This window comes from Suricata suricatta, chromosome 2 (assembly GCF_006229205.1).
Source record: "Suricata suricatta isolate VVHF042 chromosome 2, meerkat_22Aug2017_6uvM2_HiC, whole genome shotgun sequence".
Classification (NCBI taxonomy): domain Eukaryota; kingdom Metazoa; phylum Chordata; class Mammalia; order Carnivora; family Herpestidae; genus Suricata; species Suricata suricatta.
In genome coordinates this window covers 170362529-170472867 of record NC_043701.1, presented here as the reverse complement: position 1 = coordinate 170472867, position 110339 = coordinate 170362529, and the positions used below count along the sequence as shown (strand labels likewise).

The window sequence follows — 110339 nt, the reverse complement described above, 5'->3', positions numbered from 1 at the left end:
CAGGTGGACATGAATTTGGAAGGGACACTGTTCAACCCAGGACAGTCATCCTCTTATTAGATTAGCTTCTCTATCTATAAAATGGGAGCAATATTGCTTATTCATATTGGGTTTCAGTGTAATGAATGACCCCTTCCTTGAATCTTCCTCCTGAGATCTAGTGAGATCAGAAGCCAGACTTCTTCTGGAATTATTTTTATATAACCTGAAAATGACTAAACAAGGAATTTTTTTTCATGTCATCTCTTCAGACTAGCATTTCCCAGAAAATACCTTGGGAAACATCAGTTTAGTAATGTGGCCTCTATGTCAAGTAGAAATAATAAAGCTAGAGATGTAAGTAATGTGATCTGAATATTTGTGTGGTTTCTATCCCTTAAATTCATATGTTGAAATCCTAATCTGTAAGGTGATGGTATTGGGATGGGGGGCCTTTGGAAGATGCTTGGGCCGTGAGCATGATGCTTCCTCATGGATAAGATTAGTGCTCTTATAAAAAACAAACAAAACAAAAACCCCCACAGGGTTAGCTCCCCACTTCCACCATAGGAGGACATAGTGAGAAATTGGGAGTCAGTGGTCTGGAGGAGGGCTCTCACTGGACCCAAGCACCCTGGTGCCCTGACCTTAAACTTCCGGCCTCCAGAACTGGGAGCAATACATTTTGTATTGTTTATAAGCCATTGAGTCTGTGGAATTTTGTAATAGCCTGAAAAGACCAAGACAGTTAAGTAAAACTCCTGTCTTCAAGTCTTAGTCCTTCATACATCCACCCACACCCACACCCACTTCGAACCATCAAATGCCAGGTAAGATTTTGGCTTCAGGAGGGCTGTTTTGGAATTTCTACTAGTGCAGCTTAGCATTTTCATTAGGGGTTGGAGGAAAGCCTTCTTGCTTTGGTGATATTAAACCGATGGCTTTGGAGATTTTGGAGATGGCTCTTGTTAACGGTCAGAAAGGAAGGAAGCGTCTCATGAACGTGAGGCAGGGAATGATGGTCGTTGCCCAGAGTACAGTGCAGGAGGATGTGGGAGAGGAGATCACTTTCTAGAACGACAGTGTATTCTCTGCTGATCTGATCCCCCGTGAAACTGGTGAAAAAGATTTTTAAAAGCAAGCATTTAAAGCCTCTGGAAATTGTCCTATGGTCAGACAGTAAAGGAAGAAACATCTGTTTGAGAAAATCTATGCAAATTTGGTAAAAAGTTGAGAGTCTGTATATCTGAAACGAGACCGCCCCCACCCTCATCCTGGGGCTCAGGAAAGTGAGGACTGCATTCAGGACAACGTGGCGGCAGCACAGGCTGCCTCGCCCCCAGCTCCTGGGTGGAGGGCTTTCCTCCGGGGAGGAGCAGGACTTCGGTGTCCCCGCCTACCCCCAGGTACCAGGTGCTGCGTCTCAGTCCCGGCAAGCGGCAAGCGGCAAGCGGGCTTCCTTCTCTGTCCCAGCCCCTGCTCCTGGAATAGATACTTGACCTTGGGTAAGGTGCGATGACACTAGACCCAGGACTGTCCTTGCCCCTGCCAGGAGAGGCAAGCCAGGAGGACCTCAGGCTGCTACCTCCTCACCTTGCAGAAAACACTCAGCTCCTAGAGGAAAAATGTCACGCAGAGAGCACCTCGCCACTGGCGTTCCCAGCTCTGGGGCCCTGGCTCAGAGATTTTGCCTGGAGGTGAGGGGAAGAAGCCACTGTGTAGAGGCAACTCCTCTCTTCCTGAAGAAACTGATTTCATTTACGGCAGAGAGTGAAAAAGTTCAAATATGAAGGCACTTACAAGAGGTTGTGGTTAAAGGCGGTTGAGAGGTGATTCAGTGATTTCATGAACAGCCTAGACTATACGCAGGCTAGTCTGCAGGACGGAACCGAAGAATAAGAGCTGGGTAGGAGCCCTCCTGATGTTGACATTGACCTCAGAAAGGGCTCCTTCAAAGAAGCCACAATTTGAGTGAGTTCATTTGTAGAGCAATTTATGCCCCAGTGCACTGTTGCAAACAATAGAGCAGCCGGCTGGAAATGAGGAGAGTTTAACAGCTGGGCGTGGGGACTCGAGGAGAGGAAGGGGTCCCCGCGAAGACCACAGTCACCCCAGGGTGATGTAATCCAGCCAGCCACTAAAATGAAATGGGCAAATGACAATAACAGTTGGGGTGCCAGTAGCCAGAACGGCTACAATATGTTATCTAAAGTGTTCAGTTTGCAACAAAAAAGCGATGAGGCATTCACTGAAGCAGGAAAGTATGACCCCCACGCCAGAAAAAAGCTGGCAACAGAAGTATCTGTGAGAGCAACAAGATATTGGATTTAACAGAAAAAGACCTCAAAATAGCCACTACAAATATGTCCACGCAACCAAAGGAAAACGTGATTATAGAAGTAGAAGAAGGTATGACGACAATGTTGCATTACATAGAGAACATCAGCGAAGAGATAAAAATGGTAAAAAAAAAAAAAAAAAAAGGCACAAAGCAAATGGAGGCCCTGGAATTTAAAAAATGTAATAACTGAAATGAAAAATTTGCTAGTTCAACAGAATGAGAAGACAAGCCACAGACTGGGAGAAAATATTTGCAAATGACATTCTGATAAAGGACTATTGTCTAAAAGTCAACAATAAGAAAATGGGCAACCTGATATTTAAAAGGGCAAAAAATATAAACAGACACCTCACCGAAGAAAATCTACCAATAGCAAATAAGCAAATGAAGAGATGCTTATCACTGCACGTCATCAGGGAAAGGCCAATTAAAAATATGAGATACCACCACCTACTTATTAGAAGGGCCAAAACCTAGAATGCCAGCACCACATGTTGATGGAGACATGAGACTCTAGGAACTCTCATTTATTGCTGCTGGGAATGCAAAACGATACAGCCACTTTGGAAGACAATTTGGCAATTTCTTAGAAAACGAAACATACTTTTATTATATCCAACAATTGCACTCCTTGGTTTTTACCCAAGTGAGCTGAAACCTATGTCCACACAAAAATCTGTATGCAGGTGTTTATTGCAGCTTTATTTATAATTGCCAGACATGGAAGTAACTGGGATGTTCTTCAGTAGATGAGTGGGTAAATAAACTGTGATACACCCAGACAGTGGAATATTATTCACTAAAAGAAATAAGGTATCAAGCTATGAAAAGATATGGAGGAATCTGAAATACACACTACTATGAGAAACTTATCTGAAAAGGCTATATATTCTGTGATTCCAATCATATCACATTCTGGAAAAGAGGAAGCTATGATGATAGTGAAAAGATTGGCAGTTGCCAAGGCTTAGGTAGGATGGAAGGATGAATAGGCAGAGGACTTTTAGAGCAGTGAAACTATTCTGTATGATATTATAATGGTGGATATGTACCATTATACGTTTGTTAACCCATACAATGTATAACACCAAGAGTGAACCCTAGTGTAAGCTACAGACTTTGGGCAAGAATGATGTATCAGTTGGTGTTCTACTCTGGTGTGGGATGTTCATAGGGAGGCTAAGCATGTGTGAGGGTAGCAGATCTATGGGAAATTTTTGTACTCTCTGCTCAGTTTTGCTGTGATCCCAAAACTGCTCTAAAAAATAGTCTACAAAATTTACCAGAGGCTTCCCAGCATATTTGAACAAGCAGAATAAAGAATTAGTGAACTTGAAGATAAATCAATAGAAATTATGCCAGCTGAAGAAGAGACAGCAAAAGGACTGAATAAAAATGAACAGCACCTCAGTAAAGTGGGGACACTGTCAAGCGCATCAACAGGAATACTGGAAAGAGAAGAGAAAGGAGTAAAAACAAACAAAAAACTTACCAAATTTGTTAAAAAAAAAAAAAAAACAATATCCTGCACATCCAAAAAATTAAATAAACTCTAGGACAAAAAACCAGAGCTCTATGAATAGATACATCATGATAAAAATTATGAAAGTCAAAGATAGAAAAATATTGAAGGCAGTAAGAAAAATTACATGTTACCTACAAGAGAATCCCAATAAAGTTAGCAGAAACAATGGAGGCCAGAGGCAGTAGAATGACATAGTCAAAGTGCTCAAAGACAACCAGACAGAGTTAGTATAGATCCCACAAGTGAAAGAACCTGGTTCACAAGACTGATTTCATGTCAGATCAACTTGGTATAAGCCTGGAAGATACCCATGACCTCCTTGGACTCAGTAATTCACCAGAACAATTCACAAAATTCAGGAAAATACCTAAATGAAGAGATGAGTGAGGTCTGGGAGGATCTCAAACATAGGACTCTGTGCCTTCTCCCCATGGAATCAGCATCTCTCACCCTCCTGGGACGTTGATGGGTTCACCAGCCAGGAGGCTCCACCGGTTGTGTCTAGAGGTTTTATTAGGATTGCATTACATGGGCATGATTTACTGAATATTGATCCTGTGATTGAGTTCCATCTCCAGCCCTCCTTGTCCTCTGTGGGGGGCAGGAAATCAGGCTGATACCATGTGGCTCAAAGCTTCAACCTTCTAATCACATAGTTGGTCTTTCCAAACATGATCAGCCCCCATCCTGAAACTACTCAGGGGGGCTCACCAGGGGTTACCACATTAGCATAAACTTAGATGTGATCCCAGAGGCTTATAAATAACAAAAACACTTCATCACTCGGGAGATTCCAAGGCTTTTAGAAGCCCCATGCCAGGAACCTTAGGCAGAGGCCAGACAAATTCTTTATTATACAACATTCATGGCATGCCATTCTTTTTATAGGTTGCAAGATTCAGTTTGTTAGATTTTTTGTTGAGGATTTTCACATCTATATTCATAAGAGATATTGGTTTGTAGTTTTCCAGTGACATGTTTATCTTGTTGTGGTACCAGGCTCATAGAATGAGTTGGGAAGTGTTTTGCTACTCATTGGAAGACTTTTGTGAAAAATTAGTATTAATTCCTTTTAATGCATTTGGTAGAATTTACCTGTGAAGCTATCTGTTCTTGGAAATATTTTTATGAGGTTTTAAATTACCAATTCATTCTATTATGTAGAACTTTGACTATTTTCTGCTTCTTCTTGAGTCAGTTTCAGTCACTTTTCTCTTTATAAAAAGTTGCCCATCTTATTAGTTATTGACATTTCTTTTTCATTTCCCATTCATTCATCATTTTTACTTCTGTAAGGTTGGTAGTAATGTCTCCCATTTCATTTCTGCTTCTCTGTATCACTGTTCTGACAGTGGGAGTGGGGATAGTGGCCTACTTTTTGGGAGTGACACTCATGCTTTGTGAGGAGGGCCCTGGCTGGGGGTGGTAGCCTCTGGTCTTCTTGGGTTGCATCTGGTGTGGAACCTCTGCCCTGAGTGAGGTGGACTGAGGGTGTTCCCGGTCCCAGTATTCTTGGCTTGCCATGCCTGGGGCCGAGCCTCCACTGTATGAGTGCCATGGGTGAAGGAAGGCAGACCCTGACCTCTTGGCTTCATACACCTGGAATTCAGCATTTTCAGCACACAAGTTGGGAGGATGAGAGTGTTGGCAGCCTGCCTCCCTAGGGAACAGGAGTAGCCCTCTCCTATGGACCGGGGGAGAAGGGGTCTGACCTTCTTGGCTACACTCACTGGAGCAGAGCTTCTGTCATACTGATCTGGGGTAGTGGGAGTGAGAGATTGGGTCATGGCTCCAGTGCCACAGATTCGCAAGTTTTTACCCAAATTTGGTAGACTTTTTTGAATAAATTGTTTTTCCATTTGTTGTATGCCCTTGGAACAATGTACAGAGATTTTAGATGGTTATTTATCAAGAGTTTTCACCAGCTGTTCAATGGAGAGAGGGTCCTCCAAACTCCTTGTGGGACATTCTGGAAGTTTGCCTAATCTCCCCTATTCGCTATCCTTTTCACAAAAGGCATTGCTTAATTCTTGGCTTTATAGCTTCAGATGGCTATGGAACAGCTCAGGCAGGGCTGACAGAAAACAGAAGGCGGAGGAAGAGAACCTAGGAGGCATGCTCATGGGGAATTAGGATTGAATTGAAGACTGTGTTCAAATATGAAATGATTAGCTTTGAAAAGAGACGGTTAAGGTTATGAAAAGCTAGGATGTATATTCATTGAGCAGCAAACAAGTGGAATGCTTATCATGCAGAGCAAGGTACTCAGACACAAGGAACCACCCTTTGAAAGGTTCATAAATAATAGAATGTACTACCCATGAAGGTTGCAGAATTGCCTTTTCAAAGAGATCTTATGAGTGACTAAAAATGCAGCTTCTCTATCACCTCCTTCATTATGATAAAATCTGACAGAGGCATTTTATTAACACAAATTATCAAAGTAAATTCAGTGTGGTACCTTTCCCCTACCACTCTGAACTGCAGCAAAGCACCTAAGAATATCTTAGCATTTGTAATAGTGAAACACAGTAAGCCAAATAAGGTTCTGGGCCACACAGATAATTATTTTGCTCTTCCTCCGGAAAGTTAAACAAATAAAAGCAGCTGTCTTTCCTCCTTGCTTTTATGGGAGGCTAACTTAGGTGTGTGGCTGCCTAAAGACTGCGGCGCAGGGTAAACAGCCTCATTAGATCCCAAGCAATGCTTGGGTGCTTAGGTCATGTCAGCTTCCTGAACATGGGGGAGCTATTGTTTTTTTCCTCCCAGGGATGGGGAGATAAAAACTACACTTCAAATATTTATCCTTCTTATCTTTCTTGTTCTAATAAAGGACTTGGTTGTGGGCCACTTCCAATGAAATGCCTTATATAAAACAAAGGCAGTTGAAAGAGATAGCTATTATTTAACGAGATGAGGATTTTCAAATTAAAATCTTAACAATATTAGGGGAAGCGAATCCTCTCTTGTGTTGGCAGGATTGCAGAACTCGGCCTTCCCATTCCGCCAACATCAGTTCTGTGTTTTCTTCAATAAGAGGAAGAAGAAACAACAGACGCAGTGATGGTGTCTGTCAGTTTCCCTTAGCAGGGAAATGAAATTAAAATATGCTGGGCATAGATTGAAATTGTAGTTTGCAAAGTTTAATTAAATTTATTAAAATTGTGCTCTCAGCTTGACTAGAACTTGAGTTTTGGGTCAAACGGGGGAAACTACAACTGGCCAAATGTGTGCACAAATTATACATACTAAATCACATATGTAAGCCGCAATTACACACACACACATATGTATATGTATATATATGTGTATATGTATATCTATATGTGTATATGTATATAGATTGTGGTATATCCATAGTGATTATAGCTAAACTATATCCAGATCTAGGTAGATCTATGTCAAGGAATGTGAATAGCCAAAATGACAGGCACATACATTTTCCAGCTTTCACGATGTGAAAACTGCCTTTTGAACTGGGGAGGAGCCCCTCACTGACATCCAGTGATGTGTCAGTGTTGTTTACTGTTTTTCAAAAGGGGTATAGACCCCTTAAAATAAATAAACAGGATCGCTTCAAATCAGTTTTTAAATCATCAGGTTTTAGTGAAACTAAGATGAGAATTTTCCCCCCATTAATGAGCATTATGAAGTCCGAAGGCACAAGCGTGGTTTAAAGGTTATAGAGATGTCTTTAGCTGAACCCTATCAGAACATGGAGAAGGCCACTCCCAGGGCTTCGGTGAATAGGAAAATGAAGTACAGTGTGCATTTCTATGAAAACATTGGTTTCTCATCTTAGTTTCACTAAAACCTGATGATTTATAAACCGATTTGAGTGGTGCCTAGGTGGCTCAGTCAGCTAGGTGTTGTTTGACTTTGGCTCAGGGTCACGATCTTGCGGTTTGTGGGTTTGAGCCCTGCGTCTGTGCTGACAGCTCAGAGCCTGGAGCCTGTTCTGGATTCTGTGCCTCCCTCTCTCTCTGCCCCTCGCCTACTCATGCTCTCTCTCTCTCTCTCTCAAAAATAAATAAACATTAAAAAAAAACTGATTTGGAGCAATTTGTGTATTTACTTTGAGGGTCTCAGTGCCCCCTGGGAAAGCAGTCACGGCGCTGACCCATCACTGGGCACTGCTGAGGGGTTGCTTGCCAGACTGACAGGTAAGTTTCAGACCACGGGAGTTTGAAAATACACTTGCCTGCCATGTCTGTTATCCAAGCTCCGTATTCCTTAACAGCTGACAAGATGAGAATTGGGCGCACAGATCCTCAATGTCCCTGTGTCATGAAAAAAAGAAATCACATAATAAAGAGCAATATAGTTTTTGGAAAGCTGTTAAGTTCAAGGTCACAAATCTGTAAAATAGCACAATGACTGAATATTGGATAACCCATGATTTTTAAAAACTTTTAAAACTTTCGTTTTAATGAAGTTTAAAAATATCCAGGGTAGCTCAGTTGGTTAAGAGTCTGACTTCAGCTTAGGTCATGGTCTCATGGTTTGTGGGTTTAAGACCTGCTCACCACTCAGAGCCTAGAACCTGCTTAGGATTCTGTGTCTCCCTCTTCTCTCTGCCCCTTCCCTGCTTGTGCTCTCTCTCTCTCAAAAATAAACATTAAAACAATTTTTAAATATCCTAAAGAAGGTTTTATATACATAAAGAATATTTCAAATATTTTTGTGGTATATTCATTAAAAATAAAGAGGAGGGGGGTAAATAGCCAGTTTTCCCCCATTAAGATTCTTTCAAGTCCTAAGTTTCTTACCTAGTTAGGAGTTCCAAAAAGCAATGGAATTAGCTAGAGAATGGAGTTACACAACATTATGTAACATGAACAAGGTTGCCTTTGGTTAGGCGAAAGTGTTTTAAATACTTCTCTTAGTCCTATTAAAAATCTGTGTATCTTTAAATGTACTAAAACTTGGGTTGGTTTATAGGGATGCATTTCATTCTAAAACATTAATGCAAAGTCCCACGGTGTAAATAAAAACTCGTTGTTTTGAAGCAAAGCTAAACAAGGAGGTTTTGCCATATGTATTCTAAATTGCAGAACCTTAGAATGGCTCAGAACCTGAAGTCATTGGCTTGCATTTCCCACCTGCTAGGATAAATACTTGGGGTAAATGCGTTCGTTACCTGTCTTCCAGTCTCTATTTGAAGACATTCGTAGGCAGGGAAGCCGGTGCTCTCCATTAGCATGAATGACTCAATGTGTGGAGTATTTACTAGTTGTTAGTCACTGGACTAAGCGCTTCTCTAATGCTGTAAAATAATTCCGTGAGGTAATAATATCTAGTTTAACAGAAGAGGAAACTGAAAGTCGGTGGAAGTAACTTGCTTGTTTTCATTCTGTGACTAAGGGATAGTGTCAGGTCAGCTGGCGCAAAGGTGGTGTGTTTTAGACGCGATAATATATCATGTGGCAAATGTCCTCTCACTTACATGACTTCTCTTCACATATTCTAAGATAACTAGTGTAGGCTTTCTTTCCCCTCCCACAGACATTTAGATATACGATCCTGCTTCTCATATTGGTCTTTATTACCCTTCTGGTTACCTTTTCCAGGGACAACACAAGGCAAGCAATGTGATTGTAGGAAACACGTAATCTTTTCCCCACTTTAGTTTATTTTAAACAATTGTAATATTTGTAAAATTTCAAACAATACACAAATATACAGGGCAAATAAATACTAGCTCTTCCCTATGCCCTGTATTCAACTCTATGTAGTTATTAGGCTTTGTTATAGCCTTCTGTTTTCTCCCTCTATGCAAATATGGGAAGTTCTTGCTCCCAACAATTGTGATGTGCCCAAGTTCAGTGACGATTTAAGCAACACCACTCCTTCAAGGACATGGTTCTAATTTCAGTTCACAGAATATTAACTGTATTTACCCAAGGACAAACTTCACTGTTAGCTCCTCAGTCCACAAATCACTGTGTGGTAACAGATGTGTCCCATGATCAGTGGCTAATAATATCACCTCTTCCAAAGTCTGCTGGTGACCGGTCACTGTGCATGACATTCAGTTCGTGCACAGACAGCAGAGTGAGTGTGTGGCTGTGGCGACTTCTTGTTTCCTAGTGATAAAGCCATGTGACATTTTACAAAAATGAATAACCCGAAGAGGGGAAGACAGAAAGTACAGCAAAGAAACAAAACGTGAACATGCTGACGTGACATTTGAGTTGAATGTAGATGGTGTCACACAGGCACAGCTGGCCTTGGGAGGGCTGTCACTGTTGGTTAGACTCGATGTGCACCCAGGGAAACTGAGTGAGGGTGACCTTGACGTCCATGAGGGAAGTGGCTTTGATGGGAAGGATGATGGTGTCCCAGAGAATGTGGTGATGGAACAAAGTGTCACATTAAAGAAACCGTAGGAGAGCGAGCACAGCCCGGAAAGCAGGGATAAAAATGCTGGTCACTGATCCAAACAGAGAAAGGCATATGACGATTTGCCTTTGAGAAAAACACTTGCTGTGTATCCTCATTTGTAATGTTTTAAACTACTGGGTGCTAATTTTAGCTTTATTATTTTTTCACTTTCCTCATACTTCCATAATTGACACTGAGAGTTTTTAGTATTTTATCAAACATTTTTAAAGGTCATGAAACAGTCCTATCTTCTCCCATTGACTGTTAAGGTTTTTTTTGTGCAGTCCCAGACCATATGTTCCTCTTTATGGTCTTGCATTACTATGCAGAGTCAAATGTATCAGCAAATCCCCTTGGCTTCACCTCCAGAATGCCTCAAATTTATCTACTTCTCCCATATTAGCCCAGTTCATAATTAGCTTTTTCCTGCCTGAACTAGTAAAATAATAGCTTCCTAACTTTAACTTCTTCCCCTCTCCCTGCCCCATTCCTCAGAATCCATTTTCCTTTTTTTTAATCTTTTATTTATTGCTTTATTTTTGAGAGACAGAGACCGCGTGAACAGGGGAAGGGTCCGAGAAGGAGGGAGACACAGAATCTGAAGCAGGCTCCAGGCTCTGAGCTAGCTGTCAGCACAGAGCCCGATGCGGGGCAACCGTGAGATCATGCCCTGAGCTGAAGTCGGATGTTCAACCCACTGAGCCACCCAGGCACCCCAGAATCCGTTTTTCACTTAGCAGCCAGAGGGATCTTTTAAAATAGATTCAGGATTTTCCTACCTAAAAGTCCATAATGGCTTCTATTCGAACTCTGAATAATTAGAACTCACGTTGATCAAAATGTGTCTGCTGCCTACCCTCTGACTTCACCCCCATCCTCTGGCCCCCGTCCAGGGCAGCAAGTTTGTGCCAGCCTCATCGCCCTTTGTTTTTAATGAAATGCAGGGACATAAAATTATATTTACTGTAATCCTTGGTTCTTCACACTCTCAGTAAAAACTCCTGAAGCCACTGCCCAGCCTGCAAGCCGGGCTCATGTGCGATGGACACCTTCATCTCCTCTCTCTGCTTCCTTGTGTCCAAGGTTAACCACCACTCTTAATCTGGTAGTTATTATTTCCGAGTTTTTCTTTTTAAAATAATTTTATCCTCTCTATACGTATATACCTAAAGTATATTTAGTTTAAAATTTTATAGAAAAGTCATCATGTTGAGTGGAATCTTTTGGGACTCTCTCCCCCACTGCTTAGCTGACTTTGATGGACTCTTCTGAGGATGGTTGTTTCTAAGTTTTGCTGAACACGGGTGCAATGAGCACTCTAGCACATGCATCCTGCCTGGCCTGCAGCACTCTTGTGCAAATACCCAGGGGTCCGAACACCCAGAAACCAATTTATGCATGTATGGAGCTTTGGCATATGGTATAGGAAGCATGTGAGGTCAGTAGAATGTTTTGCATAAAAATAGGAAACGTATTTATTCATATATGAATCAACACACTGGATTCCTATTCCATACACACACACACACACACACACACACACACACACACACACACACAAACTCCAGAGGAATTAAGGACTTAAAAAAATGCACAAAACTCAAGGCACTTGCGTGGCTCAGTCAGTTGAGCATCTCTTGATTTTGGCTCAGGTCATGATCCCATGGTTTGTGTGTTCGAGCCCCGTGTTGGACTGTGGTGACAAAGGGAGCTTGGTTGGGATTCTCTTTCCGTTTCTCTGCACCCCACCCCCCAAATAAATAAACTTTAAGAAGACACACAAAACTCAAAACCTAAACACTTTACACATCTTAGTAGAAAGCGTATTATCATTTATTGCTTAGAATAGGAAAATATTTTTTTAAACGAGACAAAGAAATCTCAACTAAGTCAAATTTATAAGCTTTTTTCTTTCTTCAGCAAAAGGCATCTTAATGAAAATGAAAAGGTAAGTTACTTGGGAAAGTATTTGCAGTCACACACTATTAAGACTGAAGGAAGAATATTTACATGACAGTAAGCACACAGAAAACAGAAAAATGGGCAAGAGACACAAGAGGCATTTTTTTTCCTATGGAAGAGGAAATATATATGGCCAATTAAGAAAATGTTCTTCACCGATGGTCCCGGTGATAGAAACCAACATCACGATGACCTATCCTCTGACATTGTGAGGACAAAATTCAAGTCTGTCAATTCAGTGTGGGAGGGAATGCAGAATCATTGGCTCTCACAACCTCTGCCATGAGTGTAAATTGGTAGAACTCTTTGGGGGGAAAGTGGCCTCCATGGCTTCTGCACTTTTTGCAGGTGGATGTGTGATTGGCTATGTTCAAGTTCAGTGTGAGGCCTTTACTCTCTTATTTACCTTGTTTTAGAAATTACTCTTTTGGCTTATTTATTCATTCTTATCTTTCTTTTCAACTACAAGGCAAGATCTAGAACAAGGACCTTGTCTCATTTGCTCATCACTGGACCTAGAGTACAGGATCAGAGGTGCTCAGTAAATGGCCAAATGGATAGATCTGCATTTGGTTTAGTGGAGTGAGGTCTTTTTATTGCTCTTTTAGGAGCTGTGTGCTTGCATTCTTTGCCTATTTCCTAACTGGGGTAACGTTCTCTTATTAGTTCATAGGAGCTCCTCACATATTACATCGATTCGTTTTACGTCTGATTTGTTTCGCAATACTTGGTTTTTCATTTTAACTTTTCACTTCTCTTCTCATTTATTACACAGATGCCTAACTTTTTTACATAGCCCTACATATCCATCTTTCCCATTATTGCTTTCAGGTTTTAGGTCCTACTTAGAAATGCCATCCCTACCCCGACACTGTATTCTTTCATTTTTTCTGGTATTTTGTTTCAGTTTTTATGTTGTCATTAATTCCTTTCAAATTCTGTATAGTGTTAAGTAGAGATTTTTTCTTTTCAAATGTTCCCAAGACCATTGACGGATCACCTTTCCTAAACGTATTTTTTAAACATGATTTTAATTAATGTAATTATGTCATGATTTTATTTTATTTCCTTGCAGTGTTTTTTAAATTGAGTATTATGCTCATTTCCCCAAAAGTAAACCATAAACCATGACTTCCAGGTATTTAAGCAGTAAAATTATCTAATGATATTCTTAAAACAGAAAGCATAATTAAAAAGAAACATGGCTTTAGAGAGAAAATATTTAATCGATTTCATGAAAAAAATTTGCAAAGTTTTAGAAAAGAGGCATTAGGTTTCAGTATAGAGTATAAATACATTCTTGCTTTTGTAACTACATGTATTACACATCGTTTGAGTTGGTAATGAGGGCTGGTGCCCACACTCAATCCAAATGATCTTCGGTTAACACATGCGCTGGGAAGCATCACTGAAACAGTCATGAGAGAGAGGTAGAAATACAATGTTGTGTAGAAACATATTATCTGTCTACATGAAACCCTTAAAGCAGACCACAACCGTTTTTAGAATTAGGATATGGATGGAAATATCAATATGTGAAGTTCTAAATGAGATTTTCACTGCATTATCTTTGGAGAGAAAATAAACCTTTGGAATGACACATACAAAGCACAGCAGACCAACTCTATTTTCAAAAATAACACAACTTTATCCACACACAAGACGGGAGAGTCTGAGTCTAAAATCTGACAAATTTATGAAATGTTACAATTTGGAAATCTGTTTCATACACAGATATACCACAAGCACACAGCAAACTTTGATATGTCCACAAACCACATGTGAAGTCATTACCGCAATGCGGGTATTTCTGAACTAGTTCTCAATGCACCCCTAACAGAATTTCAAACTTAAAAAAGATATTAACCTATGTAAAATATAATTAGGAAGGTATGTATACTGCAATCTTAAAATCACCAGGGGGTACTGTTCTGCTCTGGAAACTGAGATATTATTAGGGACTCTAGAAAAAAAAGTGACCACAACAAAACCTTTCTGCTATAGAACCATTGCCCCTCACTGAAACTTCTACAGAAACTACCACTGTTTTTAAAGAGGGAAGCCTAAGGTGTGGAGAGGATGTGGAAGCGTATATTCGACAGGTGAATCTGGATGACGAGTGTCAGAGGCACGCATGCACAGGACATTTCAACGCCACACAAGCAAGAACCTGTCAGTTTTGAACCACGTAATGAACAAAGCAGGCGGCCAGTCCTGTTCATACTCACAGAATGAGTGCAATTCTGGTGGGATTAAGAATAATGACACATTCTAACAGGAGATGGTTACATGGCAGAGTCTTTCCACGTTTTGAGAAAGGAACAGGTCTATTTTTACCCTTCATTACCATAGTTTATTCAACTACTGTTTTGCCCTCTATATTTAGGCAGATATTTATCATGAGCATAGCACACCACAGAGTCATAAAAATATTATTTTAACTGGGTGTATTCAAATCTGAAGGCTCCCCCCCACTATTTCTCAGCATTATGAGGTCTCATTTCACTTTATTTCAAATATAAGAATGTAACCAAGTGTATTAAAAACAAAGGCAATAAATTGTTTGTCCATGTAACTCATAGTCTCAAGTTTTCAAAAATTAACAAATTTTGCTGACCTCCGTAGTACTGAGAAACAGCCGGTCTGGAAGTTGCTCGCGAAGAGGAAGGAATTCGTGCCATGCCCCGGCAGTCACAAAAAGAGCCGAGGATAGGATTGTTTAGCGATCCTTTGTGCGTGGTTAGTGTTTTTTAGCATATGGTGGCTGGCAGAGGCAGGGAGGCATATTTGGAAATACTTGTGATTCTTTCCGTTTGGTTGGGGCTTTCAACAGAACGAAATGCCCTTTGGTGTACTTGAGGGTGCCATGTCTTGAAGAGGGACACCCCAGACAAAGAACTCTAACGAGGCACACATTCCACAACCAGGATCTAGAGTTTTCACTGTTCAACTCTAATCTTTGAAAATAATTACACCCAATCAGCACACTGGGAAATGGAAGGGTAGCAATCGGGAAAGCCGCCTGGCCCACTGTGCCCAGGCCCTGGGTGGTCAGACCCGCTGCCAGGAAGCCAGAAGCAGCCAGCGGCCCCTGAGGTCTGATGCGCGAGGACCAAGGCTGGCTGGTCACGGAACACATGTAGACAGATCGGTAAGCCCCTAACTTCTTACACCATTCTTTATGCTATCCTATTGCCAGGAAATGGGGTAAACAATTATTCAGGACAAAATAGAGATTTATGGTTGGTGTGAATTCATTTAAACAAACTATGTATGTGCCACAGGAGAAAGTGGAGGAAATCTTGGCGATAAAGGGTGAATTCTACTTCTAAAGTACGACACGGTAATTACCTTTTAAGTTTTACATTTCCTTTCGGGTTTCAGAGGAGAGATTTTGTTACAATTAACAAGTTCTAATAATTTAATTTAGCAAACTATTTAATGAAAAGATGTTTATAATCTTGTTCCTGGATGATCACTGAGTCACAGTGGTAACATTTTACTTCATCCTTTCAGTACCTAATGCCCGAACAGGTTTGCAGTAACACCACTGCATACACTTGACCCTGGAGTGGGGGTGGGGTCTTACATGCCAGTGTCATTTATGAAGCCAGTAAGCAGAGAACTTTCTGTGTTAACAAGACTGGCCAAATACTATGCTTCTAGAACTCGCTTTGGTTATTAAAACGTTCTTAAATATGGCTAAGACTTTTAGGTTGTGAGACAGTCCTGCTCTAAGAATTAAGTTATTCTTATGACAAGGTCTTATAATTACCTTTTGAAGACCAATTAAAACAGCATTGTTGGAGCTAATACTGAAAATCTACTTAATTCCTTAAAACATCCATCTGCCATGAAAAATCCTGGATAACATCTGAATTTAAGAAAGAACAGTACATCAAATCTTTTGGGAAATAAAAGTGTACAGACTGTTCTCCGCCATGAAGGATCAGAGCATATAGTGAAGGGTCAAAGAGCTAATACAGTGAAGTGGACTTACGTCAAATTTCACAAGACTTTCTGGATTCTGTAGATTGACTATTATTTACTACATATTTAAAAGATTTATGTTTAAAAAAATTACTTTTGAGAGGCAATTTAACACAGTCGTTCAGCTGATTCATCCAGGTCTGGCCACTTCCTAAGTACGTGGCCTTGAACATACTGGTGGAAAGGCTTCTACTCTTTTGTTTCAGTTTTCTCACCAGGGAAATAAGGAAAAACAGTGCCTCTTTCGGAAGGCTGTTGTGAAGATTAAATGAGTTAATACATAAAAAGCACTTAGAAAAGTGCCAGGCACATATTAAGCACTCAATATATTCGGCCATTTGATTTACTCTACATAAATACTACAGACGCTCAAGAAAGCATTCACAGAAGCAAGTACTGAATTCTGCAGTCTGTCTTCACTCTACATCTGGGAGTAGAGGTAGGATTTAGGAGACTGGTATTCACATAAAAGATCACTCACTATTCACCTTTTTAGTCATTCCATGGAGTTGGTCCAGCGACAGCCTGTGCCAGCCGCCACTCCAGTGTCTAACATTATTCTGAGAGTTTGAGATTGGTCACCAACGTTCTAGAGCCATTTTCTCGTCTGTAAAATGGATGTTAACGTCTATTTGTCTGATTCATAGGTTACTTTGAAGCTCAAATGAAGGCACTTTGAAGAGTTTATAGAGCACCATCAGAGTGAATTACAGGAACGGGGTGCAGGGTGAGGATGTGTGGACCCTCTCAAAGGAAGATAATTACTTGTAGCTCTGGGTTTAAGAAAGTTTTCATAAAAGTGTAGGTTTCTGACTCTAACATCATTTATAATCAGTAATAGCTTTATTATAAAACTGTATTTCTCGTATTCGGTCCTAACTCTATGGAGACTATTAACATTACCATATAGATAATTGTGAAATATTTTCCTTCAGAAACTGCATTTGCAAAGAAAATGTCAAGGTAAATGTCAAGGTAGATGTTTATGGTCATTAATTATCATGAACTAATATGTAGCAGTTCCATTAATTACTAAATGCTTTACAAACACGGTTTCATTGAACCCTTAGAGCGACCCTATATAAGAATGGCCCCAGTTGACAGGGCTGGAGTCGGAGAGCCTGCAGACCACAGGCACTTTAACCTCTGCACATCACACAATAAAGTCACAAGAAGTCATTTCTCTCTTCACCACAGAACCGACAGATCAGAGCATTCCAAATTATGTTCTAAGCCTTGCAATAAAGGTGATTTTAGAAGTTACATCAGTGCTTACAATTCGTTTTCCTTTAAATTCAGTTTCACTTTAAATCTTTTTTACCCTGAAAATAACACCATTGTTCACTGAAAAGAAATTACAGGCAAGTAGAATTTAAATATTCATACTTTCATCATTCAGGAAAACCACCTTTGACATAGTTCCTCTCCAGGTATTTTTGTGCAATTGTCAACTATGGAATTTAGTTTTTGATGACTCTTAAACACGATACCAAATACAAGAGCCAGACTGAAGTCTTCTTAATTGGCAGATATAATAAATAGTAAATTTTGTGCAGGCAGAAAACTGTTACAGATATCTATTTTCAGTATTTTCCTAAAATTTCCAACCATGGAAAAATAACCAGAGAGTAACTTATCTTGGTGTGATACTAACCAAAAGTTTACTGCCCATAAGAGAAACTTAGATGCGAAGTTTCTGACTTGATCTTTGTATCTGTGTATGTATACACACACACATACATGTGTATGTGCTCATCCACACATAGGAAATATTTTTGGATGTGTTAAGATTTATAGCTTTCTACAGACTTGATAGTACTATAACTATGGTATTAATTAGAACAGTTAAGGAGAACATTGTTTTGTAGTCATTGAACTTTGCCAGAATTACACTTACGGGTGATTCAACTATAAAGTTTTTCCTTGTGAACAGGTTAAATATTTGCTTGAGGCAGCATATTTAAGATAAGCAGAGTTCTTTTCAGGGCTCCGATTACCCTTGAGTATAAATTCAGGAAAAAAAAATAAAAGAAGTTCTACCACTTGTGAAATAATATCCCAGAGAGTGATGGAAAAAAGCGACAAAACCAGCATGACGATTTAGGGCAAAGATCCCAGGTATGGTGTCAAAGTGTGTGTGATGCCACATTACTGGCGCTTTGATTAGGGTGACATATACTTTTTCAACTATCACTGGACATAATTTATACAAGAAAAGCAAAAGTTAAAAAAAAAATGCAAGTCCTTATAGAAAACAGGAGGCAGAAAAGGATCAAGAAGTTTTTAAAAATAAACTTTCTAGTGCTTCCTCTTATGTAAGAGGTTTATGTTAGTCATAAATTCTAGGAACCTATTTATACTGCTTTAGTAGGATTCATAAAAAATCATACTAAATCCACATAAATATTTTTAATGTAAAAAAATAGTGCATACTGGTGACTAATAATGTTCAATAAAACTGTACTTTGAAAGAAAAGTATAAGCTTAATCCTAACTGTAAACTGTCGAGACAAAAGGAATATTAATAGATTCTAAGAGATATAGAATACATATGTGTTTATTATATTGAAAAATTAATTATCAGGTATTTCTGAATTAGATTAAAAACATATATACTTCTTTCCCAGGGAGTGAAATCATTTATGTCTTTAAATAGGAAAAGATGAAGTCAAAATATTCTCATCATGTCCAAATGGAAATGAGAAGTATAATATTTCAAATGAGATTAAAACAGGACTTCAGCCGATTTTCCATAAAAGAGAATATTAATGTTATCTCTTTAATACAGAATGCTTTTTATGGAAAAAAAAGGTTTATGAAGTAATTATATAATAATTTTAAACAAGTTTCCTTTCAACTTTACATTTATGCTTCTCTTTAAAAATAGCTTTAGCAAGACTACAAATCAAATCCAAATCATGACTATGCATTTCCTTACTTCAGAGATGTAGAGAACCTCAGTAAATGAAGCTAATATGTTCAAAACTGTATTTCAAAAAGAAAAATGGGCAGATTATGGTACTCCAAAGATTATACTTCCCATTTGTTTCTGAAGGAGGGAAAAGCATAGTATGTCATCTTGCCTATAAATATTGGGGAAATATAGTGTTTATACCTGACATTTTCAAAATCCTGTAAGCTGATTAAATCACAAACATATTGAATCAGTTATAGTAAAAACAAGAATAGGCTTTTAAATAGTTACAAAGGGAAATTATGATAAGAAAAAAACTTTATCTTCTAATGACAATTTCTTTTGGGGGTTAAAAACCACCCGTGTCACTATATCACTGTATCTTTCAGCCCTAATATTTTAAAGAGTAATAAATATATATACATATTAATAGGATGAAAGTGCTTCACACTAAAACTTTCCTTGAAGGCTTAAAAGTGATTTTTAAAAACGTCACAATAAATGATCATAATTTAAGTTCTGAATATGGGAACCAAAAAACCCCAAATCCAACGAATGTACATAGTTTCATGCTTACAAGTGAAATTTAAACCTCTGAGACAACGTTTACACCCATTTACTCAGATTCACCCGTCACAATTTATTCTTTATCATCAATAGTATCACGGATAGTAATATGTCCCAAAGTCCATTTCTCCTTGAAAGTTGTATTTCTGGGGACTCATTATCTGGTAAGACTGCATTCATTCAGAAAATTGTTAAGGAATTGAGTCTGTACATCTTTAGACATCCCTTTCTATATAGAGTTATAAGGCATTAATAATGGTATATTAAAATAGTAAATAATTTATAATAAAAATAGAAATTCTTTTAAATTGCTCTCAAATGAGAGAATCTTAGAGGAGAACAAAGAATATACTGACCACCCAGATAACTCTAAGCTTTTACTGTGATGTAAAGATTTTTTTTTTTTGGCTTAAAACAGACCATAGGCCCTGAATGGCAGGTGTCCTTATACCAACACGTGGACTGGATCTTAGGTTCTGTTTACAGTTATTGTGAAATGTATATATTTAAATGTGCTACTCACTACTAATAAAGATAGAAAAAGTTAAAATATTTGGTTTCATTATTGTTATCAGTATTCACTGCAAATTATCTTCATGATAATAGTCTATAGTGTGGATTTAAGTTTTGTGCCAAATAGCACAGACTACAAACTCGTGGTTCAAACGACGGTCAGTGATCTAGCCGGTACGCAGCCAGAATGAAGGAATTTGTTTGTAACAGATAAACATGGAGCACAGCTTTATCTTAATGTTGGTTGCTAGAACTGAGTAGTGGGCTTCTTGGTTTCCAGAGGCAGAAATAAAGCTGCTTTTTGTGAGGGACAGTGGCTGTGAGGACGGAGGACAGTGGCTACAGCGCCTGGGCAGCGGGCGGGCTTGCTAAAACACGTAAGTGAGCTCCACTGGCACTATGCACCCTTGCTGGGCGCTGGTTATCTGTAAAGGCTGGCTGAACGTAATTCCCTTCATCATACAGGCGTTGCTGTCTGTGCTGCAGTAATAAAGAAACACGCGGATAGACAGAACGGCTTCAAGTGATGGGCAGTCTCCGGGGATCTGCAGTGAGATGGCCGGCTGACTGGAAATGCTCTCAATCACTCCAGAGGGTATTTGTCCTTGAAGAAGCCATTCATTGCCTACCAAAGAAAAACGTCAATTACGAAGGTTGTATAAGACATCAAGTAGGAAATCAGCCAAACCGTATGAAGACTAGACTCAGTCAACAGATATTTACTAAAAGCCTCTGAATGGAAGGCATTACGCTCTGTGTGAGGGACATACATAGGATCTGATGGTCACCCATGAGCTGTTCCAGTCTAGTGATCTTGATATCAAATTAAAATTCTTCCTTTGAACGCTGTAATTTACAAATTTCTACTGAAATTAGACCAAATAATGAAAATACGGCTGTAGAGCCTTAATCCTTGAAATTAAAAATAAAACCTATTAAGTTCTAGAAATTAACATAAACAGGTCATTTTTACCAGAGACAGTGTTCAGGAATATCATGAAAACTACAAAATAAATGAGGGTATACAAATGTGTGTACAACTCTGTGGTGACTCTCAAGTCCTTTGATGATAAATGATCATTTACTTAAAATGACATTTTAAGTAAAATATCCAAAGGTAAAAACCAAATAATTTTTAGAAACAAACACTGCATATATTATTCAGATGACTCAACAATGTAAATACTAAGAGATTCTATCTACCTCATTTTACTTCTTAGACTTAACTACGTAAATTATAACACAAGTCTAATAAGCCTTTAATCTTTAAGCTTCTAGTAACAGAATTAAGATATCTTTATTCATGAGTGCCTCCTCTCAGAAGGGACGCACGTGTCCTAAGGAAGCACACGTGTACACAGACTTTCAGTTTAAAGAGGAGTTAGACACCTAGAGCCAGGATTTGGAAAATACAGGACATGCTTTCCTGCCGATTTACATGGAAAACACTGAAGAGCCGCTCATGACTTCTCAATGATGTGGCCATTTGTACAAAAGCCAGACCACCTACTGAGTGGTGATGAAATTCTAGGTCTACTTTTTAGCTTCTTTCTTTCTTTTCACTCCAAAATGAGCCAAGAGACTCTGGGCACCTGCCTGTATTAGGCTGCTCAGTCTCTTTCCTAGTATATTGCTTCTAGTTCTCTGTGGATTGAAAAATTGTATTTGAGAAATAGGGGGTCAAAGGAAGAGGAAGGAGAAGGTGAAAATCTAGAGATAGGTGAAGAGTTTTTAAATCTTTAGAAATTCTCTTTAAAATTCTTTAGCCTTCTTTGCTTATTTCTGTATTGGGGAATATGTTTTATTTAATGTTTGGCTTTGCTAGATGGCAGTTTAGTGGGGAACTTCTTATATTTTAAATCAAAACAGGAATAAACTGTGCTATTTTAATATCCAATTCTAGAAATAAAAGTTTCTTTAGTATTTTTCAGATATATTACGTGTGGGAATTGTAAAGTTATAATATGCTAATGGTGCTTTTATACTGACTCTTTTTGGTGGGGAGGGGGACTTAAAACCTTCACATATGCTGACAACTTTCTCCAGCCCATAGTTAAAAATGGGTATTTTAAGTCTCTAAATAATAGGCCAAGAAGAAAAGCTTTCCTTTATTCATAGATGTATAAATGTACCCTATAAAATAATTTTCAAAAAACCTTAAATTATTAGGACTCTTGCCTGAAAGCTTATTTGCCCCCGCACAATAAAAACAGAGCCACTATTTAGGACAAGTGATAAGACAGGTATTTTCTCTACAGACTACTTCACTCTAATACTATCTGTATTTTATATTCTAGTGGCTCATTATTAATCTGTATGTTTGACCAAGTAGACCTGAAAATGTCAATCTGTCAATAACATATTTAAAAATCAATCCACTGTTCTTTAATTACAACAGAGATGAAGTTAACAGCGATCTCCAATCGATGCACTGCTTTCCGACTAACAGCCGTAGGCACAGCAGTGAAACCCACAGTCAGGACCTGCTCGGGATCCACGGACAACCGTGGAATGGCCAGGGTTTGAGTGTCTCCTGCCCACAAAGCTGGCTCCAAACATCTTCCTCCTCGCCTGCAGAGCTCAGCCCTCTCCTTTGTGGGGGGCAGGGTGGTTGGTCTTCCAAAGCTCAGTCGGTCACCAGGTCACCCAAGAGCCAGCCTCCTCCCCAACTCTGGCCCAGCAGCTCCTCCCAGCAGGCCCACTGAGATCTCTGTTCTCTCGGTTCAGAAGCCCAGCTCGTGGCTGCTGCCCTGGGAAAGCAGGACGGTAAGGAGGCAGAGAGCCTGGGTCTGGGTCAGGCACACAAGAAGTGTGTGAGAGGGCATGAGGGAGGAGGCGGGAGGAAATGGGAGACTGAGAACATGTGAAAGAGTGTGGGAGAGCAGGGCAGAGGAAGGTCAGTGGAGACCTGAAGTCAGCACTTGGTTCTGGAGCACTAATGTTTTACTTTAAAGTTGTTGCCCACCATTAGTGGGGCTGGAAAGCACTGCTATACGGCAAACGGCAGGCTGAGTCCTTCTTATAAATTAATGAGGAACACAGCGATTCAAATACACATTCAAATCTTTACCCAATTTACAGTCACTGGGGATACTTTGAGAATAGATGTGAGCAGGAAGTGCTCTTAGCTTACACAACTACAAATTAGTGAGTAAGGACAAAGGCTCTGCCCGGGTGCTGATCATAGTAATTCATTTGTATTCAATTACATATCCTCCAACAATGTTTTATTCTTCTACTTGAATGGCATGCTTTGAAGATACGGTTTTCACATCCCATTTTCTTATAGCGAGCAAGTAACTGGGCTCAAGTTCTACCTCTGGCATCTCTGAAGAAGAAAATGTAGCTTCAGGGCTTAGTAACTGGTAAATCAAGTCTTAATGATCCTTTTCAAATAAAATGAACAGCAATTGAAAAGCTCTAAAGTTCCTAAAAGATGGTATCTGGAAAAGTAAAAGATAATAGTAAAACAACCAAAGAATAGAACTGGAAAAAGCCCAAGTCAAGTTACTTCCGTTAAAGTAGCATGTTTTAAAAAATATCATATTCCACCAGGGGGGAAATCAATTTCATTCTCTAGAATAGAATCTGAGATTTTTATCATGGTATTACTGGAAGGTAGAATGGTAAACATGATTTCATACTGGAATATTTCCAAGATTATTCTCATACCTTCAGCGGTTAGAAACCAACAACTGGATACTCCTTCGGTTAACTTTGTTCCTGATGGGAGGTCTAATCTTAGCTTGAACTGCAGGGTCTGGCCTGGAGATGCAGCCACTGGGGAAAGTCTAATGTTTGGAGCAGATTTAGGTAGTTTGGGTAATGTCTTCTGTTTTTCCCCTAGGAATGGGCCATCTACAACAGCGTTTCCAGATCTGAAGACTGGAAGCTAGGAAATAAGGAAATCTGTTAATTAAAGCACAGCTACTTTACAGTAACTGTAAAGAGCTTAGTTTTGGACCACAGTAGAAAAATGAGGTTCTGTGTCAATGAAACTTAATGCCATTCTAGTCTGAATTAGAAATGTGCTTACTTAGACGTCCTTATGATTATTTTTTAGGCTGAGAAACATTTCATCCTGGCAAAAAGTTACCAATACTCATGAATGAAACAGAACTAAGTTCATTGTCTGATATGTTTATAGATGGTAGGAAATTAAAATGTTATCAATTTAAATGTAGGGGATATAATTCCAATTACAATTTTCACTGCCAACTAGAAGATGATCTGTATCAGGAGAAACGACACTTATGTTATGATGGTAGTTTGTATTTTTACTTTAAGTCTTGGGAATCTAAAATCCTAGAATTTTAGAAAAAAATTGCATTTTTTTTTCAGGCAAATGTGATATATCAGAAGGTAGCTTGAAAAATTTGGGGGACTAGAGCTTTATCTTTAAAAAATTTGATTAGAATTCATTTAAGTTTCTTCCATCTTATTTTCAATGTGCTGAGAAATGTGGCTGCTCAAGTTTCCTGTGGGAGGTTATTTGCTGACGGTTCACCATCGGAAAGACAGACTACATGTTGATTTAAGAAGCATTAAAAGAAAACCCAAAACACCTTGACAACCCACGCTACATGGTATGTGTGTGTGATGTATCTCTATACATTTTGTTTTTAGACATTTAAGCACAGATCTGAGCCCTCTTTTTCCTTTTCTGAAAGTTCAATCTCTCTCCAACTTCTAGTATCTTTAATACTCTGGGAGCAAATGGAAGTTTTGTTTTAATAAGAGAGCGTTCTTGAACTAGGCATTCATTCACTACTCTATCTACCTGTTTTACCTCCAACACTGGAGATGGTTTAACCAGTGACTCTGTCTGTGCTGTGAGGACATCACTATGATTCTAAAATGACACTCTTCTACTTCCTGACCGCTTACCACAGAAACCGTTCTGGTTTCTAAATCCATCACTTTAATTTGATGATTATTGGTGTCTGCTACATACAATAACTGGCCGTTCTCTCCAACACACAAGCCTCCTGGCTCATTGAAAGTTGACTCGGGAAAGCCGGAAGTGAGAACGTTACTCGCCTCCCCAGTTCCTGCTAACGTTGTACAGGTTTTTGTTTTGGGATCCACAACTTTAATCTAAAAAGAAAGAACAAAGGAGCATATATCTGAAGGCCAATCTCCTGTTTGCAGTATAGAAAAGTGTAATATCGAGCAAACCAGAGGATTTGATTGCCATTAGCATTCTTGCTAAATGTCAGAAAAAGAATAGGCATTTCCAAATTTTCTTGAAAAGCCAAACATTCAAATTATAGTCTCAGGGGAGACACTCCATTCTGAGAGCTAAAAACTACGTAAGACTCCCAGTTACATCTTATCTTCTAGCTGTAATCTTTGATGAAATTATTTCTGGAATTAAAAAAAAATTAAATTCTTTTCCTCACAGTGAGACACAGCTGAACTTTCTTCTTTCTCACGAGCATCTAACCCTGGCTGAGAATTGGCTGCTTATGTTAGACCTAATGATTCCCAATTGTCTCAATTATGTTAATTTATGGTATCATCACAAGGTATTAACATTTATTTTCCACTAGTTTTTACAGAAAAGAAAAATGCAATAAAAATGGAAACAGTTGAATAATCTGCAATAGAGACAAAAATGGAAATGTTGCTGAAAATGGAATTATTTGCTAACAGGCCCTGCAACTATGCAACAGCACGAAAACGTGCCTTTGTTAGTTGACATATTAATTTCCCTGTCACCTTCCCTCTTTCCTGTGTTACTAAGCAGCTTTGATGGACTGCAATTCACAATTTTCTGCAGTAGTCACTGGGAATTTGTTTAGTCCCTTCCCCAGCTCAGAGTGCCGTCAGATGCTCTCTGCAGAGAAAGGACCGAGAAAAGAACAGCAAAGGCTTATCCATAGTTGTCAAAGACTGTTCCTCCTCTCTATTTTAAAGTGGCAGTTGGAGGAGGCTCACAAAGCTTTCAGCATTTTAAATGCCACAGATGCAAAGCAGGGTGTTCTGTAATTCTGGAAGGACTCACCTTGTGATTATAAGAATCTGCCACATAAAGTAAATTCCTTTTCTTGTCCCAGGTTACTCCGAGTGGGTGCTGAAGCTTGGCATTGATTCCTACTCCATCAACATCACCAAAAGCAAATAAATTCTTTTTTTTTTAAAGAAAGAGACAGGATATATTAAAATTTTTACAGTGCTATAGTATACGGTATAAAGTAAAAAGATGACTATATGCTAGTTAAGCTAAAGATGAAATGGGTCTGATTTTTTATTAATGTTTACTTATTTTTGAGAGAGAGAGAGACAGAGCATGAACAGGGGAGGGTCAGAGAGAGAAGGAGACACAGAATCTGAAGCAGGCTCCAGGCTCTGACCTGTCAGCACAGAGCCCAACTCTCGGGCTTAAACCCACAAACCATGAGATCATGACCTGAGTTGAAGCTGGATGCTTAACCAACTGAGCCACCCAGGTGCCTGGGAAATGGGTCTGACTTCACATTAATAGGCCTGGGTGTTTGATTTAGACAAGGAGAACAATGACAGAATTTTGAACCTGTGTTAATTTGTGGTGCTTGGTAATTTTATTCACAGTTATCACACCTCTGCTCGGGAACAGGTCAAGTCTACTAATCTGGTGCTCCTTCCACCCTACTGCCAAATATCTAATTTACATTTTCCTCTTTTTTCAGTAATATTTTATCCTTCCTTTCTCCCTGAAGCCTTGACATATGTGTAATCAAGCAGAGTCCACTGACTTTTCTTAGATGGTTTTACTTGTATTCCTTTATATTCACATTTCCTTTGGCCTGACTTCCACTCTAACTTATGGACAGGCCAAGGCCTTTCTCTCCTGAAATTTACTAACTCTTCACAATTCAAAACCCACAAGCCTGGTAAGGGTCTGGGCACAGTGTGCCGACAGGGCCTTCCAGGCATTACCATGGGGTCGCGTTCTCCTCCTACGAGGTGCTTCACCGCTCCGTCTGTCAGCGCCACGGCTCTCACGGTACTGCTCTCACTGTCTGCTACAAACAGGCAGCGCCACGGCTCTTCAGAGGCCAGGGAAAGGCCGGAAGGTTGGGCAAAGGCTGCCTTGTGAGGATATGCATTATTTCGGTTCTCTTCGTTTCCACTTCCAGCAAACCGAAGGCAGGTTCCTTTTTTTAGCTCACTAAAAAAGAGACAAGTTCATAGGTGCAATCAACATGGCTATGTTGTATCCAATTTAGTTAGCAAATGAATGTAGATGATGAAATCAGTGGCGATAAGCATTGTTAAAAAACAACTAGTGATCTTGGCTTAACGAGTCCGCTTTACTTTCACTATAGTTTTTCTTTTGGAGAGAGAGACAGAGCACGCATGAGAGAGCGAGCACACAAGAGGGTGAGGGGCAGAGAGAGGGAGACCACAGAATCAAACAGGCTCTGCACTGTCAGTGCAAAGCCTGATGTGGGTTCGAACTCACAAACCATGAGATCATGACCTGAGCCGAAACCAAGAGTCAGATACTCAACCAACTGAGCCACCCGGGCGCCCCTTTCACTATAGTTTTTCTAAATCATTAACTTATTCACCGTGTAAGGACCTTTACTTTGTTAAGACACACACAAAACTGAAACTTCTGAATAGCTAGATAGGAAATCCCTTATAAAAGTAAGGATCATATCACTGACTGGAGAGTTTTGGGTTTTCCCCCTACAAACAGCCAGAGAGGGATAGCTAGATTCCACCTTCACTTTAATCAAATATAAAATCAATTTCTTAACATACAATAGGAAATTTCTATTTAAGGCATTCTTCAAGGATTCTTTCTGTAACACGTAGAAAGTTTTACACTTTGGCTTCTAAGTTTATGCCTGAGGAAGCGAAAGGAAGGCACGGCGGTGTGTTGAAGGGAGGGAAGAAGCTGGCTCAGGATGCAAAATAGCAAGACTACATGCACATCACCTCCAGATACAGCACAGCAGGCAGAAGTCCAAAATGACCACCCATCACTTATTAGTTGATACATTCCCAATGCTGAGTTAGAGAACAGGGGATAGAGGCAAAGAGTTACAGAATATATAAAATACTGCCACTTATTTCAAGAAACTTTTAACTACTGTGCCTAACAAATAAATTAAAAGGTAATTACTATTTCTATTGGAGTCTCCTTAATTAAAGAGTGGGGAGAAAAAGTAACTTCTAAAATGTTAGGAGTCTTGCCCACTGGAAGATCACTAATAAAGATAAAACATCCATAAAATTATGATACAGGTCCATGTGATCTGATTGGACATTTTCCTATTATGAACGAAGAATGTCAACTCTACTTTTTTGGAAACTTAGTCCACTCTTGACCGTCTAGGTCAAAACCAGCCATCGCTTGGAACAGCATGTTCTGGCCATCCTGGTCCTCCTTTCTACTGTTTATAGCGAGGCCTCCCATTAATGTTTCCGGTCACCTCACCATTCAGGCTGCCATCGTCTCATGCCCGGAGATCACCACAGCCCCCTCACTGCTCTCTCTCTGTCCCTCGTTTTGTCCCACTCCAAATGCTGCCAATGTTCTTTCAAAATCACAGATCTCGCCTGGAACACCTCCACTCTCCCTAACTCCTACTCCGCTCAGGTTTTAGCTTGGCACCTTCTTCTGGGAAGCCTTCCTCGATACCTCATATCTTACTGCTGACAGGTGCTCCTCTTATTTAAAGGACTGTTGCTGCAATCCCTTTTACACACAGCACTGGCATTTCCCAACTACTTTCACTTTGCTGATCTGCTTCTCCCTCTGTAAGCCCACCAAAGAGCAACATTTAAAAATTTTTATTCTTAATACAGTGAACATATTTCATCCCTACTGGTTAGCACGGTGCCTAACATACAGCATGTTTTATAAGTATGTAAGATGAATGAGAAAATGTCGCTAAATAGCACACGCAGCAACACATACACACACACACACACAAAATTTGGAGCATCTGGTATGTTCGATCATCTATATGACTGCTCCTTCCTACTGATAAAGGTATCTAAGATGATTAGCACTTACTTTCTACGGTGATTAAATAGTCTTTATGGTGTAGGCCTTCCATTCATTCATTTATTCTGTAAACCCTTACCAAACTCTATTATATACCACATACTGGGCTGTGTACAGGGGACACAGAAATGAAGGAGAAAGGGTCCCTGAAGGGACAGTCTAGTAGGAGGAAACAGTTATGTAAACAAGTACAACCGGGAACAGGGAGGGAAAGGACCTTATCAGCACGGTAATGTAACTACACTGGGGTGCAGCGAGGTCACAGTGGAGAGTATGCGTGGTTCTACCTGGAGCGTTAGGCAGAAAAGATATAAAAAAGTGTGCAGACACACTATTTTGTCATCTTTCTATCCCCAACACTGCCAGCAAAACTCCTACATTTACTATATATAAACCAGGCACTAGGCTGAGCTCTTCATGTGTATTATTATTTTTTTAATATTTTATTTATTTTTAATAGAGAGACAGCATGAGAGGGGGAGGGGCAGAGAGAGAAGGAGACACAGAACCGGAAGCAGGCTTCAGGCTAGCTGTCAGCACAGAGCCTGACGCAGGGCTTGAACCCATGAACGTGAGATCTGACCTGAGCTGAAGTCGGAGGCTTAACCGACTGAGCCACCCAGGCGCCCCTCTTCATGTGTATTATTAACTTTCAAAACAAGCCACGGAAGTAGATACACACAAGGAAACGGAAACACAGAGGTTAAATGGACTCTCCTGAGCTCAGAGACACAAGTGGCAGAGCTGGGACTCAACCTGAGGCCTGACTCCCAAACCCGAGCGCTCGCAGCTGTCACGCGGTTCCAGGCTGACGTGGGCGTTGGCGAGCGGGGAACCCGCAGTGCACGGTAAGAGGCGAGTGTCCACAGCACCAGTTCTCCCTCTGGATGCTCCAGGTTCCCGGGCTTCGCAACGGCGGTCACAAGCCTCAGGCTCATGAAATAGAGGTCACGTATGTCACTCCCAAGTAGAAGCTCTAAGAGCCACTGAGCGACCCGCCAGCCTTCTCTCTGCCAGGATGACTGGCAAAGCTCCAGACAGCGGCCACGTCGTCATCGGCCTGGTGGCAGAGGAATCTCCCCAGTGAACTGAGTGAGCCCGAAACACCCCTGTCCTACACTCCTGACACCCTGGGATGTAGTTAGGGCGCCAGCCCAGCGCACGCGGACGAGCACCGAGCACCGAGGCGCCGTGAGGATGGAGACTCGGGGAGAGGGGACTCTGCGAACTCGTGCAGGTCACGTGACAGGGGAACTGTCACTTACGTTTTCTTTGGGAGGCTGCCGCTGTCCAGGAGCAGTGCCCATATCTGATGGGTCCCGGCCATGGCTATCCAGAGAACGTCGGCTCCCTGGACCTCTGAACCTGTGTGGAAACAAACAGTAACTGCCATGTACGCATCTCTTTAATACAAACACTCCACGTGCTTTGGGAATTTAAAAGATGACATTGGTATGTTTATAAATCATCTGAAGAAAAAAATATTTGCAGCGTTTTAGGTTGTTCTTGAAAATTTTCCATGTTCCTTGTGAAAGGTTTGTTTCTTAATAGTTATAAATTTACCTGTCAATTCACAGAAATCCAAAGTATTCTTAATAGCAGTCTGTCCCTTTGCATCTCTGGGCACAATGTTTTTAAATATTTGATTTCTTATTTTCTCTGATAAAATAAGTTGACATATACTCTCCAAAGAAACTCTGCCAAATACCTAACATTAGCCACTAAAATTATATGCTTTAATAACAGTGTTTTTGAACAATTTCTCATGAAAAAACCCTATTTTTTATTTTTTTAAAATTTTTAATGTTTATTTATTTTTGAGACAGAGCATGAGTAAGGGAGGGGCAGAGAGAGAGGGAGACACAGAATCTGAAGCAGGCTCCAGGCTCTGAGATTCTGAGCTGTGAGGACAGAGTCTGATGAGGGGCTCAAACCCACAAACCATGAAATCATGACCTGAGTTGAAGTCGCACGCTTAACCGACTGAGCCAGTCAGGTGCCCCTTAAATCCTATCTTTTAATAGTGTAAAGAAATAGGTATTTCCTTTGGGGCACCTGGCTGGCTCAGTCAGTGGAGCATGTGACTCTTACTAGTCTCGGTCATGAGTTCGAGCCCCAGTTGGCCATATAGCCTACTTAAAAATACTTCTACTACCAGGTTAGCTAGACTTAAAAACACAACACAGTTGCTATTTAAAAATCCATTGTTCAATTGGCTATGAGACTTTTTCAAAAAAACACAGTTCACATACAAAAAAGCAGAGTATAACATATTAGAATACAGCTTTGCTTACTAAAACTCAGGAGTAATTTTCCACTCACTTGGATGATGTTATAACTTACTACAACATGACAAGGCTCTATTTCTCAAATTCTACTGCTAACATATTTAACTTAGGGGTGCTCAGCCGGTAGAGCATGCACCTCCTGATCCCAGTTGAGTTCGAGCCCCACGTTGTTGGGTGTGGAGCCTACTCTAAAAAATGTGTGTGTGTGTGTGTGTGTGTGTGTACAGTTTACATACATATGTAAAAATATGTGTGTATACAGTTTATATACACATAAAAGTATATATACACACATATTCATACATACACATATATATTTATTTAAACTATTCTGAGGTGATTTTTACATAAAATTGAGAATTTTTAACTAAAACAATTTCATCAGTTATATCTTATGCTAAAAGAAATATCTTGGTAAGGCTTTTTTTTTTATCTTCTTTAACTTCAAGTAGTTTGTGTCTAGAAGGTACTTTTCTTCCTTATATTACTTTCGTCTTTCAATTTAACAAAAATAATAATGATGGTTCTCAAAAAACTGCGATTGCTATGTGCCAAGCACTTGACAGAGATTATCACTTACAATTTCTGAAACGCCCCAAGAGACAGGCAGTGTTATTAGGCCCTTTTTATAGATGAAGAAACTGAGGCTTAGGGAGGTTAGATAACTTGCCAGGATCACAGTGCTGATAAATGAACCAGAATCTGACACCAGGAGGTCCAACAGAAAAATCTAGATCACACGTTGCCTCTTTTTCTATGTTCTTAATTGCTATCCTAAAAAATCTAAAGGAAAGTATTTTAATTTAATTTTTCAGAGTCAAATATTTTTATGAACCTAAATTATATTAAAAGAGACAAGGGCATCCATTTATTCTGGGGACTCTGTCTCTGCTTAATCACCTTAAAAGTAGATCAAAAACTTTTCATAATTATTTTAGTTTACTCCTGCCATGTGAGGACACAGTGCAAAGGCGACCATCTACAAGCCAGAAGAGAGCTCTCACCAGAAACCAATCATGCTGGCACCTTGACCTTGGACTTCTAGCCTCCCAAACTGTGAGAAAATAAATTCCTGTTGTTTAAGCCACCCCATCTGTGGGATTTTGTTATGGCAGCCCGAGGTGACTAAGACATTCCCCCAGAGGACAGAGATGAGACAGAGATATATCTGCTATCAACACTTTTATTTAGCTTCATATGAAGGTCCTAGTTTGTGCAATAAGAAAACGAAGCACAAAGCACAAGGATTAGAAAGAAAACTGTAATCATTAGAAAATGACATGCTCTTAAAGCTCTACCTGGCCACACGAGAGCGGTGTTGGGACATAGCTGATTCAAAGACCCAGTGAGTTCTTCAAATTGACCGGCCTAGTTCATCCAGAGCCTACTGTAGGAAGGCCAAACCTCACAGTATTAAAAGTGTGAACAATTTGTCTGGTTTTGCTCTCTGTGTACTTATTTCCTTTAGAAGCCGAAGAAACAAGAAAAAGTATAGAAGCAACAGCTGTGTCAGGTCAGGATTTCGGGGTCTTGGGATTATCCATAACAAGTGAGGATGATGATGATGATGACAGCTGGGAGGGGGAGGTGGTAAAAATGATGACCATCCAGAACCCCTCCCATGACTAAGGCACTGAGCTAAATAAGCACGTTTCATGGGGTATTTCCTTTAACAACCTTAGGAAGTCTTAGTTTTATCGTCTCCATTTTATAAAGAAACTGAAATAGAAAAGGGTTAAATTGTTAAAAATTCACACAGCTAAACCTGGAATAATAATCTATTAGTGAGTCTTACTCTGGATTATTAGTGTTCCGATCAGAACAAAGAACTACCTAATGAGCCTGGGCTCTTGAGGCTAACTCTCTCCCTCCCCCTTCTGCCTCTGCCCATGAACTTACTCCTGGCTTCAAGGACCCAAGAACATTTTCTGTGTGATCGGGAGAGAGATCTGATCAAATGTAAGCATGCCTCTCTACCCTAGGATGTCTGCCTAGGTTCACTCTTTCTGTCCTTCCCTTCCTGTAGCCTGTGGGATAGCCTATGGCTGAATAATCCTTTACCAGTATTTTTTCCAATCCCGTGCCTTTCCATTTTGATTTGTTTCAGCTTACCAGCAGCTCTTTGTGACTTTTAGGATGAAACTCCATCTTATAACAAATACTCCAACAGTATTTGTTAGGTTCCACTTTCTATGTGTCACGCACTATTAAAAATGCATCCTAATAATTAACAATTAATGTCCTAATAATTCCTGCAATAAACTTTTGAGCTATAACACTATCAGAATCTTTAGATGAGGAAATTGAGGCATAAAGAGGCCAGGGAACTTGTCCAAAGTCACATAACTACTAAGATATAAACTAATTAGAACCCAAGCAGTCTGCCTTCAGTCCATGCTACACTGCCTCTTAGGAAGTTTTTACCCTGGCCTGATCATTTCACTGAGGGCTGAAGAGTTTGTTCTTGCAGAAAAAAAAATCAGAAAGAATGAAAGGGAAGGGAAGGCAGAAAAAGGTAGTCTGGCATTTATAAAGTCTATCAAACCAATAAGAATCATTAATAATTTACACTATTCCCCCCGATTTTGAAATCTAAAGCACATAGTTGTAGCACCAAGTATAGGTGTTAGTTTTGTTCCTTCTAACAAGAATGTGGCAATCATGAACATTTCAATTTTAAATTAAGAGTGCACTTAGTATTACTGACCTCCAACAGTCACTAAAAATACAAAAAAGTAAAAAGAAAAAAGACAATGCCAAAAGTTGAAAATGTTTTGAAGTATTTTAAAAGGCAAAACCTCTCATTACTAAGAATTAATGAAATAATTATAGAAGACAGGAATAAAATCAGCAAATGAAATATGAAAATGAAAAGAAAATTACCTGCCATCTAGCTTTTAAAAATTCAATGTTATTTTAAGCAATTATGATCAAAAATAGAACCCAATGATTAGAGCCTTCTAAATAGCATCTCTGAAATTATCCATTAGTGTAAATAGGTTTTTCTACACAATGTCTAAACCTCCTATGAAGCAAAACCTCACACCACTAGGAGAAAGCAGCAGAGCCTAGCACTCACCACAGCACAGGAAAGAACTAATTATAGCTGGAGGAAGGGCAGCTCTCCACCTCTGGGAAAGGCATCGTTGGCCAAAGACCCCACACTGACACCGACATGGGCTTCCCACTGCTGGGGGAGAAGCAGAAAACTCCTTAAAACCACTCAGAATTTAGCTGCCCCAGAGAGAAGGAACAGGAACAGTGAAAGAGCCTTCCCCCTCCTTTCATGGAGGCCCAGGCATCCAGGGCCTCCCCCAGACTGAGGGTGACCAGAACAACAGAACGCCGCCTTCATCACAGTACAAGCTGGTACAGAATAACAAACGGCAGCGGTCTATCCCCTGCAGAGCTGCTGCAAGTCAGGGAGGCAGCCCTGTGGCTCAGCTGTGCAGGATGATCGAAAGCAGATGGGTGCTAACACTGAGAAAACCCCTCCGGCATGTAGGCCCCCACGCTAAGGCGGCAGCAGCCCACTGCTAGAGGAGTTGGAAAGCTATGATAAGCTGATGGTAGCCACAGCAATAATAAAACCAAGAGCCAGCCTAGGTTGTGACTAAATTGACTCGACCTCCCATTATAATGGCATAAATACTACTGATCTCCTCAGCCTCTATAGTTCTATTCAAGATGACTGGCATATAATAAAAAATGAGAAGACACACATAAAAGCAAAGCAGAACAAAACAACCCCCTTGCCCCCAAACCAAAACTCCATTTTCAAGAGACAAAGCAATCAACAGAACAGACTCAGGGATGACCTGACTTCTGGAATCGTAGGCCGCGAACTTTGAAAGAACTATATTTTCTATGTTAAAGAATCTAGAGAAAAAGGTGGCCAACATACCTAAATAGGTGAAGAATGTAAGCAGATGGATGGAATCTATAGGAAATAGTAAAATGGAAATGCTATACAGAAAAGAATCCCAGTAACGAAAATTCCTTCAATAGGCTCATCAGAGCTGAGGAAACAGTGACTCTAAAGATAAATCAATATAAATGATCTGAATTGAAACATGAAAGAAAAAAGGGTGAAATAAAGAAACATGATACATAAGAGCTATTGGGTAGAACATCAGAGCCTCACATATAAGTACCTGAAATCCCAGAGAGAAGAGAAAGGAGTAGAAAACATACATGAAGAGATGATGGGTGAAAATTTTTCCACCAATAGTGAAGGACACAAAACCACAGACTCCAGAATTATAAGCAGGATAACTCCTAGACTTATCAGTTAAACAGCTACAAAATCAAAGAAAATCTTGAAGGCAGACAAAGGGGGTGGGGGGAATACTTGATATGTAAAGAAACAAGGAACATACTTAAATTAGACCTCTTGTTTAAAACTGTGTAAGTTATAAGACAATGGAATGACTTCTTCAAAATATCTTTAAAAAACCCCAAAAACAAAAAACAAACCTCAATCCAGACTTATACACAGAGTAAAAAAATACCTTTCAAAAATAAAAGCTAAATACTTTTTCAGACACCTCACCCCCAACATTCCCCTTAAAAAAAATGGCCAAGAGAAATCAATGTCAGTAGCTATGTGCCTCAAGAAATGTTATAGAAATTCTCCAGACTAAAGCAGTATTATTCCAGAAGGACACTTGGGATTCTAAGAAAACAGTTTTGAGAACAATTTGGCAGTTTCTTATAAAACTACACATACACTTACCATATGACCTAGCAATTTCAATTCCTAAGCATCTGCCCAAGAGAAGGAAATACATATGTCCACATAAAAACCCGTACACAAATGTTTATAGACACTTTCATCATAATTGCCATAAACAAGAGAGATCTGAAATGTCTACCAACTAGTGAATAAACACATTGCGGTACGGCCGTACAATGGAATACTACTCAAAAATAAAAAAGAACCGCTGAGAAAAGCAGCAGGGACAAGTGTCAAAAGCATCATGCTAAAAGGAAGAAGTCAGACATAAAAGACTATTCTGAGGACAAGAAATAGGCCACTGCTGGTAGCTGGGGCAGGTGGTAAAGTCGTGGGAAGGAGCCTGAACGAAGGGGCACGAAAACTTTCTGGGATGACAGAAATATTCTGTATCTTGATTGTAGTAACGGTTGTAAGACTGTACGGTTGTCAAAATTCACAGAACCTATACCCAATAAGGGTAAATGTACTTTCTATAAATTATATCTCATTAACCTGACTAAAAAAAAATCTTATAAATACAAAGTCAGTGTGATAATAAAAAACTCTTCTCAAATTTTAAATATAAAATTGTTTTTATTTTACCAAAATAAAAACACATCAGTCACATTGTATAAAATTTATTCCTCAATAATAAACCTCTTGACTGAGTATCTTAGAGGATGCTTTTTATGGTGTTTCACAGCACATTAATGGAAGTTAGAGAAGCATATTATCTAAGCACATAAGTACCAATACTGTAAATTTTTAGACTAGCTTACTAAAGAGTTGGATTTCAATCATCAAGAACAGCTAAGTTATATCTAAGGAAAATGCTGACTGAAGGGCCAAGGAAGGTTAATGGGATTCGGGCACACCGTCCTTTCCACAAATTATTCTGAATCAGGTAAAGTCTAAAGTACTTAGAGACTAGCAGGGGTTCTGACCTTTAGTATATAAAAAAATCTCTTAGAAACATGGCAGATTCTGAAAAAATATGAATTTGCTGTAGTTATTTTTAGTGCATTATGAAGCTCTGACCATATTTAGAGTGAGGAAAAAATGAACAAAGATGAAACAATCTCTTTTGTAAAAATCTTTTTGTTGTTTTTATGCTTTTATTACTGTAATGGCATGATTAGGCTAACTACTCAGTCACTATTTAAAATACACATGTATCTACATATACACATTACATGTATATTTAAAATGATCAGAGGTATTTCAAGTTACCTTTCCCTAATCTCTTTCTTAAATTTTTAAAAATGTTTTATTGATTTTTGAGAGAGAAAGAGAGACAGTGTGAGCAGGGGATGGGCAGAGAGAGAGGGAGACACAGAATCCAAAGACAGGCTCCAGGCTCTGAGCTAGCTGTCAGCACAGAGCCCAACGCGGGGCTCAAACCCACGAACTGTGAGATCATGACCTCAGCCAAAGCCGGACACTCAACCGACTGAGCCACCCAGGGGCCCCTCCCTAATCTCTTAAAGTGTGTTGTTTATTAACTGGGTCTCTTGGTAAGATATACATTCAGCTGTGTATTTGTCTTCATTATTTTTCATTATCTTTACCTAAGCTGTTCTTTTAGTTCAATTTTTAATTAAGTATGCATTCAAATGGATACATGCTATATACATGTTATAGACATGATATAGACATATCCTCCCACAAAGAACCACCAGTCTAAAACTTCGTGGTTTTCATTCTCTTCTTTTACATTTTAATTTGACCATGGATCTCTCAATGTACACATGACCCGTGAAAACAGGTTTGAACATGTACACAGATTTTTTTTTATCAATATAGTATAGAACTGTAGTTGTATTTTCTCTTATGATTTTCTTAACATTTTCTTTTCTCTTGCTGACTTTATTGTAAGAATATAGTATATAGGGGGCTCCTGGGTGGTTCAGTCCGACTCTTTATTTCAGCTCAGGTCATGATCTCATGGTTTGTTTAGAGTCCCACATTGGGTTCCACGGAGCCTGTTGGATTCTCTGTCTTCCTACTCTCTGTCCCTCCCCTATTCATACTCTCTCTCTCTCAAAAATAAATACACATTAAAAAAATACAATATATTATATATATGATATACAAAATATGCGTTAATAGACTGTTTATGTTATTGGCAAGGCTTCCGATCAAAGTAGGCTATTAGTAGTTAAGTTTTGGAGGAGTCAAAGTTACATGCAGATTTTTTTTTTTACTGTAGGGGGTCGGTGTTCCTAACCCCTGCACTGTTCAAAGGTCAACTGTATAGTCTTGCTTCCTATTCAATTTTCTATAAAAGAAATCTATTGTAGTTCTCCTCTGTACCTTGATTTTTCATTCAATAAATGCCAGACACTTGTCTGTGCTGCTAGGGATAGCTGTGCAGTGGTCCATTATTTGCACCGCGGAGCTGCCTAATATATGAAGATATGACAACACCTAATCTATCTTTCATGTTTTCCTCTTGATAATTCCATACTTTCTCAAATTCCTAATTATGCTAGAATTTCAGATATATTCTTTTAAAGTATCAAAAAAAACCTTATGTGTTTATAAGAACAATTTTTCTCAGCCAGTCCCTTTCAGGGTGCATTTACTTCCACATCTGCCTAAACCAGTTGTACAATTACATAATTTACATACACACACACACACACACACATATATATATATATATATATATATATGTACATGAGCCAATTAAATATTAATGCAAATGGAAAGTTGTTTTTATGAAAACAAAGTTGAATACTTTGGAAAGACGTAATGAAAATAGCTAAGTCAAATTGTTGTTAAACTAAGTGAGGAAAGACTATTGAAAAGAATAGGTTAAAAAAATTTCAGCCCTCAGCTTTCCTTGCAGGGTTTCAAAGTTCTCATCACACTTTAAAGAAACCAAAACAATATATTTTGAGTGGTACAAGACTATCAGGGGCCATGTAAGGAAAAGGCTGTGGGGGGCACCTGGGTGGCTCAGTCAGTTAAGCATCTGACTTCAGCTCAGGTCATGATCTCGTGGCTTGTGAGTTCAAGCCCTGTGTCGGGCTCTGTGCTGACAGCTCAGAGCCTGGAGCCCGCCTAGGATTCTGTGTCTCCCCCTCTCTCTGCCCCTCCCCTACTCATGCTCTGTCTCTCTCAGTCTCTCAAAATAAACATTAAAAAAAAAAGCTGTGGTCCTACATCAAAAGATTGGCTAAAATATGTACATTTATAGTTCTTAAAAGAAAGCATTTTTACTTTTATGATTCCCAGATTTAAAAGACTTTTTTCCTATATGGATCAATTACCATAGTGAGTCACTTCAGTAATGGATTCTACTATATTTACTTCTACTTTTATTTCCACAAAGGATTCAGGTAGTTTACAAAGAAATAAACACTAATAAATAAATTTAAAATAAGGAAATTAAAGCAATAGGTAAATAGGGTAGAAAAAAATGCAACTGTACTAATATCAAAAAATGAATGCCATGTTTCCACATTTCCATTATATTTTGCTCAAGATAATTAGTCTCTAAGTTTTCTGATAATCAAAACAACAAAGGAGATACAATCGGTTATAATATTCAAATTATCAAGGAGTGTAAATCAAACTTGATACTTAGGAAAAAATAATATAGAGATCAGGAAAAAAATTCTCTAGTAGAGAAATTTATATGGTAATCAGTGAACTACCAGCAAATCTTTATAGTTAAAATAGTAACAAGTCCCACAGGACTGTGTTTTGATGAATACACAATGTGAAACACACATGCACACGTATAGATATAAATGAATGTGATATATGTTTACGTGTCTATATATTTTTTAATGAATGACAATGCCAAAATACAGTTAGCAAAAACAACTGTAACAACAAACATCCTATGATGCAATTTCTGCATACTCTGACAATAAACATTAATCCAGGATTAGATTTTAGAGTAACTTAAAAGCAATGGCTCTTAAAATGTTTCCTGGGTAACATACGACTTTGAAATTCTGAGAAATTCCTCCAAATCTTAGAGAGTTTCTGGGAAGTTTAAGTACCTCAAAAACCCTAACCCGGAATGCCTGGAGTGTATGACTCAAGGTTATAAACTCTTGGACTAGAGTAGTCACTGTGATTATAGGTCCTTCATACAGTGCTTGAAAACCATTTGCTCTGAGCATTTTGAAGGGTGTTAAGCTTAAGTGCATTGAAGATGACTCCTCCTGCCAAGTACCTGGAGTGAAGCTATTTTAAGCTGTAAGTGAAACACAGAGCCATATGCTCTTAATGATCCGTTGAGCTAAGGTAGGACTCACTTCCTTTACTGAGAACTGAGCTTAATAAAGACATACATCCTAGCACATCAGTCCAGGTGGAAGCAAAGAGGGTGCTTGTCTCTAGAGCCCAGATTTTCCTTAGAAAGCAGCTTGGATGCATTCTCAGTAGGAAATAAACAACCAGAGATTCCATGCCATAATGTATGAAAAACTTTTAGCCTAGATTTAAGTACTCCTTCGCTACTAAATAAATCCAACTAAATATAGTACCTGGTAAAGTATATCCTGTTTTCAAGCAATGTAAGTTCTAATTTATGTGACAGACTGAATTACTTGTCTTAATTCATCCACACCTTTACCATGGCCTCATTATAGGCAAAGTGCATATCCCCACCTCATGACTTTGAGCTTAGTAATGTGATTTGCTTAATAACAGTAAGTAAACAGATATGATACGAGCAAGGGCTTAAAATGTGTGTAACTGGGCTTACACTCTTGTGCTCCTGCCTTTTGCCAAAAGAATATGTCTTAGACAGTTACTGGTCCAAGGAAGATGAGAAACAAATGGAGCAGATCTACACCCAAGAAACAGCCTGGAATCAAGCCCAGGCTGAGCCTTGATCAGCTGAACCTGAAACCTATATGTGAGTGAGAAATAAAGGTTTAGGTTTGTAGGGGTTTTTGGGATGATGTCTTATGAAGTGTTTCTGTGGCAATTATTAACAGATACAGTAAATACAAGTTATAAGTTGCAAAATGTAAATATCAAATACTGAATTGCTATACTGACTGTTAGTTTTAAATCATTCAGAGCTTAGACACTAAGGGGAGAACAGTTCTTTTTTCCATGAGGGAGGGTGACACCATACCAAAGTAACAATTCTCACCCACTTTGACTCGTCTACTGAGAGAGAGGTTTCAGACTGTTTTTCTAAGATTTATGTTCAAATTGCTCAGTAGTATATCCAGGGCAAGGAGGCAGGAGCAACAGAGAAGTCCTATTAGATAGGATATTTTTAACCCTGATATTATTTAGAATTAGGGGTACACGGGGACACAAATCAGACTGTAGCGTGCTTTACTACTGTTTTAAAATTCTCTGCATATAACATAACCCCTTATTGACCATACCTGGGGCGCATGCTCGCTCTACCTTCCCAAGTCCTCCTTCCTTTGAGCCCCCAAAACACTTCATGATTACTGGGACACAGAATTCCAAAAACAAATTTCTCAAAAGTAACTTACACAAACTACCTAAGTTATTATTAAGTGCAGTAGTACCAGTTCATTCAATTATTTTATGAATAGTAAAGGCTTTATAAAGTTAATCACAATGGAAAAAATTAAGGTCTTTGAATTATAACCAAATTAACATCATAATAGGAAACTGTCTCAAATGTGCCATTAAACTAAGCTGGCACTTATTCACTCTATAAATATATTCAGATCATACAAACCATTTAGTTCCTAATACCATTTTTAATGGATCCTACTAATTTTCTTTATTCATTACTCTGGGTTTAGACATGTTGATATCTCAGTATCATTGAGGGTCAATGAAAAATAAGCATACGAATGCTAGATTATTTTTTAGTAAATCAATATAGGTAATAAAGATTACAAAGATAATACAAATCTCATTCATTTTCAATACCAACATAATTCAGCAATTTTTTTAATTGACTAAAAGGAGCTATTGTATTTCAATACAAAGCAGCTATCCCTTCTTGATTTCTATTCAAACTGAGAGTAAATAAAAAGACATCATTAAACACCATAGTTAATGATCATCTGATGTTCTGAAACTACAAACTTTCGAATTTAAGAATACTCAGGACTGTATTAACTGGAAACTGCAGCTAAGCTGACATGTTTTAACATTAGAGTAATATATATATATATATATAGTCTGTTGAATGTGTAAGATACAACATGTAAGCATGTAATTTGTTATATATCACAATACACACTGCTGGCTTTATTTTTAAATTAACAAATCCCACCATAGGTAATAAAAGTCTAAAATAACTAGCAATTAGAATTAATTCCAATGAATGCCCCCAGAATACCTTAAAAATATTACATTTATTAAGCAAAGTTAACTTATATTTAATATTAAAAGTTTACATACCTGATGCCCCCAAAACTACATCCCAGGGGGAACTAATGGGCTGCTCCTCTCCTTTGGCTCCACCTTCTTTATCTGTACCTTGAACTCCAATGCCGGCGACAGTGCTCACCATCTCAGCTTGTAGGTCAATCTACAGAAATTAACATGTTTTATGCAATGCATGTTACTTTTGGGATTTTTTTTTCCTTTTGGTACATGAGGACTTCCAATAGAACATACAGAAAGTTTTTGCAACACAAATAGTCTTAACCAAAAAAAAGAAAAGGCTAATGAAGTACAGTATAGGGTGAGCTTGATACTCAAATGTGCAAAACTCAGTCCTTTTCATTTCCCCACCCTCCTGTTCCCCCTCCCTCACCAAAGCCTCTACCAGAACTGGTACTGAGCTCATCTTAACTGTAAAGTTTGTTGAAAGAAAGTATAATTCCAAATTTCAAAGCAAAATCTGGAAAAATGCATGCTTCTCTCTCTTTTTTTTCTGAGAGAGCACATATGTGCAAGTGGGGGAGGGACAGAAGGAAAGGGAGAGAATCCAGGCAGGCCCCACACCCAGTGCAGTCATCATGACCATGATTAGGTCGCAACTGTGACTGCGAGATCATGACCTGAGCCAAAGTCCAGAGTTGCGACGCTTAACTGACTGAGCCACCCAGGCACTCCCAAAAAATGCATGTTTCTTAAAATTAACTATATGTATTTCAGTTATGCTTGGCTAGTAATTGACAAAAATGGAGCTTAACAGGTACCAGGTACTAATCCAAGAGTCATCCATTCATCCATCCTCTTAATAGTCCTGTGATTGTGATTCTGATTGCTCTTGAGGATACTGAGGCACATAATCATAAAGCAGGTTTCCAAGATCCCACAGCCACTAAATCGAGGATCTGGATTTGAACCCAGGCAGTTCTAGCTCTACTACACTATACTGCCTCTACTTTATAAACCAAAAAAGTAATCAACTCTACTGAAACTAAAATGCTTTGGTTTCATCTCCTGAGATCCTTCCCCCAACATTTCACCATCAAAGTTATCAAACAAACATAAAAGTTGGAAGAATTTTACAGCAAACCTCTGTACACCTACTATCAACATGTCACTTGCTTTATCACATAGCTTATGGAGCTATCAACCCTTCAATCTATTTATACTTTTTGATGCATTTCAAAGTAAACTGTAAACATCTGTACACAGGCTCTAAATATTCCAGCTTGCTTATCATGGATAAGAGGTCCGTCTCTTTTCAGTTCCCTTTTCTGGGGCAAAATGCAAAGATCTCAAGTGTATCATTCAATGACTTGTCCTAAGTGCATAAAACTGTGTAGCCCTAACTTACTTCAAGACAGAACGTTATCTTCCCTCCAGTCAGTCCCCTTATGCCTCCATCCACATAATCCTACCTCCAGAGACAAACTGTATCGTTTTTCTCCATCACAGGTTAGTTTTATCTAAGACCTCAGCTAAAGAGAATCAAACTATATGGATTCTGTTGTGTGAGGCTTCTTTCACTTAACAGGTTTCTGAGATTTATTCACATATAAGTAGTTTGTTCCTTTTTATCACTGAGCAGTATTCCACCATAGGAATATACCACAGTTCATTTACTTATTTTCCTACTGATGGACACCTGGGTTATTTCTCGTTTGCGGCCTTCAAATAGGGCTGCTCTCAATATTCTTGTATGACCCTTTTGGTGCACCTATGTTTTCACTTCTCTTACGTACATACACAGGACTAAAACTGCCATGTTACAGGGCAGGTATAGGAGAAGTATATATAAAAAAATGCCAGAAGAATTTTTTTTCAGTGGTCTATCCTTTTGTATTCCCACCAACAATGTATGAAAGTTCCAACTGCTCCATATCCTTGCCAACCTATGGTGCTGTCCGTCTTTTTAATTTTAATTTTAGCCATTATAGCATTGCATTGTGGTTTCAATTTACACTTCCTTTCTAACCCATGATGTTGATCACTTTGTGTGTTTGTCGTCAATCTTACATCCTCTAATGCAAATTCTAATGAGGAATTTTAAATTCATCATTTCTTCATTTATGATTATTGTTTCTGTGTCCTGTATTTGAGAAATCTTTGCCGACCTGCCAATCATGAAGGGATTTTCATGTTTTCTTCAAAAAGCTTTATCATTTTAGCATTTACATTTAGGTCTGTGATGCATCCTGAACTGCTGTTTGTATATGGTGTAAGGTAGGGGTCATGTTTCTTTCCCCCCCTTTTGGGTATCTAGTTGTTCAAGTACAATATGATGAAAGGACTTTCCTTTCTCTCTTGCTTACTTTGATGCTTTTTGAAAAATCAAATGACCGTGCAGGTATGAGCTTCTAGACAGTCCATTCTTTTGTCCTGATCTACACATCATTTTAAAAGTATCACAGTGTCCTGATTAGTGTAGCATTATAGTAAGTCTTTAAATCAGATAAGGGGGTCTTTTAACTTTGTTTTCCCAAGACTGTTTTAGATATAATACTTTGTTTTGTACCTCTATGTAAATAGTGGCACCCACTTGTCAATATCTTAAATAAAAGCACCCAATGGAGTTTTGATTGAGATTACATTGAATTCACAGATCAATCTGGAGAGAACTGACTCTTAACATTGAGGCTTCTAATCCAATATTAGATTAATTTTTCTCAGCAATGTTATAATTTAAAGTATCTAGGTCTTGAATGTTTTTGTTAAATTTATTCTATATATTTTGTTTTTTGCTTAGTACTATAAACAGAATTTTAAAAATTCCAATCCAATTAACTATGACTAGTATCAGTAATAGTAAGTATAGTAATAATAGTAAAAATACTGATGTTTTTATACTAAGATTGTATTTCACAACGTTCCTAATTTCTCTTATTTGATCAGGTAGTATTTTCATAGATTTCTTACATTTTCTATCATGTCATTGGCAAATAAAGTCAGTTGTTCTTCCTTTTTCGCCAGTATGCTTTTTTGCTTTCTTGCTTTATTACAGTGGCTAGTACTTCCAGTATAGTGTGGAGAGAATGGGGATCCTTGCCTCCTTCCCAATCTTGGAGGGAAAGCATTTGATATTTTGCATTAATTATAGATATAAGCTTTTTGTAGATGCCTTTTATATATTAAGGACATTCACTTCCATTTCAAGTTTACTAATTTTATCATGAATAGATAAATATTAAAAAAAACATTTAATGCCTAATCTAGCAAAGCAACTGTATGGTTATTACATTGATTTAATTAGGCAGTGACCTCTTGCATTATTTTTAGTGGCTGTTCTATACTCTCCTGAAACTGTAAGGACTATTCATCAGTGTAACCTTATCCATATTTTTACTGAACCCAATCTGCAAAAATATAATAGGGAGCTAGGGATGGGCCCTCAAAATACATCTTGATTTAAGAAATGTATCAAAAACTGATGTGATAAAGAATTACCCTTGCAAAAAGCCACAGGTCCAGGGGATGTTCCAGAGATGTTTTAATGAATATTCAAAAACTGTTAATTCCTATGTTAGACAAATTATTCCAAAAAATAGAAAAAGAGCAAAAACTAATTCGCTCATTTGATGAAGTTAGTGTGACTCTGGTTCTAGTACCAGGTGAGAACAGCACAAGAAAATAGAGTGCCATTTAATTTATGAACATGAATTTTAAAATATTAAGATCTAACTTGGGATAAACAAATCCAATGTGGCTTTTTAAAAAGAAATTCATGATTAAGTAAGATTTATTCCAGAAATAAAAAAATGATTAAACATCAAAAATCTATTAATACATTACATCAAGACACTAAGGGCAAAAAACTGTATATTTCAATAAATGTAGAAAATATATTTGATAAAATTATATAATTCTTAGTAACTAGATAGAAAGTTTAACTTCATTAATAATTCTATTTCCCAAAGTTATAGAAAATATTAAATTTCTGGAGAAAACTTACTCACTTTAAGATTACGAGCATGACAAGATACCCTATTATCACTGCTAATGTTTAAAGGCAATTGAGGTTCTTGCCATCAATTAAAAAAAAAATTTTTTTTTAAAGTAAGCTCACAGAATCATACGCAAGGCTCAAACTCACCAACCGTGAGATCATCACCTGAGCCAAAGTTGGACACTTAACTGACTGAGCCACCCAGGCGCCCCTTAAAATTTTTTTTTTATTTATTTTTGAGAGAGACAGAAAGAGACAGAGCATGAGTGGGAGAGGGGCAGAGAGGGAGGGAGGCAGGCACAGAATTCGAAGCAGGCTCCAGGCTTTGAGCTGTCAGAACGGGGCTCAAACCCACAAAGTGTGGGATCATGACGACTTGAAGTTGGATGCTTAACTGACTGAACCACCCAGGTGCCCCTTGTCACCAATTAATAAAAGAAAACAAGATATGGAAAAACAAGAAGGAAAACGATAAAAGTGCCATTTGTTTTCAGAGACAACATCATTATTTATATGAGAAACAAATAAGGTTTTACAGAAATGGATGAGCTGATCCTAAAATTCATATGGAATTGCAAGGGACTCAGAAGCGCTACACCAATGTTGAAAAAAGGAGAAAGTGGGAGGACCTGTACTTCCTGATTTCAAAACTTATTAGAAGTTACACTAATGAAAACAGTGTGGTATAGGCATAAGAAATGATATAGTTCAATGGAATAGACTTGAAAGTTCAGAAATAAACCCATGTATGTATGAATAATTATTTCCTACAAAGTTGCCAAAGCGATTCAGTGGAGAAAGAATAGTCGCTTTAATACACGATTCTGGGATAACCCGATATTAACATTCAGAAGAACAAAGTTGGGCCTCTACTTCACACCACATACAAAACATAAACTCAAAATGCAGCAAAGACTGAACTGTAAGAGCCTTAACTATAAAACTCTCAGAGAAAACACAGAAGTAAATCTTAATGATCTTGGATATGGCAATGTAATCTTACATAAACACCAAAAGCCTAAGCAATTAAAGAAAAAAAATTGGGAATCCTCAATTTTAAAACTGTTCTACATCAAAAAATGTGACTAAGAAAGTGAAAAGACAACCCACAGAATTTGAGAAAGTATTTGAAAAATCACCTATCTGATAAGGGATTTGTACGCAGAATATATAAAGAACTCTTATAACTCAATAATCAACTCAACCCAGTTAAAAAACTGGTAAAGAATCTGAATAGACACTTTTCAAAGGAAGATATAAAAGCTGTCCATAAGGATGGGACCAAATGCTTGACATGCTGACTCATTAGAGAAATAATTATAAAAACCACAATGAGAGGCCACGTTACACCTAGTAGGAAGGCTAGAATTTAAAAAGTGGAAAATAACAAATAATGGTGAAGATATGGAAAAATTAGAACTCACATATATTGCAGATAGAAATGTAAAATGGTGCTGCTACTGTGGAAGAGCTTAAGAAGTTAAACATAAGATATAAAACATATGACTCAACAATTCCGTTACTTAGGTATCTACCCAAGAGAAAGGAAAATATGTGTCCACACAAAATTTTTACATAAATTTGTAACAGCCAAATATTGGAAACACATTAAATGTCAATAAACTGCCGGAGAGACAAAATGTGGTATACATCTGTACCATGGAATACTACTCAGCAATACAAAGGAAGAAACCACAGATATGCTACATCACAGATGAACTTTAAAACATTACTCAGGATAAAAAAAAAGCCAGACACAAAAGACCATATGCTATATAATTCTATTTCTATGAAATGTTCAAAAGAGACAAATTTATAAATAGAAAGTAGATTAGGGTTGGGCCTAAAATTAGGGATTAACTGGATTTGGGCATGACGGTTCTTGGAGGGGTGGGGGGATGGAAATGTTCTAAAAACAATTTATGGTTATGGTTGTACAACCTGATAAATTTCCTAAAAACTCAATTATATACTTGAAATAAGTGCTATGTAAAATACATCACAATACAGTTAGACAACACACACTAACACTATATGTTTCACAAGGTCATACACAAATGGAAAGGTATGAATTGAACATAACAGAATGGCGGGCTGCAGGTGTGTTTATGCAGGGGAAGGAGAGTGGGCTAAAAATGAATTTATGAATTACTAAATGATTATTCTAAACAGGAGTCAGCTCTGCAGGAAACAACGATGTCTGTAAAATATGAACATATGATCAATCCTCTGGAAATGAGGTCTTAAAAGTAAACTACAGTAAATATTTTTATAGATTTATAAAAAGGAAGAAATAATCCCACCTTACTTTTGGCAGACACTAAACTAAGTCACATAATTTAAAAATAACTTCATGTGATCTGAATTTGTTGTGATAATGCTACTTAAAAAATATCTGAAATGCAGTGAATACTCCAAATCTCATTAAGTTCTAAGGCAAAAGAAAGAACACAGAATTTAACAAAGACAAGTACACCCTGAATGGTGTGGGCTAAGTTCCTTACAACTTTAACACCTTGCTAGTATCTGGGACACTACAATGAATTATACAAACATACAACCCTGAAAAGACAGTGATAAAGAAACACTGACCTTTAATGACTTGGTAACGAAAGAAAATCACTTTTTCTTAAAATGGGAAATCATGACATACTATGAAATCATGAGTCCTACGAAAAGGTCTGCCTAAAAAAGGCTTCTTGGTCAAATAAATTTAGAAATTCTTCACAGATTTCCCCCGCTAATGTATTCACTATATATTAACGTATTACAGTATCTAAGAACAAAGTCTCCAAGACTTCCAAAGAATAAATCTGATTAATTTGCAAATCCACAAAATCCTTGCCTCATATAACATTTTTTCATATTAAGAGGAATATACATTATTAGAAAATGCTTCATTAAATATGTTATTTGCTCAAAAAATGCATTCAACCAATATCTACTGAACACCTACTATGGGCCAGACCTTGTTCTACATGCTTAAAATTTCAGCAGTAAAATCAATGTTCATTCCCTCATGGAAATTTACCTTGCAATGGTATTACAGGTTTCATCCATATTTTTTCCTATTATATGAAGTGATAATATTGTCAAATGGGCACAAATACCAAAAGGGAGAAAAAGGGAGAAAAGCAAGGAAGTATATGAACAATGTGTATACACAGGATGGGCGAGATGAACTTATTTTCTAAGAAGACACCAACTTAAAGACCAATGGATTATAGCCAAACTATTCACTTATATGAAATGTTTAAAATAACTAGGTACTTCTAATAATGGGATATGATGCAGTCATATCATTCATATGATTAATATGGAAAACAAATTTAAGGAAACTGCAGAAGAGGGGCGCCTGGGTGGCTCAGTGGTTGCATGCTGGACTCTTGGTTTCAGTTCAGGTCATGATCTCAGGGGTGTGGGATCAAGCCCCGAGTTGGACACTCAGGGGTCTGAACCACTCAGGCATTCCTAAAGACACTCTTTTAAATACAAATTTATTTGTATAGGACAGAAAAATCACTGAAAAGACAAAAATTTTAACAATGGGAAAGCTAAAATAGATGGTATGAGCCTTTTTTTACCTTTATGTATGAATTTATTTTTTAAACAAGACCATATATAACTTTTATAAGAAATAAAGCAAATTTTAAGATTGTTTATTATACGTATTTCCAAGCAAAGCATAAAATGTGAAAGGAGGTGGGAGTGGTATGATTTTTCTTCTAGATTTGAGAAAATATTACTGAAAAAAGGACAAAGCACCGCTCTGTAAGCATTGGTTAGGAAAATACTTCACAACAAGGAGGTTTTAGGTGATTAGGCACTTTGAAACAAAAGGATTAAGAACAACAACAGGGGGCACCTAGGTGGCTCAATTGGTTGCCAACTTTGGCTCCGGTCATAATCTCATGGTTCATGGGTTCGAGTCCCACATCAGGCTCTGTGCTGACAGCTCAGAGCCTGGAGCCTGCTTCGGATTCTGTGTCTCCCTCTCTCTGATCCTCCCCTGCTCGCACTGTCCCTCTCTCTCTCAAAAATAAATAAATTTTTTAAAAAAATTAGGAAAAAAAAAAAAAAAAAGAACAGGACATGACTGAACTATAGGCTGATACACAGAAAAATAAGACCCCTAAGAAAAAAACTAAAACAAGTACCTCTGAAAAAAGCTGAATAAAGAGGACTTGAGGGGTTTAAGCATTATCCTCTAATTTCAAATATTTAATGCAGAAATACCAGTTTTTCTAATTAGGAGTATTAAAATGTCATTAAAAATTACCTTTCTTATAAGGTGGTTTTCAGTATCTGCCACATATATGGTATTGTTCCTTATGGCTACACCCTGTGGTGAATTAAAAGTTGACTCTGAAAATATTCCATCTTTTCTTCCAGGGTTGGGTCCTAAAAGACAAGATAACCACAAGACAAATTTTTTCCTCTTAAAAATCTATCTCAAATTAAACACCCCCAATTTTTTTCCCCTTTCTTTTCCTTTTCTTATATCTACATAGGAAGATGGATATAAGCTGAACCTATTGTGGTAGTAATTTTTTATAACATATGCAAATCAAACCTAAATAAACAAACAAACAGTATTTAGAGCTTGGATTTTAATATAAGTAGCATGATATTTTTACCTAAAAAAAAAAAAAGTGTTTCCCAAGATCTATTTTTTACAAGAGTAAAGTTTGCTAATGATAGGGCTTGCTGAGTAATGTCACTAGTGCACTTTAGTAGCATATATCAGAAGAGAATATTTCTATTTTTTATTATTTTTCTCAAGTTTATTTATTTATTAAGTGCCTGGGTGGTTCAGTCAGTTAAGTGTCTAACTTTGGCCCAGGTCACGATCTCACAGTTTGTGGGTCTGAGCTCCATGTAGGGGCTTTGAGCTTATAGTTTGGAGACTGCTTCGGATCCTGTCTTCCTCTCTCTCTAACCCTCACCTGCTCATGCATGCCCTCTCTAAAATAAACAAACATTTTAGAAATTAGTTTAGGGGTGCCTGGGTGGCTCATCCAACTTCAGCTCAGGTCATGATATTGCAGTTTCTGAGTTCAAGCCCCACATTGGGCTCTGCACTGACAGCACAGAGACTGCTTAGAATTCTCTCTTCTTTCCTCTTTCTCTCTTCCTCTCTCTGCCCCTCCCCTGCTTGTGCTCTCTCAAAATAACTAAAAAAGTTTTTAAAAATCTGTTAAACTACAGCTAACCAGTATTTCCTAATATCTGACCACAGAAGTCTTTTGAAAAACTACTATAGAAAAATTATCAATTTATCACAACATAACATTATTCCTAAAAACATGTTTGGGAAAGGTAGCTTGCTGCTGGTTCCTCTGTTTACCAAAGGTGAATATTCATTTATACTATTTTGAAAATTATAGAATTAAAGATCTTTTAACCATTTAAATTCCATCTACTATAACATAAATTTTAAGCAACAATTCTTCTAAGTACTGCTTAAACCCAAACACCAACTTGCCCAAACAAAAGAAACACAAAATATAGAACTCTAACAAAAATTAAAAAGAAGAAATGTGAAAAACTAAAGAGATAAGGGAACAATATCTAGGCATACTAAGAATAGCATCAGGGCTTAAGAATAAGACTAGTTTATTTGCATTAGGAATGCAGATCCCCTACTTTATGAACTAATGCTGTATAGGTTACTAAACCAGGACTGCAAAGAGATGCATAACTTTTTTTTTGACTATTGTTATGTCAATTCAGCCTGCATAATCAGGAATAACAACAATGTACTTAACAGATTATACTATGTAGATGTACTGAGCCCATTTGAGATCTAAAACCAGGGAGATACATTTCAATACATTTCCTTGAGCTGTTTTTTCAATGTAAAACATACAACAGATCATAATTAGAAGCGAACTTTACCTCCAATGCTGTACTGAATTTGTCCATTCTTCCAGACGACCAGAATTCTATGATGTCCAGTGTCTGCTATCACCAGTCTATTAGAAACATGGTCGACTGTTACCTTGCCCGGAAACAGCAATGGTGACGGTGGCAAAGAATCTTTATAGAGTTTTACTTCTATTTTATTACTTCTGATCTGTCCCCTGTCTTTGTAATAGTTTAAAGCTATTGAAGTATATAAAAATAATTTATCTTTGTGTCCCTCTCCAATCAAAGAAAATAACATATTTCCACGAGGTCCGACTATGACCAAAGTTGGCCAGCAGGAGACTTCTAATTCTTGCCAAAGGCTGGCATCTGCGTCATTAACCACAGGGTGGGTGATGTTGTATCGAAGAATGGCGCTCTTAATATTATCCAGGACTTTTTCATTTGGAAACTTAGCTGAGTGAACACCAACAATCAGAAGACCATCTAAATGGGAAAAATTGTAAGTTAAACATTATGAAGTATTCAAGACTAAATGCCACCATCTATGCAATTAAATTATGGGTCATTAATAAACAGTCCAGAGATTTAAAAAAAAAAAAAAAAAAAGGCAGAACTAAGTGTCTTCAACTGCATTTAAACCATGTATTAAAAAAATTAACAAATATCACGACGCTCTTGATAACTAAATAAAAATAAATATGATCAAAATCATGTGCCTCTTTCAGGATTAAACCACTTTGTGCCCTTTATCTAGACAAAGTTTAAAAACCACATTAATTTCTTATGAAGATATTGAAATGCTGTGATTTTTTTCTCCACCTAATATAAAAGCCCCTTTGAAATTCAGTGACTTTCTATGACTGCTTTTTGTTAGTATTTATTGTCACATTATCCTCTTAGATTTTTCTAGCCTTTCCACATTACAGATTAACAGAACAAATATAAGCAAGATATTCCTATAATATTAAGGTCTTTGATTTATTTAAAATTCCTATTATGTGGTTTTTAGAACAAGCCTTAATTGTAGATAGCAGAAAAAATAAAAAGGAAAAAGTGTTCAGCTGGATTCAGAGAAAAAACTCAATATTGCCTATAGAGGTAATAATGGCTATGTAAATTACAATCTCCCAACACACTCATCAAAAACTAATAACATCAGCATGAAGAAATAAAACCATACAAATTGGGAGGTGTAATTTCCTAAGAGATCATCCTTCCATTTGTAACTATTAACTCCCAACAAAAACACAGACATTACACATGTACACATACCCCTCTCCCTGCTTGAGGACAGAGAAAAGTAAACAAAAGCAGGTAGACTGTTGGAGGAGGGGTAAGTTTCAAAACTTGGAAAAGCAAACCATGAAAGGGAGTTTCCAGTTTTATTTTCCCCTTCATGCCTTTGTATTGAAGGTGGACCTCAGTTTGGGAGCAACACAGGTGGCTAGGACTATGGAAACCCCTTTCTGGTCCAAGAAGAAATGGAAACTGGAGAGTGTGGGGGAAACCCCAAGGGGAAGAGAGCTGGCAAAGGAGACTCCCCATTATTGAGAATGAGCACCGACAAGTCCATGCACATACTATACACATGTGAGGCAGCCCTCCAATGGTATAGCAAAAGCTTAAAGAACCAGGAAGTGAACTGCTGGGTTGATTAAAGGTGACATGGAGCTGATGAAGAAGGGACGGAACTCTGACTTTGCACCAAAAGAGGTGAATGCCTACAAAAACAACAGACAGACACCAGCTCCAAAAGGAAGCAGAAGTTTGAATTAGCAGACAAAAGATGATAAAGGAACTCTAACTTTGCTCCGTGAGAGGGGCGCCTGGGTGGTTCAGTTGGTTGAGGGTCTGACTCTTGAGCTCCGCTCAGGTCAGGATCCCCAGGCTCATGAGACTGAGCCCTGAGTGGGGCTCCGAGCAGTGTGGAGCCTGCTTGTGATATTGTCTCCTTCCCCCTCTGCTGCTCTCCCTGACTCTCACTGCCTATCTCTGTCTCTCTCAGAAAGAAAAAAAAAGTTTAAAAAGAAAAACACACTTGACATGAGTGAAAAAATAGAAGATAGAATAGGAAATAGAAATAGAAAATAGAAAAAAGAACTAAATGAAAATTTAGAACTAAAAAATACCATATTTAAAATATTCACTGAATGAGCTCAATGGCAAAAAAAAAAAAAAAGATGACACAGAAAAGAGTCAGTAAACCTAAAAATAGCTCAACGGGAAATTATCCAATCTAAGGAACACAAAGAAAGAAGACTGAAGAACAAAAATGAACAGACCCTCAGGGACCTGTGTAACAGTTTTAAATGATCTAATGTATGTGGATTTGGAATCACAGAAGGAGAAGACAAAAAGATTGGAGCAGAAAAAAATATCTGAATAATGCCAAAACTTCCAAAATTCATCTGAAGATATAAATGTACAGAAAGTCCAGAAATGGTCTCACAACTATATGGCCAACTACTCTTCAACAAAGCAGGAAAGAATATCCAAAGGAAAAAAGAGTCTCTTCAACAAATGGTGTTGGGAAAATTGGACAGCGACATTGCAGAAAAATGAAACTGGACCACTTTCTTACACCATTCACAAAAACAAATTCAAAGTGGATGAAAGACTTAAATGTCAGACAGGAAACCATCAAAATCCTAGAGAACACAGGCAGAAGCCTCTCTGACCTCAGCCGGGGCAACTTCTCAGACACGTCAGCAAAAGCAAGGGAAACAAAAACAAACATGAACTATTGGACTTCACCAAAAGCTTCGGCACAGTGAAGTAAGCAATCAACAAAATTAAAAGGCAGCCTAAAGAATGGAAGAAGATATTTCTTTGCAAATGACACATCTGATAAATGGTTAGTATCCAAAACTTATAAAGAACTTCTCAAACCCCAAAAACAAGCTGAGTTAAGAAATGGTCAGAAGTCATGAATAGGCACTTTTCAAAGAAGACATCAGATGGCTAACAGACACATGGACAGATGCTCAACATCACTCATCATCAGAGAAATACAAATCAAAACTATGATGAGATAACCACCCCACAACTTTTGGAATGGCTAAAATTAAAACACAAGAAACAACAGGTGTTGGCGAGGATGTGGTTGGAGAAAGGGGAACCCTCTTGCGCTGTTGGTGGGAATGCAAACTGGTGCAGCCGCTCTGGAGAACAGTATGGAGGTTCCTCAAAAAACTAAAAAGAGAACCACCTGTGATCCAGGAATTGCACTATTAGGTATCTATCCAAAGGGAACATAAATACAGATTTGAAAGGGTACATGCACGCCAATGTTTACAGCAGCATTATCAACAATGGCCAAACTATGGAGAGAACCCAAATGCCCATCAACTGATGAATGGATAAAGAAGATGTAGTATTTATGTGCAATGGAATATTACTCAGCCATCAAAAAGAATAAAACCTTGCCATTTATAATACAGATGGAGCGAGAATGTATTATGTTAAGTGAAGTAAGTCAAATCCGAGAAAGACAAATACTGTATGACTTCACTCATATGTGGACAAAACAGAGGATCATATGTGAAGAGTAGAGAAAGAGAGAGGGAAACAAACCACAAGAGACTCTTAATAGGGAACAAACTGAGAGTTGACGGAGGGAGGTGGGTGGCAGATGGGCTAGCTGGGGGATGGGTATTAAGGAGGGCCCTAGTTGTGATGAGCACTGGGTGTTATATGCAAGTGATGAACCACTGAATTCTCCTCCCCAAAGTTTCTGCACTGTACATTAAATAACTAAAATTTAAATTAAAAAAATAAATTTACCGAATTCAAGAAATTCACTCTAAATAGGATAAATTAAAAGAAAATCATGTTAAGACACAACACAAATTCTGAAAACCAAAGATTAAAAAAGTTACTTCAAGGACATTTTAAAAGAAGATACACAGAAACAACCCAGTGATCAGTGGTTACTTAGGGTCTGGGAAGAAGGGTGGTAGGAGTGAGAGGGAAAAATTATACACTTAAAATATGTGCAGTTTACTATGTCAATTATGCCACAATAAAGTTCTTTAAAAAATAGCATGAGCTCTGGAGTCAGGCTCCCTATAATCAAATTCTGCTTTACCACTTGCTGAATTACTTTGGGCAAGTTACTTAATCTCTCTGGGTATCAGTTTTCATATTTGTAAAACTTGGAAAATACTAACTGCCGTATAGGTCAGTTTTGAGGATTAAAAGATAATCCAATTAAGGTATTTAGCATAGTACCTAGTATAGTATAAAAGCTTAATGAATGTTGCTACTATTTATTTTAAGTTATAAGTACAAGGATGGCATCCAACTTTGGCTCAGGTCATGATCTCAACATTTCTGAGTTTGAGCCCCACTTTGGGCACTTTGCTGTCAACAAAAAGCCTGCTTTGGATCCTCTGACCCCCTCTCTCTGCCCCCACGCCCTGCTCATGCTTGCTCGCTCTCTCAAAAAAAAAAAAAAAAAAAAAGACATGAAAAGTTATAAGTAAAAAGATAACCAATAAAATATAACTTTTTCTAACTATAGCAATTAGTAAAATAGCAAAGAAAATACATCGTGTTAAGAAACAACAAATAAAACCAAATACATATAATGACCATGCATGATAATAAGTAAATATGAATGGGCTTAACTCAAAAAAGAAAATGGGGGGGGGGTCATCTGGGTGGCTCAGCAAGTTAAGCTTCCAATTTCGGCTCAGGTCATGATCCCGCAATTCGTGAGTTCCAGCCCCATGTCAGGCTCTGTGCTGACAGCTGGAAGCCTGGAGCCTGCTTCAGATCCTGTGTCTCCCTCTCTCTCTGCCCCTCCTCCACTCACACTCTGTCTCTCTCTCTCAAAAAAAAAAAAAATAAATAAAAACACCAGACATTTTTAAAAATTACAAAAAAATTTCTTTGGATTTTAGGAAGGTGTGTAATTTTATTCCAGGGGTTACCTTTATATTAACACATTTTATCATGTTATAAACATATTAATCCCCATTTTTCATAACCTTTTATTATCTGGTCAATCAATTATTTAATTTCTACCTATTACCTATACAAGAATCACTAGTTTTCTTTAGTTGTATTCTTTCTACTTTTGTTAGAATCAGATTTTATATTCTTCTTCCACCCACGGGTGACAGATTTCTATTTGTCACTTTGGCTACAGGGGAAGTTTGTCCAGTACCCTAGTCCCTGCCTAGTTCAGAGCTGTCCCGTCCTCTACGAGATGCCTTGTGAGCCAAGGGAAGGTGTAAAGGCAGCAGCAGCTACATGTTATCTTCTGCTTGGAAGACGGTGCAGGGTGCCAGGTGCTCTCTGCATTTCATGCCCTTGGTAGCTCGCCTGCAGGCTCACCTTGCTGGCGGGCGGGCTGTGGGACAGGAGTTAGGCCCCACAGCTGTACCACGGCTTCTGCCAGATCTCCCCCCTCAGCATCTCCAACTCTTGGATCAGATGAGTGTTCAGCTCCACAACAAAAGACACCCACTTATTCTGACGGTCACTGCACTGTGTAGGTTGGAAGCTCACATGAGTTCCAGTTTATGCTATGCTTGCTCTCCCAGACTTCGTATCCATCTTTCCATTTCAACCGCCTGACCTGCCCTACTTCAAGTTGATGCACCAGACACACAAGTAACAGTCACACGCAGACTGGATAAGCAGTTCCCACAACTATGCAAAGTCAAGTACGTATAATAAATCCTTTATTATTTCTCATCACTGGTAGTGATTCTGCTTCTCTAATAAAACCCTAACACACCAAAACTGTACATCCCCATTTTGGTCTTAGTTTTGTGAATACATGTATGAAATCTTTATCCATCCATCTGGCAGTTCCCTTAGTCATTCCTGGCTAGAAGATGCCGTCTCTCAAGTAGATTTACCAGAAAGCAGACTCCCAGGTGCATCTACTCACAGGTCATTCTCTGAGTTCCTGGATATTCAAAACTAGTTTTCTATAACCCTGATAGACTCCTGAAAGACAGCTCGTTAAACAGAATATCCTTGGTTTGTACTTTCTCTATGTAAGCTTCTTGAAAATGTATGTTGGAGTGCCTAGGTGGTTCATTCGGTTAAACACCTGATTTCAGGTCATGATCTCGTGGTTTGTGAGTTCAAGCCCTGCATTAGGGTCTGTGCTGACAGCTCAGAGCCTGGAGCCTGCTTCAGATTCTGTCTCCCTCTGCCCCTTTCCCACTCACACCCATGTCTGTCTGTCTCTCCCCTTCTCTCTCAAAATTAAATAATAAAAATTAAAAAAAAAAAGAAAATGTACTGTTGCCTTGCTTTGTGTGTTATTCATGTAAAGTCTGTCCTAGTTTCCATGTTTTTGAAAATCAGTTTTTCCTGGAGGCCTAAAGATATTTTTTAAACAATTTAAAGTGTAGTAATTTAAAATAAGATACTCCTTGGGCTGTTCTGCATCAACTTTCCCTGGTATCTGATAGTACCTTTCGATATGTAGATTCAAGATTTCTTTTATTTCCAGAGCATTTTCTTGGATTCTAATTTTACATACTAGTTTTGATCAGTTGTTTTGATTGATTTTTCTTCAGTCTCCAAGTAGCCTTATGTTGGATCTCTTCTGCTTGTCTTTCATATCAATCATTTCCTCTATTTTTACTTCTTTAGCTTATGTTCATTCTCTAAGTTTGTTCTTCTTCTCTACTTTGCTCTAATGCCCCTTATTACATTTTTATATGAATTTACTGCACCTTTAGGCACCTTGTAATTTAGTCCCCATTTATAAAATAATTTGGACTTTCTTCTTCTATTTCTTTTCTGAATTCAACCCTCCTTACCTCTTGCAGGCGGGGGAGGGGGGGAGACATTTCCATTCTTAGTTTTTAAATTTCTGATTCAAGATTCTTTTTAATTATTCTTAAATGCTGTTTGAGGGTATGTAATTCAATATGGAGGATTGTGTTACCGTTTTTGTAAATTTTGTGATCACTTTTAAGAATGTTCATCAACACTTCAACTCTAAATTACATTTTCAGCTGAATGCGATGTTTTTTAATATTCCCATCTCACTTTGTGGACAGGTCTCCTAGATTGAGAGCACACTTTCCTGACAGTTCCCTTTTTCTGTGCAGTTTCATTTTTGGATAGCATTGTTGCAAGAAAGGGTTGATGTGTATTTTCTCTTTTCTTTCCTGCAAGATCCTTAACTTTTCCTTTTTTTTTTTTTTTTTTTTTTTAGTAGATGATCTTTGAGGGAAACCACATCTCTATACCTGATTCCCTCCAAGAAGTAATGCTTCTCTGAGGCTTCTGTTCTTAGTCCCATACTCTTTCAAGAGCTGGTGCTATGATCCAAACATGTGCTCAGTATTTTGCATTTAGTGTTGGGAGTTTCTCTTTCTACCGGTAAGGGGGTTACTCTGTGCTTAGCCCAAGACCACCCTTTTTTTTTTTTTTTCCACTGAATTTTTCCCCCCATGGAATCTGTTAAGACACTCCCATCCCTGTACCAGCACGTGCAGGCTTACAGCAAGAGGTCCTTTAATGGAATTCAGTTTATTTCTCAACTTACAGGTAATTTGAATGCCATGATATTCTCTGTCTCCTAGTATTGCTGAATGCACGATCAAGTGTGGTTTTGTTTACTCTCCTTGTTGTTTTTATGTTTGAGGAAGAAGATAAATGTGGAGATTCAAAATTAGGTGGCCTCCATTCTCCTCCAAAACCAGAAATAGAAGAAATAGATTCGTTTTTAACATCAGATATATTGAGATATAATTTACTTAAATTTTGTCCCTCAATACTTTAACTGATTAAATAAAATATAACTAAAGTAAAACCAGCCCCTTTCTTAATGGAGAAAAATAAGAATTCCAAATAAGATGAAGAACAAGGCAAAGATGCCCACTGTCTACTAATATTAAATAATGAATTGGGAGGGAGCTGTTTAGCCAACAAAATTAGACAAATAAATTATAGACATGAGATTTGGAAAATTACTTTGCAAATAATACAGCATGTTAGGGAAATCACAGAGAATTACAAAACTAAACCAGATAATAAAAGATTTAGGAAGTAGAATATAAAATTAACAACAAAAAATAATACAAAATTAAGAGATAAAAATCAATTATCTTTTATATACCTATAACCAGTTGGGAGTATATAATGGTAGACAAAACCCTACTTAAAATAAGTAGCCAGAAATACAAGAAAATATTTCTTAAACACATTCTAAAATATAATTTAAAACTACATCAAGGGGTACCTGGCTGGCTCAGTCAGTACAGCATGTAACTCTTGATCTTGGGATCATAAATTCGAGTCCCAAGTTGGGTGTAAGTAAACTTAAATAAATAAAACTACATAAAGATACCATCTTTTACTTATTAGACCAGTACACATTTAAAAAGCTTGTCAACCATACACAAAAATAAACTCAATATGGATGAAAGAATGAAATGGGAAACAGGAAACCATCAAAACCCCAGAGGGAAAACAGGCAACAACCTCTTTGACCTTGGCTGCAGCAACTTCTTATTTGACACATCTCCACAGGCAAGGGAAATAAAAACAAAAATCAACCATTGAGACCTCATCAAGATAAAATGCTTCTGCACAGTAAAGGAAACAATCAACAAAACTAAAAGGCAACTGACAGAATGGTAGAAGATATTTGCTAATGACATGTTAGATAAAGGGTTAGTATCCAAAATCTATAAAGAACTTATCCAAACTCAATACTTGCAAAACAAATAATCTAGTGAAGAAATGGGCAGGAGACATGAACAGACACTTTTCCAAAGACGACACCAGATGGCCAACAGACATATGAAAATATGCTCAATATTGATTATCATCAGGGAAATAAAAATCAAAACCACATTGAGATACCACCTCACACTGGTCAGAGGGGCTAAAATTAACTCAAACAACAGATGTTGGTCAGGATGTGGAGAAACGGGAACCCTCTTGCACTGTTTGTATTTTCACCAACTAGTGCAGCTACTCTGGAAAACAGAGTGGAGGTTCCTCAAAAAATTAAAAATAGAATTACCCTATGACCCAGCAATAGTATTACTAGAAATTTATCCAAAGTATACAGGAGTGCTGATTCATACAGGCACACGTACCCCAATGTTTATAACAGCGCTACCAACAATTGCCAAATTATGGAAAAAACCTAAATGTCCACCAACTGATGAATAAAGAAGATGTGGTATATATATACCATGGAATACTACTTGGCAATGAGAAAGAATGAAATCTTGCCATCTGCAACAATGGGGATGGAACTGGAGGGTATTATGCTAAGTGAAATAAGTCAGTCAGAGAAAAACAGATACCATATGTTTTCACTCATATGTGGAAGTTGAGAAACTTAACAGAAGACCATGGGGAAAGGGAAGGGAAAAAAGTAGTTTCAAACAGACAGGAAGGCAAACCATAGGAGACTCTTACATATAGAGAACAAACTGAGGGTTGATGCGGTGGGGGGCCAGGGCGCAGGGAAAATGGATAATGGGCACTGAGGAAGGCACTTGTTGAGATGAGCACTGGGTGTTGTGTGTAAGTGATGAATCATGGGAATCTACTCCTGAAGCCAAGAGCACACTGTATACACGGTATGTCAGCTAACTTGACGATACATTTTATTTAAAAAAAAAAAAAAAAAAAGCATGTCAATACATTTTACTGGAGCGACAGTGGGAAAAGAGGCACCCTCACAGTCTGGTAGGAATACAAACCAGTACAGCCCTCCTGGCGCACAATTTGGCAATACCCAACAAAACTATACTATACGCATTTAACTTTGATCCAGAAATCCCACTACTAGGAATTCACCCTTAAGATATGCCACCAGCAATACAAAAACATATCATGAGGTTATTCACTGTAAATGCAAACTACTGGAAACAACTCAAAAGCCAACACATTGGACAGGACAGTGAGTGAATAAATTTTGGCGTACAAAGACACATATGTACACACACACACAAAATAGAGTGCTATATAGCTATAAAATAATCAAGAAATTCTCTATATGGAGTGGCTGCCAGGATAAACTGTTACACTAAAACAGCAAAACACCCCAAAACATCTAGAGTAGGTCACTGTTAGTATTTTTAATTTTTTTAATGTTAATTTATTTTTGAGAGAGGGAAACAGAGCACAAGCAGGGGAAGGGCGGAGAGAAAGGGAGACACAGAATCTGAAGCAGGCTCTAGGCTCTGAACTGTCCGTACAGAGCCCACGAGCATGACGTGGGGCTCGAACTCACAAGTGGTGAGATCATGACTTGAGCCGAAACCAAGAGTAGGATGCTTACTTAACTGGCTGAGCCACCCAGACACCCAGTATTTTTTTTAAAGAGGAAATTAAAACATAGAAAGACTGGAGCAGTGGGATGAGAAGAATGGGAAAATAGAAACAGGTAGAAGAGGTGGTAGATCGAACTACATTTTCTGACCAGGACCGTGCTAAAAGTTTACATACTTGAAACAAATATCATCAACGAAAACTACTAACAGAAACAAATGAATCTAGCCGTACTTCAAATGAATAATATAACCTCATGGGGAGTAGGGAGGACTAGTCTAAGTAATTTTTAACTAGTTGGAAGGGACTGGAAGTAAAGACACCCCAGAAGCAATGAGCACAGGTTGTACCCAGTTTTTGGTTTCTCAAACCCATTCCCAATATTCAATACTGAACAGAATCAGAGCTCCATGGAGAAATGGCTGATTCAAGGAAGGGGCTGGGAAAGTATAAGAGGAACCTTTAATTACTTTGTTGTGACAAGTAAGGAAGTGCTCAGAGAATAAGGACAGACCAAAAGGACACAGGTGACAGCTTGAAGAGGATTCCATTCAGCCAACAGGGACAACAGGAATATCTAAATAGTGATTTAGAACCCAATGAATTAGGTAAGAATTCATTCGTCACGTCTCTCTATAGTTTACATGTGTAAAATATATATACATGCACACTATGTATCAAAATATACATATATCTGTCTATTCTCGGTGATCAATATACCCAACACTTCTTTCAAGAAGTGAAGGCTAAGGGGAGATGTGAACCATGAGAAGGTGTTAACTAAGTGAAGAGAGCAATGAAAGATTCTATGGAGAGAAAACACACCTAAGACAGTGTATGAAAGAGAAAAGAGACTGAACAAGTGACTAGGGCAGGGAATGAAGGGGAGCGAGGGATGTAAGGGATCTAGGCTGTTATCCATAGGAGCAATGGAAGTCCTATGGATAATGAAATGCAAGTCTCAAAGATAATTTATACCAGGGGCGCCTGGGTGCTCAGTTGGTTAAGCAGCCAACTTCGCTCAGGTCATGATCTCACGGTTTGTGGTTTGAGCTCTGCATCGGGCTCTGAGCTGACAGCTCGGAGCCTGGAGCCTGCTTCCGATTCTGTGTCTCCCTCTCTCTCTGCCCCTCCCCTACTCATGCTGTTTCTCTGTCTCAATACTAAATAAACATTAAAAAAAAAAAAGATAATTTACACCAAACTCAGGACTTTCCCCTCCAAACCTGTCCTTTCTCTAGTGTTTCCTTTCACTGCATGGCACCGTCATCTGTCCAATTAGACAAGCTGAACACCTACCCAGGACGTCTCTGTCATACCAAGGAGCCCTCTCGTATCACCTACGTTTAATCCATGATGAAATCGTCTTGATCTCATCCCTCTATCCTAGTTTCAAGCTGTTATCATGTCTCACAGGAAGCCCAACAGCCTTGTCACAGATCTCCCATCCAGTCTTGTCCACTAATTGGTTACCTAACCAGGAGTGGGATTGTTTTTTTATTTTTAATGTGTATTTATTTTTGAAAGAGCAAGCAAGCACGCACGAGCAGGGAAGGGGCAGAGAGAGGTAGGCACAGTCCAAAGCAGGCTCCAGGCTGTGAGCTGTCCACACAGAGCCTGACACGGGGCTCGAACCCACAAACTGATATCATGACCTGAATGAAGTGGGACCAATCTTTAAACAAACACAAATCTCATCCTGTCACCTTCTTCCAGAAACTGCCATTGTTCTTGTGTAAAAACCAAATCCCCTCTAGCCAGCACTCTCCACGCCCTTCTTCCCTGCCCTGGGGGTGTTAATGCAACCCGCCTTCCTTCCCTTCCTCCAGAACAGCATTATTCCTCTCGCTTTAATGCCTTAACAGGCAACCCTCCTTGGGCCTGGAATGTTCTTCACCCTTTCTCACCTAGTAAAACTATACCTTTCTTTTACATCTCAAGCTTAATTTTCACTCTTAAAAAAGGTTTCTTTAATTCTTCCACATTAAACCCCATTATTTGTTTTCACAGCACCCTGTAATTTTCCTTCTTAGTATTAATCAGAAATTATAAAAATAGTTGTGAGTATTTAAGTCTTGCCCTTGTTAGACTGTAATTCCTATTAATTATTTAGGGACCATGCATGTTTTATTATTCACTAGCACGTTACTCAGAAAATAAAACTATGAATAGACAGGCCATAAATACTGAAGGAATTTATATATTTATACAATATGTAAACCATATTATATTTTCTAAATAGAATATCTATATTAATCTATAAAGAAAATTGCCAAATAACAATGCCTCCCATTTTTTCAGTGTCAATTACCTTAAAGTATAGAGATGTTGCTTAAAATCTTTTGCTTTTTATGTTAATTGTACACTTACAAATATAATGTCAAAGATTCTTCACTTTATGAATAATCTGCCAGCACAGGGATCAAAACTACTCCATTTTAATAAATTATGGAAGGAAAGGAAGAGAAAGGGAGAACAGAGAAGAGAGAAGAGAGGGAGGGAGGGAAGGAGAAGCCATATAAAAATAACTGCTTCTAAAATATTAGTAAAAACTTCAAACAATCACTTTAAAAGCTTCCAAGGTCTTAGTTTTCAGAGAGGTAGATACATAGAATTGTACTAGATTATAATTATACAAAGAATATATACATTATATGTATATATTATATAGTATAATCATACACATTGTAATAACCTAGTTAAATGTGAAGATTGAAAGTAATTCCGTTTTACATGTTACAAAATTGTAAATGGAGACATTTTGAAATCTAGAAGGCAAGCATGACACTTCACTAGGCAAGTTATTTCAGGCAGAATGAATGCTAAGTGTCAGGGCCCTAAGGCAAGAGGAGCAGGGACACTGAGGAACCGAGAGAGGCCAGAACACGGAGGGAAGAGAAGGGTGTGGAGAAGTAGGATTTTAGGTCTCATACTAAGAGAGAGGGAACCATGAACTGAAAAGATCAAAATCACTGAACATTAAAGCACAAAGCCAAAGCAAATTTGAAAAAATTTTTTAGAATTTCAAAAACTGACGTTATCCTGTCTGTCCATCCTGAAACATCCTAAACCGACCAATATTTCCATCATACTTTAGCTGTTTAAAAACAGAATAACAGATGTACTGCTGCACAAAGAAGACGCGGTGTGCGGCTGTGAGTTCACACGGCACGCCTGCTGGTATTCCTCCGAAGGCCTGCTCAGAAGGCTGGCCCGTGCCGGCCTCCAGGGGCGGTTCCCGCGATTCTCGAGATGGGGACGAGTGGCTCACGATGCCTAAACTGTTCGTACAAATAGTATGGTTTATGCTGAACCCTGGCTTTCCTTCTGGGACGCTAGAATTTCTGTAAACGCCACCAGGCAGAAGCTGCCTGTTTGGCCAGCCCCCAGTAAAAACTCTGGTTGCCGAGTCTTTAATGAGAGTTCCTGTGCTGGGAACTAAGTTGTCTTGTAGGACTCCCCTAAAAGAGGACTCTGGAAGCCTGTGTTTTGTCTCCCCTGGACTTAGCCTCTTGCGAGCGCCTTTTCCCTTTGCTGCCTCCACTTTGTATCCTTTAGCTGTCTGAGTCGTCCTAAAGAATTACTGGGCCCAGGAAAGGTCTAGGGAACCCTGACATGCAAGTTACATATGGACTCACTGAAAGGTTCAGTTTCATTATGAAATTAGAACGGCATTCCTCTAATTTTTAATAAACTATAAAACAGAAAAATAGCATCTCCTCCTTAGTGAGAATGCCAGCATTTACCTGGTGTACTCTGGCGTTTAGGTTGTTAAGTCTGATTTAATGATACATTAACATACCTGTAGGAGTCACATTTTAAAATGTGTCAAGTTTCCCTAATAAATGTTTTCTTATAAAACAAGAGTACTTTTTTCCTCAATAGCCATTGGGCTACATGTGGGTATTACATAATAATATGCCATTAATGTACCCAGCATAAAAAGGCAAAAACATTTTTATAAACTCTTAAGTAGAAACAGAAAAAAAAGGAAACAAAACCAAACAAAAACAAAACCCACCTGAGGCACCTGTCAGTTTAATGAAACATGTGCTAAATTATTATGAATTAATAACAAGCTTAGGGCACAGCTACCTTCTTAAATCTTTGAAGATCAGAGCCATTCATTACTATGAAATATCTTTTTACTTTAGACTCTGGCATTTATAACGTCTCATGCTATTATGAACATGATGCTGGTCACAGCTACAAACTTGATTTTAAAAGCTGTTTTAGAGAGGAAGAAACTGGGTATGAATTTGGACCCTTTTTGGGCTGGTTTTGGATTAAGAAGCACTTCACTCAGCTGCGCATTTCTTGCTTACTGATAAAATGCACTGAATAGTCCATGGAATTTAAAATAGGCTGCTGAATGTCACTTCAAGAACTATTAGCATTACCGCAAACATGTTCAGAAACAGAGTGGACAGTAACGAGACAAGACCCATCGCTGAAGGAAAGCAAATTAATTTAGTGTCAGCTTATTAAACTTTCATGTGATCATCTCCAGGTATGCCTGCTTTTGTGAATATGAATTGAGTATATCTTTTCAGCAATAAAAAAACATTTCTAAGTTTCCGGAATTTTCATAAGGTAGCATATTACTGAACATCTCTTTGCAATTACATTGTTGGGACCACTTCAAGTATTTTACTCTTCAAAAGTGTATTTGTATGCAAAAATAGTTTTTATTTTTTGTCACAATGTGCAATAAAAATGATGTTTCCAGTAAACCTTGTAAAAAGGTTACAAGGATCCATTCGAAGAAGTTCTTGAATGTGCTTCAGGTATGGGATTAAGTTAACCAAATAGTCTATTAGGGATGATTTTTTTTTTAATTAAAAAAATTTTTTTTATAGTTTATTTATTTTTGAGACAGAGTGACAGAGCACGAGTGAGGGACAGACAAAGAGAGAGGGAGACACAGGCTCCAAAACAGGCTCCAGGCTCTGAGCTGTCAGCACAGAACCTGTCGCCAGGCTTGATCCCACGAACTGTGAGATCATGACCTGAGCCGAAGTCGGCCGCTTAACCGACTGAGCCACCCAGGTGCCCCATATTAGGGATGATCTTAAGTATGGAACCAGTTCACCGGGATTCTTAACCCAGTAGGGAGCGCTTTTCTAAAACACAAATCTGTTCTCTTCCTATTAAACAAACCAAAAACAACTTAAACATCTTAGTATCTCCAGTGGAAGATGAAGTCCAAGCTATTCATTCTTAATAACACCACCCCTCACAACTGGGCCAAACCTCGTGTAGCTTCCTCTTCCTTGTCTTTGAGAGGAGCCCCTACAATCTTGCCACACTGGTATTATTGACCTCTCCCCATGAAACCTACTTTTCCATGTCTCCCTGTGTGTTTATCTGTTGCTTCCTCCTGCTCCCTTTCCATTTTCAGCTGTACTCCTGCTCAGTTTTCAAGTTGCGGCCTGTCTCTTCCTCTGAGAAATCTTTTCCAGTATTTCTAGGCAAAGTGAATTACTCCTTTCCTCAAGTTCCATAATGCTTTTTATTGAACGCTGTGGCATATTTCCTCAGTTAGCAGAGTACCCTGCACACACTACATGTTCAATAAATACATCTATAGGAGTTTAACCAAGACACACAGACACCCAAAACTCGGTAGATCATGAGATACTCTTATTTCTTAAATCAATACAGACGAAATTTTGGAAACATGAATTAGATACCAGGATATTAGAGTTCTTGATTAATCTCAGTGACTGGCAATTTCAAGATACAACGTATTACAATGTGTAAGCATCTTAGGTTTTACTTGCAATGAAGATTTTAAACTATCAGTCCTTTTCATCACTCCTTTTTTAAAACTAAGATATCTTTCAATTCTGTGCACATACTCTATTCTGATTGTTACTCTAAGATCATTGACTCTTTCACTCCAAGTGTGATGCTTCAACTAATTTAAGCCTAATAAATGGAATCTTTAATTAGCTTCATTCACCCCATATGCTCTCTTTTTCAGAAAAAAGTAAACAAGAGGAAAAAGATCTGAAAAAATTTCAAAGTTCTAAAGCAAATACTAAGTATAATCTCTTACATCTTCAGAATTTGTAATACCATAAAAGAGGATTTCCTAGTGTGCTTTGGAAAACATTAACCTTTATAAATCATTTTTTAATAAAGCAGGGTCAAAGAAAAGGTATCTGCTATAATATTTTACATTCCACTGCAGTTCATGTCATTTGAAATTAAAGGAAGTCTAATCACATTTCCTAATAAGAACGTTAAACCTTTATATCTTAGTGAGAAGATTAGAATCACAAGTTTCATTTTCTCGTAGAACAAATTTAAGTCTAAATACACAAAGCAAACTTTTAAAAATACTTGATCATAAAAAAGCAAATCATGACCTAACCTCAGAGAAAAAAAAATATTAAATCCGGTTCTTTAGGAAGGCAAACCACTATCTTTAAGCATAACTCTTCATGAAAAGGTACATGGAGTCCTTAAATCATAGATTAAGAATTACTTTTGGAATCCCTCAATCTCACCAAATGTTCATTCTCCTATGAGCAAATGAGTCGGCTACTTCTCCAGTGCTTGCGCCAGGGCAGTCTGTTAGAAACCAATGAAAGGGCAGATACCTTTATCAGAGTATGTGTGTTCTAATGCATGAAGATCAGGCAGTAGGTGAATACAGTTAATGCAGCAGTAGGTGAAGAAATCAAGGATGACTACTTTCCCACACAGATCCCTGTAGACAGAAATAGGCTCTTCCGTGTTCAGCCATTCTAATCCTGAAATTGACACAAAATAAATTATGATTAAAAGAAAAGGAAAAGATTATTTATCTAAAACTTTCCATTAAAACATAGACCATCGCTATTTCTAAGGAGGGGCTGAGGGAGTGAGGCAAGATAGGAAAGATGCTATCATGGGGCAATATGCAAATAGAGTAAAAAAAGCTATTAAATTCTTTCAGTAATAGAATTGTCTCTGTGTGAAAGAAAACAAGATCAATACATTTAGGTAAAAACATGAGTAAATATCAAATATTAAGAGGACCTATGTACACAATCAGGTTCAAATGAGCTTTTTAGAAAGAAGCTCAATCTTAAGAATAGCAAGACAGGACTATATTCAAAAAGGAACAAAGCGTTAAAATATAAAGCTAAACATACAAAATATCTAATTTCCTAAGAACTAAAATGCCCTGGATTTGAAGGAGCCCTTAACCACAAAACATTTCAAATGCAAAGTTAAGCAAAATACACTATTATAGATTTCATGGAAGCAACATTAATATTGATGAAGAATCTGCTGGCTTCCCTCCAAAGAAAAATGGAATTTCATTAATCTGTACTTTTATAAATGAGAATATATAATTACTTCAGCAGGACTTACAATTTTAACTATGCACTATGCAGATTTTGTTAAATACTAAACGTACAGCATCTCTATTTAACCAATTTAGAAAAACAAAGATAATGAATTTGTTGTTTAAGTAAATGCAGCCAAGCCAATTTGGGTGGAAGTGTATAATAACAGCTAATGACTAGTAACAGTAACTAGAGTTACTCAATTTAAACAAAATTCTAAAAAAAAAAAATCTGCAAATCAAACTAGTATTTCTGCTTTAATAGTCCATTAGTGAGGTCTTAGGGGAGAGTAAGCTCTTAATTATGCATTTTATTAAATATTAATTGTATAGCAGATCAAGTAATCATATAAAACCTCAAACTAATGTATATTTCATTTCTTAATGGCAAAATATTTATGAATCTGTCTTTTAAATTTATTTTCTGTGAATAGTCAAGAGTGACTTAGATCAGAGGGTATGGAAACTATTAAATGTGTTACGCTTACCATGCTTGATAATAAATTTTATAATAATTACAAGAATATCATTTTTAAAACCTGCCAACGTTTGGGACACCTGGGTGGCTCAGTTGGTTGAGCCTCCAACTCTTGGTTTCCACTCAGGTCAGGATCTCACCACTGGTGAGTTTGAGCCCCACATCAGGCTTTGTGCTGACAGTGCAGAACCTCTTAGGATTCTCTCTCTCCCTTCTCTCTCTTTGCCCCTTCTCCACTTGGTCTCTCTGTCCCTCTCAAAGTTTAAAATAAGCTGTTAACATTTATTGAGATTTCCTACAAATTAAGAACCTCAGATATATAATCTCTAATCCACGTAATTAAGCTGAAAGGTAAATAGCAGTTCTATTTCACAATGTAGTAAAGTAAGGCTTGGAGAAATCAAGTAACTTGCTTAAAATCAGGCAGCTAACAAATGAAGTAAGTAGGACGTAATCCCAAATCTATCTGATTCCATCTATGACACCACAGTTTCCCATAAACACCTACTTCTTTTAAGAAATGAACAAAGCATACTGTTTCTGAGATAGTTATGTTTATGACTTCTTGATTATAGGTCACTGATAAACCAAGGGAAAACTCTTATCTAGTACCCTGAGCTCAATAATCAGCTCCAGCAGAAAATCTGACGTCAAATACGAAGACCGAATATTTTGTTATATTATTTATGAATCACCAAGGTCAAATCTCATGGTAATAAAATACACCCACTGTAAATATAAACCAGAGTAGAAAATAAAAACATTGCCCCCAAACCTCACTGGTGACTAATTTATAACACTATCCTATCTAACTCCTTACAACTTTCTTTATAAACAGGCACATATGTATATAATCTCTTCAAGTTTCTTTGATGGGATAAGCAGTCATGCACCCAATTCTTTTGTAATAATGCCACAACATTTCAAATCCAGTATACTATTAGCAACAGAAAAAAAAATAAGCAAAAGGCTTGGAGAGACACCCAAGACTGCTGTCAGAGGCAAGGTTCTGCTATACCTCCCAGGAGGTACTGAACCCTGCCATTTCCAGCCAATTAACTATACATGTGGTTTCAGTATCATGCCAGGAGACATGCCAACACCAACGAAACAATGCGAGTCCCAACCAAAGAAGGGAAAGTAAGGTCTCATTTATCACAGCGAGATGTGCTTCCCAAGTAGCACTACGGCGAATATCCATTCCTTGGTGTTCCAAGCACTCAAAGAACCGGGATTCCAACCCAGAAGACAGGTCGTAATTGACTCAGATTTTTTTTTTAACCTTTTTTAAACGTTTACTTATTTATTTGGGAGAGCGTGAGCAGGGGAGGGGCAGAGAGTGGGGCAGACACAGACTCTGAAGCTCCAGGCTCCGAGCGGTCAGCTTAGAGCCTGACGTGAGGCTCGAACTCCCAGAGTGTGAGATCATGACCTGAGCCAATGTGGGACGCTTCAACCGACTGAGCCACCCAGGCGCCCCGGACTCAGATTTTTAAAATTACAAATGTCATGAGTTTGAACGGAGAAGTGTGGCCCAGCTAAGATACTTGCCAATCTGGGTTCTGTATAGTCTGACTTTGGCAGTTATTAGTTGTGAAGCCTTAAGGAAGTTACTTAGCCTTCCTGTGCCTCAGTTTCCTCAACTATAAAGTCAGTCTGTCAAGAAGCCTCAATGGGTTGTAGAGAAAATTAAATAGTCCCCTGAAGTGTTTACAACACTGTGCGGCACAGAAGCGGAAAGTGTCAAGATGATGCACGGAGGACGGCAATGACGATGCTGGGCGACCACTCTGCAACGACAGGATGGCACGGACATTTCAATCAGCACCATCCGGACCCACTAAACATTCATGGAATGTCTACCAAGTTAACACAAGGCCGCGGGCAGGGACTCGGGATTCAGAGGCGAAAGTGCACGTCCCCGCGCCCCAGAAAACCGCCTTCGGCAGCCACTTCGGGACCGAGGGAAGCGGCACGGCGGGCGAACAGCTCCCGCGCGGCCGCACTACCCCGCCTCGCCCCCCGCTTCAGGGGAGGGCACAGTCCCCGAGGAAGGGGAGGTTCCGGGAGGGGTCCCCACCCCGAAGCCTGCCCCTCACCTTCCGGAAACTCGGGCACTGACAAGTCCTGCTCCCAGCCATCCACCTTCTGCAGATACTGGTAGACCAGGCTGTCCTTCTCCTCCTGGGTGACTGCGTCGAGCAGGGCGTACTCCAGCGAGGTCTGAGCCGGGAGCAGGCCCGCGAGGCTGCAGCGGGCCGCCATGTTCTCTCCGGACAGTCCAGCGGCGGCAGCCGGGCCCGCGGGAGGGTCTCGTGCACCGAAAGAGGAAGCGCTTACAGTCCTTCGGTTTCAAAACGGCACATTCGCTTCACTCTCCGCCAGCCCCCACTCCACGCAAACGACACCTTTTCTTTTGTAATCATGCATTCCGATGCTAAGGTACAAAGTGTTGCAATTCCCGGGCCTGTAATTTAGCCACCGGCCCAAACCACCCCGCCCCTTCCAGAGCCTCTCAGCACAGCTGAGCCTGGACATTCGGAGCGCCAGATTCAGCATGGAGAAAGCCTGTGGGTCAGTGTTCCAGAAGCTCTAAGAGAACCATCCCCTACCCGCCCCCGCCCACACATACTTTACTTTAGAAATTAGAGGGTTTAGAACAAAAATAAGATAAAATAAAATAAATCCGTAGGACTGAAAAGGACACAAACTTTTTCCAAGTCCCGCCCTTAAGCCAGGGTCAGCAGATTCGACACAGCAGTGGCAAGAGGACGCCGTTCCCGCCAAGACACGAGAGGTAAAAGCGGGGGGTAAGGATATCTTCAAGGGAGAGATTTTCTTAAGGTTGAGAGTGACCGGCAATGGCTTTGTCTTACACACATATAGTATTTTGTCGCCCCGCAGTGCTGAAAGTGCGACCGGGAATAGATTGTCAGCGGGGCAGGGGGTAGGGGGAGCCGCGTGGAGCGGATGCAGCTGGAGCTGCTCCCAAGGGTGTGTGGGCGGCAGGTGGGCTGCGAAGAGGATCCGGGTGGGCTGGGCTTCTGACTTTAGAAGCCGAGGGCTCTGATGGCTTTTATAGAGCCGGCTGTGCTAGCAGCTTACCCTCTTCCTGCCTGGGAGGTGAAAGGCCCCACTCACTGGCCTTGCAGCCTCCTAGGTTCAAAGAGAAGGTAGAGCAGCTGGGAAGCCTCAGCCGGTGAATGTTGGTTTTGAGGCTGGTGGAGGGAGAGAAGGCTGGCCACCAATGGGGCAGACCACTTGTGCAGTCCCGAATTAGGAGTGTGGGTGGCATCGGTGCAAGCACAATTTCACATATTTGAATTTTGTTTGTTCACTGTGCAGTGTGTGCTCATTGCTGCTGGAGGAAGACACTGGACTGACCCAGGAAACCGAAGGGGTTGAATATCCAAGAGTCACACAGAAGGGCAATTTTTACCCCCTGAATCACACACTTCTTTGATTATGGTGTGATTATGGTGGTAGTAGCAAGCCGAGGCAGCCATTTAATGTTTGGAAAACCTGCTAAACCCATTGCCCAGGGACTGTGTTGCATTTATGAATTATTTGGACAATTGTCCAGTTGAAAGGGAACTTACAGGAGCTTTATAACAATTTTACAAAGCTCACTCTAAGATTAAGCTGTTAAACCTATACTTCCCTTTGGTGCTTAATTTTCAAAGTATTACTGATAACTATTTTTATGAATCAAGTCCTTAGAAAGGCCAAGTCACTTGGATGAAATAGCAACCACAATAGGAAACTTCTAAATGCTACCCCTGTGGTAGGTTCTCTTAATTTTATTGTGGTCTAAATGGAATAGCCTGTGTTCTCGGGTATAAGGTTTGTAGTTTGTCAATATAACCTTTACCAAAGCTTTAGATTCCCACCGAGTTAGTGGGATTTTGTTACTATTTTTTTTTCGCAGCAAAATATTTCCTTTTAAAACTTTTGTAACAAGACATAGATTCTCAATTTACTTAAGAGTCACTTTGCCATGTTAGAAGATGCTTTTTTGGAAGAAGACATCTGGGAATACAAATCTAAAAGGAAACCAAAGCCGGTACGTACAAATAATTGCTCTGAGGATACTCCAAAATCTGTTGAAAACGCAACAGATGGAAAATACCCGTCAAAACGAAAGAGACATAAAAAAAGAACTGTAGAAGCTAACGAGAAGACAAAGGACCCCGAAATGTGCCTTGGAGGGACTGATAGTCCAACTTCTGCAGCTTCTAGTCAGAATTCTAGTTGCGGGGATGGTATTCAGCCGTCCCAAGATCAGGAGACCACTCCAGGAAAGCACGGTAGGACTGGCAAACACAAATACGTGTCTCCCAAGATACGTCCAGTTTATGATGGATACTGTCCAAACTGCCAGATGCCTTTTTCCTCATTGCTAGGTCAGACACCTCGATGGCATGTTTTCGAGTGTTTGGATTCGCCACCAGTCTCTGAAACAGGTAAGACTACAAAAAAGGTAGTAGTCTTTCAATAGTCTAAAAGATCTGCATTTGCCAGAGGAATCAGTCCAGTGGAACAGGCAAGGCAAGCAGGAAACTGTAAGGGAGAGGAGACACTACAGTATAAATGACTTACCCTCGGAGGAAGCAAAGAAACCCTTCTTAAGAAGGGTTAAAAGATAACAGCCAACGGTATAATTTTAAAGAACGTAGCCAACTTGAAAACAGTTGTAACGCAGTTTCTTATTTGATAAAGGTTCCTAAACATCTCCCGTTATTTTTCTGTAAATGTCCATTGAGCACCTACTGTGCTAAATACTTTCATTCTGTTTATTTAGTTGACTCTCCTAATGACCGCAAAAGGTAGGTGGTGTGGACATTTTATAGATGAGCACTCTCTTTGAAGTTTTATTTAAGTAATCTGGATGCCCACACGGGGCTCGAATTCACGGCCCCAAAAACAGTCACATGCTCTTCGGACTGAGCCAGCCAGGCAGCCCCTATAAGAACAGCAGTCTTGAAAGTTAAACTGCCCATTTGTGATCTTTTGTGAAACAGAAATTTAAAGAATTATGCATATAGTCAAGTCTTTTTTTTTAAATTAATTTATTTATTTTGAGAGAGCCTGCACACAAGCAGAGGAGAGACAGAGAGAAAGGGGGAGAGAGGCTCTCAAGCAGGCTCTGCTGTCAGTGCAGAGCCCAGCATGGGGCTTGAACTCACGAGCCATAAGACCATGACCTGAGCCGAAATCGAGAGTCGGGATGCTCATCTGACTGAGTCACCCAGGCGCCCCTAGAGTCAAGTCTTCTAAATGTGATTATGTTGGATTTGTCGCGGTATTGTACAGAAAGAAAAACTGGGAAGGAATCGTGGGTTTTTAAGATTCTAATTTAAAATGTGCCAAGTGATAAATGAAGTAATGCTATGCTTTTATTATCTTTTAAGATACATAATGTCATGTTTAACATAGGAAGTCCTACTTGGAGTATGTGAAGAATGGGTTGTTATGATGATTTGTGTATTTCAAAGTTATCACAGACACCATATATAGATTTCTAAATCTCAAGGAATTAAAATTCAGCAAAATAAAAATACTACGCAGTATGGCTTATATGTTAAGTATGAATCAGAAGACATTTTATTATTAACCTCTAGTTATTTTAAAGTACTGCGTGAAGATGCAAAAGAACTTTTAAAAAAATTGGCATTAGCTTTTTTGATAAAGAGAATGCCTCATCAAATGCCGGTAATGAGGCTTTAAGAGGCTTGAAAATCAGAAATGGAAGTTGGACTCCCACAGTAAGCAAGTCAGGGTGAACTGTCTTCTGATGAAACCACCTCAGAAAGGGCTTGCTTTTGGTGTTTTCACTGCCTAAACTCCTTTGAATAAAGTTTCAGATGGACTCTTCTTGAATTGAATTCTGTCCCATAACAAATACTTTGAGGAGGTGGTTTTAAATTAAGCAACGAGGTCTTCTAGTTCCATGTAACATCTTTTGGGGGCGGGGGGTCATCTTTTATTTATAGACCTGGAAATTAATCTATGAGGGGATTTGCCAAGATGGTTTACAGAATGGTTCTCAATTATCATAGTGTGATGGGAATAGTTTCCAGATGATTATTAAAGCCTTATTATTAACCAGTTGATCAAATTGAATTGCAAATCTTAGAATCTAAAATATTCAGTGTATGAACAGTTATTACTAATTAAGACTGTTATTACTGTTATCCTAGGCAGTGTGAATATTAAAAAATGGACCCTAATTGGGTACTTTGTCACGAATCTGTGTTGCTTGATAAGATAAAAATTAGGGTAGAACTTTAGTTCTCTAAGAGACATGCTAGTCTTTCTCCCTCTTTATTGCCTGAGCAGTAGCGGACTAGTGAGCACCTGTAAAACCTCGTGTGGGCGTGAACAGCATTTTGAAGGAGCTCATATTTGTGAGAGTTACTTGGGGTGGGGGGGGAAGGTATTAGTCTTCAAAATTTTTTTTGAAAAAAGATTATCTGAAAAGAAACCTTAAGAAGTATTTGATTTAAGAATAACTAGCATCTTGTAAAACCATGCCGGATTATTGTTATTTTATGCTGGATCTTTTGATTATATAAATAAAGATAGCTGTGGTCCTAAGGCTCCCAAGTAGGATTGATTACTTTTCACTCATGTGTTAACCCTGTCTGTGCTTTGATCCTCTTACCTTTTTTCTTTGTTAAAATTTTCAGAGTGTCCTGATGGTCTTCTGTGCACCTCAACAATTCCTTCTCATTTCAAGAGATACACTCACCTCCTACTGGCTCAGAGCAGAGCCAGCAATAGGCCTCTCAGCAGCCCCCCACGTGGGTCAGGGGGTTGTTTCAATGAGACTAATTCAGGCTTCCTCTGTAGCCTTGAGGAAAGATGGTCTCTGCCTCAGAAACCAATGGAAAACTTAAAAAATGTCTCAACTCCCCCGACACAATGTCTAAAGAAATCTCAGTCTCCCGCTGAGACCAATACAAAGCTTTCTTCTTGGACAAATCTCCAAACGTCCCAACAAACCCCACAACTTCCAGAAAGTATTAATAATGACAAACTGGTTGGAGTTGGTTTGCCTCTCGCCCAAGAATCAAGCAGCCAAAACAACTCAGAACTCGCACTCTGGCCACCGCCGGAAAGGGATTTTAGCAACTATGAAATCTCTTACTCTCCACTTCAAAGCGATGAGGAAATGTACGATCTGGATGAAGAGCTAGGTGATTCACAGCAGGAGCTGCTGCTTACAGGAAGCTCTAAAGATGGCAGCCTGGAAGGAGACGACACCAACTCTCCTTTGTTTCAAAAACTCCATGGCTCCTCACTGGAGGACCAGCAGGAGAGCGGCCCCCACGTGCCCGGCTTCTCAACTCCGGAGAGACACAACGAAGCACTGTACAAATACAGCACGCGAGCCGGTCCATCTCAACTTCTCTTCCAAAATAACAGTATTACTTCGTGTGATGATAGAGCATATGCTGGTGATGATTTTGTGCCATTTCCATCGGCATTAGCAGAGAGCCTTACTTCTAGTTATCAAGCTGTTGGGGCAACACCTGGCCCGCCAGAACGCCAGTCAAATACACAGAAACAGGTAATTGAAGAATCAGCTGTTTGCAATCAGATCTCCCTTCCGGCACTTAGTAGTGAAATGCCAAAAGCGTCTGAAAGCCAGGGAGAAGGGGATCGTTCTTCCCACTCAACCCCAGGTAAAATCAGAAAATCATCAAATAAGAACTTCAGTGCTAAGAACAATGTGAACACCACATGTGTCTGCGGAAAGGCATTAGGGGGCACACAAGGCAGTAAAGGTACAATTCCAAATACAGAGAAATCTAGTTCGACTGCTGTGGCTGAGCCTCTGAAAATGTCGCCATCTGGCCCAAAGTGTCCTGCGACACAGCCTTCTTCCAAGGTAATGAAACAAATGGACATAGGTGTTTATTTTGGACTGCCACCCAAAAGAAAAGAAGAGAAGTTGCTGGAGGGAAGTGCAGTAGAAGGGCTGAACTTAAATCCAGCTGGGAGTCCTACGGAAAAGAGGTCCCGGCAGCGCAAGAGGAAAGCAGAAAAATCTTTAAGTGATTCAGAATTCGATGCAAAGGATTTAAATGAGACGCAGCCCTCTGTGGAATTTTCCAGTGAGCCGTCAGTGCATCAAAGAAAAAGACAGAGAAAGTCCGATTCTCTACCGGCAGGAGCACATCAGAAGAGGTCACATCGCCTTATTAACGGGACAGAATCTGAAACTGTCAATTTAAGGAAAGACAAAGTCTTCAGAAAATCAGCTGGTGGCAGGCAGCAGAGAGGGAACACAAAATTCCCAGAGTCACCGAATGCAGGACAATTAAGAAGAAAGACATGTCCATTCTATAAGAAAATACCTGGTAAGTTGAAATGCCAATGTTTAGTATATCTACAAAGAATCAACTTAAAATTTCATGTTTATTCCCTAGGTTGTGTGTCTGTGTTTGTATAAAACAAATTTTATATGTATTTCCTTTGTTTTTTTATGGTAATTCATTGACCTGTAACTTTTTTTTTTGCCTACTTCAATGTTTTTGCCCCCGTCACTGCAGCAAACTTTTATTAAATGTAAGTATATATAAATATCTGTGTACAAGATACTATTCTAGTAGGTATGTATTACAGATTTGATACAGTTCAGTGAAGGTCAGCTTCATATGGGAGGAGGAAAGGTTCTCTGTAAGTAGTTATGATAAAAACAGTCTGTATGCCCTGAAGAGAAATACAGAGTGCTAAGTAGCCTCAAAGAAGGAAAATTAATAAATTGCATAGGTCATAATCCATGTCAAATAGTTTTAATCCACATCATAACTTAGTTTCTCAGCCTTTTCATATTTTATAACTTCCAATGCCTTCATAAGTGAATTACAAAAATAACATAGCAAAATGAATTTATCATTATTATTTATTATTTTATTATTTTATTATTGAAGAAACCAGGAACTCTTCTGAAGATAATATAGAACTGCCAAAATGTACCTGGTTTCAGAAAGACTTTTTTTTTTTTATTTTTGGTTTCAGAAAGACTTTTTATTTTTTTAATTTTTTTAATAGTTTATTGTCAGATTGGTTTCCATATAACACCCAGTGCTTCTCCTCACAAGTGCCCCCCACCATGACCTTCACCCCCTTCCCCTTACTCCCCCTCCCCCTTCAGTCCATGGTTCATTTTCAGTATTCAGTAGTCTCTCATGATTTGTGTCCCTCAGTCTCCCCGGCTCTCTTACCCCCTTCCTCTCCCTTAGGTCCCTTAGGTTCCTCCTGTTAGACCTGTGAGTGCAAACATATGGTATCTGTCCTTCTCTGCCTGACTTATTTCGCTTAGCATGACACCCTCGAGGTCCATCTGCTTTGCTGCAAATGGCCAGATTTCATTCTTTCTCATTGCCATGTAGTACTCCATTGTGTATATATACCACATCTTCTTGATCCACTCATCAGCTGATGGACATTTAGGCTCTTCCCATGTTTTGGCTATTGTTGACAGTGCTGCTATGAACATTGGGGTACATGTGTTCCTATGCATCAGCACTTCTGTATCCCTTGGGTAGATCCCCAGCAGTGCTATTGCTGGGTCATAGGGGAGTTCTATCAATAGTTTTTTGAGGAGCCTCCACCCTGTTTTGCAGAGCGGCTGCACCAGTTTACATTCCCACCAAGAGTCTCCACATCCTCGCCAGCATCTATAGTCTCAGAAAGACTTTTTAAAGCGCTTTGGTGTTCCTGATCTATAATTCGGAATGTTTATGTAGGGAATAGCATTTATGTACATCATAATTTTGTCTTTAATGATTCCTGTGATGCGTTTTCTGTATTTTAAGTGAACCGGAGAGTAGTGTGCCTTGTGTGGATAAGCCTCAGTGGGGCTGTGAAGCCACGCCTATTTACCTATCCTGACCCACACGCTTGGCTACTTCTTTCATGAACACTTTTCAGGACACCTCAACCATTTTTTTTCTTTATTGCTCCTCTCAGTAGCCTTTTTGGGGCATTTTTAAAAAAGATTTTATTTTTAAGTAACCTCTACACCCATTGTGGGGCTCTAACTCACAACCCCAAGATCAAGAGTTACATGCTCTACAGACTGAGCCAGCAGGCACCCGGAATTTATTTTCTCATTTCTCTTCTTCCTCCCATCCCCCACAGTGAAATTCAAATACTATATCTATGCTGTTCATCTGTTATTGTACTGTGTCCCTTTGGAGGGCCTCAGCCACTGTAACATGCAAGATTACTGGGGCCTTCAACCGTGTTTGCCCCCAGTCTCCATTGCCAGAATAGAATAAAATAAGAAGAAAGTAAGCATTTTCCGTTTGCTGTTTTGTAGAAGACTTTAGGTCAGGAAAGCAAAGAAATAATTGGTTTGTAGCTTAGCATTTTAATTTCTTTTGGTACAGTTACTCACTGAGAAAACAAAGCCAATGTTGGGATATTTACTAGAAACTCACAAGACTTACTTTCATTTCTAGTACCGCCTTTTGCTGAATTTACGTGGTGTAGGTTTTTAGGTTATAAAGCTCAGCTGGAGTCAGGATGTATAGTTGGATCTGTTTGCACTGGACCGAGTATTTCTCACCCCGTTAGCTATTCCTCAAGCAGTTGTGTACTCTTTCTGTGACAGGGACTGGCTTTACAGTCGATGCCTTCCAGTATGGACTGGTCGAAGGTTGCACAGCCTATTTCCTCACACATTTTCATTCTGATCATTACGCCGGATTGTCTAAAAACTTCACATTTCCAGTTTACTGTAGTGAGGTAAGTTTTAGTATTCTAAACTCTACATACATGGAATGCAGCAAATTTCTAAGCAATGCGGTTGAAAAAGAGTAACATTGTAAGATCTGTCATCCTACTAGAAAAGCTATGAGAAAATAGATTGCACATTAAGACTCTAAAATGAAATGAGTTATTATCAATAATTACAATAGCTTTTTTATTTTTTTAAACTAAAACATTTTTTTTAATGTCTTTATTTTATTTTGAGAAACAGAGCAGAGAGCAAGCAGGGGAGGGTCAGAGAGAGAGGGAGACACAGAATATGAGCAGGCTCCAGGTTCTGAGCTGTCAGCACAGAGCCCAACATGGGGCTTGAACCCACGGACCATGAGATCATGACCTGACCTGAAGTCAGACGCTCAACCAACTGAGCCACCCAGGTGCCCCAACAATAGCATTTTTTAAAATGCTTTATTATATAGAAACAGTAAGGTACTTCACAGTGCACTGAAACACCTAAGTTTCATCTGATAAATATTTATTGGTACCTAAAAAGACATTCAAGGCAAAATGCTCAACTTCAAGGAACTCACAGCCTTCAGTAGACAATTTTCCAAATACACTGTGATGGGGTGCTAGGAAACTGAGCAGAATGCAGGAGAAAGTGCTTTATGCTGTCCCAGGCCAAGGTCAGAGAAAGTTTCCTGGTGGAAGAGATACCTTGAATTAATTATTAAAAGGTGACTATTTGGGGTACCTGGGTGGCTCAGTTGGTTAAGCCTCCGACTTCGGCTCAGGTCAGATCTCACATTTGTGGGTTTGAGCCTCACGTCGGGCTCTGTGCTGACAGCTAGCTCAGAGCCTGGAGCCTGTGTCTCCTTCTCTCTCTGCCCCTCCCCCTCTCATGCTCTGTCTCTCTGTTTCAAAAATAAATAAAACATTAAAAAAAAATTAAAAGGTGACTATTTTAGGGGTCCCTGGGTGGCTCAGTCAGATAAGCATCTGACTCCTGATTTCAGTTCAAGTCATGATCTCAGGGTTGTGAGATCGAGCCCCATGTCAAGCTTTGTACTGGACATGGAGACTGCTTAAGATTCTTGCTCCCTCTACCACTCATGTACTGTTTGTCTCTCTCTCAAAAAAAAATGACTATTTTGATACAACCTACTAAGAGATTTGGCTAGAATTTGACTTAATCCTCAAACATTCTTCAATTAACCTCTTTTTAAATTTTCTTTTAAATTTATTTTTGAGACAGAGAACATGAGTGGGGGAGGAGCAGAGAAAGGGAGAGAGGATCTGAAGCAGGCTCTGTGCTTACAGCAATGAGCCTGAATGGAGCTCAAACTTATGAACTGTGAGATCACGTCCTGAGCCAAAGTCGGACACTCAGCCAACTGAGCCACTCATGCGCCCCCAACCTCTTTCCTTTAATGAGTCAATTCGGGCTGGGAAAGGGGTTAAATGATGTGCCCCAAGTCATAGAGCTAATAATGGTAGAGCCAGAATTTGAACGCAGATCTGTCCGATTCCAGAACCAGGCAGAAGAGAGAGGAGAGGGCATTCTAGTCAGAGAATAGAGTTTACATAAGGGCACACACACCTTAGAGAGCGACCCGTCCCACGTGCTTCAAATATTTCCGAATGGCCAACCATGACATACGGAACAACAGAAGATGAACCCCCAGAAATGAGCAGGGGTCGGCTCACGAGGGGTTTTGTCATCGGGGGTGAGGGAGAGCCAATGACAGTGTTTAAACAGAATTGTGGCCGTCATTTTAGGAGGTTTCTTTCAGGTATTCTGGAGGGTTTCCATGAATATTAGTGGGAAAGCAGGGAGACTAAGATACTTGGTTCTGAACTAGATCTGAAACAGAAGACTTAGCTAGTGTTTTGCTGTATCAGCCATACGTGCGTTCTGTTTTGCAGATAACTGGCAATTTGTTGAGGAGCAAACTTCACGTGCAAAAGCAATATGTCCATCCTCTGCCGATGGACACCGAGTGTATAGTAAATGGTGTAAAAGTTGTTTTGCTTGATGCCAATCAGTAAGTATGAAAGTTACCTTAAGGCTTTACCTTAAGGCTGGCCTATTTTTAAAAATATTTTAAAAAATACATTAGTAATCTATTTAAGAATTTTTTTATTGGAATAATGTGATTGCTGGTTTTTTTTTTTTTTTTTTTCCAAAGCCAAAAAGCAAGGGTCGTTTATTACAGGTTCGAACCCGGGCCTCTGCTCACTCCAAGCTGATGGAATGGAGAGAGCCAGAGAGCCATGATTGCTGTTTTTAAAAATTTGAGTAAAACATGTTTCTCCTTTTGGGAAAAAAAAATGTACCCGACTATGGAATCAGATTAAATACAGTGAGACCCTTTAAATATTACCTAACCCATTTTTAATGGCTAAATGACCATGCTTGATATGTGACATCCCTCTTATTTTTTAAAAACTATTTTAACATGTTGCTGGTGTTTTGAAGAGATAACCTTTTGCCATTTTCTTTATTTTTTGCCATTTTCTTTGATATCATTTATATAAATTAACAGATTGTACTCCATTCAGATACTAGAAAATTTTTTTTTTCCCTTTTAAGGAATCCTTCAAGCTTTTGATAGTAAAGACTTGGAAATTTTTTTTCTTGGAAATGGTTTCCCTTTTTCCCTCTTTTTTTTCTTTTTTTTAATGTAAAGCCCTGTCAGTATCATTTTGCCAAAATGTTACACTCAACTACACTTCCTCTTACTTTTCATATAATGTTAGCCTCGTGTGCCTTGTAGAGCATAGATGCTTACAGAATTAAAATTAAGACTAGGTCTCCAAAAATCCAGACCCATGCTCTGTCTTCAGATTGCCTTCAACTTTTTGTCTGCTAACTTCTGTTCCTTTTTTTAATCACCAATTATGACAACTCAAGTTCCGATTTTTTTCAAGTCATCTTTATTATGTGTAATTTACATAAACAGAGCCATTTTAAGTGTTTGCTGAATTTTGACAAAAATACACACCCATACAATTCCCACCACAGTAAAAATATAGGACATTTTCCCCCACCCTAAAAGGCTTCCTGAGGCTCCTTCCCAGTCAGTCCCCAACTGACTCTGGCCCAGTTAACCATCGATCTCTTTCCTGTCACCATGGATTAGATTTGTCTTTCCTTTCCTGCACCCTAGGGATTCAGCTAAATGAAATCGCATAGTATCTACTCGTTTGCATCCAGCTTCTGTCCTTCATCATGGTTCTGAGATCCATCCGTGCTGATGTGTGTATCCACAGTTTGCTCCTTTTTATTGCTGAGTATTACCGGTTGCATGGACACACAACAGTATCTTTATCTATTCACCTCTTGATGGACATGATTTTTGTTTACTGACCCTGTATCCTGAGACCTTGCTAAACTCGCACATTAGTTGCAGTAGGTTTTTTGTAGATTCTTAGAAACTGCATGTATGATCATGTCATCTGCAAGTATAGACCGTTTTTTACTTCTTTCCACTCAGAATCCTTTTTTCCCCCTCTTGTTTTTGGTCCTGGCTCAGACCTCTCAGTCGTGAGAGCAGAGGTACTGTCTTGCTCCTGACCCTAAGAAGAAAGCTTTCAGTCTTTCTCACTAAGCTTGATGTTGGCCATAGATTTTTCATAAATGCCTTTGTATCAGGTTGAGAAGGTGTCCTCTGTTCCTGGTCTGCAGAGAGTCTGTCATCATGAGTGGGTATTGAATTTTGTCGCATGCTCCTGCACCCACCGAGGCAATCATAACTTTTCTCCTTTGTATTGTTGACGGTAAATAATCATGATGGGGTTTCTGGATGTTAAACCAGCCTTGCGTGGCTGGGATAAATCCCACTTTATATTCATGGATTATCCTTTTAAAAATATATATTGCTGGATTTGATATGCCAGATATTTTGTTAAAGACTTCTATATCTCGTTTTCATAATGGATGTTGGTCTGTAGTTGTTTTTTTTGTTGCTGTTGTTGTTTTTTAAATAATGCTTTTGTCTGGCTTTGACATTGGGGTAATGCTGGCCTCATGAAGCATTCCTTCTTCCTCTGCTTTCCAAAAGATATTGTGTATATTGGTATTCTTTCCCAGTCTTGGCATTATTATTATTATTATTATTGGTAGTATTGGTATTATTTCTTTCCCAGTTCAGTCATTCATCTGAAGTTTTGGGGTAAGAAGCTAAGGGATAGTTTTTAATTACAAAAGCAATTATGTCCTACTTTTTCCTAAGATTCAAAACTAAAGTTCCATGTGTTGGGGCAGTAATTTCCAAGTCCCAGTATGTCAGGGCATCCCCAAGTCTATGGTGGTTCACTAGGAGGACCCCCGGGACTCAGAAAAGCTGTCATACTTGAGGTTACAGCGAAAGGATTCAGATTAAAATCGGCAAAGGGAAAAGGCAAATGGGGGCAAAGTCCAGGAGCGACCAGGCCCGAGTCTCCAGGGACCCTCTTCTAAGGAGTGGCACAGACGTACTTCATTCTCCCTGCAGCCCCGTGTCCCCACAACATGCAAAGCCTGGCCAAGCAGGGAAGCTCATCGGAGCCTTGAGTCCAGCCGGGGCTTTTATGGAGCGTCAGTCATGTGCACGTGCGGCACCCATGTGACTTGCTGTGGCTACTCTGACTCCAGTCCCAGAGAGCAAAAACAGGTCTTCACCTTAGATAACACTGTTAGCATAAACTCTCTGGGCAAACTAGTCACACACGGCCCCGTGCGTCAGCACACAAAGCACTCTTAGCAGGCAGAATATTCCAGGGGCTCAGAACTCTTCTCTCAAGAGCCAGCCAAGGACTAGTCCTAAAGACAGGTCTTAGGTGGGGAAGACCTTAGGTAGGGAAGTGGGGAGTTTGAACAAACCTGGCCCGCTGAATTAATCCTGTCCTGCACCCGGATTTTTTTTTTTTTTTTATGATGTAAACTTTTCTAAAGTGAACGTGCTCCATTTCCTCTGCAGTGCTGGCAGCTACCAGAGTCTTCACCTGCTGGTAATGAATGAGGACTCTTCCTTGGGCTCCCTTGCACGTGTTAACAATATTTCTATGAAATGTTTGTGTTCAGCTGTCCAGGTGCAGTCATGATCCTGTTCTGTCTTCCTAACGGTAAAGTCCTCTTACACACCGGAGACTTCCGGGCACACCCTGCCATGGAGCGTTCTCTCCTCGCAGGCCAGAAGGTCCACACGCTTTACCTAGATACAACGTAAGAGGCTTTGTTTGTATGCTTCCTTTTCCCACCGACAGCATTTGCCCTGTACATTATGAATAGGTGGCACAGTCGGTAATTGTGTAATCAAAACGATGTAATCAAATTGATTTGATGTAATCAAATCAAAATGATGGCTTATTACCGATTACCATCATAAGACTATTTATTAGAGAAATGGTGTTTGAAAAAATACATATTTGCTTAAGAACAAATTTGAGATGACCTAGTCCTAAGCAGCTATGACTCAGTTTTTTCTTTTTTGTAATTTCCTTTTGAATATACGGTTTATGTGAGAACCCTGTTACTGAAACAAGGCAGACACTCTTTTAAGCTATTTTTTCAAAGCACCTGTGTAACAATTAAGTATAATTGTGGAGAAGAAAAGGAGCAAAATGCGATTTCTGTTTCGGAATATTCAGAATTCTTGTTCATTTCTCCAAAATGTAATTTTTAAGGGACAACTTTGACTTCCTAAATGTTATATAAACATGATGCCACCAGCAGCCATTTTTTATCATATATTAAAATACCTCATCATTTTGTTAGAATTTAATTATATCAACTATTTCAGCCTGCTTTAAGAAGTGAGTTCATATGGCATATTTTAATAAAAGATGGCCTTTCCATATCCAGTTTTCTAACACTATAGCTAATTTTTCCATTTAAAAAAATTTTTTTAATACTTTAAACACTGGATAAATCAAGAAAATAATAAGTTAAAAAAAGCACCTCTTTTGTTACTTAGTTTTGCTCTACATAGAATTCTGAATTTCTTTGTGGGTTTTTTTTTTTTATCAGAGAAAAGACTTAAGTGTCTTTTCTATTATGACTAACCACCACAAACAATTTTGAAAATTGGAAAAATGTTTCTTTGATATTCGTACTTTATAACTTTTTGTAAGTAAAAAAAAAAAATGCTTAATTTTCTTCCCAAGTGGAGACAGCTAGCTCGTAAGTAGTCTTAGGGGTAATTTTCTATTTGGTGTTATTGTCTGGTGATAGACCAAACCAGATCTGTAGTGTTCTTACAACATGGTACATATTTCTGTATCTCCTCAGAAGAGCAGATAACCATGTGAATATTCACTGTCTGACTTAAAACTACTTCAGTACATTCATATTTGGTTTCATCATTTTAATTTTTAAACGAAATCAGAATTCTTTAGTTCAGAGATAATCCCTGTCACTAGAATTTTCTTTGATAGTGATTGGAGTTAAAACAAAAAGGCTGCTGAGGTTTATAATTCACAGCTAAAATAGCTGGCTGGCTGGAACAGTCCTCAAAGAAAAAGAGGCAGTTTCTTTATACAAGGGTGATAAAAGAAATATGAAAAAGATACACTGAAGATACAGAATTCCATCATAAGTGATCCCCAGCCTGTCAGAAATATTTTAACCACCGACAGTGACATAACCGCAGGGGTGTTAATATGTTACACTGCTGCTATCCGTCTGTTTGCTAAAGCTTGTTTTCTAGAACAGCATCCAGCTTAATGCTCTGGCTCTCTTGTTGCTCATTTAATAAGTACCGTATTTAACATATTACAGATACTGCAGCCCAGAATACTCCTTCCCATCTCAGCAAGAGGTTATCCAGTTTGCCATCAACACTGCCTTCGAGGCGGTAACTCTAAACCCACGTGTTCTTGTTGTCTGTGGCACTTATTCTATTGGAAAAGAGAAAGTCTTCCTAGGTGGGTGGTAGCTGTATCTAATTTACATTAATATATTATAAAGATCAGATTCTCTTTTGCATAAAGCCCTTTCGGTCTGGGTGCTCGCACTTGATACTTCTTTCCTGAAATGGTGCACTATTACCTTTGCAGTTGAAGAAAAGTTTGGTAGAGTTGGATTCATTTGAACTTTGAAAGGCTTAACTTAATGGAAACACTTGATAAGTGTGTTTGCAGTAGCCTTTACATCTACACAATGTTTACAAAGCAAATAGCCATGCTACACTACGTTAGTATCTCTGTGAACTTTGAAAATTTACTCCTGCATAATTGTATCTCTGCATTCTTTGAGGATAACCATCAACTAATTGCTTTAGAGAACAGTTTTAATTTTTGTACATAAATGATGTCTGGATATGTAATTGTAGTTTGCCCAGATGGCATTAGACTATTTTGCAAAATACTTGACATTTCTTCCTGATTATGGTCGCATCATGGCAAACATTAAGATATGAAGTGATAAAGCCGGAGATTTAACTCCTCCAACTTGGGTTCCTTCTTTTCCTCTACCCCTATCCATACATTTCAATTTTTAAATACTGGGTCCTAAAAATAAATTCTTTGGATTTCTCACAGTTTTTACTTCATATAGTTAACCAACAAAAGTACTTAGTGTTTTTGAAATGCGAAAAGTGTGAATGTTTTGAATTTCTGGGTTTTTTCTTTTTTGTAAATTCTTATTTTAAATTTTGATTAAGTTGTAACGTAAGTTTTTTCCACTAGCTGTGATTTTACTATTTTTAACCTTTTCCTTTGCCTATAGCCATTGCTGATGTTTTAGGTTCAAAAGTGGGCATGTCCCAAGAAAAATATAAAACCTTACAGTGCCTCAACATCCCAGAACTTAATTCCCTCATCACTACAGATATGTGCAACTCACTGGTCCACCTTCTCCCAATGATGCAAATTAACTTTAAGGTAAGCATTCATGATATGTCTTTTTAGAATGAACTAGAAAAGGTAATGCAGTGATTATAAACTGGAATCCCATTTTACTTGCATTTAACTTAGAGGAATTAGAGTCATAGGAAATGTTGCCCTAGAAGATCTTTTAAATGGAATTTACAGTGTTTTTAGTGTGTGTGTGTGTGTGTGTGTGTGTGTGTGTGTGTGCGCGCGCGCACGCAGCTGTGTAGAGTAATTCCTATGCCCTAGGAACTAGAGAACTATCATAAAAGAAACAAAAATGGAAAAGTATGCAACTGTCTGCTCATTTACACCTTCTGTTTTTAAGATTGTTTTCCATTTCTATCCAGTGAGTGGAGCAATGAATGGAGAACTCTAAGAGTTCTTACTTGTCTTAAGGTCTATTCTGTATTAATGTTAAGCCCCTAGAACACTGATATATTTTGGAAATTAACTTGCTGTGAGGATTAAGTGCAACAGTGGAAGTCCATTCAAAAAGGAAGTTCTAGTGTTAGTTCTGACCTAGAGACTAAGAGACGGAAGATAAGTCCCCCAAATCAGAGTGAGGTCATATCTGTCAGGTTTATTCAGATACTAAGTTTCATTCCATTTACTAACATTTTGACATCTAGCAATGGAATACATCAGAACTGTGTCTTTAAAAATACATCAGAACATAGTGTATAGGCACAAAAAATGTATTTTCACTTTTGTTCAAGTATTCAGGAATTAACATTTGTGGAGCTTAGGATGTTAATTGCTGAATCTGTCTTATAAACAATAAAGCTTATACTATATTAATAAAATGAGGGGTATCTAGGTGGTTTCTGACTCTTGGTTTCAGACCAGCTCATGATCTCTTAGTTTGTGAGATCGAACCCCACATTGGCAGTGCAGAGCCTGTTGGGATTCTCTCTCTCCCTCTCTCTGTCCTTCCTCTGCTCTTTCACTCTCTCAAAAAAATAAACTTAAAACAATTAAAATTTAAAAGTTAAAAAATGAAAATGAGTATTTTAGTTCTATCCCTGGAATAAGGACATTGTAACTGGTGTAACAATTCCTTTGTTCATGAGATTAAGGCAAAAATTTTATGGTCTACTTACCTGAATACATAATTAATAAAAAAATTCAGGGATACGCAAGTCAGTCTTCTGTCCCTTTAAAGTGTTCTTTGGAAACATTTTAAATTTGAGAGGCATATAGCTTGTGTAGATTAATGAGATATTTTTGATTATTCATAAAATGAACAGTGATATCTTGAGGACAGTATGGCATGTTTTTATGATTTTTATCTTAACGGTTTTATTTCCTACTATCTTGGTTTGTGCCCTTTGAACAAGTGATCCATTTGGGAGGATAATAAGGATGGAAGAATCAGAGTTCTGTAGAAATGAGGGAGTAGAACTTTTCATGAAAGAGTTCTTACAGGTTCCCTGTGCTGCACGGGGGTCGTGTAAGGAAAGAACGGCAGTTTGGCAGTTAGAGCACGCTGGGTGACCTGCAGAAGAGCTGCGTAAGTGAAGTGACCTTGGAGGAGGCCAGATGGTAGAGGGCTACGGACGGAATAAGAAGGTGCGAACGGCCAAATGAATGAAAAGATATACAAATGGCTTATAAAATTTGAAAGAAGAAGTTCGGCATTGATCAGGAAACTAAAAACCACAGTGAGCTGCCGCTTTGTACTCACTGGGACAGCAATAATAAAGAGATAGACGATGTCATTTGTTAGCGAGAATATGGAGAAACTGGAACCCTCATTTATTGCTTGTGAGATGATTAGTCATGCAGCTGCTTTGGGAAACAGTGCGATAATCCTTGACAAGTTAAATATGGGGTGACGATATGACCAGCTAATCTTAGGCGTAGGCCCAAGAGAATTGAAAACATATGTCCATACAAAAACTTTACACAAATGTTCACAGCTACATTTTTCGTAATAGCAAAGACAATGGAAACAACTCAAATATCCATCAAATGATGAATGGATAAACACAGTGTGCCATATCCATAAAATAGGAAGGTTATCCAACTGTAAAAGGGAATGAATTAATGAATTAATAGTATACGCTACAGTGTGAATGAGCTGTGGCAACATTATGCCAAGTGAAAGAAGTCAGACACAGAAGGCTACATATTATGTGATTCCATTTATGCGAAATGTCCTCAGGAGGGATTATAATGAAAATTTAGCTATCTATCCATAACTTAAACTTTTTTATGGGGAGGCAGGGCCTGGGTGGCTCAATCAATTAAGTATTTGACTTTGACTCAAGTGATGATCTTGCAGTTCATGGGCTCATTCTCACATCCAGCTCAGAGCCTAGAGCCTGCTTCGGGTTCTGTGTTTCCCTTTCTCTCTGCCCTTTTCCCGCCCATGCTCTCCGTCTGTCTGTCTGTCTGTCTGTCTCTCTGTCTCTCTCTCTCTCTCTCTCTCTCTCTCAAAAATAAAAAAACATTAACAAAAAATTTAAAGGGGCGCCTGGTTGGCTCAGTCAGTGACCTTTAAACTCTTGGTTTTGGCTCAGGTCATGATCTCATGGGTTCGAGCCCCACATTAGGCCTCTCTCTGCCCTTCCTCTGCTCATGCTTTCTCTCTAAATAAATAAATAAACTTAAAAAAATACAGCTGTATCTTTAAACAAATTTTTAAAATGAATTCTGTGTGGAAAGGCCAATCTGTAAGACTTCCATTTATCAATGGTACAATACATGACGGGATTAGAAAAGGTTAAGAAAGGGCATATGGTTTCCATTTTTAAAAAAGATACTCACAGTGGGTTTTATTGATCATCTCCCTGCCAGGCTATAAGTTTCCAGAACGCGAAGGCTGTGTCTCTGACCCACAACTCTGACACCATGACACGCCCAAATACTGGAGCAAATATTAATTAAATGAGGGGCTAAATAGATGCATGCATTGATTTGTCTTTGTTTTCTTCAGAACTTTCCACCAGCATCTTTTATACTACTTTCTTTATGTATTTATTTTTAATGTTTTATTTATTTTTGAGAGAGAGAGAAGCAGTGTGAGCAGGGGAGGGTCAGAGAGAGAGGGAGACACAGAATCTGAAGACAGGCTCCAGGCTCTGAGCTGTCAGCAAAGAGCCTGACGCGGCTTGAACCCATGAACCGTGAGACCATGACCTGAGCTGAAGCTGGATGCTCAACTGACTGAGCCACCCAGCCGCCCCATGCTACTTTAATAGTGCAGAGCCTGCATGATTAAGAAAGAAAAGTTCTTAATCTTCTGAAGGGAGAGCTTCAGAAATCCAAGATGATATCATGTACAGCTTAGATTTTTTTATTTTTTTATGTAAAACTGGAATTTTTTATAAATTCACACTAATCCCTTGACACTGTAGGTTTTGTCTTAAGGCCAAAAGTCTTAGACTTTTGGTATCTCTTGTCCCATGACTCTTTTTATTTGGATTTTTCTCCTCTTTCAAAGATTGAATTTTGGTCACTGATTGTCATCTTTCATCAAATGTCCTCAGTTATGAGGACTTGGTTTGGAAAATTCTACTTAAGATTTCTTAGGGAAGCACTGTAGCAGCATGAAAAGTGTTGAAAACATTCTAGCTTGTATTAGAGTGAAAAGGACGAAGCCCCTGAGAAGCATGCCAGTGCGCGTCTTTGAAATGCACTTGTTGGGCGCCTGGGTGGCTCAGTCAGTTAAGCCTCCGACTTAGGCTCAGGTCAGATCTCACGTTCGTGGGTTCGAGCCCTGCATTAGGCTCTGGAGCCTGCTTCTGGTCCTGTGTCTCCTCTCTCTCTCTGCCTCCCCCCCTCTCATGCTCTGACTCTCTGTATCAAACATAAATAAAACATTTTTAAAAATGCACCTGTTGAGTATGAAGCCGTTCACAGCATTGTGTCCACTCTGTATCTGTCCGTCAGTCCTCCATTGTACGTACGCTTGTGGACATGTTTGGCTCGCTGTTTCCCAGGGTTGGTACTAGGACCTCTAACAGGGAGACTCTTAGGTACTATCAGCCCCAACGCCCTCGCCGCATGTTCAGGATCCTCATAGTAGTAGGATTTGGAGTCTTTTCTTTTTTTCTATTCTTTTTTTTTTTTTTTTTTTGAAAGCTATCTGATATGTCATCTTTCAGTACATAATTCTTATGCTTAAAGTTGCCTCATCTTCTTTTCAGACTGTACGTAAGCTTGTTTAACTTTAGATAAGGGGGAAAGGTGGGTTTTTTTTTTTTTTCAGTGATTTTTATTTTCTTTTTTGGGAAGTATGGCTCGAGGTTATTGCAAATCGATGTTTCAGGTGCCAACTCGCTGAGATTCTGCCAACGTGATCATTCTGTTTTCTTCCACATAACCTACCTTCATGGACCATTAAGTAAACATCTGTTTTTATTTAACAGGCTTTACAGAGTCATTTGAAGAAGTGTGGTGGAAAATATAATCAGATTTTGGCTTTTCGACCTACAGGATGGACACATTCTAACAAATTAACTAGAATAGCAGACATTATTCCCCAGACCAAAGGAAACATTTCAATATACGGTATAATTATTACATTTCTTCACTTTTAATGTCTGTTATTACAGTTTTAAAAAGAGCTGTGAAAATAATATCCAAGGAAAACAGGTACAGAGGAATCTTTAATGAACTTTTGGGGCACCTGGGTGGCCCAGTTGGTTAAGCATCTGACTTTGGTTCAGGTCATGATCTCACAGTTCATGGGTTCGAGCCCTGTGTCAGGCTCTGTGCTGACAGCTCAGAACCTGGAGCCTGCTTTGAATTCTGTGTCTCCCTCTCTCTCTGCCCCATCCCCAACCTTGCACTCTCTCTCTCATAAAGAAATAAACATTAAAAAAAAAAGTTTAAGAAAAACAATCGAGTTTCAAATTGCTCTACATTCTCTGCAGCTGTGTGTACATCGTACACTGAAAGAAAGGGGTGTGTCCGGAGTACACGGCCAATGGCTAAAATAGATGGTTTCGTTTGTGATCCGTGCTGTGGGGGAGACCGTAGAACCGCTTGGGAGGAGGGTGGGCAGTCACTTCTGTCCCAGACGTTCAGGTGCCACCGTCAGGCTGTCAGCAGGAAGACTAGATTAGATGCCATGACAGCAAGAGGAACAGATTTGACTCATTTTTCTCATTTCTTGGAGGAGGTTTACCATTGTCCTCAGAAATGGCTTATTGTAATAGTGGCTGATGGAAACATTTTTGACTTAATTTCAGCCCCTAAAGACTCTAGTTAACTCTAGGCAGGACCCTTTCTCCCTTTCTCTGTGGTCCTTGATCTTCAGCAAAGATAAAAGGATTTTTAGGATTTTATTTTGATTTTACTTTTTGTGCTTAATTTTTTTTACTTGTGCAAGCTTGTGTACTGGAATCCGCTTACTTGCTCTGGAAACGAAGAGTCTTCTTGATTGTTGCTTTTCAAATTTTATTCCTTTTTTTTTCCCCCCAGGATTTTCCTGAAGCACATAGCTGAATGAAGTGCTTAAGGAGAAGAATTATTTAAAAAGAAAGCCTAGTTAAAAATAAGAATCTATAGAAATACATATTAGGTGTCTACATAGAAACACAATAGGATTGTTTAATGTTCAAAGTTTCTGTATCATTTTAATCTTTATTATCCATGAAAGTTACAATTTTTTGTTACAAAAAAGTAATTCTTTTTTTATCAGTCATAAAGCACCAAGGAGTTTTTGACAAAAATACTCTGGATTGCTTTCCTTTTTTATTTTATCTTGGGCTTGTGTGGGGTTTTGTTTTAATGATTTGATTTTTCATAGGCAGTGTCTTTTCTTTCGTGTTCCAGGAATCCCTTATAGTGAACACAGCAGCTACCTAGAAATGAAACGTTTTGTTCAGTGGCTGAAGCCCCAGAAAATCATACCTACCGTGAATGTTGGCACTTTGAAATCTAGGAGCACAATGGAGAAATACTTCAAAGAGTGGAAGTTGGAAGCCGGATATTGATGTTACCCGAAAGGACTCGGAACTAGTTAAGTAACTTACATGTAGCTCATTACTAGTTAAATCTTCAGTGATATGAAACACACTTTGTATGGAAAACCTCATGAAGGCTGCTCATATAAGTTGTTTCCTCATTTACATTTGAGCAGCGTGTTCATTCATGGTGCCCAGTGTCTCAGCATCGTCAGTAATGATGGAGACTTGTGTCCCAAGTACCCTTGACCCTTGCTCCTCCCACGGAAGTGGGCACAGCCTGCATCCAGCCTCAGGAGAGGCAGCCTTAGGGGCCAAACGATTCATGATAATGGATCATCGAAATTGAAAGCATTATCTAGAAGTAATTTTGTATCTTTAAAATTATTTAATATGGGGCATATTTTTATGAGATAACTTTTATATGATATGTATACTTAAATAAAAAATTAATCTCAAATTTGCCATAGTGTCTTTTGGTTTTTAAGATTTACAACTGTGAGATTCATACAATTTTGTAAAATTTCAGTGAAAATAATTCACCATTTGACTCTGAAGAAGATGATTCAAAGAGCCTAGGTAGTCACCCAATAAAGGATGGCAAAAAGTATGCATGAATAGATGTTTACCTGAACTGTTTACTCAAGACATCAGATTACTAGAAATTCAGATTGTAGTGGTTTTTTTAAAAATGAGATTATATAATTTACTTATGAATCTTGATCTCTCCAACATAGACTCTGTTGCTGATCCAAAATGAAAATCTGGGGCACGCCAATTTATGTTAAAAATGTTTTCATGGGGGCACCTGAGTGGCTCAGTCAGTTAAGCATCAGACTTCACCTCAGGTCATGATCTCACAGTTCATGGGTTTGAACCCCCCGTCAGGCTCTGTGCAGACAGCTCAGAGCCTGGAGCCTGTCTTCAGATTCTGTGTCTCCCTCTCTCTATGCCCCTCCCCCATTCATGCTCTATCTCTCTCTCAAAAATAAATATTAAAAGAACTTTAAAAAATGTTTTCATATTTAAAATGTTTTAAAAATAAGAAAAAGCAGGTATAAAGAATATATGCATGTGTGTATGTGTATTATCACATTACCTTTTTAAAAAATTTTTTGGTTTAATGTTTGTTTATTTTTGAGAGAGACAGAATGAGAGTGGGGGCGGGGCAGAGAGACAGGGAGGCACAGAATCTGAAGCAGGCGCCAGGCTCTAAGCTGTCAGCACAGAGCATGATGTGAGGGCTGAACCCAGGAACCATGAGATCATGACCTGAGCCGAAGTCAGGATGCTTAACCTACTGAACCACCCAGGCGCCCCCGAGGAGTTCTTCGTAAAGGTTTTCATGGTAAATAATTTCCAGTAATGATATCAGACACCAGAAGGATAGTCTTCTCCATGGAACTTTATTTTCACAAGCTTGGATTTTACATTGCGCTGGAGATAAGGTTTACACAGATCACATTTAAGGGGGGAAAAGCTTTAGGGACACAGTAGTAATAAATCCAGTTTAACTGTGTTCTCAGTTGACTTCAGTCACGTGTTTAAAGTATTTTAACTTGTTCGGGCTGGATGTTTTAAACTTTTCATAAGTTATTAAGAGTTAGAAAAACTTTGTCTAACCCACAAATACAGGCATGTTTGATATAGGGAGACGGTCAAGTTGCTTATGGTCATTTTAATTTATTATTTCAGAAGTGAGGTTTTTTTTCTTTGTGATTTTTTTCCTTGGTAAAAAGACTTTTCATGATTTTGAAAGCTTTACCTTGAAAATCCAGGCATGTTATTTCAGGGCAGACTCAGCCTTTTTATTATCCAATGCAAAAACACATCTTTCTACACAAACAGCACTATTTACAGCAGCTTGGAATGATTTTGCTTTGCTGCTACTGCCGCAGAATATGCTGAACCTCATTTAGGGCCCGTCCCGAAGAGTTTTAAATATAAGTCACAATCACAGCCAGACTTCTCTGGGCTCTGCTGAGAGCTATATATTATATATATATATATATATGCATATATATATATGTATTCTTCGCTCCAATACCTAACACTTCGGTAGATAAAAAATTTCAATTTTAAAGTGAAATGAAAGAAGAAGAAATCTACCATCAACCAAAAATAAATGGATAACAGCTCTTGAACATCTTAAACATGTGTAGAGAGGAAATAGAATTGAGCCAACGTAAGGAAAAAAAATGTTCTACTATTTATGTATTTGGAACTTTCCAGAAAGCTGCTTTACACTCTTACCTGACACTGAACATTAAATTCCTGGAGGCAGTGACATTTGAGAAGCCGATTTCACGTTCTCCTGACTTCAATGTAATAGAAAAACCTTTTCTGCTCATTATCCATGCCTTTTGTCACTGTATTTAGTCCCTTAATATGAAACTGGTTTTCAGAGTAACAAATTTCATTTCATGGTTTGTTCAGTTCCTCCATTATATTCCTATAAACCAAATACAGTCAGAATTTCCTTGTTTGGTCCTGAATAACCATCAATAACTAGTCTAAGAAAGAGGACCATCTTCAAGTACTAATCCTCAAAATAACCTGGCTTGAAAGAATATTAATATTGACTTGTAACTTTTCCAATGGTTTTAGTACTATCCATTCAGTTCACTTGATACTGATCTCAGAAAAATTCCAATAGAGAAGTTCTTTGAAATCAGCAAAACCGTAAGTTAATGGTTACAAATAATACAACAGTTTAGGTATAAGAATTACTCCTATTCTGAATAGTCGGAAGCTTTTAACTTAGCAGTCATTTTAATCTGCTAATTATGTTTCCTCTTTCCCTCAATATCTACCCCTCCTCCTCAAAGTAGACCTATTCTCCTGGCCTGGGTCTTATTCCCTCACCCCCTGCCCCCCAAGATTTCATAGTCCCATTTTTGGTAAGCCAGGAATAACTTATAAAACATTTGTTATGAAGTGTGCCACGTGTACAAAACCAAGTATTATGCAAAATGATTATTTTCTTTAAACATTCAAGGCCGGGCCAGAATGAGGGTGAGGCAGGAGAGGTTAGCGCACGTGCATGGAGGAGGCTGACCCTGCACGTGCATGGCCCGGGAAGGGAGAGCCTGCCTACATTTCACACAAGGACACCCTCTTGCCTCTACCTATTCCCAGGCCGTGCTTTGTAAGATTTCATTATTGTGTTTTTGCTGGTTTGGTGAATCCAAACTGGTTTTCTAAATAAAATACTGTTATAATTGTGTTTTGAAACAAAAATTTGATAATCTGAATTGAAGAGCATACATTTTAAAGAACTTCCAGATTCATCAATATAGAGCTAATTAGTCCCTGAGGTTCTAAGGCACCAAAACCCAGATTCCCCAGAGATTCCTCTCCCAGGGTATGTAAACCCTTTCTGGACAGGCCCTCCCTTGTTCATTTCATGATCTAGTACCTTTCTCAGTGTCTGGTCCAGAGACATTTCTAATAAACAGGAAGTGCTTAAATGAATCTTAGATAAACAGTGAGAAATCTATTCACGTTCTAAGAATCTGACTTCCAGAATTCTTTCCCATGTTTTCCCCAGGTAAAAATGGTTTCGTTTCTGAAGAACGACTGAAAATAAAAATATATTGAAAATACTCAGCTGATTATTTTTGGTATATTAAAATGTCTATAGGTCCAGTGTGGGAACAGTTTAGAGAAGAAACTTTTCTTGTCAAGATGTATCGCTTTGGTTTGTCGCTAAAATCAGTCATTGAGCATTTAACCCTCCCTCTGAGAACTTGCGTCAGTCAACACTATTTGCCGATTAGTTGGTCTGACTCCACGCTATTCTGGGTATTGTGGGGAAATTAAGAACAATTCAATCTAGCAAACATGTATTGAATTATTCTGCATAGGGTGGAGGGGTTCCAAAGATGATTCGTTAGGGGACTCCCACATCAATAAAATAGTCTCAAGTGACACAGAATGTTAGGAAAGAAAGGCATGCCCCTAGGCACCATAGAAGTCAAGTTTTGAGAAGTGGTGAAACACCAAGGTGCCTGGGAGAACTTAAAAGGGAAAAATTAAGGGATTCATAAGACTCATAAGAAAGAGTCCATAGAGACGATGACTTATATTTTTTATGTTTGTCTATTTTTGAAAAAGAGAGAAAGAGAGAAAACACAAGCAGAGGAGGGGCAGAGATGGAGATCAAGAATCCCAAACAGCCTCCACACTGTCAGTGTAGAGCCTGATGCAGGGCTCCAACTCACGAACCATGAGATCATGACCTGAGCTAAAGTCAAGAGTCAGACACCTAACCAACTGAGCTTACCCAGGTGCCCCAGGAAGATGACTTTGAAATGGTCCTTATAAGATTGACAGACTTCTCATAGACTGGAGAGTGAGTCCAGAGACCACAAAGTCCCGGAGGTGTGAAAGGACAAGAGGGTGGGAGGGGAAGCTTCAGTATTGGTGTATTGATGTGTGATACTCAGGCCAGGGAGGGTATGTGGGGGAAGATGGTAAAGAGCTTCTATAGCCATACTACGTTGTTCTGAAGAAAATTGAGAGGTTTTGAGAATCTGGGGGGCAGTCAACATAAATATATGTGTTGGAAATGAAGAAAAAGTGATGTAAATATTGATACACACTCACGTACGTTGAATAGTACATAAGTATATGAATTAGAGCTTAACAGGAGAACTGGGCCAAACCTTGAAACTGGGAAACATATTGTAATTATGGGATATCTATGAAGTGTTGCTGTTTACGACCAGGTCCTTTTTTTAGAGGAGCTTAGAATTTCCTTAGGGGACTGGGTAAAAGCTAATATATGTAAAATACTTTAGAGTTAGATTTGTGTGGTTTTGTATCTTGAAGAAGGAGAGATTGGGGTAGGTTGGAGTTGTATGAGCTACTTGGTGAAGTAGGATACAAGAGAAACTAATTTAGTAACACAAAACAGTATGTAAATAATTCATGAGTGATCAGTTGAACTGGCCTTGAAAAAGTTCATCTAATTTAAATGAAACTTGGCTTATAGAAGTGCTACTCGTTTGTATGGGACTGCGTTTTATGGCTTAAATCCCTATAGAGCTATCATGGATTACATAGGGATTTAAAAATACCTAAGAACACTGTTTGCTTTGTCCTAAATATGACAGACATTTCTTTCAATGAGACAAACTTCTGTAAAGTCAAATTACATTATATCTATAAGCCCTTCTGTTGTTTCAAAGGAAAGCAATTGCTTAATATCATGAAATGGCATCAAAGCACTTACTTAGTACATTATTAGATAATGTTATTAAAAGGTTTTTTAAGTTTGTTTAAAAGAACTGTTACAGACTTCCTGTTGAGGCTCTGAGCTCTGATTACATATCAAATGGGATAAGTAGATAAAATTGTTATTGAAGTAAAAGCAACATCATCTGGAAGAGGAGTAAAAGCCAAAACCCTAGTTTTTATGGAAACCAACTTGACAATAAACTATAAAAGAAAAAAAATAATGAATTAAAAAAAACCCTCCCAAACCCCAGTTTTGCTCAATCAGTCCGTTCCTTTTTATTAGTGTCTTTCATCCATGGAAAGAATGTTGAGCTCTCATGTTTAATAGTTTTATTGAGATATGTTCACATACCGTATAATGCACTCATTTAAAATGTGCAATTCAATGGTTTTAGTATATTTACAGAGGTGTGCAACCATCATCACAACTGATTTTAGATGACTTGTGTCACCCACAAAGAAACGCCAGACCGATCAGCAGTTACTCCCCAGGTCTTCCCCCTCCTCCCAACAGCCCCACACTCCTCCTCCCATCCTAGGCAGCAACTAATTTTCTAGCTCTTTAGAGTCACCTGTTCTGGGCATTTTACACCAAAGGAATATAATATGTGGTCTTTTGTGATTAGCTTTTTTGACCTAATATCATGTTTTCAAGGTTCATTCATGTTGTAGCATGTATTAATACCTACTCCTTTTTATGACCAAAACTATTCTGTTCTTCGAAAAACACCTCATTTTGTTCATCCATTCATCCATTGGTGCATACGTGGGTGTTTCCATTTGTCGGCCACTGTGAACAATGCTGCTATTAACATTTTGTACAAGCTTCTGTGTGGACATATACTTCCATGTCTCTTGGGTATACACCTCGAGGTGGAATCGCTGGGTCTACGGTAACTGTGGTTAAACTGTTTGAGGAGCTGTCAAATTGTTTTCCAAAGTGCTGCATCATTTTACATTCTCATTAGCAGTGTAGGAGGGTTCCAAGCTCTCCACATCCACACCGACACTTGTTATTGTCTACCTTTTCCATTACAGCATCAGGTGGTATCTCATTGTGATTTTTATTTGCATTTCCTTAATAATTACATTGAGAATCTTTTCACTGTTTTGAAAGAAGACATCATCCAGAAAACTTAGTTAAGTAAAAGTTCTAAAATGTATTATTAAGCCTAAGCAAAACAGTCCATGTTACGGACTTTGGCTTTGATTTGCTAGAAAGTGATGTTTAGTAATTACATGCCTACAATTTTGGTTCAATAAGAATTATTTGAGTTAGTAACAAGATACATTTAAAATGCATAGCAGCACTCCAGGTACCATGAAGTGCAGTGCAGGTAAGAGAGACTTAACTGTCTCAGCTTGCAGAAAGGAAGCAAAACGATCGTAATTATAAGTTAGAAGGATGTAATATAGGAGGATTTTAAATATCAGGGTGGAGGGGCACCTGGGTGGCTTAGTCGGTTAAACGTCCGACTTTGGCTCAGGTCATGATCTCATTGTTCGTGAGTTGGAGCCCCATGTCAGGCGCTGCTGCCAACTCGGAGCCTGGAGCCTGCTTCGGATTCTGTGTCTCCCTCTCTTTCTGTGTCCCCACCCATGTTTCTCTCTCTCTCTCTCTCTCTCTCTCTCTCTCTCTCTCTCTCTCTCTCTCTCTCTCCTCTCTCTTTCTCAAAAAAAATTATATATCTATATATATCTATATATATATCTATATATATGTATATATATATCTCTCAAGGTGGATAACACCAGCTGACCTTTGAATAAACAGCACCATTTATAAAAAGGGCCCATTATGTTGACACGATATATAAACATAAATCTTTACCTAGTTTTTAAATTTTAGAATTGCAGCAGGCTGTTTACGATCTCTGAAAGCTGGATAATGAAATAGCTTATTTGGGTCCCAGTTAGCCCCAAATCCTATAATCATATAATTCCTGGCTAACATCAAGTTTTCCCTTAAGTACATAATAAAAGCACACTGTTTTAAACAACCTAGCTATTCACATGTCATGAGAATAATCAGCCAAGAAACTTATCTTTTTGCTGCAAAGCTGTTGACTTTTATGTAAGAATGCTATACTTCTTCCAGGTTGTGTCCTAGTAATTTATTCACCTGTGTTAAAATTTTTAACAAGTTTCTGACAAAGAACAGGTGAGATAAGTTGGGAGTCATTAGAAGTTCAGTATAAAGTTCTTTTTGTCACCATCTGAAACCCATGGACAAGAGGGAACAGATGGGTTTGGTTACATTATCCTTGCTGTGCCAAATAAACAGTCAAAGACAATGTTAAATATTCTGGTGCTGCGTGGCTGCGTCTAGGCTAGGAAGGGCGCTTGACATTAACGATGCTAGCTTGTCAGCTCCTAAATATTTAATGATAGAAGCTTAAAATTTTAAAAATACCCGGTATTAAAAACTTTATTTGAATCCTCATTGGAAGACTTCATTTAGTTAGTCAGGAGACATTTACTGGATGCTAATTAAGTCTGAGACACTGAGAAAGGGGGTTCGATACCTTAGGAAAGTCTTCAGGGACCAGGTAGCATTTGAAATGGGCTTTTAAACATGAATACGGTTAGGATTCGTACAGGGAAGATAAAGTGAAGAATGGCGTTTACATCGCAAAAAAAAAAAAAAAAAAAAGTCATAGTTCTGCATAAAATCTTCCTCTCTGGGAAGAGATGGATAGCATACACACATGAAAGAAATAGTTAATGTCCACAAAGCTAGTTCAGCAGCTCAAAAGCTGAGCCTTTCAAATACCAACCAGCAAGGCAGAGGGCTAGAGGAATATGCAAAGCAAATGTGAAATTAGAACACATCCTCGAGGAAACGGGATGGTGCGGGCAGATGAAGTGTCCAAGCTGGGGGTCGAAAGAGGAATCTAGTGATTAAAGCCTAGCCAGCTCATCACACCCTCCAGGCATTCAATCACATTCAAAAGAACAACTTGACGAAGCCCTATTGGAAGCCCTATTGGAAGCCCTTTGAATCTTTCCTGCGGTCTCACAGAAATGTCAGAAGGCGAGTCTCATTTTCAGTGTATTAACTAAGTTAAAATTGTTATTGCAAAAGGAGAGAATCCTTCAGCTAAAATGCTAATGGAATTTCTTTTTTAAAAGTTATTTTTAATTTTTTTTTTTCATAGAAAGAGCACGAGTGGGGCAGGGACAGAGAGCAAGGGAGACACAGAATCCAAAAAGGCTCCAGGCTCTGAGCTGTCAGTACAGAGCCCAAAACAGGGCTCAAACCCAATGAGCTGTGAGATCATGACCTGATGACCTGAGCTGAAGTCGGATACTTAACCAACTGAGCCACTCAGGCCCCCCAAAATGTTAATGGAATTTCAATTAAATTGAAGGTTAGATCATGCTTATGTTTTCTCCTTTCTATCCCAAGATTCATTAACAGGGTGGTAAAGATATTAAAAAGGAATTGATTCACAAGAATAATCTCATCATTGGATGAGAGATTTCGGGAAATTTCTGGAAGACAGAAAAAAGTAAACTTGACAGAATAGGTGATAGTCAGGTGGAGAATCTGGAATGAATTGAAGCTATGTATTTGTGTGCATATGTGTATATAATGCTATAAGTGAAAAACTAATGATATTGGTAACTGAGGCAAACTAAAAGCTCTACCAGAAAGGAAAGGTAACCTTAGTACACTGTGTGGTTCTGCAGTGAACAATGTTTACATACTCGATGATGTAAATAGTAATTCATGATTTAATCAAAATCAGTGATAGGATGCTATTAAGGAATGGAGAAAGAAGAAGGTGTAAGAGAGAATGGTTAAATCAGTTCCTTGCTGAAAACTCTCCCATTGCTTCTGACAGAGTAAAAGTGAAATTCTTTGTTGTGGTTTTGAAATCCCCACGTTGTCCAGTCGCCTCTGCCTCCCTGATCTCATCTCCTTCAACTCTCCCTCCTGTAACCACCGTTATATGCCCCTGGCCTTTTTTCTCTTCTGAGTGAGGGTCTTTCTCTCCTCAGGGCCTTTGCCCTTGATCTTTTCTCTGTGGAAACTATTCTTTTGGCAGAGAATAAGTTGGTTCCTGATACCCATTCTCCTCTTCTTCCACAGAAATAGAACTTCCGCTCAGTTCATGGCTGCCCAGAATAGAAACCACATTTCAAGTTTCTTTTGCAGGTAGGTATGTCTATGTGACTATGTTCTAGCCACAAGTAGTTAGGCAGAAGGGATGGGAAATTGCTGAGTTGTGTCATTATAGAGGGAGGATATGGCTCTTCCCCTCCCAATCTTGCTGTTTGGAACATAGATGTGGTGAAGCCATCACGGACCATGCAAAGGAGGAGCAAGAAAATAGAAGGAGCCTGGTTCCCTGGAAAGCCTACCCTCAGGGTGTTATTTAAAGGGAAATTAAATAGACTTCAGTGCTTAAACCCCTGCTACAGGGTCTGTTACCTGCCCTCAAGCCATATCCCGATTACTATGGCACTTGCCCTGGATCTTCACAACAAAACCCAGCATGTCATATCAGAGAATGTTTCTTGACCACCCTACCTAAAGTCAGTCTTTTTAATCTCTATTACATGTTTTTGTTTTTTAGTTTGTTTATTTTGCGAGAGAGAGAGAGAGAGAGAGAGAGAGAGAGAGAGAATGAATACCAAGCAGGCTCTGCACTAACAGGGCTGCAATCAAGAGTTGGGGGCTGCTTAACCAACTGAGCCACCCAGGTGCCCCTACATGTTTTATTTTCTTTATCACACATAGCAGTATATTAAATTGTCTTATTTAGTTATTTGCTTTATAATTTTCTTTCCTCTAGAATATAAGTTTCATGAATGCAACAATCTTGTCTGTTTTGCTCATTCTCTGAAACAGTGCCTGTCACTGTGAATAGTATCTATTTGTTGAATGATTGAATAATTGACTATATCACACTGCGAGTCGATAGATAAAATAGATGAATCAATTTTAAAAAGTGTGATACCCATATTATTTGGAAATAGGTAAATTTGGAGAAACAACAGCTAAAATATTCTTAAGTGGCTGCTTCTAGAAACCAGGGCTGGATTGGGGACAGGTGGCACAGGCTGCTGTTACTTTTTATTACGCTATTTGATTGTTTTTAACTTGTGCATGTATCACTTCGGAAAAGGTCAAATTAAAAAAAAAAACTCAATAAAACACTGTGCAGTCATCAAGTGATGTGGTAGAAGAATGTTTACTGACACGGAAAGACATCCACGATATGAAAATAAAAATGGATTACGTAACATGTCAATATGCAGAGCAGGATCCATTTTTGCATTCGTATGGAGCACATATGCATAAAAAAACACTATGTTAGAGTCAATGCATATGGCAAATTCCTAACTTTAGATGTAAGTGGATATTCAGTTTTATTAATAGAATCGGTTGTTCCTGATGAACAATGTTGAATGAATATTTAAAGACTTTGAGTTTGAAGGGATACTGTGTTGTCTTCCCTCCCAGGGTTCCCACAGGCATTGCCCAAGCCCTTGCTTTTAGCCATTTCATGAGTTTTACCTTTATTCTAGGAATAGTGAGGAGTAACACTGAAGTAGGCTAAGCAGAGACGGTGTGATAAAATTGGTTTTAGGCAGATTTCTCTCCCCGTATTGTGGAAGTGATTCGGAAAGGCAAACCTCAAATCACAGAAATGAGTCAGGAGGCAATTGGGGTAATCAAGGCAGGAAATGGTGGCTACCTACCATAGGACAGTGCCAGTCCTGTAGAGAGAGAGCGCGCCTGTCTCAAGAACAGTATGATGGTGTTAGCAGGGAGGTGGTAAGAGTGAGAGGTGTGGATGCTGGAAGTGTTGTACCCAGATTTTAATATCACCCCAAAAAACCAGAGATTACCTGGGAGACCAAATCACGCATGCAAAAGCAAAGGGCTTTATTACAGGCTTATATAAGCACGGGCTCACAGACTCCACCAATGTACTGGATCCACGTGGAGTGAGCCCCGAACATGGCGGGGCAGGGCCTTTTATGAGTTTGGGAAGGGGGAGTTACAGGAAATTGTGACACAGGTACAGGGGTCCAATCATTATAGCATCACATCATTGACAGTAACTTTAACCAATTAGAGTGGACCCAGGACCCTCACTTAGGGTGTGACTAGGACCCTCATGTAGGGCGTGACTAGTCTTAACCTCCATCTTTAGGCCCACCCCCAGAAATGTTAATGGTGTTAGCTGGCCTTCAAGGTCAGAGGGGAAACTTGAATCAGACCTGCATCCTTACAGAAGCTCCTAGAAAGCAAGGACCATTTTGACCTCATTTACTACTCCACCCCAGGGCCCACTTAGCACAGTGTCTGGCACATATTGACATCAGTAAATATTTGTGATCTGAAGAAGAGGGAAAAAAATCAAAGATGAGGCTTAGAAGTCTGGTGAGGTTATTTGGGTGAGAGATGGGCTGGTCACTGAACAGGAACATGAGCACCAGTGTGGGTAGAGGGAGACCAGAGAGGAGCTTGGACTTCCAGTGTTATGGATTCCTGCTGGCCACTCATGTGAAGGCATCCAGCAACCAGCTGGGTGTCCAGGGCTACAAGATCTGGGCTTGAGCCAGGTTTGAGAATCACCTGCATAAAATATACCTCAAGTCAGAGAAGGGAATAATACTTATTTAGAAGAGTATGTTGGGTAAGAGGAGAAGATAGGATGGGTCCTCTAAATAGCTCCCCAATTAAATGACAGGAGACCCACAGAGGTGAATCAAAAGGAGCCACCTGAGAAATGGGAGGGGCTATCTGGCATAGGCAGTGAGGAATGCTGCCCATAAAGCATTGAGAACAGTCCTGATGCACCTGGATGGCTCAGTCGATTCAGCATCTGCCTGCGGCTCAGGTCATGATCTCATGGTCGTTGAGTTCCAGCCCCACGCCAGGCACTGTGCTGACAGCTAGGAGCCTGGAGCCTGCTTCAAATTCTGTATCTCCCTCTCTCTGACCCTCTCCCACCGCCACTCTGTCACTCTCTCTTTCAAAAATAAATAAACATTAAAAAATTTAAAAAAAAAAGATCAGTCCTGAAAAACACCTTTTGTATTTAGGACAAAGAGGTTGTTAGTGACATCCAGGGGGAGGGGAGGTAGGATTCACAGGGGAATTGGAGATGGGAACCATTTTACCATGTCAAGGAGACTAATGGAGTCTTTTCCTTCTGTTTAGTTTTTCCCCCTTTGATTTTAGTATGTCTCTGAACTTGAACTGACTGCTGCATTGTCACCTTCTTGTCAAAGTTCCAGGTACTCGTTTGGCAGCAGGGAGCTTTTTCCACTCGGTCGCACTGGTAATCAGCCCACTATCAGTAGTCTGACAGAAACTTGTTCATGGTGGTTCAGGAGGGCTGCCGCAAGGAGTCCTCCGAGCCCTTGGCTTCCCTCCTGCGTGACGGCGCCATAGTTTCTGTGTGTCTTTTCCACCTTCCCTACAATAAAGACACACACATGCACACATCCGGAAAAGAAGAATAGACTTTATAGCATCAAAAATTAAGCTGCTGGTGCCTGAGTGGCTCAGTCCGTTAAGCGTCATGATCTTTGGCTCAGGTCATGACCTCACAGTTTGTGGTTTCCAGCCCCACATCGGACTCCATGCTGACAGCTCAGAGCCTGGAGCCTACTTCGGACTCTGTGTCTCCCTCTCTCTCAAAAATAAATGGGCATTAAAAAAAATTTTTTTTAACCTAAAAAAATAAAAATTACACTGCCATTTATACTCTTCTTAAGTTTTGTTTTAATGTCTATTTTTGAGAGAGAGAAATAGAGAGACAGAACATGAGCAGGGTAAGGGCAGAGAGAGAGGGAGACACAGAATCTGAAGCAGGCTCTGTGCTGACAGTAGCCAGCCCTACATGGGGCTCGGTCTCATGAACCTGACCTGATCATGACCTGAGTGGAAGTTGGTCACTTAACCTACTGAGCCACCCAGGAGCCCCAGCTGCCATTCATAGTCTTGATTATTGATTGATATTTGCATTGTGTATTTTCCCAAATTTTCTTGGCTAAAAATATTCTCAGTCCATGGCTCTTTTCCCTCCTTCTTTCCTCCCTCAAGCCATCAATTTTCCTCTTATGCAGCTCCATAATATTATTACTTTTCCTTTATAATTACCCTGTCCTGTTTCTTGCTTCTCCTTGAACAATATGAAATCTCTTTGTCATCAGTCCCATCTTGCCTTTCTTGATTTTCTCTTCATAATAACTCTAGGAAGCAATAAGTGATTTGGAAAATGCATAGGAATATTAAAGGCATGATGGTTACTGTGGTAGAGTGTACTGTATTCAAACAAAATGCTTCTAATTGTATGCCCCCTGTTTTATCATCAAAACATTCATTCAAAGAACACTTTACTGAGCTCCTTCTGGGTGGTGGGTACCACATATGTGCTATAAATACCAATAGCAAATACAGACCCCAGCAACTTGGTGCAATAAATCTGTAAATGAATGAGAAATCTCAGGCAGTCACTGACAGGAAGTTTGAGGAGCAGGATGAGGTTAGATTAGTCTTCACACTTGGAAAATTCTGGAGATAAAGCCACAGCGGCATCCCCTCGCAGCGGCCCAGATATAAGCAGCTAACGTAATAAATGGCAGGTCTTGAGCACCTCTTAGTCATGAACATGAGTGATGAAGAACCCACACTCCACCATAGCTCTCTGATGATGAAGACCTTTTGATTGGGATGGCCATGGACCCAAAGAAGAGGGGAGTTTTTCCAGTTTCAATTAAGCACCTGGCAAAATTAGCCACATGAGCTGGGAATTTTAACACCATTTCATGATGATCTGAAGAGCCAGGGGTTAGCTCCGCAGAAATCCTCATCAAACAAACTCTAATTAATGTAGGGCTCTTTGAGAAGGAATATAGTTCACACAGCAGGTGTAGTAATGAAAAGTTTTGGCTTAGTGTCCAGAAACTGTAATTCAGACCTGGTGCTGCCACTAATTTTGTGACTTTGAGCATATTAATTTATTTCTCTGAATTAAGGAAACCTGGTCTCAGTTTCCTCCACCACAGTGAGAGAGCTGGTTGATCGCTAGACCATGCCTCTATTACTCTGTGAGTCTTTTAGCTCAGTTGCTTTTTTTTTTTTTTTTTTTGCTTGTTTTTCTCCAGAGTGTTTCATGCTTTTCTGGAGCTTGGACGTGATGGTCTTTGTCAAGCTAATTATTACAATGGATCTGTCTGTAACGTTAATATATGTCAGATGAGAAAATGTTTGGGGCCAATTTATTTTCTGTATTTATTACTTAATATTTATCCATTTTTTTTCTTATATGTAAGCAGTAGAACTTCCCCAGCTTAGGTGTGGGGTCATGAGGGGGAGCAATGGGAAATCAGTCCCTTACAATGGCATTAACTCTAAAATAGGGCAGGTGCCCACAGCAACAGAACAGCCTGTCAGTAAATGATGGAAAGAGAGAGAAGAGCACATTAACTCTTTAATGTCCTCATGGCATAGTGAAAATGTGGGAGCAGATGCAGATTATTCATTTCAATAAACAAGGTGTTGATACAGATAATTGGTAAGACCTATATATTATATCAGTTGCCAAATCATAACTCATGGTTCAGACCTGCAGTTTCCAAATTTAACTTAGTGATGCATTGCATTTCTAGGCTTTGGCAGATCTATGGAACATCTGTGGTGATTCCATGGGTGGATAGTATGCCACAGTCTCTGCTCCTCCCCTGCACATAGAACAAAGTGATGATCCAAGAGGCATCAAAGGAAAGGATGCATTGGAAGATTTGAGTTAGCTATGGGAGAATTGGAAATTGAACCATATACAAGTTGAGTGGCCTTGAGTAAGAACTGCTCATTTCTACCCAAAAGAGAGAACTTTAGGACCCCATTTCCTTCCATGTATCCAGGACTCCCTCTATAGGCTTAAGATACCCAGGTTTCCAGGTGGAAAATGGGTCTATTCCCTATCAGGAGAGGCAAAACAGGGCAATGGCCCCTAGTGGAGGAGACAGAGATATTCTGCTTTTGGGAAAAAAAAAAAAAAAAAAGTAACTTCTCTCCCTCTCTCCCTCTCTCTTTCTCTCTTCCTCTCTCTCTCTCTCCCTCCCTCTCTCTCTCTCTCTCCCTCTCTCAAGTATTCTCTGGAAGCAGTTTTCAACCACAAAAAGCATGGCTACAAACACTG

General features: G+C 38.9%; 2 protein-coding genes and 2 long non-coding RNA genes across 8 annotated transcripts; 3 read left to right on the top strand and 1 right to left on the bottom strand.

Annotated features, from left to right (window-relative positions):
• Positions 1-13393: 13393 nt before the first annotated feature.
• Positions 13394-72950, bottom strand: NHLRC2 (NHL repeat containing 2). Its single transcript, XM_029932608.1, has 11 exons — positions 72532-72950; positions 69221-69373; positions 52371-52826; positions 50752-50873; positions 42551-42680; positions 30445-30544; positions 27097-27328; positions 26183-26305; positions 25063-25272; positions 23848-24067; positions 13394-20800 (listed from the first exon to the last, which is right to left on the bottom strand). Exons 1-11 carry the CDS (start codon positions 72695-72697, stop codon positions 20544-20546), a joined length of 2169 nt encoding a protein of 722 aa, XP_029788468.1. The 5' UTR covers positions 72698-72950; the 3' UTR covers positions 13394-20543.
• Positions 20644-29676, top strand: LOC115285904. 2 transcript variants are annotated; one of them, XR_003905745.1, is made up of 4 exons: positions 20644-20828; positions 22574-22941; positions 24023-24761; positions 29640-29676. It is a non-coding gene; the product is annotated as an uncharacterized LOC115285904 (long non-coding RNA). The 2 variants fall into 2 exon arrangements; XR_003905744.1 differs by lacking the exon at positions 29640-29676 and adding an exon at positions 26235-26482.
• Positions 29747-32898, top strand: LOC115285903. Its single transcript, XR_003905743.1, has 2 exons — positions 29747-30631; positions 32406-32898. It is a non-coding gene; the product is annotated as an uncharacterized LOC115285903 (long non-coding RNA).
• Positions 72951-73175: 225 nt separating the features above from the next.
• DCLRE1A (DNA cross-link repair 1A) lies at positions 73176-95356 on the top strand. Of its 4 annotated transcripts, none has more exons than XM_029932604.1 (10): positions 73176-73229; positions 73778-74895; positions 77122-78798; positions 81060-81193; positions 83084-83202; positions 86223-86363; positions 87918-88063; positions 88866-89020; positions 93385-93526; positions 94796-95356. In XM_029932604.1, exons 2-10 carry the CDS (start codon positions 74430-74432, stop codon positions 94954-94956), a joined length of 3141 nt encoding a protein of 1046 aa, XP_029788464.1. In that variant the 5' UTR covers positions 73176-73229; positions 73778-74429; the 3' UTR covers positions 94957-95356. The 4 variants fall into 4 exon arrangements, with proteins under 4 accessions (XP_029788464.1, XP_029788467.1, XP_029788466.1 ...); XM_029932607.1 differs by lacking the exon at positions 73176-73229 and adding an exon at positions 73381-73426; XM_029932606.1 differs by lacking the exon at positions 73176-73229 and adding an exon at positions 73394-73441.
• Positions 95357-110339: the final 14983 nt, after the last annotated feature.

Coding starts and splice junctions, on each gene's coding strand:
- NHLRC2 (XM_029932608.1), bottom strand. CDS start 72,697: ATGGCGGCCCGCTGCAGCCTCGCGGGCCTGCTCCCGGCTCAGACCTCG. Junction 52,827..69,220: donor ACACACATACTCTGATAAAG/GTATCTGCCCTT, acceptor TTTCCCATTTAG/ATGGTCTTCTGATTGTTGGT. Junction 20,801..23,847: donor TTGGTTTCTAACCGCTGAAG/GTATGAGAATAA, acceptor TTTCTTTGGTAG/GCAATGAATGGCTTCTTCAA.
- DCLRE1A (XM_029932604.1), top strand. CDS start 74,430: ATGTTAGAAGATGCTTTTTTGGAAGAAGACATCTGGGAATACAAATCT. Junction 78,799..81,059: donor ATTCTATAAGAAAATACCTG/GTAAGTTGAAAT, acceptor TTTCTGTGACAG/GGACTGGCTTTACAGTCGAT. Junction 86,364..87,917: donor ACGCTTTACCTAGATACAAC/GTAAGAGGCTTT, acceptor AACATATTACAG/ATACTGCAGCCCAGAATACT.